General features: G+C 41.2%; 2 protein-coding genes across 6 annotated transcripts; one reads left to right on the forward strand and one right to left on the reverse strand.

Annotated features, from left to right (window-relative positions):
* Positions 1-55,665: 55,665 nt before the first annotated feature.
* Positions 55,666-75,122, forward strand: NIM1K (NIM1 serine/threonine protein kinase). The gene is made up of 3 exons (XM_003408014.4): positions 55,666-56,646; positions 71,244-71,512; positions 74,020-75,122. Exons 1-3 carry the CDS (start codon positions 56,358-56,360, stop codon positions 74,767-74,769), a joined length of 1,308 nt encoding a protein of 435 aa, XP_003408062.1. The 5' UTR covers positions 55,666-56,357; the 3' UTR covers positions 74,770-75,122.
* Positions 75,123-87,128: 12,006 nt separating this feature from the next.
* HMGCS1 (3-hydroxy-3-methylglutaryl-CoA synthase 1) lies at positions 87,129-116,790 on the reverse strand. 5 transcript variants are annotated; one of them, XM_064271733.1, is made up of 12 exons: positions 116,649-116,790; positions 110,899-110,951; positions 108,830-109,251; positions 96,659-97,116; positions 96,194-96,319; positions 95,538-95,702; positions 94,307-94,472; positions 92,928-93,098; positions 92,334-92,440; positions 90,470-90,595; positions 90,078-90,241; positions 87,129-89,075 (listed from the first exon to the last, which is right to left on the reverse strand). In XM_064271733.1, the coding sequence occupies exons 4-12, from the start codon at positions 97,104-97,106 to the stop codon at positions 88,986-88,988; spliced, it is 1,563 nt and encodes a 520-aa protein (XP_064127803.1). In that variant the 5' UTR covers positions 97,107-97,116; positions 108,830-109,251; positions 110,899-110,951; positions 116,649-116,790; the 3' UTR covers positions 87,129-88,985. The 5 variants fall into 5 exon arrangements, with proteins under 5 accessions (XP_064127803.1, XP_010586425.1, XP_010586426.1 ...); XM_010588123.3 differs by lacking the exon at positions 108,830-109,251; XM_010588124.3 differs by lacking the exon at positions 108,830-109,251 and having other exon boundaries at positions 115,843-116,790.
* Between the last annotated feature and the right edge of the window lie 13,793 nt (positions 116,791-130,583).

Consider the following 130,583-nt stretch of genomic DNA (forward strand, 5'->3'; position numbering starts at 1 on the left):
AAAAAAGGGGTAGGGTGAGGAGAAGTTGGTGTTCTTTGCAGTTTTTACATGGTGGGCACAATAGCAAATGGGATTTTCCTAGTAGAGCTTATTTAAACAAATACCTTCTCCATTAGTGAAGGTGCTAAGTTTGGTAATCCTGATGTTAAAAACTGTCACATTTATGAAGTATACTGAACAGAATGGCTTCCCACCACTGAGAACTCAGATGTAGAGAGGACAGGAATAGGGAGTTGCATTTTTCTTTTTATTTTAAGAAAAAGGTCCAGAACATTTACATGTTTTTCTGTTTAGTTAACCTACTGCAGAGCTTACTGGTATTTGTGTTTTTTTCCTTTGAAGTTAGAAAATACTGATAATAGAATTACCTCATATCACATTGAACTTCCAGTCTGCCTTAGATGTCCATATTCCTGAGTGAGCGGTAGGTTAAAAAAAATAACAGTGGACTCAAACGTGTGAATTAATAGTTGTTATCTAGTGAGTTTTGAATGCTGAAAATTGCTCATGCTATGCCCTTAAGCCAAGAAGGTTTATTTCTAAACATAATCTTCCAAGAGCTCTGTTCAGCAGGTAGAGATGAGGGCAAAGGCACATCAGAGCGTTACAGATGCTGAGTTTTCAGATTTGGCCAGGCCTTTCAAGACAGATTTGAGGGGTGGATGTATAATTTCCTTTTCCTAGAAAGTATAAAAGCTATTGGTGTGCTCAGAGTGCCAGCGAATCGTATCGCAAGAGGAGAGGAAAGCTACCAAGTGATGATAAACCTTACATTGACTAGCGGTTTGCAGAACATTTAACATAAAACAGCTATTAAAAATCATGATGTCTATTTGCTTTAAGTACTGAAGTGTTTTTGTTCCTACAGTGTTTCTCCCACTTTATTATAACTTGGGATTTAGGTACGTCTCAGGAGTCCTGGGAAACCCTGGTGGCCTAGTGGGTAAGTGCTATGGCTGTTAACCAAGAGGTCAGCAGTTCAAATCCACCAGGCTCTCCTTGGAAACTCTATGGGGCAGTTCTACTCTGTCCTATAGGGTTGCTATGAGTCAGAATCTACTTGACGGCAGTAGGTTTTTGGGTTTTAAGGAGCCCTGGTGGTCTAGTGGTTAAGAGCTCAGATGCTAACCAAAAGGTTGGCAGTTGATTTCACCAGCTGCTCCTTGAAAACCCTATGGGGCAGTTCTCCTCTGTCCTCTAGGGTCGCTATGAGTCTCAATCGACTCCTACTCAATGGCAGCAGGTTTTTTTTTTTTTTTTTTAGAGAGCCCTGGTTGCCAGGTGGTTAAGCACTTATGTTAACTGAGAGGACAGTGGTTCGAACCCACCAGCTGCTCTGTGGGAGAAAGATGTGGCAGTCTGCTCCCGTAAAGATTGTTGTCAGGTGCTGTCAAGTCGGTTCCAACTCAGTGACCCCATGTACAACAGAATAAAACTGCCCGGTCCTGTGCATCCTCACAGTCAGCCTTGGAAATCCAATGGAAGCCGTTCTACTAGGTCCTAGAGGGTCGCTGTGAGTTGAAATCGATGGGAAGGAGGCTTGGTGGTGCAACTGTTAAGCGCTTGGCTGCTAACTGAAAGGTTGGTGGTTTGAACCCATTCAGCGGTTCTGTGGGAGAAAGATCTGGCAATCTTCCATAAAGACTACAGCCTAGAATACCCTATGGGGCAGTTCTACTCTCACATGAGGTCGATATGAGTTGGAACCAACTCGACACCTAACAGCACAGTGTAACAGCTGGATAGCAGAGAGTGTAACTTTGGTCACTACATAGGAATTCCAAGTGCACTGCAGACTGATAGGTGAGCTGCTTCTGTCTCCCCTACCATCTGAGATACAAAACAGAACTGAACACTAGTATCATACACTTAAAACCTAGAAATCTTTAATATGTTTAAGAAACAAGGCTTTTTGTGGTCTTGAAGAGTTAAAGACTGCCATCTTTATACACTACAGAAAGTAGTAATATTTTCATGAGAATTTGAATGATTCTGCTCCTACATTCAACTTGGAATTAAAGATTTCAGGATTTAGAAGAGTCCACAAAGGTCCTCTAGACTACCCATTTTGTAAGTAACCTAACAGTGTTGCCTGAGCCCTAAAGGTAGATAAAGCGTTCACCAGAAGATTTTAATACAGTTTCGGTTTGACATGGGCTGATTGTCTTCCAGAAGTGATCAGACGATCGTTAAGGTGTTCACGTGAAAGTAGTGTTCTGTAACTGCTTCGTGGTCACGAGTTAGAATCTACTCAACAGCAACTAACAACAATAATGTGCAAAAGTAAAATTTACAAGGAAAAATTAAAAATTTTAAAACTTTTAAAATTAAAAATGACAAAACAGATTGATGGCATACACTATTTTAAAGTCTTGCCTTTTGAGGAGAGGGTATCCCTTTAGAAACAAACTTTCTCACACAGAACCCTTATCCTGCACAAACAGATGAACACTCTTCATAAACCGAGGAAGCAGTCATCGCAGTGGCCAGTCCGTGGAGCTGTCCAAGGTTTATTTTTTGCTCTTCCTGTTCAGCAGAAGGTAGTAATAAAGAGCACTGACTTTGGAGTCAGACTGCTGGGGTTTGAATCCCAGCACTACCATTTGATAGCTGTGTGACCTGGAGCAAGTCCTATAACCTCTCTGGGTCTCAGATTCCTCATCTGTCAAAACGGGCCTGGTAATAAACAGGTTAATATTTATAAAGACATTTAAAACAGTGCCTGGCAAATAAAAGGAATCTTTGGGTTTCGTACTTGGGCAAATCTGCTGCAAAAAGGCCTCTAAAAAGTGTTAGAAAGCAAAGATGTCACCTTCAAGACTAAGGTGTGCTTGACCCAAACCATGGTGTTTTCAATCATCTCATGCATGCAAAAGCTGGACAATGAAAAAGAAAGACCAAAGAAGAATTGACACCTTTGAATTATGGTGTTGCAGAATAAATATACTATGGACTGACAAAAGAACAAATCTGTCTTGGAAGGAATACAGTGGGAATACTCCTTAGAAGCAAGGATGGCAAGACCACCTCTCACATTCTTTGGACAAGTTATCAGGAGGGATCAGTCCCTGGAGAAGGACATCGTGCTTGGTAAAGTAGAGGGTCAGTGAAAAAGAGACCCTCAATGAAATGGAATGACACAGTGGCTGCAACAGTGGGCTCAAGCATAACTATTGTGAGAATAGTGCAGGACTGGGCAGTATTGTACATAGGGTATGCGTAAGAACTGACTCAATGTAACGACAACTTTCTAGCAGAAAAGTGTTGTAGACACAAATTGTTTTCCTTCTCAGCCCTTTTGCACTTGTCAATAACCCATTGCCCTGGAGTCAATTTCGACTCATAGCAACCCTATCAGACAGGGTAGAACTGGCTGGTAGGGTTTCCAAGAAGTGCCTGGTGGATTTGAACTGCCGGCTTTTCTTGGTTAGCAGCAATAGCTTTTAACCACTAGGCCACCAGGGCCTCCACTCTTGTCAGTACTGCCCTGGATAATCATGAATACAAGATCAGGGAGCATAAGAAGGTGGAACGGGTCCTCACAGGGCTGTGAGTTAGGGCAACTAGTCCTGGCTCTGCCATTAACCAGCTGTGTGACCCTTGCGAAGTTACCTGACCTCAGTTTCATCCTCTAAAACAAAGAGCTTAATCTTCAGTAAATATGTTTAATATTCTGTGAACTTTATTCCTAGCTCTACACTCTAAGTAACTTGGTTTACTGTTTGTAAACTGGAAAAATAACATTTGGCACCCACCATTAGCGGATGGTCATACTGCGGAGTGGGCAAGAGATTAAGGAGACGTTGCCTAAGTGGCACCAAAATAAATGGGCCTGATGTATATACTAGGAATTCAGGGTGCATTAGCACTTCTTTCTGCAGAATGCAAGCGCTGCCCGACTCGCCCAGAGGAGCTGTCACGGTGGTTTGCTGGAAACCCCCGTTCTGTTGGGAGGATAATGGATAGCGGTCTCCCAAGGACACGGAAACCCTAAACAGGCTGGAGCGGCTTAGTATGAGGCTTGAGTTGATGGAAGCTGTGTCAACTCGCTTTCCACTGTGTCGCCGCCTCCCTTCCGCGCTCTAGGACGGGTCTCCCTCTAAGGCAGACCCGGACCCCCCGCCTCGAGTGTTTGCGAAGGGTGTCCCCTCGCCGCGCGCCCCCTCCCTTCCGCGCCACCCTCCGGGCTACCATAGAAACCAGCCGAAGAGGTCCGGGCCCGCGTCCGGGTTCCCGGCCGTCCCTTCCCTTCCCATCCTCCCCTCCGGGCCGGCCCCCCGCTCCCGATTGGTCCCTTCGGGGAGCGTGGCGGGGCACCTCAGACCCCGCGGCGGAGCTGGGGAGGGGGCCCGGCGGGCGGAGTTTGCTGAGGCCACAGTCGGTCAGGTCGGCCGCTCCTGACAGCTCAGGAGCCTCGAGGGCAGCTGCCGCCGCGCCCGCGCCCCCACGCGCCACCGGCGCCCGAGCCCGCACCCGCGCCAGCACCATCCACCCGAGCACCCGGCGCCGCGCAGACACCCAAACCCCCGAGCCCACCTCGCGACGAAGGTAAGCTAGGGGCCAGAGGGCTCGCAGTAAGCACCCCCTCCCCGCCCACCCTGGCCTGGGCCAGGCTGCATACCTGGTAGCTGGAGAGGGGCGCCTTTCCTTTCCGAAGCGGCCCAAGGGGAAGGAGAGACGCAACTCCCGGCGCGGGTAAGAGTGAAATGGGTCAGGAGAAGATCAGGCACCCTTTAGGGGCGCCCCCCTCCTCCGCCGATCAGCGTCGGAGGAGAGGGCGTTACAGCCGGAGGCGAGTGTGCGTGCGCGTGTCCCTGTCTGTGTATCATGTGAGCACCCATGTCCTTGTGTTGTATGAGTTCCCGTGTCTGTGTATCGTGTGGGCACCCGTGTCTGGGTGCGCGTGTGGGCATCCGTGTCCCTGTGTTGTGTGGATTCCCATGTCTGTGTATCGTGTGAACACCCACGTCCGTGTATTATGTGGATTCCCGTGTCTGTGTGTCTTGTGGGCACCCGTCTCCGGGTGCGCGTCCATGGGAGAGCAGCGTAAAGACTCACTGTGCGCTCGGAGGGTGCGCTGGATGGAGCCCTAATCTCTGATGGCTTGATCCTCCCTTGGCCGCGGCCTGGGACGGGCGGTGGAAGGAACTGACTTCTAACGGCTGTGACCCAGGGGAATGAAACCTCCCACCACACCCCACGCCACGACGCTTCCTAAAGAAAGATGCTTCGTTTGAGAGGCCACGCGAAGTAAGGAAGAACCTTAGTTCCCTTTCTTAGATGTCGCTCTGGGAGTATTAGGAATAGGAAAGGATCTCAACAGTGGCATTTTAGCCATTTTTGGTCAGCTTTTGTGTGCATGCCACAATATCTGGGCAGGTGGAGAAAGCAAGGCAATAGATAAAGTTGCTCTTAGCCCAGATAAGGCCCCCGAAGAATCAGCTGTCTGCGCTTTTTTTATTTTATCTTTCTCCTTTTCTTTTTCTCCTCCTATTTCTTTCTCTTTCCTCATCCCTCACTCCTCCTTATCCCCCTTCTGTCATTTTCCCCCACCACACTGTTTTCTAACTCTTGAGTTTAGTAGACAAGAGGGCCCTCTGTTAGACCCACCCTCCCCCACCCCATTCCTCATCCCGTTTCAAAATAAGAGCAAATGAATCACATTTTAAGCTCTCACCCGTGCAGTTCAGACAAGTTTGGAAATTAAACAAATAGTGTTTGCACAGGAGGCGTGGGAATCCAAAAGGGAAACAAACAAAACCAGACCCCCCCAAAAAAAATCTATCCCAAGTTGAGTCAAGATCTCAAGTGGGAATCTAAAACGACTATTTGTTTCTGATTTTTTTAACGTGCGAAAAATATGTTTCACTTAAGCTTGCATCATCAGCATTCAGTGTGATTCACAGAGGGCTTCAAAGGATGGTTTCTGTTAGTGTTGCAAAAGCACTTCTAATTTCGGTTGCCATGGTAACCGAAGAAGTCGCCCTGCGTTGTTGAGAGGCTGCCTGGCTAGAACTAGCAACTATTCTTGAGGGCACCTCTTAATGTCCCCTCATGTCGCCATGGTAATAATAATTGAGCTTATAAAAATGATACTTGTTTCTTTTCCTTGAAGTACTAAATGCTCAAGGCAGGTTTCTTTTCTTTTCTTTTTCCTTTTCCTTAATTTCATCTTTTCAGAGTTTGCAATTTATGCAACAGATCTTTCCCTCAGACAAATGAGTGTAAATACTACCCTCGAGCAAGTCAAATGACCCAAAAGGGACAGGCTGCCCCAGCTGTCTTCCCACAGCTCACTGCTCTAAGAGAAGGAGGAGGGGAGTGTTTGATGTTCAAGGAATCGTGGCCTGTGACCAGATCTCCCTGCCAGATGACATTTAATTTTGGAATTCTAATTAGCTTTCCAATGAGGAGGTGGGAGAATGTGGGTGGTGGTCGAGGGGGAGGCTAATGGGGAAAAAGCTCTGTGTGTTCTTGTCCTGGTATTGGGTGCTGTTGAATCTGTCTAATAAAGCCTTCATGGGTTTATTTTTGGCTTGACCACTCTTAAGTGGTGAGCTTGGAAAAACCTTCAGAGAGGCCTCCTCCTGTGTTAGGAAAACATGTGGATTGAATATTTAGGTTGAGGTGTGTGCTTTTTTTCTACTAACTAAACTGCATTTAAAATAAAGGCAGGTTTGTGTGACACCTAAATTCCCCAGTAGTAACTATACATAAACCACAGAACCTTTTATGTTCTCAGTTTAGCCTGAAAATACTCAGTGAAGAAGGCTTAATTTGGGGGGAGCAGTGGTACCATCCACCTCGTTGGATGGTACTCTCAATGACCCTCAACAAGGTGGATTGACAGTGGCTGCAACAATGGGCTCAAACAGCAATGATTGTGAGGATGGCACCGGATGGGGCAGTGTTCTGTTCTGTTGTACACAGGGTTGCTAGGAGTGGGAACCAACTCAACAGCAACTAACAGCAACTGTGGTACCGTCTGAAAATACTTTCATCAGCAAATGTTGGTGTCTTTAAAGAACCATAAATCTTTACACATGCACAATTCCTGAACTTTGAATCCTATAAATCAACTTTGCACATCAAATTTTGAAGTCCTCAGATGTACAGCTTTGAAAGAAAAAAAGCAAAGATTTTGTCTTAGTAGTTTAATATTTTCAGCCAAATATAGCTCCATTTTGAGAAGCTTAAAAATTAAAACACAATGTTAGACCCAGCTGATTCTTTGGAACTCAATGCAGTATTTCTCTAGGAATTACAAGGGCCTAATTTATTGGCTGATTTTCTTTCACTTGTTGAAAGGACAAACTGTTTACAAAATTGGTCTCCTTCTGCGATTCATCATTTCCCATTGTCATTCTAGAAAAAAATTCTTTAGCATTGAAGTCATAAATTTCAAGAGAAGAATAAAATGTTTACATTATTTGTGAAGACAGTAGTCTACAGTTTGACTTAAGCAGATCACAGTTCTTAAAGTACTTTCAGAAACTTCAAGGGTACCTCCGCTTTTATTATACAGCATCCTGAACAATATTAGCCAGTTTGACAGATGGGCAGGTTACATTCAAAAAGACTCAAATGGCTTTAGCTAACCACGTAGAAAATTAAGATTCAAAAATCCAAATCACCTGGCACATCTATAACATGAATACCAGCCAAGACTTAGAGAAATGGAGGTGAGAAGAGAGACAAGACGGAGGTTGAGCAAAGAGTTAAGATTAAGGAGAAAAGTAAAACTGTTGAGAAAAAAAGAGTTTTAAGTGAGGAGAAAATAGGGAGAGGGAGTAGAAGAGAAAAAGTTGAGGGAAAAGAACAGCACAGAAGAAAATCCAAACTGGAAAACAGAAAGATAAAAAGAATCCCACTCTTCATCTTCCATGGAGAACCCTGACCTTTTTTCCAGAAAGCCCCAGGTATCCCATTTTGCAAAATTCTCTGATTTATTCAGAGAATAGCTGGGAGGCCTGAATGGCTGGCCAAAGTGCTTTCTGGCTGCCTGCTTCCTATCCCAGGGTGTGGTGGGACAGCTTTCCCACCTCCAGGCCTGTCATGCTGGCTGCTGAGGAAACCTTCTGGGTGCCAATCCTTAAACTACCCAGAAAGCTTTCTACATCTCCGTATGTTGTGATCATTTAATTGGAATCATTTGTAACACATTTGCTTATGTAATTGCAGTTTTAGTAGTGTTTTACTTTTTAAAAATTGTTTTCAAAATAATACATTTATATAATGTTACGAATTGGAGTATATGTATCCAAGGATTATAACAAAAGCAGCAGACCCACTCCCTGGAGACAGCCAGCTTCAACTCTTAGCTGTTTGATCACCTACCTCTGTATTTCTAAATGATTTGCTTATGTAGCTGGTTCTTGATTTATCAGTTTTAGATAGAATCTATTGACTTCCTCTCATTTGAGGATTTAACTCTCTTATTAGCCTCCCCTCCCCCCACAACATCTGCCTTTTTTGCAACATAGTTTGTGGAAGGTAGTCAGCCAGAGCACCATTAACAGAAGGCTTTGAAAATGCCAGGCACATGAGAAAGCACCTAAGAAAGTCTAGCTTGGGGAAGGAGGATTGAATGTTTCACAGAACTTTAGCAGGAGGGGGTCAGCTGAATTTCAGCTAGCTTCGGAAATGGTCAGGGATGGCTCTTGGAAGAGGGAGGAATTGTGCTTGTAGATTAGACATTGAATAATTTGTTGTTGTGGTTGTTAGTTGCCATTGAGTTGGTTTCTATTCATAGCAACCTTACGTACGAAGAAATACTGCCTGGTCCTGCGCCATCCTCACAATCATTGCCATGTTTGAGCCCATTGTTGTAGCCACTGTGTCAATCCATCTCGTCGAGGGTCTTCCTCTTTTTCGCTGACCCTGTACTTCTACCAAGCATGATGTCCTTCTCCAAGACTGGTCTCTCCTGATGATGTGTCCAAAATATGTGAGATGAAGCCGCACCATCCTCGTTTCTAATGAGCATTCTGGCTGTACTTCTTCTAAGACAGATTTGTTGGTTCTTCTGACAGAGGAATGGGGAAAGAATAGGGGGCTAAAGTCATGTGCTAGAGGTGGTGAGAAGTAGTTACAGAGGGCAAGGACATTCTAGGCCCACAGTGGGAAATTATCAGTCCTTCAGTGGCTCTCACAAGTTATATCACAATATTTATTAAATCAATATTCAGTGTACATTAGTATGCCTGTCTAGTTATTATTCACGGCAGAGCCAAGTTGGAACTAGATAGTATTTATTTTTCTGTACAGCTTTTTTTTGCAGAAAATATTTTTTCCACCTCCTTAGTTTTTTAGGGACTTAATTGTTAATTCCTTCCCAAATACTCTAATGGCCCTGTAAAACACCTCTCCTTAGTATTTTCTGCACAATGAAATACTTCAGACAATTGTTAGTTTATTCTTCAACCCACCCCAGCCTTCAAGATGGAGCTCTTGGTCCTCCGATTTCTTTTCCAACTCGGATGCTCAGCCAGCATTCTGAGATTTTCCATCACTTCACTTCTGTGCTGACTCTCTATTCTTTTGTTTTCCTCTTTCCTGGTTTTACTCTATCATTTTATGGAGCACCTGCTTTTCTAGCTTCTTAAGAAAGCAGATGGGAAGTAAATTTTGAGACCTTCAATGTCTGAAAATGTCTTTATTTTACTCTCACATATGCCTGGGTGTAGGATTTGCGGTTGAAAATTAATTTCCTGCAGATTTCTGAAGGCATGGGTTTGTTATTTTCTAGCTCCCATTGTTGCCGAGTTCAATGCTATTCTGATTCTTGACCCTGTGCATGAAATAGATTTCTTCTGTCTGGAACCTTGTAGGATCCTCTCGTGTTAGGAAATTTCACTGAGGTGTGGATTCACTTGGTACGGATTAGGTTCATCTGCCTAGTGGGCCCTTCCAACATTGAAGCTCATGTCCTTTGCTTCTGGGGAATTATTAACCTAAGCACACCTGAAAAGTTATCCCATTGTATAGATTACCTTTCCTTGCACCTTATTGATTATTGCTGATTGCATCAACTCAGCACTTTTCTCTTTGAATAACTTGGTTGCTGCCCTTTGGAATCGTCCAGGCCATTCTATTTGCATGAACAACATTCAGCATTTTCTCGCCATTTTTTGTCTTGTGAAAAAATGATCTCTACCATCATTTGTATAGCAATCATACCCTTTGCCTTACTAATAGTTTTAATATTCTTAGTGCATTTGTTTTATGGATCATGGTAGTTTTAAAACATAAACTAAAGTACAAAGAGCAAATTTACTATAGTCTAATCAGTAGTGTAATGGCCAAGTCTAAAATGATATGCATCTTTCATGCCAGCTATTGGTAATCTGCAGAATTAAACGTTTCTCTGGAATGTAGATTTGTTACCCTCTCATTTGCCTGCTGTGGAAGCTCATACAGAGATGTTAAGTGTGGGGCCACACAACTACTGAGTAGGAAGGTAATTAGGACTCCTGACTCCTTTTTAGACATTCAATCTCTTCTACACTGACTCCTCTCTCTTCTTGGCTACCTTATACTACATTTCTTTTCTTTCTATAAATGCTTTTTTTCTTTATTATAAAATATGTATTATAAAACGATACGTAGTCTAGAGGCAGCATGGAATAGTGGTCAATCCTTGATTGTGGAACCAGCTTACTGAGTTTAAATTCTGGCTGTGCCCCTGTGACCTTCAGCAAGTTATTTTATGTCTTTGTGCATCAAACTTCTAGATTTGTTGTGGGAGTTAAATGGATTCATGTAAAGCTCTTAAAAATGGTGCCTGGCACTCAATAAATGTCATTATTGCTATTATTATTGTCAAAATATAGAAATAAGTATTACGATGAAAGAAATAAATACCTGCACATAATTCTACCTCTAATCTCACTGATAATCCTAACTAGAGACATTACTGTGGTTAACGTTTCAGAGAATTGTTTTTGATAGTTAAAAAACAAAGAAAATTGGGATATTGTATACAGAATTTTATTTGTCTGTTTTCCACTTGTCTTTATGTTTTGAACTTTTCTCCATGCTATTGAATATTCAGTATTTTTCTTTTTTTGTGTGTGTAGATTCTAACACAGAGCTAACATATTAGGTTCCCAACAAGTACTGATAGACCGCAAAGCCAACTCTTCCTTCTGGACCCTTTGGGGTTGGGAATTGTGTAAAGAGAGGTCCTCCCATCATGAATGTCAGAAGACCCCCTACAACTAAGACAGAACCTTTGTCTGTACAATAAAAATGTTCTGGAGACGGCACTGGAAAAGTGTGGATTGTAACAGAATGAGGGAGTGCTCATGTAACAACATGATGGAGAAGTCTAGGGGATGCATGGATGAGAACAAAATGGAAATAATGGGGTTGACTCAGTGGGGCCACCCAGCCTGGAAATGTGGGTCTCCTCACCCACAGAACAGAGGCCAAATGGAATGTGGGTCCGATGTTTTGATTTTTCCTGGGAACCTCACAGATTAGGTGATTTTTCCTGGGAAGCCAGTGGGAGGGCTTCTGTGTCAGATACCTCCTGGAAGCTTGGGCTGCTTTGGTCTCTCCAGTCTCTTCTGGGGAGATCTGATCTGATTGGGCTCCTCCACAGTGCATGCTGATCACCGCTCAGCTTCACAGAGGACGTGTGTGACCAGAAGCTGCCGTTTTAGCGATATTTTCAGGGTTTTAAAATTAAACCTTGCCTTGGTTTTTTTTTTTGGAAGAAATACAACCAGAATGCTCCTGAGAAGCAAGGATGGCGAGACTGCATCTTACATACTTTCGACATGTTGTCAGGAGGGATCAGTCCCTGGAGAAGGACATCATGCTTGGTAAAGTACAGGGTCAGCGGAAAAGAGGAAGACCCTCAATAAGGTGGACTGACACAGTGACTTCAACAATGGGCTGAAGCATAGCAATGATTGTAAGGATGGTGAAGGACCGGGCAGTGTTTCGTTCTGTTGTGCATAGGGTCACTATGAGTCGGAACTGACTCAACGGCATCTGACAACAACAACAACAAAATTAAGCCTAGAGCAGCCCCAGTGAAGAAACATGCCTCTTGAGAGCACTTCTTGTAACCTTGGGACAAATTTGTGTTAGTGACTTTGTATTCTGTCATATTACACATGCAGGAGAATTACTGTCTCCCCAGGAACCAGAGCAGCTCTGAGGAGTGTGGGCTGGGCGGTTGCCTTTGGATTGAGAGACTTGGTGAAGAAAGGTACTTCTGTCTTGCCTGAACGTAGACTTTTTAAGAATCACCCCTCTCTGTCTAGCACACCATGTCACCACTCTTTTTTTAGTCTTTTTATCGTCAGAACAAAACAAAACAAAGATTCACCAAAACTCTAAAACAATTGAATTGGTTAATGCCTATGAAAAACAGGATGCAAAAATTTTAATGGTTAGTATTTCACAGTGCTAAGGAAGTGGACTCTTAGCTTAAATCTGTTTCATTGTTGGAATATTCAGTGACAGTTGCAAATCGGTGACTTAAACCTTTTTGTTCAATGCTGGAATGTTTAGTCGAAGTTGCTATCTTGGTCATCTAGTACTGCTATAACAGAAATACCACAAGTGTGTGGCTTTAACAAAGAGAAGATTATTATCTCACAGTCCAGTAGGCTACAAGTCCGAATTCAGGGTGCCGGCTCCTGGGAAGGCTTTCTTTGTCTGTCAGCTCTGGAGGAAGGTCCTTGTGATGTATGAGTCTTCCCTTGGTCTGGGAGCATCTCAGCACAGGAACCTCAGGTCCAAAGGACGCACTCTGCTCCTGGCACTGCTTTCTTGGTGGCATGAGGTCCCCATGTCTCTCTGCTCGATTCATTCTTTTATATCTCAAAAGAGATTGGCTTAAGACACTATCTAATCTTGCAGATCTCATCAGTATAACTGCCACTAATCCATCTCATTACATCATAGTGATAGAATTTACAACACATAGGGAAGTCACATCAGATGACAAAATGGTAGACAATCATACAATACTGAGAATCATGACCTACCCAAGTTGACAGATATTTTTGGGGAACACAGTTCAATCCATGACAGTTGCCCATCAGTACAGAAACTAATTCAAATTTCAAATACAGAATATTACACCCTAATCATATTAAATCATGAAGATTTAAAAAATAAACTTCTTAAGCTTTTCTGAACTTTCAGTTTAGACAAATACCCCTCAGACATAATCAACAGCGCCAATTCTTGAGCTACTACAGAACACAGTGAGGTACTGATTTTTCCATCTTTTATAGTGCCTTGCAGGGCAGAAAGGTATGGCAGTCTGCCTCCTGTAAAGATTTATACAGCCTTGGAAACCCTATGGGACACTTCTGCTCTGTCATTTAGGGTTGCTATGAGTCAGAACCTACTCGAGGGTAATGGGTTTGGTTTTGGGTTTTATAGTGCCTCAAATTCAGTGGTACATAAAAAATTCCACATTTCACTTTCTGCTTCCCTGACCTACATTTCTTGTTTTTCAGTACTCCTTCAAATTCCTTCAGGCTCATCCCCTTCAGGAAGTCTGCCCTGAGCACTTCCGATGACCCAGGTATCCTCCTCTGGGTGCTCACCATTCCCATGCAAATATCTAGCCTAAGGCTTTGTACATTATGTTTATCTGTTTCAGTATTTACCTTGCCTCAATAGATGATGATTTAGTCACATCTCCATTGTTCCTGGGAAGGACCTTGTACAGTTAGGGAAATGTTAGGCAGGGGCTTAAAAATAACGTTTGATGAGCTGAACATTTCATCTTGACGTTGGAGGAGGGCCTCATAGCGCAGTAAGAGGGTAGCAACCTCACATTGCTTAGGGTGGAAGTACGGGTGAGGAAATAGGGGAGAAAATGCTCTGTTTTTCATCCTCCTACTTTCTAGCAACATCTGCGCAGTGAGGATTGCCTGTGACACGTACAACTCCAGATCCCCAAGCAGCGCCATCTGTTATGTGCAAGGCACAGACTCTGAGGTCAGACAGACCTGGGCTTGAAATCAAACTGAAACATATTGCCTGTATGACTTTGGACAAATTACCATGTCCTTCTGAATTTTAATTTTCTTCATCTGAAAAGTGAGGATAATAGCAGGCACCTTGTGGGGGCCGTTGCAAGTATTAAAGATATTATGTATGACTGATGGGCATAAAATAATAATGGCTATTTTTCTAAGTTAAGAATGATTTTGCCTGCCAAGTAACAACAACAACAAAAAACTACTCTAACCCAGCAAATAAAAGTTTATTTCTCTTGCAGAAGAAGAGTTCTAGATGGAAATAAACAGTTGGTAGCTTTGTTTCAGCTGCCATCAGAGACATAGTTTATTGCTATCTTTTCTGTTCTGCCATCCTTACTTGTGCCCTCATATTTATCGCTGCATGGTCTTTAGATGGATACTCTACCTTCAGACAAGTTCCACACAGGACGAAAGGGAAAGGAGCTATGCTGGCTGGATCTGTCTCCTTTTATCAGAAAAGCAAAAGTTGTTGGAAACACTTCACTTTGGTTTAATTGGCCAGAAGTATGTCTCATGGCCACCCCCAGTTGGAATTAGGCTTTCCAGCCTCTATAACAGAAGAAAGCAAAAAAGGAAGAAGAGCATTAGTAAAGGATATTGAGTAAGCCAGCCTTTGATGTCTGCCATACTATCACTTATTAATAAGGTGATCATACATCCCAATTTGTCAGGGACAGCCCTGGTTTATACCTGTTGTCCCAGTGTAATTATTAATGTACTACTTTCTGCTCTCAAAAATGTCCCTGTTTGAATGATAAATTCTATGTTCACCCTACTTACTGAGCACTTACTGTTGTAGGCTTGCATTAAATGTTGTTGTTAGGTGCTATCGAGTCGGTTCCAACCCATAGGGACCCTGTGTACAACAGAACCAAACACTCCCCTGTCCTGCACCGTCCTCACAGTTGCTGTTATGCTTGAGCCCATTGTTGCAGCCACTGTATCAATCCATAATGGATGTTTGCCCCTGTTTCTTCTCATTTTAAGTTATGCCACATCAGCAAATGAAGGTCCCAAAAGCTTGACTCCATTCACATCATTAAGGTTGACTCTACTTTGAGAAGATAGCTCTTCCCTAGCTGTAGTTTGAGTGCCTTCCAACCTGAGGGGCTTATCTTCCAGCACTATATCAGACAATATTCTGCTGCTTTTCATAGGGTTTTCACTGGCTAAGTTTTTTGAAGTAGACTGCCGGGTCCTTCTTTCTACTCTGTCTTAGTCTGGAAGCTCCTCTGAAGCCTGTCCACTATGAGTGACCCTGCTGGTATTTGAAATACTGGTGGCATAACTTCCAGCATCACAGCAACATGCAAGGCACCACAGTACAACAAACTGACAGACACGTGGGGTATGTTAGATAGTAGTTATTAATAAAGCAGATAGAAAAAAATAAGATAAATAAAAAGCTGGGTTTACATGTGGTGAATGCCTAATGTGTGGTACAGGCAGTAAGTTCCACTGGGATTGCAGGGGAGGTTAATGACTGTAAAATTGACAAATAAATTGGGGTAACCTAGTCTGGATGGAGGTAAAGTGTGAGGAGGGTGTAACTCCAAGGCATCAGGAGTAAATAGATTGGGAAAGGTTTGGAAAATGGAAAAGCATATGGTTTATATGCCAGGGCTTTTCTTTGAAAAGGCTAACAACAAATATGTTTTAATGCTGCTTTTGTTTGAAGTGATTAACACTTTGCGATATAGTACAATGTTGAGATATGATTTAGCCTCAAGAGAATTTTTAAGGGCTCATGGCACAAAATAAAGCAGCCACTTGTATTTATAAAACTGCATATACTTTTTGTCACCACAAAGCTGACTATAAAAATTTCATGTGAGAAGAAAAATATGCTTTTAAAGTACATATTTATTCTCTTGTTAGTTAAGTATGTAGTACACTGTGACCTTGAGATATTTAGTAATAAAGTCCTCCTTGATTGAGAAAGGGAGCTCTGGTGGTGAAGTGGGTAAGAGCTTGGCTACTAACCGAAAGGAGAGCAGCTCGAATCCACCACTCCTTGGAAACCCTATGGGACAGTTCTACTGTGTCCTGTAGGGTCGCTATGAGTCAGAACCTACTCAATGGCAACAGGTTTGGTTTGGTGTTATCGAGAGAAAATACACCTTACAAATTTTCTTTTTTAAAAGGTTAATTTTGGTAAAAATATACACAGCAGAACATGTACCTATTAAATAATTTCTACATGTACAATTCAGTAACATTGGTTACATTCTTCACATTGCGTCAACGTTCTTACTATCTCTACCCATATTGTTTCACCACCATTGACTTATACTCACTACTCCCTAAATTTCTCACTTGTATTTTGGAGGTGCTGTTGTCAATTTGATCTCATATAGGTAATTCATTAAAAGAATGCAATGCTGATCGGCCATCTAAGATGCATCAATTGGTCCCAACCCACTTGGAGCAAAGGAAAATGAAGAACACCAAAGACAATCAAGGAAAATATTAGCCCAAGAGAGAAAAGGGCCATATAAACCAAAGACTCCATCAGCCCGAGACCAGAAGACCTAGATGGTGCCCGGCTACCACTAATGACTGCTTTGACAGGGAACACAACAGAGAGTCCCTAATGGAGGAGGAGAAAATTGTGGAACAGAACTCAAATTCACGTAGAAAGGCCAGACTTAAAGCCATGGCCTCCAGATGCTCTATTAACCCAGAACTAAAACCATTCCTGAAGTGTAAAGATTAGACTGGACTATAAAACATAAAATAATACTCATGAGGAATGTGCTTCTTAGTTCAAACAGATACACAAGAGCAAATGGGCAGCTCCTGTCCAGAGGCAGGATGAGAAGTCAGGCAGGGACAGGAGCTGGTTGGATGGACACAGGAAACCCGGGCTGGAAAGGGGAAGTGTACTGTCATATTGTATGGATTGCAACTACTATTATATAACAGCACGTGTATAAATTTTTGTATGAAAAATTAGCTTGAGCTGTAAACTTTCACCTAAAGCACAATTAAAAAAAAAAGCAAAATACGATGCTCATGGCGAACATTCTTAACTAATTTAGCTAAACTCTTGTTTAGTTTAAAGATGACTTCAGGGAATAATTTTGGTTCATGGTTTGAAGGTTTTTCTCAGAGCAATAGATTCGGGGGTTCCTCTAGTCTCAGTAGGTCCAATAAGTCTGGATTCTGTAACAATTTGAAATTCTGTTCCACATTTTTACCCTTTTGATCAGGATTCAACTACTGATTCTTGCTTGATCAAAATCTTCAGTAATGGTAGCCAGGCATCATCCAGTTCTTCTGGTCTCATGGCAAGGGAGGCAGTAGTTCATAAAGGCAGTTAGACCTGCAGTCCAGTTCCTTCTCCAATTCCTGGATCTCCTTCTTCCTGTACTCCAGGCAAATAGAGTCCAATTCTTGTATCTTGAATGGCTGCTTGAAAGCTTTCAAGACCCCAGGAACCACTCAATGAACTAGGGATTGGAACAGTAACTCTAAAAACAGTATTAGGCCAATTGACTGGACGTTCTCACTAAGCTATGACCCCGTACCTTTGAACCAACAGAACTAATCCCATGAGGTGTTTGGATGTACTTAAGTAGTATCAGCAACTTTGACCTCTTTTTTTTTGGCTGTTGTTGATGTAAAATTATGTATAAAGAAAACCAACCCATTGCCATCAAGTCGATTCCAACTCATAGCAACCCTATAGGACAGAGTAGAACTGCCTTATAGTGTTCCCAAGGAGCGGTTGGTAGATTCGAACTGCTGACCTTTTGGTTAGCAGCCTAAGCTCTTAACCACTGCACCACCAGGGCTCCAAAATTATGTATATAACACAATATTTGCCATTTTGCCCTTTTCTGGTGTACCACTTAGTGACGTCATTTACACTCATCAAGTTGTGCAACTATTACCCTTGATTGATGCCAATTTTCTCATCATCATAAACATAAATCTACTACTTCCCAGAGAATGATTCCCTCTCTCCCTCCTTCCTCCCACCCCAGGTAACCACTAATAGCTATTGGTCTCTATATATTTACTTATTCTTGTCTTTTCATATAAGTGAGGTCATACAGTATTTGCCCTTTTGTGATAAACTTATTTCACTCAGTATAATGTCTCCGAGGTCCATCCAGGTAGCATGTATCAGGACTTCATTTATCTTCATGGCGGAATAATATTTCATTGGATGCATACACCACGTTTTGTTTATCCATTCATCTGTTGATGGGCACTTAGGTTGTTTCTACCTTTTGGCTATTGTGAATAGTGCTGCAATGAACATAGGTGTTTGTTTTTTCCTCACCTATGGAAAGATAACTCTCTGAAATATACTGAGAAGAGGCATTGCTAAGTCAAAGATATGTGCAGTTGTCAACTTCACTAGATATTGTTAAAGTGTTCTACAAAAAGGATTTAATAAGTTTGCCTCTGTGCCAACAATGTATATGTAAACATTAGTTGCCATCTAGTTGAATCCAACTCATGGTGACCTAGTGTGTGTCAGAGTAGAACTGTGCTCCATAGAGTTTTTAATAGCTGATTTTTAGAAGTAAATCTCCAGGCCCTTCTTCCGAGGTGCCTCTGGACAAACTTGAAACTCCAACCTTTGGGATAGTAGCTGAGTGCTTTAACTGTTCGCACCACCCAGGGGCTCCAATGTCTGTATAAGACTTACCTATTTTCCCGCATTCTTGATGCTACAGAATTTGTCAGACTTTTAATTTTTGCCATGACAGGTGTGAAATGTCATGTCTTTGAAGTTTTTATTCACATGATTACCAATGAAGATAATTATTTTTATGTTTTTTTTGCCATTCATTTTTCTTGTCCTGTGACTTTCTTTGCCCTTTTCTAATGGTATGTTTTTCTCTGTAGTAGACACTAATCCCTCTTAGATTATATGAGTTGCATATAATTCCATCAGACTGGGGCTTACCTTTTAATGTAATTTAAGGTATCTTTTAATAAACAGAAGATATAATTGAGTGTAGTTAAATTCATCAACTATTTTCTTCATGGTTTGCAGTATTTGTGAATATTGAAAGATATTATCCTATATTTTCTCCTAAGTACTTAAGTTTTTGCTTTGGACACTTCCATGTATTTAATAGATCTAAAATTAACTTTTGTGTATGGTGAGAGGTAGTGATATGGGTAGCCAATTGTCTCATTACTGTTACGGAACCCTAGAAGGTGAGTTCTGCCCGGCACTTTCAGACCTGCCAATAATCTGTACACTGGCCTTTGAGAAAGAGAAAGTAATTTTATTGCAATGAGCAGAGCAAGGAGCCAGGAGGAAGTTCCTCAGATCTGGCTTCCTGAACTATGGGAAAGAAGGGCTTATATGTGATTTGGGCAGCAAAATGGTGGCCACACAGTCATACTGGGGAGAGACTATTCTAGAAGACAGTCAGGAAACAGGAGGTGATGTGATACTTGTTGGACCTCTCATTTTGGAATAGGGTCCAGGTGATGATTTTTCTTCTGATTCATTCCTCCTGTTGCTGTGTCTGCTGTTGAGGTCAATTAGTGGGTACAATGGCCCTTCTGCGCATGTGGGGCATCTGGCTTGGGCTAGTTTAAGGACTACTGGAAATTTACTGGCATTCATAGGGTCAGGTTACATTACCACTTATTGATTACTCCTTTTCTTTCCTGTGATTTGTAATGACCTTTCTAATATATACCAAATGCCAGTGCATGTATAGAACCCTTTCAGAGTTCTTTATTCTATTTCATTGGTCTATTTGACTATAACCTGTGAATTACAACTTTGTATATAACCTTGACATTTGCTATGATGAGTCTTGACCCTACTAAGTCTTCTTAGCTGTTCTTTATAATTCCATATGAATTTTGGGAATTTATGAATTTCACACACAAAAACAAAAACCACAGTTGAGATTTTGATTGGAATTCATTCAGTTTATAGATTGATTTGGGGGAGATTTTACGTCTTTATGTTATTGAATATTACCTTGTTAAACATGGTATATTTTCCATTTATTAGATCTTCTTTTATGTTCTTCAATAAGCTTTCATAGCACTATTTTTGTCTCTTTTATTAGATTTATTCTTATTTACCTTAGATTGTATCGCTCCTCATGTAGAATAGATGGGATATTTTTTATTATTATATTTTCTTATTATTACCAGACTATTATTGGTGAATATATATGTTGAATTTCCATATTGATCTTGTCTCTAGCAGTTCTAATAGTTTGTGAGTATTCTCTAGGGTTTTCTGTGTTTGAAATCTTTGTCTGCAAGTAAGAGCAATTTTATTTCTTCCTTTCCAATATTATTTAAGGCTTTCTTGCGTTGGCTAGAGGCTTCAGTAAATGTTGAATAGAAGCAATGTTTGCAGGCATCCTTGTCTTCTTCCTGACTTTATTGCGAATGCCTGTGATATTTCACCATTAAAAATGATGTTCGTTATAGGTTTTTGGTAGATAACATTATCTAGGTTAAGCAAGTTCCCCTAGCTTGTTAACATTTTTTTTGTCATGAATGAGCATACAATTTTATCAAACGCTTTTTCTGTTTCTGCAGAGGTGCCCTTTTGTTTTTCTCCTCTAATTAATTATGTGTTGAACTAAATTCACACATTTTCTATTGTTAAGCAGACTTATATTTTTAGAATAAATTCTGCTTGATCACATTTTCTTTTATTTTTTATTGTTGTAAAATATGATAATACAACATTTGATCACATTTAAAATCTGTTAGATTTGATTTAGTAATATTGCATTTTACATTTTTGATATCTCTGTTAGAGAGTGAAATTGCCTTATAATTTCACTTTTTTGTACTATCTGCTAAACTTTCAATAGACCTTCTATTTCAAGGTGGCCTAAGTTGTGATTCTAGTCTAGGTGAAGCTTGTTTCTTCTATGGTATGTATCCAGAATATTTTTATGTTTTTGTTTATTTATAACTGCTGTTGAAGCATTTGAATTCGCTTAGCAATAATGATAATAATCATGAGCCATTTTGGTCTTTAGCTGTATACAAAAACCCATTGCTGTCGAGTCGATTCCAACTCATAGCGACTGTATAGGACAGATTAGAACTGCCCCATGGGGTTTCCAAGGAGCCGCTGGTAGATTCGAACTGCCGACCTTCTGGTTAGCAGCCATAGCTCTTATCTGTTGTGCCACCAGGGCTCCTTAGTTGTGTAGGTTGTCATATAATTGTTATTGTTTTGTGCCATTGAGTGGATTCCTACTCATAGCAACCCTTTATGAAAGGGTAGTGCTTTGCCATTTGGTTTCCTAAGCTGTAATCTTTATGAAGCAGCTGATGGGTTTGAACCATAGACCCTTCAATTAGTAGCTGAGTGCTTAACCATTGTACCACCAGGACATATGATAACATGGGATTTTTCTCGAAGTTTATTAAGGCAGTTTGGATACTTGCAATGGGGATAATAAATCTATTACAAAGTTGGAAATAAAGGATTATTTAATTTGTGTTTTTACTGTTGTTGATATTCTTCAGGCCCAATGGTGTATTAAAAAACAAAGCATTTTAAAGAATCTTCCTTCCTGATTTTCCTGCCTGACCTTGCTACTATCCTATCGTTGATTCATGCCATGCCCAAACTGAAGCTGGATTTCATGGTGGTGGCCTGTTCATTAGAGCATTACATGTCACTGTATACCAAACGGAGGCAAAGAGTGCAGTCAGGTATGCCTGGATTCTCTACTGGCCCTGCTGCTCACTAGCCCTCTGAGTACGGGCAAATCGCGCAACCTCTCCAACCTTTAGTTATCTGGGCAGTGGGAATTTTAATATCTATCTTACAGGGTTTGTTATAATGATTAAATAAATAACTGAGTACTTAGCTCAGTGTCTGCCATCTAGTAAGTGATTAATAAAAGTAGCTTTTAGTTTACTTTCACTGTTAACACTGAATAAAATACTAACGATACTAAGCTAACGCCAACTGGAAAAATGGCTATTTTCAAATGTCTTTCAAAAGGTGTTGTTATTTACATTCCAGCGCCTTTCCTGTACCATGTTTTCATTAATTTTTTTTTTACACGTTATCTATTTGGTGCTTACCATAGCCTAGGTTACACTAGATGCTGGGGTATATTGAGTTTATGGAGATGAATAAGCTGTGAAAGGTCAGTCTAGAGAGGTCAAACATAATTAGAATATGAACTAATAAATGCCGTCATCGAGGTATGAACAGAGTTTAGTTGGAGTACTCAGGATCAAGCAAGTAACATCCCCTGGGGGAGTGGAGGAACGAAAACACCGAGGTGACATTTCAGTAGGGTCTTGAAGACCAAATAAGGAAAGATGCAAATGTCCAGTTAGGGCAGACTGGCTGTGTAAATCTACCTAAGCGTGAAAGGGCGTTCTGTGATGGAGAGGGTAAAACTTTGGGAATATGTGGCGTAACTGGTTTAGTTCTGAGAACTGTCCTTCAGGTCTGCATATTTTATACTAAGTCTTTGAGCTTGGGAGGAAAGAAATGCCTTCAATCCTGGTAAACACTGACCTTCGCCTGCCTCTAGTGTCCTGGAGGTGGGTTTTAATTCACTGCTAATTAGTGTTGGTTTGGGCTCCCCTGGGGCAGTGTCAACATAAAGGAGGCAAGGGGTGGAGAGAAGGGCAAAGGCAAGTGCATGGGTGCGGGTATTTGCAGAAGTGTTTGAAGAAATTGAGACTGTCTTGAAAATAGAGTAATTTTTTTTTTCTCATGCTGTAAAATAAAGCAAATTCTGCTGGAGGCTACTAATATATCACACCCTAAAAATAAAGATGGAAAAAAAACGGAGCCTTTTTTACTCTTAGCGTGACCATTTTAGCCTCGGCATCCTTCCGAAGGGAAGCCATAATTGGGTTGTTTTTATTGTCTGTGGGCTGGAGCAAATGCCATCCATTAGTAAACATTCTGATGCTTCCAACTCAAATAGCCTTCTTAGGAACGTCCCCCCGCATTTGAGGTGTGCTTCACTGGGAACCTTAGAATGTTGTACAAAAGCAATGGGGCATCTCCTCAAACCACAATGTTTCAAAAATTTTCCAGCCCGAGGTGCTCTGGTTAGGAGCACTCTTAACAAGCCTGCTCTTGTTTGAGAGAGAACACTTGGGAGAGTTTTGTTTATTTGTTCTTTAAAATTTTTGCCTTTTCTTCTTCATCTTAGAACTTAGAAACAGTTGTTTGCAGTGTATTTTTTTTTTCTTCCAGCCAGAAAAGGGTGTTTATGAGGGAAATATCTATTTCTGTATCTGCTGGGATCCACACTACTTTTAAAATATCTGTATAACTCAAGTCAATTTGACCAGCATGCTCCTCCTGGGTTCTGGCTTCCCAGAGTCCTGAAATTAATAAGATCAAGTGCCTTCTCCTTAGAAACAAACCAGATATGACTTGAAAATATTGGAGAAAAATAAAGTGTGATCGGAAATACTTCAGGAGGAGCTGAATTCTGCTTGGGGTATCAGGAAGAGAAGGGAATTTAAAGTGGATTTGGGCCGTAGGTAGGATTTCAACTATTAGATGGTTTGAGATAAGAAAAGGAACGAAATTAAATTAAATCTCTTACAAAACAAATATTTAAATAAAATTTGTGCTGATCAACAGAATAAACCCGTTTTAATTCATTTATTCATTCATCTATTCCATAAATATTTGTTGAGTACATATGATGTGCTGGGCACTGTGTTAGCGTTCGAGATACAGAGATTACTGACACCATCCCTTCCCTTAGTACCCTCACATCTAGAGGGACAGAGACGTGCATACAAACAACTACACCACAGAGGGACAACTGTCAACAAAGTAGTGTACAGAATACTCTGGGAGCACTTCAGACAGAATTCTTCTTAAAGAAGTCACAGAAGTCATCACAGAGGGATGGAATTTTTAAGGTTCAGTGGGGAACAGGCTGAGGAGAACAGTCTACACAAAGGAAATTCTGTGTATAAAAGCAAGAAACAACATGGGTGTTTATGGGACCTCAAGAATTTCAATATGTCTCAAATATATGTTCTATGGAGAGAGGCAAGAGGGAGCAGGAGAGATGGGAAGGCAGGTTTGAATGAAAATCAAGAACCAGATCTTGAAAAGCTTTCTGGACCAGGCAAAGGAAATTGAATTTTATCTTACAGGCAATGGAGTTGCTGAAGGATTTAAAAAAAAAAAAATGTATTGTGGTAAAATATATGTTACCTGATTAGGGTCTGTGGAGTATTGGGGTCACAATATATATATGAACTGTTGCCATCGAGTCGATTCCAACTCATAGGAACCCTAAAGGACAGAACAGAACTGCCCCATAGGGTTTCCAAGAAGCGGCTTGTGGATTCTAATGCCAGCCTTTTTAGTTAGCATCCTGAGCTCTTAACCACTGTGCCACCAGGGCTCCTAAAATATAAAACACAAAATTTACCATTTTAATCATGTTTAAGTGTACAATTCAGTGGCATTAATTACATTCACCATGTTGTGCTACCATCCCCATTCACCATTTCCAAAAGTTTTGTATTACCCCCAAACAGAAACTCAGTACCCCTTCCTCAATAACTCCCATGCTCACTTCCCACCAGCCCCTGGTAACCACTAATACATTTTTGCCTCTGTGCATTGCCTATTCTAGATATTGCATATAAGTGGAATCATACAATATGTGTTCTTTTATGTCTGACACATTTCATTCAACATAATGTTTTCAAGGTTTATCCATGTTGTAACATGTATCAGAATTTCATTTCTCCTTTTGGCTGAATAACATTTCATTGGATGTATAAACCAAAACCAAACCTGCTGCCGTTGAGTTGATTCCAACTCGTAGCAATCCCATAGTTCAGAGTAGAACTGCCCCACAGTGTTTCCAAGGCTGTAATCTTTATGGAGGCAGACTGCCACATCTTTATCCCACATAGCTGCTGGTGAGTTCGAACTGACTTTTCGATTAGGAGTTGAGCCCTTACCAACTGGGCCACCAGGGCTCCTTTTTGGATGTAAATTCCACATGATGTTTATCCACTCATTTGTTGATGGATACTTGGGTTGCTTGTGCCTTTTGGCTGTTGTAAATAATGCTGCAGTGAACGTGGATGTATATTTATCTGTTTGAGTCCCTGCTTTCAAGTCTCTTAGGTATGTACCGGAGCCCTGGTGGCACAGTGGTTAACAGCTCAGGTGCTAACCAAAAGATTGGGAGTTCAAATCCACCAGCTGCTCCTTGGAAACCCTATGGGGCCGCTCTAAGTCTGTCCTGTAGGGTCACTAAGTCGGAGCTAAGTCGGCAGCACCTAACAACGACAGGTACATACCTAGGAGTGGAATTGCTGGGTCATTTATATATATATATATACACACTTTTTTTTTTTATGGTAATTCTATGGAGCCCTGGTGGCTGTGTTTAACTTTTTGAGGAACTGCCAAACTGTTGAAGAATTTGAAGCAGGGCAGTGATACGATAAAAATCTGCATTTTAGAAAGATCCTACAGGTGGTTTCCTGGAGAATAAAATTGAGCTGGGCCAGATTGGAGGTAGCGTGCCCTGTTAGAAGGCTATTTCATCCAACTAGGCACTTAAAGGCCATCAGTGCTCATCATCGTCCACATGGAATTCAAAATTCAAGCACAGCTATCCATAAAATAAGTCTAATAAAACCCAAGTTCTGGTCCTTATTTAGATGCACTAAAAAGTTCAAATATAAAAAATATTTTAAGATTGTTATTTCCTCCTCTTTTTCATGCCCCTGACCTGCTGGTGCCCTAGGCATGTACATCTCTACCTATTGTGGAATCCAGTCCTGCCCAGTGGTGAACAGTGGCTGGGATGGATGGGTAAAGAATTGAGGTGGTATTGAAGTGGGAGGATCAACAGGATTGGATGAGGGGTCAAGAGAGGCCTGGGATGGCACCTAGATTTCTTGGCTGGCAGGGTCATGGTCCCCACTGCTTTTGGATTTCTACTGCTCATCATTCTTGACATTTGGCAGAGCCACCCTCCCTAGGCAGGCATGCCTCCAACATCTGTTCCTGATATAAAGGCCCTTCATCCTTTGCATTTCATATTGGCTCCCATGGGTATTTTAAGATGCCCTCATCTGAGGGCCCAGAATAAATCCTTTCCCAGACTTTATGTGTGTGCTATAATCTTTTTTTTTTTAATTGTGTAAATATATACGTAGCAAAACATTTGATATTTCAACAGTCTTCGCAAGTATAATTCAGTAGCATAATTATGTTCATCATGTTCAACCATCACCGTTATCCATTTCCAAATTATACCATCGCCCTGAACAGAAGCTCAGTGTCCCCTAAGCACTGAGCCCTCCTTTTCCCCTGCCACCCGACCCTGGTAACCACTAATAAACTTTGGTCTCTATACATTTGCCTGTTTTAGCTATTTCCTACAAGTGAGATGATACAACATTTGTCCTTTAGTGTCTGACTTGTTTCACTCAGCATAATATTTTCAAGATTCGTTCATGTTGTAGCATGTATCAGGACTTCGTTTCTCTTTATGGCCGAGTGATATTCCATTGTATGTACATACCCACATTTTGCTTATCCTTTCATCTACTGATGGACATTTAGTCTGTTTCCACTTTTTGTTATTATGAATAGTGCTGCAACGAACATCAATTTACAAGTATCTGTTTGCGTTCAGCTTTCAATTCTTCTGGGTATATACAGTGAAACCTGTGAGAGCTGGAACTCAATGGGACTGCCTTGTTTTCTCGGGTCTCACAAGTTTCTCACCTTTGACAGGGTGCAGTCTTACCACTTTAAGTGGAAAATATTTGCGTTTTCCTTCTCTGACAGGCTTCCGCCTTACACAAGTTCTGGATTTCGCAGGTTTTACTGTACCTAGGAGTGGAATCGCTAGATCGTATAGTAATTCTATGTTTGCATCCCTACACTTTAAAATCCTCAGGACCGGATTCAGCATCTGACACAGCCAATTTCAACACAGCCCTACCATGAGGCTCCTGACATAACCTTGGCTGAGGATGGGAGGGCTCAGCAGGGTCCCCTTTTCCTTTCTTCCATCACTTGTCCTCCCCTTTTTAGTGGCTCTTCCTGCAAAGGAGACCTGATTCCCTTACTCACTCTGGGACAGTGACCCTGGCTCAGTGACAAAAGGAGTGGACGCACTTTTATTCCAAGAGGTCTTTAGCCCACAAATTCAAGCAGAATTAACCCACCTCAACCCTCAGTTCTACCCATCTGGGAATAAGGATCCAGGCATCGAGGACTCAGTTGGGGAAAGAATACTCACCACCATCTTGGACCTAGTGCTTATTACACTGTTTTCTTCAGGATTCCTGAAGCCACGACTTAAAGAAAAACTAATTTAGAGTGCATGCCAGGTATATACTCAGTTATATCTTTCACTCTTTCCTCCATGTTCTTACAGGCCCAGTGTAGGGTATGTGTGCCCAGTAATTGACATTTCCTGCTATTCATCCTGAGTATTTGAGTATCCACCTCCACCTAGGGATAACTTCTGTAGTAAATTGGTAATTATGCAGCCATTTCAACCAGTTGACTTCTATGGTACCCAATTTCATCTCTTTCTATGTCATCTTATTTCTGAATGCAAAACTCTAGAAAATCGAGATTTGGAGAGCTGGACTAGACTATTCGAGGCAAATGGGCCAGTTTAAGGCATCAGGGATGAATCACTTTTACATACAGAGTCTTTATACACAGGCCACATTCCCAGTGGTGAACCTAAGTGTATCTTTATAGCTTTTAAAATCTCTGTGGTTATTGTAAACAATCAGAACAGAAATGTAAAGATAAAATGTGAAAAGACTTCTTAAATTGTCCACCTCCATCTCATTTCCCTTCATCCTGTCAACAATTGGTTACTCAGCATCCAGAACTTTGCACTTTGCAAAGTTATCTTTCCGTATACGTGAATGTAAAGACCAAAACTGTTGCTATTGAGCTGATTCTGACTCATAGCAACCCCATGTGTTAAAGAGAAAAACTGCTCCATAGAGCTTTCTTGGCTGTAATATTTATGGAATTGAATTGCCATGGCTTTCATCTGTAGCGCCACTAGGTGGGTTTGAACCGCCAAACTTTTAGGTTAGTAGACGCGCATAATCTGTTTGCACCACCCAGGGACCTATATGTGAATATATCCCCATGTAAACAAATAGTGCTCACTATCGTGAAACTCTCAGAAATATGCCCATTTCATGGACCTCATACTCCCCAACACACCCCTTATCCTTATAATTCTAAATAATTCGCAAAATTCAAAGTCAGTAGTATGTTGGGGGGGGGGAGGTGTGAGCCGAGAGCCACAGCAGAAAGCTTCCTGATGCACACTTCTGAATCTTCTCACGTTGAGTTGGTGAGCTTTTTGCAGTTTTCTGCATTTAAATAATATCTAGTCTCTTGAGCTCAAGTGGCTGGGAGATGAGAGGTGCTCATTATGTACTTTTTCTTCCTTGGGGAAGTTTTTTCAGCCAGAAATACTGGGTCAATTAGCAAGCACCAAGGAAGAGAGTGTAATTCTCAGAACTGGCTCTGAAAGCCCTCTGGCTGCCTGGTGGGCATCACTTAAACTACCTCTCCAACGCTGTGTAATCACTTCTTCAATCAGCCCCAAATCGGCTCCCGCTCTGGGGAGGAAAGCACCTCTAATTACATTTGCCTTTCTTGCCACCAGCCACGAAGGTCCCATGCAGCCGCCTGTGCCCAGCAGCTCTTGCAGTCGTAAAGTCTCCGTGAGACCCAGGAAGCCCTTCGCTGTCCTTCCAGAGTGCAGTTTGTTTTGCTGTTCCAAGCCTGGCATGCCTGTGCGATCTTTGGCTTCTAGATTCACGTTCTTCATGGATTTACATTATGATTTACTAGGCTCCCTTCAGGAGTAAAGCGGGTTTGGTTTTGACATACTTTCTATTCATGTCACATCCAGAATGACTGCTTATACCTCTGCATTTCCTGTTTTCCATCAAGATGAATATTTATTTGATTAAAAAAAAAAAGTGTGACTTACTCTTTTGATCCTGGTACCTATAAACAGATGTAAATACCCTTTGTTACCATTTTCTTTCCTGCATAGCACTTAAAAATGTAGAGATGCTGTATTTTTATTAACTGAAATGCTTTCCTTTGAAGAACTCAGGAGTGGTGTTCTGTGAGGTGAATTGGATGAATGTCTTCTAGGGAAATCAGGGAGTTTTTCTCCTGTATTTGCTCCTGGCTGGTCCTAAGCCACTCTCTTATGAATTTTGAGCTGTTGTTCATGGCAACAGAGGAGGAAGGAAGCTGCAGCAGCAGAGGTGTCAAGCAATGGCCATGCAGATCAAAAGGCAGCATTTTCCCTCTGGGATGCAGGGTTGGAGTTTAAATGTGAATCTCTTGGCCTCAGTGTGTTTATACCTTTCAGTAGTGTGGTGGAAGAAAGGCATTGGGTAGAAAGATAAGGAAATATTAGCACTTAATGAATGAAGAGTTCCAGGGTGGTGCAAATGGTTAACACCATCAACTGCTAGCTGAAAAGTTGGAGGTTTAATTCTACCCAGTGGCACCTCAGAAGAAAATAGATCACCAGGCCTTTCTTCCAAAAAATCAGCCATTGAAAACCCTATGGAGCTCAGTTTTACTCTGACATACATGGGATCAGCATGAATCATAACGTGTTGGTGAATAAATGACGATGTTTTGGAGGAAGTGAGCAAGGACAAAGTATTTTGGGAACCATGGACAGGTCATGTAACCTATCTGGGCCTTTGTCTCCTAATCCATAACGTGAGAAGATGGAAAGAGGAGCTCTGAGTATCTTCCATTTTTAGCATTCCATGATTGTGTAATTCTTTGCTGTAGCCATTTTGGACAAGTTGGGGAAAAACCAATAGTCAAGATCAAAATAAAAATATGAAAGAGGAGATCACTGTGAAGAATATAAGTTGGAGTGAAAGATGTGGAGAGAGATGTGTATAGCAGAAAGGAACATGAGTGGACTTGGGTCAGAAATTTATATTTAATCCAAAAACATGGCCAAGGTGTAGACGTGGGACAGGACTTGGGGCAGATGGCTGTGTGGTTTGTATAGTTAGTGTTTCCAAGTGTAACACTTTAATTCCTTTAATTATTTTTAACTTTATTGATGTATAATTTGCATACCATACAAATCACCCATTTAAAGTGTACAATTCAATGATTTTTAGTATATTCACAGAATGGAGCATATGCCATCACAATCTAATTTGAATATATTCATTGGCCAAAAAGAAACCCTGTTCCTCTTAGCCATCGCCTCCAATTCCCCCACAACCTCCCCTGAGCCCTGTTGTTGTTAGGTGCTGTCAAATTTGTTGTGACTCAAAGTGACCCTATGTACAACAGAATGAAACACTGCCTGGTCCTGTGCCATCCTCACAGTCATTGTTGCAGCCACCATGTCAATCCATCTTGTTGAGGGTCTTCCTCTTTTTCGCTGGCCCTCTATCTTACCAAGCATGACGTCCTTTTCCAGGGACTGGTCACTCCTGATAACATGTCCAAAATAGGTGAAACGGAGTCTCGCTGTCCTCACTTCCATGGAGCACTCTGGCTGTACTTCTTCCAAAATAGATAATTTATTCTTCTGGCAGTCCATGGTATATTCTTCACCAAGACCATAATTCAAAAACATCAATTCTTCTTCGGTCTTGCTTCTTCATAGTCCAGCTTTCAGATGCATGTGAGGTGATATAAAATATCATGGCTTGAGTCAGGTGCACCTCAGTCCTCAAAGTGACATCTTTAAAGAGGTCTTTTGCAGCAGATTTACCCAGTGCAATAACGGGTTGTTTGATTTCTTGACTGCTTGCTTCCATGGGTGTGGATCGTGGATTGTGGATCCAAGTAAAATGAAATTCTTGACAACTTCAGTCTTTTCTCCACTTATCATGATGTTGCTTATTGGTCCAGTTGTTAGGATTTTTGTTTTCTTTATGATCTTCATCAGTAAGTTTCTTCAAGTCCTCTTCACTTTCGGCAAGCAAGGTTGTATCATCTGCATATTGCAGATTGTAAATGAATCTTCCACCAATCCTGATCCCACGTTCTTCTTCATATAGTCAAGGTTCTCTGATTATTTGCTCAGCATACAGATTGAGTAAGTATGGTGAAAGGATACAACCCTGATGCACACTTCTCCTGATTTTAAACCACGCAATATCCCCTTGTTCTGTTTGAACAACTGCCTCTTGGTCTATGTACAGGTTCCTCGTGAGGACATTAAGTGTTCTGGAATTCCCATTCTTTCCAATGTTATTCATAATTTGTTGTGATCCACACAGGTGAATGCTTTTGCATAGTCAATGAAACACAGGTAAACATTTTCTGGTATTCTCTGCTTCCAGGCAAGATCTATCTGACATTGGCAATGATATCCCTTGTTCCACGTCCTCTTCTGAGTTCGGGTTGAATTTCTGTTAGTTCCCTGTAGATGTACTGCTGCAACTGTTTTTTAATTATCTTCAGCAAAATTTTACTTGCTTGCAATATTAATGATATTGTTTGATAATTTCTGCATTCTGTTGGATCACTTTTCTTTGGAATGAGCATGTCTTAGTTATCTAGTGCTGCTATAATAGAAATACCACCAGTGGATGGCTTTAACAAAGAGAAATTTATTCTGTCAAAGTTTAGGAGGTTGGAAGTCTGAATTCAGGGTGCCAGCTCCTGGGGAAGGCTTTCTCTCTCTGTTGGTTCTTGGGGAAGGTCCTTGTCATCAGTCTTCCCCTGCTCTAGGAGCTTCTCAGTGCAGGGACCCCGGGTTCAAAGGATGCACTGTGCTCTTGGTGCTTCTTTCTTGGTGGTATGAGGTTCTCTCCCCTCTGCCCGATTCTGTCTTTTATATCTCAAAAGAGATTGACTAAAGATGCAGCCTAATCCTGTAGATTGAGTCCTGCCTCATTAACATAACTTCCTGTAATCTTGGTTCATTAACATCATAGTGGTTGGGATTTACAACACATAGGATTATCACATCAGGTCACAAAATGGTAGACAACCACACAATATGGGGAATCATGGCCTAGCCAAGTTGACATACATTTTGGGGGGGCACAATTCAATCCATAATGAGACACAAATATGGATGACTCACAGACCACAGCCTTCAGTATGGATTGCATCTCAACATAAAGAAAACAAAAATCCTCACAACTGGACCAATGAGCAACATCATGATAAATAGAGAAAAGATTGAAGTTGTCAAGGATTTCATTTTACTTGGATCCACAACCAACAGCCATGGAAGCAGCAGTCAAGAAATCAAAAGACAGATTGCATTGGGTAAATTCAAAGTGTTGAAGAGCGAAGATGTCACCTTGAAGACTAAGGTGTGCCTGACCCAAGCCATGGTATTTTCAATCACATCATATGCATGTGAAAGCTGGACAATGAATAAGGAAGACCGAAGAAGAATTGATGGCTTTGAGTTGTGGTGTTGGCGAAGAATATTGAATATACCATGGACTGCCAGAAGAACGAATAAATCTGTCTTGGAAGAAGTACAACCAGAATGCTCCTTAGAAGCAAGGATGGAGAGACTGTGTCTTACATCCTTTGGACATGTTGTCAGGAGGGATCAGTCTCTGGAGAAGAACATCATGCTTGGTAAAGTACAGGGTCAGCGGAAAAGAGGAAGACCCTCAACGAGGTGGATTGACACAGTGGCTGCAACAATGGGGTCAAGCATAACAACAATTGTAAGGATGGCACAGGACTGGGCAGTGTTTCGTTCTGTTGTGCATAGGGTTGCTATGAGTCAGAACAGACTCAATGGCACCTAACAATAACAACAACACAGTTGGCCAGGAAGCTGTCTTCCAAATTTCTTGGCATGGATAAGTGAGTACCTCCAGCACTGCATCTGTTTGTTGAAACATCTCAATTGGTATTCTGCAACTTATGGAGCCTCGTTTTTTGCCAATGCCTTCAGTGCAGCTTGAACTTCTTCCTTCAGTACCATTGGTTCTTGATCGCATGATACCTCTTGAAATGGTTGAAAGTCAACCATTTCTTTTTGGTATAGTGACTCTGTGTATTCCTTCCATCTCTTTTTGATGCTTCTTGTGTTGTTCAATATTTTGCCCATAGAATGCTTCAAAAGTGTATCTCAGGGCTTGAATTTATTCTTCAGTTTCCCTGAGTCCTAGGCAACCACTAGTCTACTTTCTGTATGGATTAGTTTATTCTGGACATTTCATGTAAATGGAATTATGCAATATGTGGTCCTTTGTGACTGGCTTCTTTCACTTGGCATAATGTTTTCAAGGTATGTCAGTGTTATAGCTTGTATCAGTAGTATTTCATTTTTTTTAATTGCTGAATAATATTCCATTGCATGTATATATCACATTTTACTTATCCATTTGTCATTTGTTGGGCATTTGGATTGTTTCCACTTTTTGACTAATACGAATAATGCTGTTACGAATACTCTTGTGTGCTTTGTTTGTTTTCTGGACTTATATTTTTATTTCTCTGAGTAGATACTTAGGAGTGGAATTGCTGGGCCATATGGTAACTCTAAGGAGCCCTGGTAGAGCAATGGTTAAGTGCTCGGCTGCTAACCAGAGGGTCAGCAATTTGAACCCACCCAGCCACTCCGTGTTAGAAAAGACCTGGCAATCTGCTCCAGCAAAGATTTACGGCATAGGTAATATATAACATGAGGGAAGTCAGCAAAACATGACCAAGGCATGGGAGGACACTGAGAATAACACAAGAACAAAGGGCAATAACGGTAATTACTATAGCAGAGACAATCCTACAACAATATTAACAAACACTAATTTATGAATGGATACATAGCTAGGTAGATATAACAAGAGGTGTGGGAGGGCATAAGGGGACATACCCATCTGCAGATGTAGATCTATTGGTGGATATTTCTACATATATAATTGTAGGTGATGCTTGTATATCAGTGTTGACAATAGAGCACATCAGAGCCACATTAAGGGCAACTTCTTAGATATAACCAAACACCTTGCAGGACAAAGTTCCTAGGATCGAAGGTGAAGGACCATAGACTTGAGGGACATCAATGTCAATTGGCACAACATAGTTGTGCCATAGTAAAGACAAAGTTCTTCATCCTACTTTGGTGAGTAGCATCTGGGATGTTAAAAGCTTGTGAGCAGCCATATAAGATATAACTATCAGTCTCTTACCATCTGGAGCAAAAGAGAATTAAGAAAACCAAAGACTCAAAGGACTAATGGACCACAACTACCACAGCCCCCACCAGACTGAGTCTAGCCTAACTAGATGGTGCCAGGCTAACACCACCGACTGCTCTGGCAGGGATCACAATAGAGGGTCCTGGACAGAGCTGGAGAGAAATGTAGAACAAAATTCAAACTCACCAAAAAAGACTAGACTTACTGGTCTGATGGAAACTGGAGAAGCCGGAGAGCATGGCCCTTGGACATCCTTTTAACTCAGTACTGAAGTCATTCCTGAGGTTCACCTTTCAGCCAAAGATTAGACAGGCCCATAAAACAAGCAGTAATAGGCGTAGCTCAACCATGTATACGAGGGTGAATAGGCACATCAGCCCAGGGGCAAGGATGAGAAGGCAGGAAGGGATGGAAAAGCTCGACGAATGGAAATGGGGAACCCAAGATCGAGAAGGGGAGAGTGTTGAACTGTCATGGGGTTGGCAACAAATGCCACAAAACAATGTGTATAAATTGTTTAATAAGAAAGTGATTTGCTCTGTTAAACCTTCATCTAAAAAAAAAAAAAACCTTCATCTGAAGCACCAATAAAAAAAAGAAAACCAAACACCCAAAGGATCAATTAGTCCAAAGGGCTAATGGACCACATGAACCACAGCCTACACGACCCTAAGACCAGAAGAACTAGATGGTACCCAGCTACTACTACTGACTACTCTGACTGGGATCACAACAGAGGGCCCCAGACAAAACAGAAGAAAAATTGCAGAACAAAAAATCAAATTCACAGAAAAGACCAGATTTTCTGGTCTGATAGAGATTGGAGGAACCTATGAGACTATGGCCTTAAGATAGCCTCCTGAACTAGAACTGAAGCTATTACCAAAGACCACCCATCAGCCAAACCATGTTGTTTTTGTTAGGTGCCATCCATTTGACTCCCACTCATAGTGACCCTATGTACAACAGAATGAAATACTGCCTGGTCCTACACCATCCTCACAATCATTGCTATGCTTGAGCCCATTGTTGCAGCCACTGTGTCAATCCCCCACGTGTTTGTTGTACTGTGGGGGCTTGCATGTTGCCGTGATTCTGGGAGCTATGCCATCTGTTGTCAAATACCAGGAGGGTAATCCATGGCAGATGGGTTTCAGCTGAGACAACTAGGAAGAAGGACCCTGCAGTCTACTTCTGAAAAGAATTAGCCAGGGAAAACCTTATGAATAGCGGCCAAACACTAGGCAGGCCCATAAAATAAACAACACCGAAGAGGAAAGTGTTCCTTAGAGCAATCTTCTATACGAGATCAAAAGGGCAGCAGTTGCCCTAAAGCGAAGATGAGAAAGCAGGAAGGGGTAGCAATTCCGGATGAAAGGAAACAGGAAAACTAGGACAGAAATGGGGGGAGGGCAGGCACTTTGTGGAGAATGGAACCAATGTCATGGAACACTTTGTGTACAAACTACTGAACGGGAAACTAATTTGCTATGTAAGCTTTTACCTAACGCACAATAAAAAAAATAAGTAAATAAAAGACTTATAGTCTAGGAAACCCTATGGAGAAGTTCTACTCTGTCCTATAGGGTCACTGCGAGTCGAAATCTATTTGAAGGCACACAACAACGATATGGTGACTTTATGATTAGCCATTTGAAGAAAGGCCAAACTGCTTTCTAAAGAGGCTGCACCATTTTACATTCCCGTCAGCAGTGTATGAGGGTTCCAGTTGCTCCACATCCTTGTCAACACTTGTTATGTCTTTTTGTTATAGCCATCCTAGTGGGTGTCAACTGGTATTTCATTGATGGCTAATGATGTTGAGCATATTTTCATGTGCTTATTATTGTTGAGTTTCAATAGATTTTTATATATTCTAAATACAAATCCATTATCAAATATATGATTTGCAAAAAATTTCTCCCATTCTGTGGGTTGCTCTTCTCACTTTCTCGATAGTTTCTTTTGAAGCACAGAAGTATGTGCTTTTGTTTTACAAACTGTTATTGTTGATAGCTGCTGTCGAGTTGGCCCCTGACTCATGGCAACCCCATGCATTACAGAATAGACTGCTGTGTAGGGTTTTCTTGGCTGTAATCTTTATGGAAGCAGTTTGCCGGGCCTTTTTTCTGTGGAGCTGCTGGGTGAGTTTGAACTGCCAATCTTTCAACTGGCAGTCAACCCCAAACTGCTAGTGTCACCTAGGCTCATGAAAGTTTTTAATTTTGATGAAATCCAATTTACCTGTTTGTTGTTGTTGTTGCTTGTGCTTTTTGCATCAAAATGAAGAAGCCACTGCCTAATACAAGGTCGTGAAGATTTACATCTATGTTTTCTTCTGAGAGTTTTATAGTTTTAGCTCTTACATTTAGGTCTTTGCACATCTCATAATTTCTGTTCATAACTGGACATTTTAGATAATATGTTGTAGCAACACTGGATACTGATCCCCCTGCATCCTGGGGTTTGTTGTTGTTGTTTGCTTGTTTATTTGTGTATTTTGTGGATGGACTAGTTGAGTGAAGTCTATTTCCTCTGCAATGTGCAGCCTCAGCTGTCACTCCTCAGAGGATGCAGCCTTAGGCAAGTGCACAGTCTCCCAGATCACCAGGGCGCTCTTTGTCACTTCTGAGATAAAGCTCTTGAATGGTTTGCCTTTATTGGTATTATACCTAGCTGCTAAAAAAAAAAAAAAATTTTTTTTTTTTTTCTAGGTGATGGCTCTATAGTTTTCAACAACACTTTGGGGTATACATTACTCCACCGTGTGATCCAATTAAAGCCAGGCCCTTTTGCAGGGGCAGGATGTTGCCAGTCTTTGAGGCTTATTCCAACTCCAGGAAAGCTCTTAGCTATCTCTTTCCCTGGTTCTCTCCTTTAAAATTCTATTTGGACCACCATTTTACTTGTTGTTACTAGAATGATAGCACTACCAGCCACCTCTTAACTGCTAACTACCAAAATATCCATTGTTTTCAATAATCACTTAAGCGTGAAATTCCCTACATTCTGTTCCCAATAATCAGTCCCCTTAGACAGAGCTGTGCTCTCTGTTCTTATAGTCCACTTCTCCTTCTGGGCAGAATGTCTCTGACTCTGCACTGGAGCTGAGGGCGAGGACAGTGGCCTGCTTCTCCTGGAGTAACACCCCTACTCTGTGAGGGGGACACTGAGCAGGGGTGATAGCCCCTCATCTTCTCAGCTCACTCTTCCCAGCATGGATCCTCCACTCTAAAGGAGAACTTAGGTGGGGTAACTGGGGCCCAGAGTTCTTAGTCTGCTGTACCTGGGGTAGAGCATCCAACCTATGCATGGAAACTAGGCGGCTATATTAGTTTCCTAGGGCTGCTGTAGCAAAATATTACCACCCGATTGGTGATAAGAATTATAAGAACAGAAATTTATTCTCACAGTCCTGGTGGCTAGTAGTCTGAATTACAGTTGTTGGCAGGGCCATGTTCTCCGCAAGGCTCTATGAGAAGATCCTTTCTTGTTTCTCTAAGCTTCTGGTAGCCCCAGGCTTTCCTTGGCATGTAGATACATCTTCACATGGCTGTCTTTCATCTGTGTGTCTCTCTGTGTCTTTTCCCTTTTATAAGGACAGCACTCAGATGGGATTAGGATCAGCTGTACTCCAGTATGACCTCCAGTATTAATTTAACTAATAACATTTTCAAAGACTCTAAATCAAACCAAATCTGTTGCCATAAAGTCAATTCCAACCTATAGCCACCCTATAAGACAGAGTAGAATTATCCCATAGGGGTTCCTAGGCTATGGTCTTTTCAGAAGCAGACTGCCACATCTTTCTTTCATGGAGTGGCTGGTGGGTTTGAATTGCCAACCTTTAAGTTAACAACTGAGCACTTAGCCAATTTACCACTAAGGCTCCTTTCACTTGTCTGCTAATGGAAAGATTGGAGGTTGCAGTCCACCCACAGGCACCTTGGAAGAAAAGCCTGGCAATCTACTTCTGAAAAATCAAATCTTGAAAACCTGTGGAGTACAGTTCTATGCTGACACTCATGGGGCCACCATGACTCACAGTAAATTCAACAGCAAATGGTACCAGAGGTAAGGACTTCAGTGTAACTTTTTGGAGAACACAATTCAATTCATAACAGTAGGGAAAAGGAGCTCCAGACCTCATGGCTGCACCTGCTTGGAATAGAGCTTCTGCAACATGGAGCTGAGGGAACCAAAGATAAACCAAACCAGTTGCTATTGAGTCAATTCTGACTCTTGGCGCCCCCACGTGTTTGGGAGTAGATTTGTGCTCCATAGGGTTTTCAATGGCTGTGACCTTTGGGAAGTAGAGATCGCCAAGTCTTTCTTCTGAGTTGCTTAACTGCTTAACCATATGCACCACCCAAGGAACCTAAGGGAGGGAGATAAGAAATACCAGAGGTTTGTCCCTCCCAGGGCAAAATCATAGCTCTAGACCGAGAGCTAGGAGAAGAGGGAGCCTGTCTTCTTGGCTGCACCTGTCCAGAGTAGAGCTGCCATCACATTGAATTTGGGAGGGGAAAAGGAGTGTGGATCATGGCTCAAATGCCACAAATGCTTGCGTTCTTATTGAGATTAAGTAGTTTTTCTTAAATAAATGTTTCGCTATATTTGCTCTATGCCGTTAGGACAATTGCCAGAGACTTTAAATGGTTAGGCTTCTATAATTTTTACCAGTTAAATGATTGTTTCACTGGAAAGAGGGGCTTTTGAGTTCTTCACACCACTATTCCAAAAGTCCTCCCCTGGCAGGGTCGTTCGAAGCAAGTAGAACAACAAGGTTGGGACTTTATCAAGAAGGCAAGTAGAGAAATACAGACCAAGTGTGAAGCCCTGGACCAAGCAGATGGTGGTAGTGATAGGAAAGAATGGTCTACTTTGTTCACCAATTTGAAACAGAGCAGTGGAAGATTGAGGGAAAATAATTCAAGAGCAAGTAGAGTAGAACCAAGGATGGAGCTGAGGGATTCAGAGAAGGTTCTGAAGTGATAGATATTCACTTAGCAAAAGCCAACAAAAAGTTGGAGATAGGCCATTGAGAGGAGAGAATGCGGTACAGAATAGAGATACAGAGACAGACTTGGAGGCTATTATACAACAAAAGCCAAATCAAACCCATTGCCATTAAGTTGGCTCTGACTCACGGCCACCACATGTGTGCAGAGTAGAACTGAACTTCATAGGGTTTTCAAGGCTATGATCTTTTAGAAGCAGATTGCTAGGCCTTTCTTCCAAGGCCTCTGGGAGAGTTTGGACCGCCAACGTCTTGGTTAGTAATTGAGCACTTAACCATTTGCCCATCCCAGGGAATCCCATGAATGCAGAAATTCTCTACTTTGCTCATCATTATGTCTGTTGTGCCTAGAACGGAGATTGTCACATAGTAGGTGCTCAATTAATATATAAATAAATGAATAATGTTCTCCATACAAAAATTAACAAAGAAACTCCCAGAGACTCCCAATAGCTGTGAAGATGAATAAGGAAGATTTCAAGAGAATAAGATTAAGACAGCTGTGGTGATGTTGGGGAGAGATGATAATCAGAGTGAAAAGGAAGAAGAGGATGTCTTTCCCGCTAAAGATGTTCCTTAATTACCAGGACTATGTCTTATGCATCTCTGCCTAGCACAGAGCTTGGCATATAGTAGGTGCTCAGTAAATGTTAAATGAATGAGTGAAGCATCCTATGGCTGCTGCAGATCACAGAGATGAGAGAGTTTCAGCCTGGTGGTCTTAGAAGTCCTTGTGCTCCCCAAAGAGATATGACCTCTGCCTCTTCTGATTGCTCATGGCTCTCTGGTGGTACTAAAGGCTATCCATTTTATTTGTGGAAAAGTGCTTCTGTCCTTTGTGTCCCACTTCTCTCACTGGATTATCAGCTCTCTTTGTATGTTCTGAGCAGGATTTCTAATCATTGAAGAATGAGAAATACGATCCTGTTAGGACTGACAGGATAAATTTATCTTTAGCCAAGTTTGGGGGTAGGGGAGATGCGGTGGTGGTGTTGGTGTTAGGTGCCCTTGAGCTGAGTTTGACTCATGGAAATTCCATGCGACAGAGTAGAATGGCCTCGTAGGGTTTTCTTGACTGAAATCTTTATGGAAGAAGATTGCCAGGTCTTTTGTCACCTCTTTCTCCTGTGGAGCTTCTGGGTAGGTTCGAACCATCAACCTTTGGGTTAGTGCTTAACCATTGGAGGAGAGGTAGGCAGTGACAAAGAAAGATGAAAAATATTGGCAATAGTGATGATTCAGACTAAGGCAACTGAATGCTACAAAAACCTGGGATATTCTGATTCATTTATTTATTCATTCGCCCCATACATATTAACTGAAAACCTGCTACGTACCAGGCTAAAAATAGCATATTACAAAGTAGTTAACTTTCCTTATGCCAAGTATTAATTCCTAAACATTAGAAAAAGTTACTTCCTCATTGTAAAAACATTCTGGATATAACTATATAGCACACTGTGGAGGTTAAGAAGACTCTAGCCTGCCTGCCTAGGTTTGAATCCCAGCTCTACTACTTACCAGCAGGGTGGAAGTCACCTGGCCTCCCTGTGCTGACTAAAGCACTCTTTTCTGTGAAACTGAGATATAAATACCTGCCTCCTAAAATTCTTGTAAGGATTCCATGGTTAATGCACGTAGAGCATGTGGAATGATGCCTACCACATAGTATGTGCTATATAAGTACTAGCTATTAACATGATAATCATTAAAAAAGAGAACAGTTTATTAAGATTATCCAGTGAATTTCAATAAAACTTTAGATTTCCTATTTGGTATACTAACTGGGGAAAACCTGATAGTGTAGCGGCTAAGTGCTATGTCTGCTAACCCAAAGGTCAGCAGTTCGAATCCATCAGGCACTCCTTGGAAACTCTGTGAGGCAGTTCTACCCTGTCCTATAGGGTCACTATGAGTCAGAATTGACTCGACGGCAATGGGTTTGTTTTTTTTTGGTTTTATACTAACTGGTTACCTAGACAGCTTCTTATCAGCAGCTATTTATTTAATAGCTTCAGCCTTTCTCTTGTTGCATACAAGACAATTCTGATTCATAGCAAGAATAAGGGTAGAGTAAAACTGTCACATGGGGTTTCCTAGGCTGGTGGCACAGTGGTTAAGAGCCCATCCTGTTAACCAAAAAGTCAGCAGTTTGAGTCCACCAGCCGCTCCTGGGAAACCCTATGCCGCAGTTGCATTCTGCACTGTAGGTCGCTGTGAGTTGGAACTGACTTGATGGCAACGTTTTTTTGTTTGTTTGTTTGCTTTTTAATTTTTTTTGGTTTTGACAGCACTAAATAAAGACTGTTTCCAGTTGGTTTTATCATGTAAGATAGCAGCTTTGTGAAAGATTATCTTTGAAGCTTAAAAGTCTATAGGTTAGAAAGACACAGCAGAAATGTTGGATGTATTACCTTTACTTTCATCACTGAATGTAAGAACCTACCCACATCTCCCTCCCCTCCCCCATTAAAGTGCGTCATAACCCACTGGCATTGTCTCAGACCGTGATGTGCAATGCATTTTTACAATTAAGATTTGTCTTGCTGTAGAATTGCCGGTTCCTTCCAGTTTTCTTAGTAGGAACACCGAACATAACTTCAACAGTGAATATTGGTACCTGATGCTCTTGTCTCAGTATTGGATTGCCTATTTTAAGTCACAGACACGGGCGCACGCGCGCACAGGCGCACGCACGCGCGCGCTCACACACACACACACACACACACACACACACACACACGGCGCCCAGGACATTGGGACCTTGATAAATGATGCTAAATAATAGGTGTTTAATTAATGTTTGTTAACTGTGACAAAAGAGTTTTAATTCTCCTGGAATCCAGATTTCTGGCTTTCATGGAAATTGGGATAACCCACCCAGGCCATCCACCCTTAGTGTCCTTTTGAACCTTGAAGGAGCTGGTTCCCTGGAGTCATCTTCAGGTCAAACAATAGCTTAGTTAACAGTTTGGCAGCCTAGGCATTGGGTTCTTTTGGAAAATTATCTATTGCAGCCAGCTTCGAGAAGCAGAAACTCCAAGTTCTGACTAGAGACTCTTTTAGGATTGTATGGCATGTCCTTGGTAACTGTTTCTGTAACCTGCCCTGTGCTTTGATGCTATCTTCTGAGAAATTAACATAACAATGGCCTATATAACACACTTTCACTGTCCCCTCACTTCCTGATATGTTCCAGTGACGCTGCTTGATTCTAATTGTATCTATTCACAATAAACAATTTCTGTTACACTAATTTTTGGTGTTTCTCTAAGCATTTAGGTTTTTGACAAATGAATGAATGATGATGGTAGTGGTGAACTGAAAATAAATTAATCATAAATAGGAGTGTCATCTGGATTCTTTACCATGAATGATCTCAGACAAGTCATTTATCTGGATTATTCCAAAAAGAGAGTGTTCCTTAAAATATAATCGGTTTTAGAAGTAAAATGAACTAGTCAATTCAAAATAATTACATTGAAGGCTACTGTTATATTCCCACTACCCAAGTCGCACGGTTACAGTAAGGAGCAGGGAAAGCAATCTAAACACCAGATTGGACAATGGCTCCAATTTGGGAAACCAATCTTAAACTGGTTATCAGGAGAATGGACACTTAGTACTTGGACTGAGGTGACTTCCAGGGAGTGATGCTAACAAGTAAAACAACGCAGTGAATATGCCACTCTGTGATTATTTATTCTCACTGATTATCCAAGTAAGAGGAAGGAACATACGTAAGTAGGGTGATCACATCACATGGCATCCAAACAGGGATACTTTTCTGAGTAAAAATGGAGCTAATATTGATTTCTTTGAGTAATTAGTAATTATTATGGGGAGACACTCAGACTGCCGTAGGCGAAGTAGCGTTTAAAATTAGCCCACATATATGCTGCAATCAGAAATTGTCTCAAAGGGTGCAGGATCAATGAATCACTTTTTACCTAACTAAAATTCTTCCCTGCATGACCCTGTCTTTTGTCTGTGATAAAACATCTCCTGATTTCCCTTAAGACCTAGGTAGATCACCTGTCATTCCACCTTCACTTGCTAATTACAAGGTCTACATGTGTATTTTCCTCCTTAGAAGATCATTAGTATTACTAAGGCAACTAAAATGAGGCATATGCAGCATGCTGCATTTGGGAAAATTCCAACTGTGTTTTTAGCTAATTTCCTTATGTGAATGTTCTACAGTTACTCAGTCATTATTTTTGCCTGATTCTGTGCAGGTCCTGGCAACCTGTATGCATTCTCCTGAATTTGCTGACATAACACATTTTATTTATATTAGCTAACCTTGATTCTGTTCCTTCCTCCAATATAAAAGATTTCCCCTCTGATTATCACTACCCACTCAATAACCACAGGAGGTTGACATCTTTGCCCTGCAGAGTCCAGAAATAGACCCACACGTATACGGTCAACTGATTTTCTACGAAGGCACCAAGCTAATTCAGTGGGGAAAGGAAAGTCTTTTTGAACAAATTAAAATAGCAGTGTGTTGTGTTGTGCCACATCTTTTATACATTTGTTCAACAAATATTTACTTGAGCACCTATTGTATGCCTGATGCTGTTTAGAATCTTGGGAATACAGTCAAGTCTATGGTTTGACTACTGGTTTTCTTTCTTTCTTTAAAATATTTTATTGCTTTTTAGGTGAAAGTTTACACAGTGAATTAGGTTCCCATTTAACAATTTTTATATACATTGTTCCATGGTATTGGTTACAATTTTCACAATGCTTCAGCATTCTCATTCTTTCCGTTGTTTGTTCTGTTTCTATCGGTTTTCTTAACGGTGTCTTTTGATACCCAGAAAATTTAGTTTTGATGAAGCTGAACTCATCAATTTTCTTCCCTTTTATAGTTTTTGCTTTTGTAGAATCTAGTGCAAAAAACATTGCCTACTCCAAGGTCCTGGATATATTCTCCTAGGTGTTCATATAGAAATTTTATGGTCCAAGGTTTTATGCTAAAGTCATTGATCCACTTCAAATTAATTTTTGTGTATGGTGTGAGATAGGGGTTGAGATTTAGTTTTTATTCTCTCAGATATCCAGTTAATCCAGTGCCATTTGTTCAAAAAGACTTTCTTTCCCCCATTGAATTGGCTTGGTGAAAACCAGTTGACCATATATGTGTGGGTCTATTTCCTGGCTCTTTATTCTGATCTATTAATCTATTTGTCTATCCTTACACACTGTCTTGATTACTTGTTGCTCCTTGGAATACAGTCTAAATAAGTCAAACATGACTACCACCCTTAAAGAGATTACAATCTGATGAAAGATATAGCCTGAAATCAAAGTCATAGTTGTTCAAAATGAAGAAGAAAATCACAGCACTAGCCACAGTTGTTGTAAGAACAAAAGAGAACTTCACCTAATTTATGGGTAGGAGAAGCTACCTGAAAGAGGTAGCACCTGAACTGAGCCTTAGCAATAAGTAGGAGTTTGCAGATGAAAGTAGGATCTTCCCTGGTACCTTCAAGGAACAGTGAAGAAACAAGTGTGGCTGGAGTGTAGTGGGTGAAACGGAGAGTGGTAGGAGATAACCTTAGAGAGGAAGGAGACTAAATTGTGCAGAGCCTTGAAGGCCACTTAAAGGTTGTAGCTTTACCCTGTGTGAGACAGGAAACCATCGAAGGGTTTTGGGCAGAGGAGTCACATGATTTGAGATATTTTAGAAGAATATTCCAGGCTACTCTGTTTATCACAGACCTTCAGGGGACGACAGGGCTGGGGGCAAGAACAGAAGTTCTGAGACTAGTTATAGAGGCTGTAACTATAATCCAATCAAAACACGATGGTGGGTTGGATTCAGTGGTAATGATGGGAGGAGAAGTGATTATGCTCTGGAGGTGCTTTGAAGGTAGAGTCAATAGGATTTGCTTGTAGATGGAATGTGAGGTATGAGAGAAAAAGAGAAGTCAAGGCTTTTGGCTTGAGCTGAAAGGCTGTCTTGCCTTTTACCAAGATTTACCATTTACCTGTGAGAGAAGCACGTCTGGAGGAGAAAACCAAAAGCTTGGTTCTCCTACTTTAAAGTAAATATGAGAGATCACTCCCCAAAATATAGATAATTTCTCCTAAAGAGGAACTAGGTAAAGGACAAGGGTAAAGCTAAAATCATTTGCGTTACCAAGCACGATGCATTCAGCACTGTGCTAGATGATGGGGTAGTATACAGACCGGACATGATGCCCGGTATGTGGACTCTGCTGTCAGGGAGAGCTTGTGAGGAGGCTTGCCACATACAAATGAAATAGAAAAATGACGGAGTCAAGGACCAGATTATGGGATACAGATCTCAGGTCTCAGGAAAGTAGCAGTGGAAAAGATGAGTGTGATCTGGAATAGTCAAAGAAAGCTTCTGGAAGGAAATCATAAAGAGCCATCTTTAAGGATGGGGAGAATTTAGATAGAAAGAAACAAAGGGCAAAACTGTGGGAATAAGCATAAACTATTTGGGACACAATGTTCCATTGCTATTCATAAGGTTTTCACTGGCCAGTTTTTCAGAAGTAGACTGCCAGTTCCTTCTTCCTAGTCTGTCTTAGTCTGGAAGCTCCGCTGAAACCTGTCCACCATGGTGACCCTGCTGGTATTTGAGATACCGGTGGCATAGCTTCCAAAATCACAGCAACACGCAAGCCGCCACAGTGTGACAAATGGACAGATGGGTGGTTATTGGGAGGGACCAGTCCCTGAAGGACATCATGCTTGGTAAAGTAAAGGGTCAGCAAAAAAGAGGAAAGACCCTCAGTGAGACAGATTGACACAGTGGCTGCAACAATGGCCTCAAGCATAACAACAATTGTCAGAATGGTGCAGGACCCGGCAGAGTTTAGTTCTGTTGTACACAGTGTCTCTATGAGTCAGAACCGACTCCACGGCACTAAACATTTTCGACACATATTCCAGGCATACGTGGAAGAGCTGAAGAATTAAAAAATAATTGGTTAAAAAAAAAAAAAAAGATTTGGTTCCTGGCACATAGTAGCCACTTGATAAAGGGCAGCAAATAATATTTATTGGGGGAATAGATGGAGGCAAAACTGGGTATAATCCTGAATCCAGCCCCACCTTTCATGTCAACACTTACTTCTTTGATACCCTTTGGCCTTTCTCCTTTCCTGGGTTTGTCTTCTAATACTTCTATCAGAAAACCTTCAAATCTGACTTTCTAAATTGCCTGTGAGGGGGAAAGGGAATTGGTCTACGATATTCAGCCATTTAAGTTTATGAATGTTTTGTAATCTCATCCATATGAATACTGCGAAGGTCCAGAAGGGGGCAGTGTGACACCTGGACTTCAGGTGTTTTTTTTCTACAATTGTTTCAGAACTGAACCCCTATTGTTAAACCCAGAATCCCAGGTCAGGTGTGGAATGATCCATACAGATCATGGGGTTCAACGTTCTCACTTGCCAGTGAGGAAGCTGAAGTCCAAAGAGGGGAAAGGACTTGCTCAAGGTCACACAGACATTCAGTGGAAGAGCCAAGACTCTAACCTAGTTCTGACTCTAAGTCAGTGCTCATTCCATGATCCCATTTGGTGGTTTGATTTGGGGGCATCTCCTTCAAAAGCAGGGTTTCTTAAACTTGTATAGAATGGTAGAGCAAAACAAATTTTACCAAGTTAAATACAAACAAAACTTCAAATCAATGAAACTTAGATTAACAGTATTACTTGAAAAGTGTACATTGGTGTTGTTATGCAGAGATTAATTTGTTGCTCACAAGTGAATATAGTAGTTTTTTAAACAGTGAAATGCAACTATTATCACCTTCGTTTTTTACTCTGTCCTCTAGGGTCTCTACGATTTGGAATCGACTTGATGGCACACACCAACAACAACTTTCCTTCACATGACCAAACCCGTTGCCCTGGAGTCAATTCTGACTCATAGCAACCCTACAGGACAGAGTAGAACTACCACATAGGGTTTCCAAGGAGTGGCTGGTGGATTCAAACTGTCAATCTTTTGGTTAGCAGCTGAGCTTTTAGCCACAGCACCACCAGGGCTTCTCAATAAATATTTGTGAATTTGGTTTGCATGAGTTGCATATACCTTTAAACAAACAAACAAAAAAAACCCAAACCTATTGCCGTCAAGTCAATTCTGACTCATAGCGACCCTATAGGATAGAGTAGAACTGCCCCAGATGGTTTCCAAGACTGTAAATCATTACGGAAACAGACTGCCACACCTTTCTCCCCAAGAACAGCTGGTGGGTTCAAACCACTGACCTTTCAGTTAGCAGCCAAGCACTTAACCATTGCACTACCAGGGCTCTGCATTATAAAACATTCAAACTATACAGGAGCATATTAAGTAAGAAGTGAAAACCCCGTTGTATAAACATTAGGCTGGTGTAACAAAGGTCAAAACAACAGAAGCTTAAGAAGATAGAATCTTATTTCTCTCACTTCATAGTCTACAGGTGAATGATCCAGGGCTGATATGGTTGCTATGTGGTGATAGGGCCCAGGATCCTTCTCTCTTGTGGCTCCATCATCCTCAATACACAACTTTCATCTTGGTCTAAGATGTCTGTTTCCATTTACACCACCACATCCAAACTCCAGCCAGCAAGACGAGAAGGGGAGGGCATGCCTCTCTCCTTTTAAGGGTACCACCTGGAAGTTGCATTTATCACTTCTGCCCACAGCCCATGACCATATCTCAGGCACATAGCCAAGCTAACTATGAGGAAAACCGGGAAATAGAGTCTTCAGTCAGATAACCATGCAAGCAGCTAAAACGTGTATATTACAGGATGGTGGTTTTCAAATCTGAATCACCTGGGAAACTTAAAAACAAAAACGCCTTTGCTGGACCCTCTCCCCAGACCAAATAAATCAAATCTTTGGAGGTAAAGCCTGGGCTTCTGCAACTCCCTGGTGCTTTTGATGTGGATCAAGGCTGAGAACTGCCCCTGCAAGCACCAATATTGGGTCATTTATCTTTTGCCCCACCCAGCAAAACCCAGTGCCGTCGAGTCGATTCCGACTCATAGTGACCCTATAGGACAGAGTAGAACTGCCCTGTAGAGTTTCCAAGGAGCGCCTGGCGGATTCAAACTGCTGACCCTTTGGTTAGCAGCCGTAGTGGTTTGAAATGCCATCTCTATCGTATATTAAATTTTTATGTCTATGAAGCTTTTTAAGAAAATCTCTATTCTGTTCATATTGCTATTGCGCACTGACATTTGTTTGCTTATATACTTAATAATGTCTCTCCCGTCCCCTGACACCACCACCCTTCACTTCTGCCACCACTTGGTAAATGTTGAAAAATTCTCAGATGCGGCTTATGCCGTGTGAAGGAATCATTTAAAAGGTGTACAAACCAGTAGCCATTGAGCGGATTCCGATTCACAGCAACCCCATGTATTACAGAGTAGAACTGCTCCATAGGGTTTTCAAAGCACATTGCCAGGCCTTTTTTTCCAAGGCGCCTCTGCATGGGTTCAAACAGCTAACCTTTCGATTAGTAGTTGAGTTATAAGGTATGAGAGACTCTTAATAAAGCTTTCAAATCCACTTTTTACGATGATAAAAGTAAGAGCTTTTGTTCTGCAACTTTTTTCCTCATCCATGACCATAGCCCCCCAGCCTGATGACATGATAGACTTTCCTGAGTTTTGTGCAATAGAAAAGAAACTAGTTTTTAAAGCATTCCTTAGGGCCACCAGTCAAGGTTGTTCACCGATTCTTAGTGAATGTATTACCTTAGAGCTGAAGAAAATTACCAGGCAGCAAAAGAGCAGTTTCTGCTTTGACTTGCAAACTTTTTTTTTTTTAATAGTTTTTATTGTGCTCTAAGTGGAAGTTTACAAATCAAGTCAGTCTCTCACAAAAAAACTTATATACACCTTGCTACATACTCCCCATTACTCTCCTCTCAATGAGACAGCCCGCTCCCTCCTTCCAGTCTCTATTTTCATGTCCATTTTGCCAGCTTCTAACCCCCTCTACCCTCCCATTTCCCCTCCAGACAGGAGATGCCAACATAGTCTCAAGTGTCCACCTGATGCAAGTAGCTCACTCCTCATCAGCATCTCTCTCCAACCCATTGTCCAGTCCAATCCATGTCTGAAGAGTTGGCTTTGGGAATGGTTCCTGTCCTGGGCCAACAGAAGGTTTGGGGACCATGACCACCAGGGTCCTTCTAGTCTCAGTCAGACCATTAAGTCGGGTCTTTTTATGAGAATTTGGGGTCTGCATCCCATGACTTGCAAACATTTTTAATCCCCTAAAAATAAGCTATGAACTACAAATAGGCATGAGTGTTCCTGCACTGTTTCCTAAATTAGTTATATCTGAGAAGATGAAGACTATATTTATTTTTCTGCTTGTGGCCACCTGCTTGTGATTCAACACATAACTTCATTCTGTATCTTAATGCCATTCCTTATTTGTTTGGAGGGAGGCATTTTCCCTCTGAGAAAAAGGGAAGGTTTGTGTTTTGGGAATGAAATGTAAATAAGATGAAAATCCTGATACAGAGGGGACTGAGTTTCTGCCATATGGATATTGAATCATGACTTGTTCTTCTCCTCCTGTGTTTGAAATTTCTGGTTTACTTAAAATGCACAGTCTCTCCACCCTCAGGGAGCTAACAGTCAAGACAGTCTTGGGCAACTTTCTTAACTTCAGTCAGCCTTAGTTTTTTTTTTTTTTTAATCTGTTTAGAGGGATGACAATGCCTCACCTGACAGGGTTAGCATGATCATTCATTAATTCAATAATTAATGCCTAGCATTTTAAAGTTATAAGGAGCCTTGGTGGCACAGTGGTTAAAGCGATTGGCTGCTAACTGAAAGGTCAGTGGTTCGAACCCACCAGTTGCTCTGTGGAAGAAAGATGTGGCAGTCTGCTCCCTTAAAGATGAAGCCTTGGAAACCCTATGGGGCAGTTTTACTCTATACTCCCATAGGGTCGCTTTTAGTCAGAATCGACTCAGTGGCAATGGGAATTTTTAAATTGCAAAGATATATTTTTAACCTAGCAAATTTTAATAATCATTTAAAAAAAATTACAGAAAATTTTACCAAAAACCAAACCAGTTGCCATAGAGTCAGTTCTGTCTCATGGTGACCCCATGTGTGCAGAGTAGAACTGCTCAATAGGGTTTTCATGGCTGTGACCTTTTGGAAGTAGATTGCCAGGCTTTTCTTCCAAGGCACCGATGGGTAGATTTGAACCACCAACCTTTTAGTAGCCTAGCTCTTAACTGTTTGTTAGTAGCCTAGCTCTTAAATGTTTGTGTCACCCAGGAACTCCATAGAAAATTTTGAGCATATATAGAAACGGTGCAAAGAACATAATAAACCTCCATGTACTCACCACCCAGCTTCAAAAAATGATCAGTTCGTGGCCAGTCTTGTTTCTTTAAATCTCCTTCTACTCCTTCCACCCTTGATTATTTTGAAACAAATCCAGACATACTATTTTATCTAACCATCATTTTTAAAGAGTAATGTTTGATCCCATTTAAAGCTTAATTGAATACTTTTAAGCATTTTAAACTGCATTTATAACATTTCATTTTCTTTTACTTTATTTGATTAACAAAGAAACTTGCAAAATACTTAATAATTCTTGTAAATATAACAATTTACACATATAAACAGGGGTAAACCTTAAGTGATATTAAATGCATACCAATGCTATTTATAAACAATAAAATTTCACCTTAAAATCTCAAGTCTAAATAAATTATTTAATTCTTTATTTTAAATTAGAAAATTATTTTGTTACGGTACCATGACACATTCTCTTCACATGACAAGTACATAAAATGCCAATTTTATACAGGCTTATCAAAACAAAAACATTGATGTTATATATGGCTTTGCATCTATTAAACATTTCTGTTTTTAAAGCTAAGTCTTCCCAGTGTTAAAAGATGCTTAACCACAAAGAAACTGTTATGTCATCTGAGACCCCACAGATGTGGGCAGCCCCCACCCCATCTGCTGCATTTGCCGATTAAACTCCATTTATTTTTTGTTTTGTTCTATACTGAACCATTTTCATAATCTTCCTGTTAGGGCCCAAATTCTTACTGATACCTAATTGACATTTATTTGACTGTTATATAACTTTGTCTAACTCTGAGGTAAGAGCTGTAAGATAAACACTAGTGACAAAAGGTATTTGAAGAGAATGAATCAGATGGCTAAAGAAACTTGGGGATCCCTGATTTAAATTCAGTGTTAAACTCCAAACACTGAGTAGCTTGTGTGTTTTAAATATCATAAGACCGTAAGGTACTAATACAAATATCTAAGATGGTGGTCTACTAGCTGCCAACTCATCAGCTCTCCGACTCGTAGTGACCCCCGTGTGTCAGAATTAAACTGTGCTCTGTGGAATTTTCAATGGCTGATTTTTCAGAAGTAGATCACCGGGCCTTTCTTCTGAGGTGCCTCTGGGTGGACTCGAACTGCCAAATTTTCTGTTAGTGAGAGGAGTATAATATGCAATAGTCCTAGACATATTTGACTATGATTGCCCTTGTTTTTCATGGTGTCCCTGTAAAACCTAAAGCAGAGTCTGCAAATTGGCAACTCGAAGGCCAAATCTGGCCTGGCATTAGTTCCATTTGGCCACAGACTGTTTTTTAAATATTTGATCCACAATTTAAAAATTGACTGATTTCACCAAAAAAAAAAAAAAAAAAAAAATCTTGGTTTCTAGCTTCTTTTAAAGAATTAAGAAGTCTGGCATTCCAACATAGCTACACTGGCTGGAGCTACGTGTGGGCTGCTTTGTTATGCTGGGCTTACACGCTGCCCTTGGCCCATGTCATTAATATGGAACACCTGCCCACCTTCACTGATGCAAGAACATCTGCTCAGCCCTCCTAGGCATTCCAGTCTGCAACCCTGATGTCAGGGAACCTCAAATGCAAAATACAGCATGGGAAGAGCCAATCTAAGCCCATCAGATTGGGTGGACTGGCCCTGGGTGGTGAGTGTGTGGGGAGCAGGGGAGACCTTGGCTGAGTGGCTGGGAGAAGGAGCCTGTGAGATCAAGTGAGAAGTCTCTGTTGGTGTGAGCGGTTAAGTGCTCAACTATGAACCGGAAGGTTGGTGGTTCATACTCACCCAGAGACATTTCTAAAGATAAGTCCAAGCGATCTGCTTCCAAAGGTCACAGCCTTGAAAGCTCTATGGACCTGCAGTTCTACTCTGCATGAGTCAGAGCTGACTTGATGGCAACTGGTGTTGGTTTTGATAGGCTGTATGCTTCTAAGAATTTGTCCGTTTTATCTATCAAGTTTGTTTCTGTACAGTTGTTCATAGTATTCTGTTATGATTCTTTTTGTTTCTATTGGGTCAGTTGTAATGTCTCCACTTTCATTTCTTATTTTGGTTATTTACATCTTTTCTTTCCTCTTTTTTTTTTTTTTTTTGGTTTTGCGATCAACTGGGGCAAGAGGTAGTGTTACTGAGTAGCACGGCTGTTAAGCTCTAGGGCTGGACTGCTCACATTCATCTCCTGTTAATCTAACAATTTCCCCGTGGAGATCTTGACTTGTGTTGAGAAAGAAACCAAACCTGTTGCCATAGAGCCAGAAGAGCTAAGGCAAAAAGCTAAGAATATGCGGATGGATTTTAAGTGTAAGATGGATTTTCAAATGAAGTATCTTTGTTAATGATTCCCCGAGATGGTGCACCACATCTGAAGGAGATTGTGCTGCAGCTTGGCTTTTAGTGCATTTTGCTGCCACACAGAGAAAACGCAGCTCTTCCTCTAAGCAAAGCAGGGCCTGGCCTTGCCAACTGAAGAAGAGGTTATCTGGGAGACTTGCCCAGAAGTTTTGTAATTTTAACTCAGACGTAAAGAACAAAGGCGAGATGGTTTGCTTTGATACTGTTTTCACAGCAGGTTGCAAGTCAAGAAAATAAATTACCAAGTAAACTGTTTTCTTTCATCTTGTTTAACGCATTGCTATGTAGCAACAGTAAGCTAATAATTAAGGACCATTCCACCTCCTCCAGAGACTTTGATGTACAATGATGTGACTCCATATTTTTGGCTTTTGCGCTCATTAATGTCCATAAAAATTGGTCAGAACCAAAGTGGCAAAAAAAAAAAAAAACCTCTGTATCTGAGAAAAGGGGAATTTAATTGCATCTGCATTTAGATGTCATAATTTCCATTATTTGCTTGTTTTTTCAATATGCTGCGGCTTCATGTTTTGGGTTGCTGCCGTTACTAAATCGTACCTAAGTGTAACAATCGATAAATTGGTAAATTAGCTCATTCTTTCTTCAAGAAGCTTTTATCGAATGGCTGATAAGTGCCAGGCACTGTGCTGAGCTCTAGGAGAAGATAGAGAAGAATAAAGGGCAGGTCTTAGCCCTTAAGATGCTTATCTAGTTGAGGTACAAGTAGGTCGATGACAATGCATTCCAGAGATGAGGTGCTATGAGAGAGGCATGCCAGGGATCTTGTGAAAGGCCAGCAAGGACACAGAGCCAAGGCATTTATCCCACTTCCAGCCTCCTCTCTCCCTATCCAGAAATAGGAATAGTCCTGGGCATCAATCAACCTCTTCTTTCCTTTCCTTATTTTTGTTTATTTGATAGGGTCGCTAAGAGTTGGAATCAACTCGATGGTAACAGGTTTGGGTTTTTTTTTTTTAATACTTAACCATAATAACAGTATAGTCACCGTATACTTAATTGTAATAAAGTGATATCATCAAACGGAGTCATAAATTTACATTTCTAAAGAAATCTCTCACGTTTTCATCCAAGTTTTTGGTTTGGAATGCTCAAGTCCAAAAATCAAGTTCAACACACATTTACACCTTCTCTTCATTACATCATTACATAACTGCCAGATTATATCATACATGCCAAACCACTGAGAATCACAGCCCAGCCAAGCTGACACATAACCTTCGCTATCAAAGCCAGCGTTACTGTTGCCTTACACCTCAGCATTTGTTGCTGCCAGACATGCATCATTCATGCACAAAATAGTCCAATAGTAGATTTTTTACTATTGTCATAAATGTGAAATGTCAGATAATGAGATATTGAATAATGAGGAGAAGGTGTATTGAACAATTTCATGTGTAGAACATGGAGCTCCATGCCGAGGGAGAAAAAAGAGGGAGTGGAACATACGGGTAAATTAAGCCCAGTTTCCATCTTCATGAAGATGAGACACTTTGGAATATGTAGAAAGTACTGTGGGGATTCAGGAGGCTGTGATTATTTCCAACTGCAGAGCCAGAAGAAAAAAAAAAGACCATGAAGGCATTCTAGTTGGGCAGTATTTATTATTCTGAGGCTACCATAGACCTGTTTATCCTCCATATCCACATTTTCAAAATAAGCATTGGGCCTGGAGGCTGATACCCAGGAAATAAGTCTAGAAAAAAATTAGCCATTGTCATAGAATGACATAAAAATAAAGAGTAGACCCTGAGACCAGAAGTACTAGATGGTGCCCTGCTACCACTACCAACTGCTGTGACTGGGATCAAAACAGACGGTCCTGGACAGAGTGAGAGAAAATTATAGAACAAAAAATCAAATTCATAAAAAAAGACCAGACTTACTGGTCTGACAGAGACTGGAGGAACCCCTAAGACTATGGCCCTAAGACACCTTTCCAACCTGGAACTGAAGCCATTCCTGGAGACTACCACCCAGCCAAACAATAGACAAGCACATAGGATAAACAATAACACCTGAGAGGAAGTACTCCTTAGAACGATCAGTTACAAGAGATCAAAGGGCATTATCTGCCCAAGAGCTAAGATGAAAAGGCAGGAAGGGGAAGAAAATCAGAATGAAAGAAAATGGGGAAGCCAGGGCAGAAATGAGGAGAGTGCTGACACATTGTGGGGAGTGAAAACATGGTCATGAAACACTTTATATACAAATTATCAAATCGGAAACTAATTTGCTCTGTTAGCTTTTACCCAATGCACACACACACACACACACACACACACACACAAAATAGAAGCAACTAGTATAGGAAAAGTTGCAAACACAAATAAAGGGAATATAATATATTGTTATTTGAATAAATGTAAGAACTTTTGAAAGCTGGTATTAATGGGAAATCATTATCACCATCATTGCTATCACATTATTATTTTAGAAATCTGGCTTTAAAACAATCCAAGGCAGTGTATGTATTTTCTTAAAGTTCAAGAAAGAGGGAAACTGTTTGGCTAGAAAGATTTAAAGGCTGTGAGAGCTTTCCTAAAATGTTAGATTGAGGTGTATCTGTACGTACATTTTTCTTCCTACTGAATCATATGTTATCAAGTGTCTACTATGGATATGAATCAACTTTAACGTGTATAGTGCTTTCAGATCAATGGTTGCAAAGCAATTTCATGCTCTTTATGAGTCCTATACAGTACATAAGCATGGGCTAGTAACTTTCTTATTCTCTGTTCTTAGGATGAACTAGCCCCCGCCAAATTTTTGAGACAGCTCACGGCTTAGAGGAAGGCTCATCTAAATAAAGGCCAGCTAAAGTGACATTGCTGGGATTTAATCCTTCTCTGGCAGCCCGTGTGACCAGAATGCTGATTCTTTCCTGGGGTCCAGATTACTGGCTCGCTGGAGCCCTGCGATTTGAGGTCAGGAAAAGCCGGAAATGAAGCAGGTTTGAGATAAGCACCAGCAGCAGGAACTCGAGGGCCTCCACTGGGTTTTCACACACCAGAATGAGATAGTCCCTGGCCATCAAAGGAAATAGTGAACTGGAGCCTTTGTCCTGGGACACAGCCACCCACTGCAGAGCGTCAGACCCCATGAGTGGCCAGAAAGTTCCTGGAGACTAATCAGGGAAGTGGCTCTCGGTAGCTGGACATGCCAGACTGTGCAGTCGGTGAAAGGCTGGAAGTTTACCACGCGGGAAGGTATGAAATGTCTTGAGTGAGCAGAGCAGCAATTTGCCTGCCTGGGCAGACTGCTGCCGAGTTTGCCTCTGCCCCCTGACCAAAGCCCTGAGGCTGAGGTTGCTCTCAAGGACCCTGGGCTCTGGCAGTACCCAGCACCCATCTCCGACCCACTGGCCCCCTTCCGCTCCTCCCCACACTGCCCTTGACGGGCGCCTCTGCTGAGATGGAGACGTGAGCCTGAGGTGGACTATGACAGCAGTGTATGCCAATGGAGGCAGCCTGGTGAACCTCCACTGCGCCGGGTGGGATCGGCGGGACAGCGTGGAAAGTGACTGCCAGACAGAGTGCAGCAAGGAGGACGAGGGGCAGCCCCGCCAGCTGACTCCCTACGAGAAGCTGACACAGGACATGTCCCAAGATGAGAAGGTGGTGAGAGAGATCACACTGGGGAAACGGATTGGCTTCTACCGAATCCGAGGGGAAATTGGCAGCGGAAACTTTTCCCAAGTAAAGCTCGGGATTCACTCCCTAACCAAAGGTAGGATCTGACTTACCCAAGGATCACCCCCTGTGGCATTGGGACCTGGTTTAGAAGCAGAGCTAAGAGACTGGGACCAAGGAAGCTATTGAAATTTCTTTGGCTGAGCCCTTGCTATGTGCCAGCCCTATGCCAGATGCTAACAGTATCTCGGTTAATTTTTCACAGTGATGGTATGCTGTTGATATTTTTTATTTCCACTTTACAGATAGGAAAACTGAGACCCAAAGTTAAGTGTGGCTTGCCCAATGCTGTAGGGTTAGTAGCTGGAAGAGTCGGTCGTGGGTTTTAAGAAAGGAGACTCTTTCACCTCAGGAATATTATAGAGACTTTACGTAGGGGTAGAATTTGAGCTGGACCTCAAGAAGGGATAGGATTTTGGGTGGCAGTGATTCTAGGAGAGAGGAGGGTTAGTTAGAAGGAGAAGGTGAGCAAAAGCATGTAGATGAGAAAATGACAGTTTCCCTAAACATGAGGGGATGGTGGAAGAAAGGGCTGGGAAACTAAGTTGATGCTGAATCATGGTGGACTTTGAGCATTTTGCCCTAAGGAGCTTGGAGTGTTTTGCTTAGCACTCAGGCTTATGTACAGTCAAACACCTCCTTGGTTTGGAGGGTTAGGGTCATGATTTCATGGGATTTTGCAGTTAATTGGCCTAATAACATGTTTAGTGCTTCTGTTCTACCCCTTAGTTCATTGCGTAGTGCTTGGGGTCTTAAAAGCTTGCAAGTGGCCGTCCAAGGCACAGCAGTTGGTCTATATTCACCTGAAACGACAGAGGAAGAAGGAGAGTCAGGAATAGGATGAGGGTATGGAATATGTGCTTAATGGCCTCCATGAACAACTGTCTCTTTTGCCATGAGACCAGAAGAACTGGGTAGTACCTGGCACCACTGAACATTTTGATCAAAGATTCCATAGAAGAATTATGATCAAAAGGGAGAAAATGCAGAACAGAATTTCAAATTCTCATGGACTCTATAGACTTTCTGGAGCCATGGAGACTAGACGAATCCCTGAAACTATTGCCCTGAGATAATCCTTAAACCTTAAACCAAAACTATCTCCTAAAGTCCTCTTAAGACCAAACAATAATTTAGCTTAACTAATAAAATAGGTCTGCCTTGAGCATTATGCTCTTTTAAGATCTATCTATACGGAATCAAATTGACAACAGCAACTCGAAAGATTAGACGGAAACCTCACAGGGCAGTAAGTTTATGTTAATGAGGGAGGAACAACTCAGAAATGGAGGGTGAGAATGGTTGCACAACTCAAAGAATGTAAATGCCACTAAATTGTACATGTAGAAATTATTGAGTTGGTGTATGTTTTGCTGTGTATATTCCCAACGACAACAAAATAGAATTTAGAAGGAAAAAAAAAAAAACAAAGAATTATCAGGATTTTTGCAATTAAAACAGGGCTTTTGAAAGATGAACCCTATAGTGGTGAGAATGAAGTTTGGGATGAGAGGTGGAAGAGGTAGGGAGATGTCAGAAAGTTACTGCGATAGTCCAGCCAGATGGAGGGGACCCTGAGCTAGGATGGCACAGTCAAGATAAAAGAGGGAGCTGGGCAGTGCTGGAGAATCTGTGATGGATGTGGAACTGAGGGTTTGAAGAAGGCAAATTAATGTGAAGCTGAGACTTGACTATGCAGACTGAAAGAATACTGATGCCTTTAATAGAAATAGAAAAATGTAAAGAAAGGAAGAGAAATTTTTGAATGAAAACTTTGACATCTAGAAGGAGCTGTGTACCAGGCAGTTGGATGCACAAGTTAAGGGCATGGGCCTGAGGTCATACCAGAGTTGCACTGATGAGATCACAGAAGTAGATGGCAATCACCCAGGGAGACAGTAGAGAAGAGTGATGAGCAACTTTTTACACTAATTCAGTAAAAATAAAAATGCTGTATTTTTGCTTCTTTCTCCTTCTCTTTTCCATTCAAAATGAAAATGGCCTTTTCAAATCTTATTTTAAGAATTATGCATTCAGAATGTAGCAACATGAAGGCAGATTTATATTTTTTCTAAAATAGAAAACTTATAAAAGTAATTGGATCTGTAGGACATTCGACCCTTACAAGGGAGGTTGCACAACTTTGTCTTACGTACTTTGGACATGTAATCAGGAGGCACCAGTCCCTGGAAAACGACATCATGCTTGGTAAAGTAGAGGGTCAGAGAAAAAGAGGAACACCCTCAATGAGATGGATTTACACAGTGGCTGCAACAGTGGGCTCAAGAATTACAATAATTGTGAGGATGGCACAGGACTGGGCAGTGTTTCATTCTGTTGTACATGGGGTCATTATGAGTCAGAACCAACTTGACAGCACCTAACAACAGCAACAGGACATTCAACAATATCGAAGGATACAATGGAGAAAGTGAAAATATCATTCCCTAAATACAACACCCCCTAAGCAATTACTGGATTACATTCTGATTGGCTTTTTACGTATACATAAGTATATGTATCATGCAGTGGTTTTTGAACATGCCAAGGTTATCCACCATTCGTTCTTTTTTTAAAAAAATATTTTATTGTATTTTTGGTGAAAGTATACACAGCAAAACAGGTTCCCATTCAACAATTTCTACACTTATTGTACAGTGACATTGGTTACATTCTTCACCTTGCGTGAATGTTCTCATTATTTCCATTCTAGTTGTTCCATTCCCATTAACTTCATTTCACTGCCCTGCTCCCCATCATCCTCATGCATGGTTTAGAGTAACTATTGACCATTTGGTCTTATATAGTTAATTTTTTAAAGGGGAATAGTACTGAAGTACTCACAGTACTCATTCTTTACTTTTTGAGTTAACGTGCTATTTAGTTAAAAGATGACTTCAGGGAATAGTTTTGGCTCAAAGTTTAAAGAGTATCTCAGGACAGTAGTCTCAGGGATTCCTCCAATCTCTTAAGGCCCAGTAAACCTGGCTTCTTTGAGAACCTGAAGTTCTGTTCCACATTTTTCTCCCTTTCTATCAGTATCCATCTACCATGACCCTGATCAGGACATTCAGTATTGGTAGCCAGGCACCATCTAGTTCTTCTGGTCTCAAGGTAGAGGAGGCTGTGGTTCATGAAAACAATTTGTCCTGCAGACCAGTTCCTTCTCTGATTCTTGGGTTTCCTTCTTTCTCTTTTGTTCCAGGTGAATAGTGATGAATAGTTGTGTCTTAGATGGCCAGCCCCAAGCTTTAAGACTACAGATGATGCTGACCAAACTAGGATATAGAACATAAACTTTATTAACCAAATTATATATAACATGTTGTTGTTGTTGTTGTTAGGCGGCGTCAAGTCAATTCAGACTCATAGTGACCTATGTACAACAGAATGAAACGCTGCCTAGTCCTGCACCATCCTCACAATCATTGTTATGCTTGAGCCCATTGTTGCAGCCACTGTGTAAATCCATCTCGTTGAGGGTCTTCCTCTTTTTTGCTGACCGTCTACTTTACCAAGCATGATGCCTCTCTCCAGGGACTGGTCCCTCCTGATAACATGTCCAAAGTATGTGAGATGAAGTCTCGCCATCCTTGCTTCTAATGAGCATTCTGGCTGTACTTATTCCAAGAAAGATTTGTTCATTCTATTTATAACATAAAATTTGTCAATAAATCCCTTTTCTTGTGTATGACTTAGTAGCATCAGTTACATTAGTTCAGCCAGTATTCAGGGCTACCTTTCCTATCACCATAAACAAAAAGTGACTGCTATCTAGAGAATGAGTCCCTATCTTTCTCACACCAGGCCAGTAACCACCAATGAACATTGGTCTCTCTATATATACCTATTCTTGTCATTTCATAAAAGTGAGTTCATACAATATTTGTCCTTTTGTGATTGACTTATTTTGTTCAGCATAATGCCCTCTAGGTTGATCCACATTGCAAGATGTTTCAGGAACTCACTTTTCTTTATGGATGCATAATATTCCATTGTGTGTATGTGACATATTTTGCTTATCCATTTATCCATTGATGGGCACTTAGGTCGTTTCCATCTTTTTGCTATTGTGAATAGTGCTGCAATGAACATAGGTGTGTATATGTCTGTTAGAGTCTTTTCTATTAAATCCTTAGGGTATATACCTAGGTGCGGAATTGCTGGATCATAAGGTAGTTTTATTTCTGAAAGATAAAAAAATAACAGAACATGTAGGGAGATGAGGGGCCATAAATTGAGGCAGAAGACATTATTAGGAAGGGTGAAGGAGAAAGTGGATCACGCCAAACTAGGAGAGGAACTCAGAAAGGAAAGAGTGTCCAGGGCTGCAGAGTGGTCACAGAGGCTGAAGTCTGAGCACAGGCTACTGGATGGGGCCAACGTTGAGCTGTTTCATAAGAGCCCAGATAGATGTTAGATTCCAGCAGAGAGGAAGCAGAGTGGTATAGTGGGAATAGCATGGACTTTGGAATACAAATTTGGCTTCAAATCCTCATTTGGTAACTTAATAGGCATCTGCCTTTGTGGATATTAAGTAACCTCTTTGGTTTGCAGTCACATCAACTATAAAATAGAGATAATGATTCTTATCTTAGAATTGATGGGAAAATTAGAAATAACATATGTGGAGTACATGGCACATGGTAGCCACTCAATAAATGGTAGCTTATCATTGGTACAACTTTAATTTTTAAAGTTACTTCAAAAGGAAATTTAATATTACTACAGTAATTAAAAACCAATATCACTTGCTATAAATAAAAGGTAATGGTAAAAGTAAATGCAATACAAAGAAACTAAAAACATTTTTAAAGGAAAATTACCAAGTAACAGAAAATAATTTAAAAAACATGCCAACAATCATCTGAGACTTTCTCTTTGCCTTAATTAGGAGAATTGAAGAACTGCAATGGGAGTAATGTTTTTATGCTGTGATTCAGTGTTATTTAAGGCTGTTTCCATGCACTAAAATCATCTTTTGCCCCATGAGTGTTTAAAGGTTCCACTTTGGGAAATACTGACCTCATCTAGTCCTTCCATATTTTACAAGTGAGACAATGGAGACTCAGAAGCACCTGTCCTAGGCCATGGCAGAGACAGGATTGGAACTCAGCTTTCATTTTACTCCACCAGGCTACCTTAGGATTTTGGCAGGGGAATTGTGCAGTATGGGGGAGACAATTCTTTCACACTCCACCCTTGACTAGCTACACAACATGGGTGCTGCTGCCTTCTCCAGCACCAGCTTCAGCTAGATTCTGGTCACCCTCTACCCTTGACCAGCTAGACAACATGAGTACCGCTGCCTTCTCCAGCACCAGACTCAGCCAGATTCTGGTCACACTCCACCCTTGACGAGCTAGACAACATGGGTACCACTGCCTTTTCCAGCATGAGGCTCAGCCAGATTCTGGTCACACTCCACCCTTGACCAGCTAGACAACATGGGTACCACTGCCTTTTCCAACACGAGACTCAACTAGGTTCCTGCCAGCCTTCATGCTGTCCTTCTCCTTTTCAGCAATAATCCCAAGGAGTCTTGCCCTCAAAATGTCTCAGAGTTGAGGAAACAGGAAATGATCAGGGAACTATAAAAAATATGTATCTAAGACTCAGAGAAGAAGCATAGCTCTTCTTGCAGTCTGCTTCCTGATTGTCCTTTCTGGTCCAGACAGTGTCTAAGAGAAATATGCTAACGTATCTGTAAATGGCAGGAAGTAGTCAATATTTTGGAAAGGTACTCGTATTGGAGCCAGACCCTGATGGAATTCCAATTCTTTTTTCCTCTAGCTGTGTGACCCTAAACGAGCTATTTTACTGTTCTATACCTCAGTTTTCTAGTGTAAAAAATGAGGGTAACGTACCAGCTGTATAGGTTTGCTGGGAGGAACAAATTTAAAAAAATTGAATGCCATGTGCCTGTACAGAGCACATGTTGTTGTGCACCACCGAGTCAGTTCTGACTCATAGGGACCCTATAGGACAGAGTAGAACTGTCCCATAGGGTTTCCTAGGCTGTAATCTTTATGGAAGGTCTCCAAGTTCAAACTGCTGACCCTTTGCTTAGCAGCCAAGTGGTTAACCATTGCACCACCAAGGTTCCTTATACGGAGACATCAAAACCAAAACCAAACACCTTGCTGTCGAGTCAGTTTTGACTCATAGCAACCCTATAGGACAGAGTATAACTGCCCCATCGGGTTTCCAAGGAGCACCTGGTGGATTTGAACTGCTGACCTTTTGGTTAGCAGCCATAGCACTTAACCACTACACCACCAGGGTTTCCACACAGCACATAAAAAAAACATAGTATTTATTAAATGATGACTGTTATTTTTCTGCTTTCAAAGAAGTATGAGTCCTTTAGGCCTGAGAAAGCACCATTTGTTTCATGGAGTAGAAGCCTACTCATATTAAAAAAAGCTCACATTAAAAGAGGTATATTGTGTACAGTGAAATTCTGTGAACACACAGCAAGGAAGTAGAGCCAGGCTCAAGATATTACTCTTCCCAGCTCCTTTTCTTTCTCTGGGGCTGCATGGTTTCTCATTTCTACTTCCCCTGGTGAGTCTGTTCCATCTTCCTATTTCTTTCTGCAGAGTGGCTTTCTCTGCCTAATTACCAGAAGGCACATGGCCCGGAATGGTTGTTGCCAGTACAGCATCCACATAGCCTCTTAGCTTTATTGCCTATGTCTATCCCACTAGTTTAATTCTATTTCAGTTTGAATTGTAAAGAGAGAGAATATGAATGCTCACTGGCCAGCCATCTTTGAGTCAAGACATTCCCTTCTGAAGTTAACTGCAGCCCTTAGAATCACGTTGTCTGCTACCCTCTCAGCAGAGCCTGAGGTCCATGTCTCTGAGAAGGGAGAGGAGGGACGGCAGCAAATTGATGGACATGTCCACTAGAGACCATAACCAGCTAAGCTGAGAAGTCTTCTCCACAAGCCAGGAGCAAAACAGTGCCTAATTCTGTAGACAAGCTATTATATGAGCAGGGCAGAAGAAAAAGAAATAATGATAACAATTGTTATTCAAATAGTAATTTCCTTCTCGAGTTCCAAAGTCCTCTTGTGTGTTATATTACAAAATTAACTTGAGACTAGCCCCTTGAGTTTTGGGGAACATGGCATTTTCCTGCTGTGCAGATGGGTGTCTTGGGTGGTCTCCTCCTTCTGACCCGCCGCAGAGTAGCCCTATTGTCAAGAGGTACAATGTCATCCTCTGGTTATGGGACATTATGTGCAAAAGAGGGCAGGTAAGCCAAAAGCAAGGCAGTGGAAAAATCAGTTCAACAAATGATTTAAGAAGCCAGGAAACATAATGGCAGGTAAACGAACACATTAGGCTGATGGAACAGAAAAATGCAACAGAAAAGTAAAACCTGGACTTTACCTCCTTGTAGGTTCACAATGGCCTAGCCCTAGAACCATGCCTCATCTCTCTTCTGAGGTTCTATTCTTTAGTGAGCTGCCAGGTCAAGGAAAGAGTAGGAATGTGAGAATGAAAGGAAATTAGATGCGTAAAAGCAGATGGATGTGAGGAGATGAAGAAAGAGAGTGGCAGGTCAGGGAGTGGGGAATGGAACTTGGGGGAGGAGGACAGCAATTGAGAATTAGAGGCTGTGGTTTGTTAAAAGGAGAGAGGACATTTGGCCATTCTGAGAGAAAGGAGGAACATCCCTCTAAAACCTTTAGCTCTGAAGGAGGAAGGAGTCTTATTAGTGAGTGGATTAGAAAGCCTTGCTGGGTACTTCAAGTGCCTCGTCCCATTGCCAGGCCACATCAGATTATGTAGTATAGATAGTGCTTTGTACAAGCATGGTCCACATACAAAGCCTACTTGTCATCAGATTTTCTGGAAAACATGCATAGTCTAGGTAAAATAATTAAGGAGGTTCTGAGGAAGGCAGAGGCTTCCAGTGCCAGAGGCAGCTCCCAGGACAGTAGTAAAGGAAGGCCGCAGCTGCTCTGGATCCCTGGAAAAAAAGGGTCCTATATAAGCCTCTAATGACTGGAGTTTAATAGCAAATAGCTATACAACAGCTTCCCTTGGGTCCTGCAAGCTGATAGGGCAGGCTGAGAGCCATTGGGTCCCCTTTTAGACTGATTAGAAATTTCTCAAAAGAGATGACGCATTTGGCATCTGAATATTTTATGTCCCATCTGTTGTCACAAATAAAAGTGAGAGACGGCGGATGCCTATCCTTTTCTCTGTTGCTGACGTTTCCTTTCCTTGTCTTAGCCTCCTGTCTGTTACTCTGGTTTCATGTTTCCAAGACTCTTTCTTCCTCTCTCCCAATTTATTTATGCATTTGTTCACTCATTTTTTTTTTTTTTTAATAAACATCTGAGCACAGACTTTGTTCTGGACCTTGGAGAAATGAATTAAGACAGTTCTTGCTTTATAGGAACTCGTAGACGTGTAATGGAGACAGATAGGAAACAGTGCATAAGTGCTGTCACAGAATATGGCAAAAGGGTTTGACTCAGGGAAGAAAGAGCATGTTGAGCAGGAAAGGCTTGTGTAGGGTCTTGGAGTATGAGGAGAAATTTTACAGGTCACAGGAGAAAGGAAATTCCAGGCAGAGGGACAGTCCCCACTACTACTTCTTGCCGTACAACAGCCCTGCTTCACTCTCACCACCTTGGCTCTTTGAGACGTTTGAGTTTGCAAGTCCTAGTTTGAGGAAGGAGCCCTGGTGGCGCCAGTGGTTAAGCATTCGACTGCTAACCAAAAGGTCAGCAGTTCAGATCCACCAGTCTCTCAATGGAAACTCTATGAGGCAGTCTGAGGAATGTGTTGCCCGTTAGGTAGGATGTGTGTGGCAGACTCCTCATCAGATGTAGAGAAGGAGGAGGCATACCCCTCTCATCTGTCTACTTCCCTTACTCTTCCCTGCCACCACCAAGAGAATCCTCTCTCTGGGATTGCTATAGTTACCACCTAAGCCAGCGCTCTGCCCTCAGGCTTGCTCCTCTTTTTGTTTCTTATGCTGCAGCCACAGTGCTGGAAAGCAGATTAAGGCACTCCCCCTTAAAACCTTGTAATGTTTAACGACTGCCCTAAAAATAAGGGCCACGTTTCCTAAAACAACCTCCAAGGCTCTTGATTATTTGACTCCTGCTTTTTTTTTTTTTTTTTTGCCTAGCGCCCGGCCTGATTTTGGGCCACTCCTCCTCATTCCTTGTCCTTCTCAGGTCCTCAAACACTAAGTTAGCATCACTGGCCTGGAGCACATGCCACTCCCATCAGTCAAGTCTTGGGCCTCCCTCCTCACCTCTGGGCACAACTTCAGTGTCCTCACTCTAGGAGACCATCCCATTCTCCTGCCCATACCCCTTCCTAGTGCTTACCACACTTGCAAGTATGTTTTTTCAAAGTTTGTCTCCCTTTCTGGACCATAGAGACAAGATCTGTCTTATTGAATGCCTGGCACATAGTATGTGCGCCCTAAATGTTTTTGGAAAGAGTGGACTTAGAGACTGAGCCCTTCATACAACTGCAGTTCCTTCCACCTAGTGACAAGTTAGAATACCAGGGCTTTTAAGACTTTTAGATGTTTATGTATTTATGCTTTGCGGCATGGCTATAATCTAATTTAGCACAAAGTAAAGGAAAGGGGTCAGGACTAGAGTGAGGCAAGCAAAGTACATAAGACACAGAATTTAAGGAAGCACTCACTCTCTCGCTTCCTCACTGTATTCCTGGCCCTAGGAGGGAAACCTTAGCTAAGCATCCCATAAAATTAAAATAAGATTAAAAACCAGTTGCTGTAGAGTCAGTTTCGACCCATGGAGGCCCCATATGTGTCAGAACAGGGTTTTCAGTGGCTGATTTTTCAGAAACAGATCGCCAGGCCTTTCTTCCGTGGTGCCTCTGAGTGGGTTCCAACCTTCAGCCTTTCAGTTAGTAGCTGAGGGCGTTAACTGTTTGCACCACCCAGGCTTGTGCTAAAGGGAGGTTTGTGACAGCAACCTGAATCTCGCCCCGCACCTGATTCTTGAACGCTCACAATGTGTAGAATGGTGAAGCGTTGCCGCAGGGAGGAGAGGAGCTGCAGAGAGTGATAAATACCTTAATAGAGATCCGAGTCTCTGATGTGGAGAGCGGAGGAGGAGCAATGGGTTATTCTGCAGGCTTTCTACAAGATGGGCAGCTGGGGGGTGGTTCATTACTTTGGTATTTAAAATAACAGCTAACCCAAGGGGATACATAAAGCCAGAAGATTCTGCTTCAGGTAAACAGCCTAAAGAGAATCTTAATCCTAAAAACTGAAAAGTAGGAAAGATGGGGCCCAAAAAAGACCTGAAGGATTGAAGGTGGAAGTCCATTTTCTGGGGTGGACTGCCAGCTCAATTATCCAACCCTAAGTGTTCTGCTTCTTTGATTTATTTTAATTCTATTGTGATTTAGGTGGAAGTTTATGCTGCAAATTAGTTTCTCATTCAAAAATTTATACCCAAATTGTTTTGTGACATTGGTCGCAATTTCTGCAATGTGTCAGCACTCTCCCCATTACTACCCCAGGTTCCCCGTGTCCTGTCATCTGGTTTTCCTGTCCCTTCCTGTCTTCTTGTCTTGCCTTTGGACAGGAGTTGCCCATTTAGTCTGGTACACTTGACTGAACTAAGAAGCACCTTCCTCACATGTGTTTTTGTTTGTTTTATACCCATTGCCATCGAGTTGACTCCAACTCATAGTGACCATATAGGACAGTACAGTGCCCTATAGGGTTTCCAAGGAGCAGCTGGTGGATTCAAACTGCCAGCCTTTTGGTTAGCAGCCAAGCTCTTAATCACTGTGCCACCAGGGCTAGACCTGTCTAGTCTTTAGCTGAAAAGTGGGTTTTAGGAGCAGCTTCAGCTTTGAGTTAGCAGGGTTTCCAGGAGCCAAAGTCTTGGGGGTTCCTCTAGGTTCTATCACACCGGTAAGTCTGGTCTTTTTTTGTGAATCTGAATTTTGTTCTACGTTTTTCTTCTGCTCCGTCTGGGACCCTGTATTGTGATTCCTCTCAGAGTGGTAGGTGGTGGTAGCCGGGCACCATCTAGTTCTTCTGGGTTCGGGCTGGTGGAGGCTGTGGTTCATGTGGTCCACTAGTCCTTTGGACTGATATTTTCCTTGTGTTTTTGGTTTTCTTCATCCTCCTTTGCTCCAGGTGGGATGGGACCAATAGATGTGTTTTATATGGCTACCTGCAAGCTTTTAAGACCCCAGATGGTACTTAGCAAAGTAGGATGTAGAACATTTTCTTTATGAACTATGTTATGCCAGTTGACCTAGATGTTTCCCTAGACCATGGTGCCCAGCCCTCAGCCCCAGCTACTCAGTCCCTCAAGACGTTTGGATGTCTCTAGGAAGCTTCTATGCCTTTGATCTAGTTATGCTGATTTCCCCTATATTGTATGTTGTCTTTCCCTTCACCAAAGTTGACACTTGTCTGCTATCTAGTTAGTGATTTTCCCTCCCCATCCTCATAACAATCAAAGTTTTTTTTTTCTATGTATAAACCTTTTCTTGGGTTTTTATAATAGTGGTCTCATACAATATTTGTCTTTTTGTGATTGACTTATTTTGCTCAGCACAATACCCTCCAGATTCATCCATGTTGTGAGATATTTCACAGATTCATCAGTCTTCTTTATCATCGCATAGTATTCTATGTATATATACCATAATTGTATGTATATATACCATAATTTGTTTATCCATTCATTTGTTGATGGGCACTTAGGTTGTTTCCATCTTTTTGCTATTGTGAATAGTGCTGCAGTGAACATGAGTGTGCATATGTGGTTCTGCTTCTTTATGTTTTGCCTCCTCAGTGCTCAATATTGCTTCCCCCAGAGGAAGGGAAGCGCTGGCCAGATCAGACACTTGTGAATACACTCCAGAAGCCCTAATGGGCCTGCTTTAATATACAGATAAGATGCCTGTTTGACACTATTGTTGCTAGCTGCTGTCTTTGAGTCAGCCTGCAGCCCATGGAGACCCCATGCCCAACGGGATTGGACTAGTATGATCCATAGGGTTTTCACTGGCTGATTTTTTTGGAAGTAGGTCTCCAGGCCATTCTTCCTAGTCTGTCTTAGTCTGGAAGCTCCACTGAAACCTATTCAGCATGTTAGCAACAGGCAAGCCTTCAATGACAGAAGGGTGGTGGCTGCACATGAGGTACACTGGCTGGGGACCAAACCTGGGTCTCCAACGTGGAAGGTCAGAATTCTACCACTGAACTACCACCATCCCCACTTTAAACTAGTGGCACCTATTTTCATGCTAATAATCACTGTGCCAAAGTTCTTCAAAGCAGTTGTTTTACAAGTAGGCTGAACATGTACCCTGCAATCCTATTCTCACTGTCTTCTTGCTTGGTAAATTCTTCTTTATCCAGTAGAAAGTCTGATCCCGTTGGAACCAAAAAATGAATTTTACTTCAGAGTAAAAAAGTTTTACTTTGGAGTAGAGATTGATTCATTTTCAAATATTAGCCATTTTTATTACACAATTAGTCTATTTCATTACAGAAAAGATAGAAAATACAGATAAGTGAAAAAAAAATGAAAGGAAACCCATTTATGATTCCCCAATTAAAGAGTAATAATGATTCTGAACATTTTAGTGAATAACCTGCCAGACTTTTTTCTATGCAAATGTGTACTTGTATTTTCCTCCCTTGTTATACATTGAACATCTTTTTATAACAATAAATAAAGATCAGCGTCGTCATTTTTGGTAGCTGCATGATGTACCATTAGAGAGATGTACCACACTTTACTTTAACGATCCATCTTGCTGGACCTGCCAGCTCTTTCTAGTATCACAGTAGTCTGCTTTGCTTTAGTTTGAAATTTTTTTTTTTAATTGTTGTAAAGATATGTATAACACATTGGCCAAAACAAGATTTTTCATGTGTGCAATTTAGTGACGCTAATTACAGTCATCGTGTTGTGCGTCCGTCACCAGATCCACATTTTCCATCACGTAAACAGAAACTCAATGCTCCCTAAACAATGCTCCCCTCTTTTCCCCTCCCGCTCATCCTGATAACCACTAATAAACTTTGGTCTCTCTATATTTGCCTATTCTAGATATTCCATATAAGTGAGAGAGTATAATATTTGTCCTCACAGTAACTTTCTTATACATACATCCTTGTACGTGTGTCAGACTATTTTCCTAAGATTAATTGCCAAAAGTGAAATGGCTGGGTCAAAGGGTTATGACCATTTTTAAGGCTTTTGATACATAATTCCAAACTACAGCCCAGAAGCGTTGGACCACTTTAATGCTCCACCAGTGGCACATTGCAGTGCTCATTTCCTCCTGTCCTCACTAATGTTCCTAAAGCCACATGTGTTCTGATGTGTCATGTACTGTTGTATTATGTGCCAGATACTGACAAAATCGAATAAAATGTTCCCATGCGGGAAAGGATGTACAAGGAGTAGACAAACCAGGGAGTCAACATTTATAGGTCAGTGTGCTGGGATTAAATCCATTGCTGTCGATTCTGACTCACAGTGACCCTATAAGACAGAGTAGAGCTGTCCCGTAGGGCTTCCAAGGAGTACCTGGTGGATTCGAACTGCCAGCCTTTTAGTTAGCAGCCAAACTCTTAGCCACTATGCCACCAGATTGGAAACCCTGGTGATGTAGTGGTTAAGTGCTACAGCTGATAACCAAAAGGCCGGCAGTTGGAATCCACCAGGCGCTCCTTGGAAACTCTATGGGGCAGTTCTACTCTGTCCTATAGGGTCGCTATGAGTCGGAATCGACTTGACAGCAGTGGGTTTTGGTTTTTGGTGCTGGGATTACAGTACATTGGTGCTCTAAACCCATTGCCATCGAGTCGATTCCGACCCATAGCAACCCTATAGGACAGAGTAGAACTGCCCCTTAGGATTTCCAAGGAGCAGCTGGTGGATTTGAACTGCCGACCTATTGGTTAACAGCCAAGCTCTTAACCACTGTGCAACCAGGGCTCCCTACATTGGAGCTCTGGATACATATAATTTGGACATCATGATCAAACAAGGACAAGTGTTAGAAGACTTCCTGGAAGGAGTTAACTCTGAGGCTAGCCTTGAAGGATCATCAGAAGTTAGCTGAGTGAAGAACAGAGAAGGAGTGATGGGGAGAAGGATCCAGGTAGAGGAAAGGTTCCCGGGCATAAATGTTCAGGGCCTTTTTAGGGAAGAGCAAAAAGTTCTGTAATGGTTGGACTGAAGGGTACATGTGGGCGTGGGGACAGTGAATAGAAATGATGGAAGCTGATGCTGAAGAGATGGGCAAGGTCTGATCAAAAGGGCTCTCTGGGTAAGCAAAGGAGTTTCAACTTTATCCTGAAAGCCAGATAAGCATCATCAAACACTAAACCTTCCTTGGGAGGCAGGAATTGGCACCAAAACCTGTGTGTGGAAGACTCACGCTGGTCAAAGGGAAGAGCACCGACCGTGAACTGAAAAATTACTGTCTGTCACTATTGCTTATGAGCTCTGTGAGCTGGGGAAAGCCACTTAAACTCTGCGCCTGTAAAATAGAGGGGCTGATCTAGATCCCTATCTGTCCCAAATACCTATGCTCTTATAATCTCTGGTACACCCTTTGATTTTTTTTTTTTTTCCAGAAAAGGTGGCTATTAAGATCCTGGACAAGACCAAGTTAGACCAGAAAACCCAAAGGCTACTATCCCGAGAAATCTCCAGCATGGAAAAACTGCATCATCCCAACATCATCCGGCTTTATGAAGTCGTAGAGACCTTATCCAAGCTCCACTTGGTGATGGAGTATGCGGGGGGTGGGGAGCTCTTTGGGAAAATTAGTACTGAAGGGAAGCTGTCAGAACCAGAAAGCAAGCTCATCTTCTCCCAGATTGTGTCTGCCGTGAAGCACATGGTGAGCAGGGGCCCCAGGAATGAAAGTCCTACCTCCACTCCAACCCCATTGGGATTGTGGGGCTTTAGGTTACCATCATTTAAGCATCCCAGATGGCTTTAGTCCTGCAAGGGCAGACAGACAATAGTCCCTGTGTGAGAGTCACAAGTCTGGCGAGGATGGTGCTTTTTACCTCTGAAGCAATGTCCAGGGGTCTCCATTTACACAGCAGTCTCCTAACTTTTGGGGAGTTGGCAGGAGTCCGTCTGAGCAGCCAGGATGAACATCACCCACTCCTTAGTCACACCTATTTCTGGAACCTCATCTACTACCAGGACAGCTGGCTCCTCCCTGCTTCTTGGCCTTGCCTTCCTAACTGTGTCTAGGATGTCCTCTCCCCTCTAACCTCTTCTCACATTCCAAATCCTACCCATGTTTCATGATCCAGCTCAGTTTGATCTTTCTTGCCTTTGGTGAACTCCTCTAGCTCTCACTGCCTCTGTGCCCAGCAGATTAACATTTGATTATGTCATTCTTATTTTAGTTCTCTGTTTCTTTAGACAAATCTGGACTCTTAAGCAGACTCCTTAGTTCCTCTAAGAACTGATTCTTTTGTGCCCTCTCTATTGTTGGCCATATTGCTGGGCACACAGGAAGAACTTGACTTGTAGACCTGACTACCACCTGTTGGCATAAAACTTTTGGCCACTGTCTTTACCCAGATCTCGGTCCAACTGGTCTGTCCAACTGGTAGGAAAGAGACACTTGTCTTGGGTCTAAATTAGTTGAGAGGTTGTTTTTAGTTCACTCCTCTGTGAGGCAAGAACTGGGCCAGTGATCTTTTGGCCAAAGATCCACCAGCAGGAGAATTAGTGACCTAAAAAAAACCCAAACCAAACCCATTGCCATTGAGTCGATTCTGGCTCATAGTGACCCTATAGGACAGAGTAGAACTGTCCCATAGGATTTTCAATGGGGTGCCTGGTGGATTTGAACTGCTGACCTTTTGGTTAGCAGCCATAGCTCCTAAACACTACACCATCAGGGTTTCCACTAGTGACCTAGAGCCCAAAATAGCAGTAAGAAGGGGAAGGGGGAGGGAAAAGAAATGAGCAAGAGAGAGGAGCCTGGTGGCGGTGGTGGTGGTGGGTGTTTCAGACTTATGGTACCACCAGTTGTCATTTAAATGGCCCTATGCTGGGGAGAGTGCTATGGCTGCTAACCAAGAGGTCGGCAGTTCGAATCTGCCAGGTGCCCCTTGGAAACTCTATGGGGCAGTTCTACGCTGCCCTGTAGGGCCGCAATGAGTCGTAATCGACTTGACGGCAGTGGGTTTGGGTTTTTTTTGGTATGCTAGGGAGAAGGAGAGATGTGGCAGTCTGCTTCTGTAAAGATTATAGCCTTGGAAACTATATGGGGCAGTTCCTGTCTGTCCTATGGGTCACTATGAGTTGGAATTGACTTGACAGCAATGGATTTTTAACAGGTGCTGTGGGTGACTTTTCCCCGGGCCAGGCCCATAGTAAGCAATAGAACTGAGGGGTGAAGAATCTTCCACATTCTACTTGGAAGATAAATCTGGCGGGAGAGCAGAAGAGAATTGAGCAGTAGAAGGTGCAGACATGAGTCTTCTGAAGCTTTACACCCCGCCATTCCTCCCAGCTACCTGAAAAGGGGAAGGGTGAATCATAGATTATGTGCCAGTACTACACTGAGCACTGTAGATACAGCATCATCTACAGTTCTCATAGCAGCCTTGTGCGGTGCTTATCAATGTCCCCATTTAAAAGGAAGAAACTTGACACATTACACAGCTGGCATAGCTGAACCTATAATTAACCAAGCTGTCAGGCTCTAAAGCCTGGATATTCACCTCAGGAAGCTCATTGGGAAAAGTAACATTAAACCATTTCCCAAGAGCCTTTGGGATTGAAAGGTCAAGGATTCTCAGATCATCTGTCTAGATCCAGAACGCAAGGGTGGGGGTGGGGGTAAGGCATGCGGCTCACAACCCACAGTGGGACCTGTTGTTAGAACCTTGCCAAATAGTCTTCTCTCCTCTACTGAATTCTGAAAAGATAAAGGTGCCCACCCAAAGGAGCATGGTTGAAAAGTTAACAGAGGACTCCAAGCCTTCCTGGTCGTGGCCCCAGTCAAGAGATCACTCAGCCAGAAAAAGGCTGTGTATGGCCTAAAACACTAAGGATGACTGCTTCATTGTGTTTCAGAACGTGTATTTCATAAGACCCTGTTCTTATTTCTGGCACTAATTCCTAAGTCTATATATATGGAACAGGCTCAGCCCTCACCCCACAGAATGGAACCTTTGATCTGCTTTGGGGGTGTGGGTGTTTCATTTGGCTAAAGGTTATGACAGGGCTACTCTAGAGGTTTGCTGACGTGATCTAAGTTGATCTCCATTGAGTTTGTTATTACATCACTTCATTGTCACAGAGCAACTGATAAATTTTCTTCTATAGGATTTTACTTTGAAAACGGTAATTCTTCTCTTATATCTTCTTCCACAGCATGAAAACCAAATTATTCATCGAGATCTAAAGGCAGAAAATGTGTTCTATACTAGTAATACTTGTGTGAAGGTGGGCGATTTTGGATTCAGCACAGTAAGTAAAAAAGGTGAAATGCTGAACACTTTCTGTGGGTCTCCTCCCTATGCTGCCCCTGAACTTTTCCGAGATGAGCACTACATCGGCATTTACGTGGACATCTGGGCGTTGGGGGTGCTTCTGTACTTTATGGTGACTGGCACCATGCCGTTTCGGGCAGAGACTGTGGCCAAACTGAAGAAGAGCATCCTCGAGGGCACGTACAGCGTGCCTACGCATGTGTCAGAGCCCTGCCACCGGCTCATCCGAGGAGTCCTTCAGCCAATACCCACGGAGAGGTATGGGATCGACCACATCATGAACAATGAATGGATGCAAGGGGTGCCATACCCCATCCCTTTGGAACCCTTCCAACTGGATCCAAAACATTTGTCAGAAACCAGCATCCTCAAAGAAGAAGAAAATGAGGTCAAAAGCACTTTAGAACACTTGGGTATTACAGAAGTGCATATTCGAAATAACCACGGAAGAGATGCTCGGAGTTCAATCACAGGGGTATATCGAATCATTTTACATAGAGTCCAAAGAAAAAAGGCATTGGAAAGTGTCCCAATAACGATACTGCCAGACCCTAAAGAAAGAGACCTAAAGAAAGGGTCCCGTGTCTACAGAGGTATAAGACACACCTCCAAATTCTGTTCAATTTTATAAATTGCAATAGACTGCTGGTAATTAACCAAGATCGTTGTTGCTGCTTTTAAATTTTTTCACAGACAACTTGAGTGGAGACATTTTTGTAATTTTTAAATAAACTTAAATGGATGCTTTTGAGCTATGTGTTTTCTTTTTTCCAAATTGTCTGTCCAGATTTTAGCTTGATTTGGAACTTTGTCTTTCTCTCAAAATCTGGAATTCATACAATTAATAAACAAATATTTATTCAGTGTCTACTTTGTGGCAGGCACTGTTTAAGGTACTGGGGAAACAGCAAAGAATAAGGATAAGCCAGGTTCTTCCTCTCTTGTGCAGGATGTTCAAGTGCAAAAGACACCAATGGATTACACACAGACACAAATTAGATAATGATAAATGGTATGCAGAGAATTAAAAAAGGGTGATCTGATGTTAATAGGCTTTCGACTTTGGAGTAGCTCATTACAGTGGATGGCAGTCTGAGATCTGAATGAGACTCACTCTTGAAAAGCGGGCCAAGAGCTTTCTAGGCAGCCTGGAGGTTTGAGACTCAGTTCCCCCCACCCCCCGCCCACCCCAAATAGAGCCTAAGGCAAAGGCTTCCACGTAGAGGAGTTTATTTGGAAAGTGATCCCAGAGAGCAGGAGTGAGGGACACGGACAGAAGCAGTGGAAGGGGGAAAGCCAATATAAAGATACGTTATCAAGTTGGCCACTGCTACAAGTGACTGGTGTTCAATCCTGCAGAGCTTTTGAGGAAAAAAAAAAAAAACACATCTTCGGTATCTGCCCAGGGACAGAGGCAGATTATCCAATAGGCAAGGTAAGCACAGGCTTACTTGTGCTCACTTATTAATCTCTAATGATCAGCTAATGTGGTGAAGCCTATGTGAAATTGCTCACTACAGATTAGCAAGTAAGCATAAGTAAACCTGTGCTTAACTTGCTTACTGGGTCACCCACCCCTGTCAGGGATTGCAAATTCGAAAAGAGTGATTCTGTAGGAAGGTGCTGTGAGGTTGGGAGGATGACATACTTAGAAGCAGAATCTTTGATGTGGTGAAAAAATGTGAAATGTTTACTACAGATGATCTTGTCTATTGTATAATCCGCCCGATGAAAGGGGATGGCATTTACCCATCATTTCCCGTCCACCACTGGTCAAGGATAGCCCCGTGGGTATCATCTGCTCTATACTTCCAGGTTATGCTGTTGAGTGCCAAGTGAGTTCCCCATGCCTTTCATGCTTTCATGTCAGAGAATCCCTGGAGCAGGAAGTAAGAGGTACACAGCCCTGGCCTAGGACAAGGTACTGTCAGGTAGCACCTACATGAAGCTGTCAAAACCTGCATGGAAATGGTCACCGCATCGGTGGCTGGAGGAAGAAGTGTGGCTGAAGGATCTGAAGTGGTTGGTGCACAGGAGCTGTCTAATACAGCCTGCCCTGTCCCTTGATCTACTCAGATTCACCGTCTGTTAAATCCAATTGATCGCCAAGTTAGTCTCCTTCAAGGTGGTGGGATCTGGAAGGACGCAATGCAGATTAGTAGATCAAGCCACAGCAGTGCTTCTCAAACTCTAGTACATCAGAGTCACCTGGAGGGTTTGTTTAACTACAGACCCTGAGGCCCCACCCCAGAGTTGGTTTAATAACTCTGGGGTGGGGTGGGGGCAAGAATTTGTATTTCTAACAAGTTACCAAGTGATGCTGATGCTGCTAATCAAAGGACCACACCTTGGGAACCAACAAATTACAGTCATTGCTGCAGCTGGTTTTGAGGCCAAAATTGACTCATTAGCTCCTCCTCCATCACCCATTCTAAATTTCCCTCACCTTTGGCCAGCACTTCAGCTGGCCTAGATTGCTTACCTGATAGTGTGACCCAGATTTTCCTTGTCAGTGGATCCGAGCCCTTGGTTGCCTTGCCATTGACTGTGTTTGTTGTCATTCTGTTTACTGTCATCATGAGGTCAAAAGTGACACGAGTGAATCTCTTGGGTTCCAGACATACTCCTCCTTAGTTACTGTGGTAATCAGGATAATCTCCTTTCCTTGCCTACTTGTCCACTGACATGGGGAGCCCAAAATGATCATCTGATAGTCATAAAATCCAATTCACTGGGATCCTTTCTGGGTCTCCTGGTGAAAGCATCCCTCTGACCCCTGAGGATCAGAACCTTTAATCCAGCTGAGAACTACAAGTTCTTCAAGTAGGTCACTGATCGTGATGGTCAGAGAGGTCAATTCTACTTCCATTTGTAGGTTTCCAGACCTGTGTATTTCCCATTCCCGTTGAGTCAATTCCAATTCATAGCAACCCTATAGGACAGAGTAGAACTGTCCCATAGGGTTTCCAAGGAGCACCTGGTGGATTCCAACTGCCGACCTTTTGGTTAGCAGCTGTAGCTCTTAACTACTACACCACCATATATAACAGTCTTTGTCTAAGCATATATGTCAAATATTGGAAGACAGCACTCCAACCCTGCAGGGTACTGTTGTACTGTTGGTGCTATTTATGCTGGTTGCTTCTGGTACTGAGGTATGTGGCAAGACCAGTAGATCCATTGCCCCACTTCCTTTCCCCCCAAAAAATTGGTCCCTTGAGGCAATATGTGAGATACCATGACAATAAATCTGGCACTCACCCTGTCCTAGCATGACTGTATTGGAGGATGCAATGCATGCAGGGAAGGCAAATTCATATCCAGAGTAGATGTTAATTCCAATAAGAACAAATCACTGCCCCCTCCAGGGTAGAAAGGAATCAACCTGCCACCTTTGAGGATGGTGTCATATTGAAGGCTCAACATCAAACTCTACCACTGGCAAGTTAAACATTCGGAAGTGGCAGTAAATAAGCCTTGGTGGGAGGAAGCCCATGAAATTGGGCCCATGCCAAGCTTCCATACCTGCCATCATGACCATTCCATATATGGGCCTAGTATGCCAGGGTGACTGATGAGAGAAGCTGACATCATCTAGTCTACTTATCTGCTGAGTGCCTTCTCTGTAGTGGATGCTCTCTGGTTGTACATTAACATGAAATACAAGGATCTGCATGCTTTGTGCCACCTCTTATCTCCAGATTTGTCTTTGACCTTTCAGTCTCGTTCCTTCCAAGCTCCTGACCGACCTGCCAAGCCGTTTACTTCTACCAGGAGTCCATGTATATTTATTCTTCAGACTGCTACCTTCTTCATACAAAGTGGATGACCAAATGTACAGCTCACATCTCAGCCCACTGAGCAGGTGTCCCTTCACCAGTCCTTTGGAAGCATCCCTGTTGAATACTGTATGTGGTAGCAGTCCATTTATAACTAGTACCAATGTATCATGCCATCTGTTAACCAGCCCAGAGGGTTTATCTTGTCAGTTGATTGTAGAGAAACACCCTTTTTCCCATGAGACCATGAGTTGAGGAGATACAGGTGTAACAAAGATTTATGTAATTGTATCTTCTGAATCTCAAGTCTGATCCTGAATGCAATATTTCTATTATAAAATGGATTTCTGCTGCGCCCACCTGAATTTATGAATTCATGGATCTGATAATACCTAGCTCATGAGGAGACAACTCCATGAGCTTAGTCACCTTGTGTCCCATAGTTAGGTACTCAATCTATCTACTAAGCCCAGTAGCATGCTAGGAGCCAGAGTATTCTCTGTTGCAGAAAGCATGGTGTTATTGCAGGACCCTATAGGTCTGTGCTGTAACCTTCTACGAGAACTTGCTAAAGACTCCACACAGCATTCTTAACCACCACATAAAAAGCCAGAGTAGCAAGGCAGTTTGCAATAAAGTCTGAAACTGCTGTAGATTTTTCTTTTGTAGGATCTGCTTGAAACATGTAGCTCTGGTAAATGGGTTGGAGAAAGAATTCAAGTATAGTATATGTGCTTCCAAAATCCAAATAGGCCTACTAAAGCCTATCTTTAAACCTTGTGCCTCTATCTTAGTGATAAAAGGTGCAAGGTGCAACAATTTGTTCTTTACTGTAGAAATATTTGGGCATGCCCCAGATTATTGGTCCTCTAAAAACTTCATCAATGTGGCAGGTGCCTTATCCTTCATGAAGTTTCACCCACACTCTAGTACACACAGGTCTTACCTGGGCATCTGGAGTATTTGTCACTTCCTGTTAGGCAGACCTGCTTAGTATGTTGTCAACAATATAGTAGGACAGCATGACCTGTGGAATGTCAAGATGATCAAGGTCCTTTTGGACTATACTGTAACATAGAGCAGGCGGCTTAACATATCATTGGTTGCTATGAGTCAGAATCGACTCAATGGCAATGGGTTTGGTTTTGGTTTTGGGGGCCAAAAAGTAAATGAGAATCCCTGTCCATCCCAGATGAACGCAAACTACTTTTGATCCTCTTTTTTGAATTGAAGAATGCATTTGCCAAATCAAAAGCCAATATCAAATGCCAGAGACTTCCAGTAAAATACAGCATTCCCACTCAGCTATAACTGACACTAACAGTAGACCATCATCATCCTCCATTATCCATCTAGTTTTTATCAGAGGTTTGATAGATAAATGAGGTTATCGTGGAGCCCACCACTCTTGTATCCTTTTAAGTTTTTGGCTGCAATTGCTCATATGATGCAACACCGCTCATGATTTACTATCACAACTGCAGAGACAGTACAGTTTCAGGTTTACATGTGGCCCTTCCTCCCATAATGGCTCTTATCCTACAGGTCAGGGATCTAAATATATTTATCTCAAATATATATTTGGGGACTGGGGAAATAACAAGTTGGGACCCATTGTAAGATAAGACTTTGGTCACAATTTCATTCATCACCTAGCTTCCATTAAGTCCCTGTCTATACACAGTGCTGGAAACCCTGGTGACGTAGTGGTTAAGAGCTACGGCTGCTAACCAAGAGTTCGACAGTTGGAATCCACCAGGCATTCCTTGGAAACCTTGGACAGTTCTGCTCTGTCCTCCAGGGCCACTATGAGTCAGAATCAACTCAATGGCAGTGGGTTTTGGTTTTATACATGGTGCTACATTGGTATTTAAGTTTCCCTGGTATCCATTCAGTTTAGACCTTTTATCCAACAGTTCTTTAAAATTCTGGGTATGTATATCATATATACTTGTGGTAGCAGGGCCCTCCAAGACCTGGCTTTCCCTTCAATGTGCATTGGATTTTTAAACTGGAAGCTAGTTCAGGAACCATTTTTTCTCATTGGGTCAGGGTATGCCACCCTTCTGCTCATCTGCTCTGTGGTTTTTTATTTTTGGTTATACAACTCAAGTAACACTTAGCTGCCCCTCAGAATTCCATGATCTATTAGCTACTGTCACAAAGCCCTGCAGATCAAGGCACCCTGATTTCCACTTCAGCCATACTATTATAATAATTATACTTCTGACACTGAAGTATTAATACATGGCCTCTGCCATTCCAGCATCCTATGACCCCCACTGATAACAGCCTGCCCAGTACCATGGCAGCATTTCATACTGTCAACCCTTTTTGATGGGCAGCCACCACTGAGCTTTTCAGATGCTGGTGTACCCCCTCCAGCACATTCTTTATTGCCTTAGTGAAGGGAATGTCCTCCTGGGGGATGTAATTAGGTGGTTCTTCAAAGTCTCATAGTAATGAATCCATTCTAATATTCATACCTCCTAGAACTTTCTTTTTCAGTACTGTGCTAGGGTAGTTTCACCATCTACACCTCATTTTTTATAGGCCATTATCATGTCCAAGCCTCAACAGCCACCCCAACAGTATATTAGAACCTGCTTCAGATGCCCTCGCAAGGACATCAAATTCCAAGTCATGGGGAGATGATCCCCTGGTAATAAGCTCTCCCTTATCTGTCTTTATTCTTTCTTCAACCCTGGTCCCTCTTCCGACACCCTCAATATCCACTCTCACACATTTCCCTTGGTTCCTGACAGTACATATTAGCCAGGTTTTGCAATTCCTTTACTGTCAAACTATTTTTTCACCACTCAGGCTGTGTTGAGGCCTGACCCTCATTACTGGTTTGGAGAATCTTGAGGTCAACCATCATTTTGTAAGTACGTGACTCGAAGAGGCCTTTGCAGGGTCTTCAGGCAAGGAAGACCAGGTTGAATCCTGATTTCCAATATTTTTAGTCTTATCCACCCTCTTGTTCCTAACTTCCTATCAAAGTCCTGTCTTTGATCTTCTTTGCAGCTTAGCCAACCCTACAATTAGGCCCTGGGCCTGTTTTAGGTAGTTTGCCTTCTGCTACAGCTGATTTTTTTTTCTAGTTGCTCTTCAGTCAATTCTGACTAATGGTGACCCCACGTGTGTGTAAAACTGTACTCCATAGGGTTTTCAGTGGCTGATTTTTTTAGAAGTATATTGCCAGGCCTTTAAACTTTTGCCTTTCGGTTAATAGCCAAGTGCATTAACTGTTTGGATTACTGCATAAAATAAGGGTCTCCTTAAATTTTTTAAATCTTATCTTAAGGTCCCCTAGCTTTCAGTGTGTTTTGAGTTGAGAGTTGGTTGACTTGAGCCTGTTATTTTCTCCCAGGCTTCTGAAGCTGTTAATAGAAGCTAGCCAGCTCCACAGTCTCCATCATTGTCCCCATACTGATCAAGTACCATAGCTACCATATGACCCAATGCTCATCTTCTACCTACACTTACGAGTTTTAATAATTATGTTGCTACTGCATGCCAGAGGTTATCACCACCCTGCTAACCAAAAGTGTATTCGTTTTCTATTGTTACCATTACAAATTACCACAAGCTTAGTGGCTTAAAACAACATAAATTTATTATTTTACAGTTCTGTAAGTCAGAAGGGCAATATGGGTCTCAATGGGCTAAAGTCAAGGTGTCGGCAGGGTGGCATTCCTTTCTGGACGCTCTGGGGAGAATTCATTTTCTTGCATTTTTCCACTTTCTAGAGACTGCCTACATTCCTTGGCTGGTAGCCCCTTCCCTCCATCTTCAAAGTTAACAACATTGTACCTCTCTGACCATTTTTCTATAGTCACATCTCCCTCTGACCATAGCTAAGAAAGGTCCTCTGCTATTAAGGACCCATGTGATTAGGCTGGGCCCATCTGTATTATTACCTCGTCTCAAATGTTTTAACTTAATCATATCTACAAAGTTCCTTTTACCTTGTAAGGCAACATATTCACACTAATGGAAGAAGACAAAGAAAGGATGAATTCCTTGTTTTTCATTTCTACACATTTAAAATAAAAATGCATTATCATCATAACAAAGAGCACTGATGATATATAAACCTACAGGAGGTTGCCCCCACGCATCTGTCAGTTTATTGTACTGTGGGGGCTTGCAGTGTTGCTATGATGCTGGAAGCTATGCCATCAGTGTTCAAATACCAGCAGGGTCACCCATGGAGGACAGGTTTCAGCTGAGCTTCCAGACTCAGACAGACTAGAAAGAAGGACCTGGTGGTCTACTTCTTGTCTACTTCTGAAAAGAATTAGCCACAGAAAACATTATGAATAGCAGTGGAACATTGTTTGATACAGCACATGAAAATGAACCCCTCAGGTTGGAAGGCATTCAAAATGCAATTTGGGAAGAGCTGCCTTCTCAAAGTAGAGTCAATGTTAAGATGGGGACGGAGTCAAGCTTTCAGGACCTTCATCTGCTGAAGTGGCATGACTCAAAATGAGAAGAAACAGCTGCAAACATCCATCAATAATTGGAATGTGAAATGTACAAAGTATGAATCTAGGAAAATTAAAAATCCTCAAAAATGATGTATAAACATCGATATTCTAGGCATTAGTGAGCTGAAATGGACTGGCATTGGCCATTTTGAATAGGATAAGCATATGGTCTACTATGCTGAGAATGACAACATGAAGAGGAATGGCGTGGCATTCACTGTTGTCAAAAAGAATGTTTCAAGGTCCATCCTGAAGTACAAAGCTGTCAATGATAGGATAATATCCATATGCCTAAAAGGAAGACCAGTTAATATGACCTTATTCAAATTTATATACTAACCACTAAGGCCAAAGATGAAGAAACTGAAGATTTTTACCAACTTCTGCAGTCTGAAATTGTTGCGACATGCAATCAAGATGCATTGATAATTACCGGGGACTGGAATGCGAAAGTTGGAAACAAAAAAGGATAGGTAGTTGGAAAATATGATCTTGGTGATAGAAATAATGCCAAAGACCGCATGACAGAATTTTACAAGACCAATGACTTCTTCATTACAAATACTTTTTTTTTTTTTAACCTACACAGCGACTATACATGTGGACCTTGCCAGATGGAATACGCAGGAATCAACATTGACTGCATTTGTGAAAAGCTCAATATCATCAGTCAGAACAAGGCCAGGGGCTGACTGTGGAACAGACCATCGATTGCTCCTATGCAAGTTTAAGTTGAAACTGAAGAAAATTAGAACAAGTTCATGAGAGCCAAAGTATGATCTTGAGTATATCCTACCTGAATTTAGAGACAATCACAAGAATAGAATTGATGATTTGAACACTAATGACCAAAGACCAGGCAAGCTGTGGAATGACAGTGAGGACATCATACATGAAGAAAGCAAGAGGTGATTAAAAAGACAGGAAAGACCAAAATGGATTTTAGAAGAGACTCTGAAACTTGCTCTTGAACATCGAGTTGCTAAAGTGAAAGAAAGAAATGACAACGTAAAAGAAGTGAAGATTTCAAAGGGCAGCTTGGCAAGATAAGAGTATTATGATGACATGTGCAAAGACCTGAAGATAGAAAACCAAAAGGGAAGAACATGCTCTGCATTCCTCAAGCTGAAAGAACTAAAGAAAAAACTCAAGCCTCGAGTTGCAATATTGAAGGATTCTATGGGAAAAACATTAAATGACACAGAAACCATCAAAAGAAGGTGGAAGGAATACACAGTTGCTCTACCAATAAGAATTGGTTGACATTCCACCATTTCAGGAGGCAGCATATGATCAGGAAGGAAGAAATCCAAGCTGCACTGAAGGCACTGGCAAAAATCAAGGCTCCATCAAGGAATTGATGGAATACCAATTGAGATGTTTCAACAAATGGATGCAGTGCTTAAAGTACTCACTTATCTATACCAAGAAATTTGGAAAACAGCTACCTGGCCAATCAACTGAAAGAGATCCATATTTATGCATATTCCCAAGAAAGGTGATCCAACCGAATGCAGAAATTATCGAACAATATCAACATCACACACAAGTAAAATTTTGCTAAAGATCATTCAAAAGCAGCTACAGCAATATATTGACAGGGAACTGCCAGAAATTCAAGCTGGATTCAGAAGAGGACATGGAACAAGGATATCATTGCTGATGTCAGATGGATCCTGTCTGAAAGCAGAGGATACTAAACAGATGTTTAAAACAACAATGTTTACCTGTGTTTTATTGACTGTGCAAAGGCATTCAGCTGTGTGAATCATAACAAATTATGGATAACATTGCAAAGAATGAGAATTCCAGAACACTTAATTGTGCTCATGAGGAACCTGTACATAGATTAAGAGGCAGGTGTTTGGACAGAACAAGGGGATACTGAGTGGTTTAAAGTCAGGAAAGGTATGCATCAAGTGTTCTTTCGCCATACTTATTCAACCTGTATGCTGAGCAAATAATCCAAGAAGCTGGACTACATGAAGAATGGGGCATCAGGATTGGAGGAAGACTCATTTAACAACCTGCATTATGCAGATGACACAACCTTACTTGCTGAAAGGGAAGAGGACTTTAAGCACTTACTGATGATCAAAGGCCACAGCCTTCAATATGGATTAGGCTTCAATATAAAGGAACAAAAGTCCTCACAACTGGACCAATAAACATCATGATAAACAGAGAAAAGATTGAAGTTGTCAAGGATTTCATTTTACTTGGATACACAATTCACGCCCATGGAAGCAGTAGTCAGGAAATCAAGTGACACATTGCATTGGGCAAATACGCTGCAAACGATCTCTTTAAAGTGTTGAAAAGCAAAGACATCACCTTGAAGACTAAGGTGCGACTGACCCAAGCCATGTTGTTTTCAATTGCCTCATGTGCATGTGTTAAGTTGGACAATGAATAAGGAAGACTGAAGAATTCACACCTTTGAATTGTGGTGTTGGCGAAGAATACTGAATATACCATGGACTGCCAAAAGAACTGATTTGCTGTCCCAGTGGGCCTGGAAGGCGGAGTTGAAGCCCAGGGCCGAGGAGCCTCCACTCAGAATCTGGACAGTGTGGCCAATACCTAGAGTCTGGAGGGCAGGGCCATTGTACAAATTGTCTCAGAGAACAGAGGATTTTCAAAGCCTTGAGAGCTAATGTAATGTGTTCCACTGCCTTGCTTGGTGCATGTTATGCAGTCTTTTCCTCTAGTTTCTCCCGTTTTTAATGGAAATGTCTAGCTTGTGCCTGGTCTGCCATTGTACCTTTGGAAGCAGATAACTTGTATGCTACATTTCACAGATGAAGAGGAATTTTTGGATTTGGGACTTGGAGTTTAAGACTTTTGCTATGATGATGGGGTGAATATGCTTTGCATGTTGCAAGGATGTGATTTTTGGGGGGCCAAAGGGTAGAATGTCATGGGTTGAATTGTGTCCCCCCTCAAAATATGTGTCAACTTGGTTAGGCCATCCTTACCAGTATTGTGTGGTTGTCCTCCATTTTGTGACTATAATTTTATGTTAAGAGGATTATGGTGGGATTGTAACACCACCCTTACTCAGGTCACCTCCCTGATCAAGTGTAAAGGGGGTTTCCCTGGGGTGTGGAAATAAAAGGCAAAAGGAAAGATAAAAGGATAAAAGGAAAGGGAAGCAAGCAGAGAGTTGGGGACCTCATACCACCAAGAAAGCTACACGGGGAGCAGAACTCATCCTTTGGACCCAGGGTCCCTGCATCTGAGAAGCTCTTGAGCAAATATGTCTTGGAAGAAGCACAACCAGAATGCTCCTTATCAGGAGGGATCAGTCCCTGGAGAAGGACATCGTGCTTAGTAGAGGGTCAGCAAAAAAGAGGAAAGAAGACCCTCAACGAGATAGATTGACACAGTGGCTTCAACAATGGGCTTAAGCATAACGACTGTGAGGATGGCACAAGACCGGGCAGTGTTTCCTTCTGTTGTACATAGGGTTGCTGAGTTGCAACTGACTCACCAGCACCTAACAACAACACGGGAGGTTGGTATTCATAATCTTCAGCAGCAAATGACTGTCTTCACAGAAGTGTAATTTTGGGAGGGGGAAAAAAAATCACAGGTCAACTATTTTCTTTCACTATTAATTAAGAAAAAGTGAGGAGCAGCTGCTCTTAAAAGAAAGGTAACATTGCATATTACCTAGATCAGACAGCTGATCCTATTACATCCTTTGCTCTTACACTTCAGTGCTTCTTTCAGAACGCTCCAAACTGCAGAGAAGAGATGAGGTGCTTCAGGTAAGTCACAGGAGGATCAAATGTAGCTGTCTGCATCTGAGTTTAGTCTAGTGTTAATCTCAAATTTATTCATCAGAGGTCACAAAAATAAACACAAACCCAGGAAAAAAAAAAACAAACAAACCATGAAGTGTATAGTAGAGAAAGCACAAATCTTGTAAACGAGAGGGGTAAGGATAGAAATCTTAGAGCAATATGAATTAGGATCCTAGAATTTACAGTAGAGATTACGTTAGAATATTGCCCTCATTTTTCAATGACCCAGAGAGACAGGAGACTGGCCCCAAAATATATGAAATTGTTACAAGTGTTGAATCTCGACATGATGATAATATATGAGCTGATCGGTATTAGAAAATAAAGTTGGAATCAACTGGAGCTGATTATCAATCTGGCTTAATTCTTAATTCATAGACTCCTAAGGGTTGACAGGGCTTTTGGAGGCGGGGAAAAAAAAAGAAAAAAATCAACCAGCTGCCACGGATTCTGACGCCCGGCAACTCCATGTGTGGCAGAGTGAAACTGTACCTCCACAGCGTCTTTAATAGTTGGTTTTCAGAAGTAGATCACCAGGTTTTTCTTCGGAGATCCTCTGGGTGAACTCAAACTGCCAACTCTGTTAGCAGCTGAGCGCTTAACTGTTTGCGCCACCCAGGGACTCCTCTTAGAGGCTACCTAGTCCAATTTTACTGCCAATGTAAGTATTCCCTATAAAACCCCTGGGAATCACTAGCAGGTAGTAAGCAGCTCTACACTGACTACAAAATGTAATTGCTAACCCTTAGTCCTGGGTTCTGTTATTAGGAAAACCCAGTAACTCGCTTCATGAATATTTATAGCAAAGTTTATACATGCTTACCACCCATTCTGGGAATTAATTTCTTTGTTTGGAGTGTAAGAGTAATAAATAATCAGTACAAATTCCTCCACACTAGACAAGACTATCCTGCACATCTTTTTATTTCTGGCTTAAGCACAGTGCCTCGCTCATATTACGTTCTCAAATATTTATTGAATGATGAATGAAAGAAATAAAATGAAGGCTCTTATTTAAAAAACAAACAAAAGAAAACAAAAAAACAAGCATATTAGCTCTTTTCTTAACTAAATTGTTAGTTCAGGGTTAAAAAAGACTACTCAAGGATCTGAAATATTTCTCTAAAGCTTTATTTCAAAGTTATTCACCTCTCTGTTAATAAGGTGTGCAGTTAATGCTCTAAGCCAAGTATTACTAGGCCTGCCCATTGCCGGCAATGGACTTTGAGAAAACCCATTTCCTGGCCCCCAAAAGTTAAATTACTTTTTTCAAAACAGACCGAACTCCCAATACTTGTGAAAGTATTACATGCACCGTCTTCCCATTATCTTTAAATCTGAACTTACATTATTAATCTACATCAGTGGATGTTAAAATGAAGTCATTTTAACAAATTATGACTGTACAAATCAAAATACTACTAGTTATTATTAGACAAGAGTATTTTACAAACACTACAATACAATACATATTACCTTGCAATTTGAAACATTACATTTCATATTTGTGTAAGTTATTTTAGGTAAATGAAACTTCACAGAATCTAACAGCAAATAAAGTTTTAAAAATTTAGTTCTGTACATTAGTTCCAACTACCTCTATTTTACAATCTATAAGGCTCATGTCATGTTCAGCACCAAAAAGATCTACGTAACTGTCTAACCAGTGTTCTTATCCATCCCATGTGATATTTTTTTTTTTAAGGTGAAAGTCTGACAAAATGCTTTACAGATTCTACTTCTAGACCCTGAAGTGGAATATTCTTTTTGGCTAGGCAGGCTATATAAAAATTTGGGTTGTAACCGTATTTTCATTGCACAGATACGAACAAAATGAAAAAGGAATGCCGACATCATGAATTTAGGGTGTCAGTCTTTAAGATGAATTTATAACATTGAAGCATCAGAAGTAACTTCATAATGCCCTGCCCCTATCCTACACCTTTTTGCTTTAAATGAAAAAAGGCAGCAAGAGAAAGGATTCATTTGTCCTTCAAAACAAGGTGCAAAGAAGGATTGCAACAGCAAACTTCCTCATATGTAGCTCCAGTAACATCTCAATGTTGTTCAGCATAGGTCACCTTGAACTTGATTTGGGAGCTGACCTAGAACTTCCAAATGTATCGTCTTTTCTATACGAGAAGTCTCTCAGGGCTGGCATCTGTCTGTTCACTGAGGTCATTACAATAACATTCAGTCAGCGCTGGCCTGGATTAAACCAACCAACATTTCAGTTTCCAGAACCAGTGTGACCGTCCTAACTCTTTCCTCTCCCCTTAACATTTACGAATTTTAGAAAAAGAGCATATTCCAAACAGGGTTTGTGCATATGACATTTTAAGACCACATTCCCCAAGCTATGAACATTTTCAGTAATCTTACTTGTTCAAAGTATTACAAAATTCTTACGTGTTTTTAAAAAAAACAAGTGGAGACTAGTACCTCTGTTTTCTTCTGTCAGAAGCACATGATTCATTACACCACATTTAAAAGCTAAACTTCATGCTACAAAGAGTCAGAGAGGTATGAAGTTTTACAGAGCCCTTCACGTCATTTCAGTACATGTAGCATCAGCTAAACCACAACAGGAAGCACTTTAGCTAAGACTTTCCGAAGAACACGAGAGTTTTCCAGGCTCCATGTCAGTTACATAAAAATTTAGGCAACGTGTAATCCTTTAAAATTGTCCCCATTCCCCCCAACCACTCCCATACCCCAACTACCCCAACCCACACTGAAGTCTTAACACCTCACAAAAGTGTCTTAATGCTCCCCGTTACTAATGACAGCTGCTTCTGGTTCTGCTGCTGTTGCAGGGAGTCTTGGCACTTTCTTAGCAGGACTTGGAATATGCTGAAAGGAAAGGAAAAAATTTATTGGTTCTTAAGACTTTTTTTGAAAACAGTCATGGCAGTAATTAAGTTCCTATGAAGAAACCGATTAAGGACAACTTTGGAGAGGTTTATGCTAAATATGCCCTATGTAACTTTTCATGGAGGGAAATAAATATTTATTCTTCACCTTATGGTGAATTTATTATATTACCTACATAGCAAGGGACCCACCAAACACAGTGCTTTGTTACATCTTGCACTGGCAGCTCAGGCACTGTAGCTTGACTAGCTACCTAATTTGTATAACAGCAAGGAGTAAGACTATGCATCCATGAAAGCTGTGATGAGCAGAAAAATAAAAGAAAGAACTTCAAGGTTATAGAGCCCTTGGTTAAGGCCTGGCTTCATACTTACTAGCTATGATGTTGGGCAACTCCCTTAACTTACAGGAACCTCATCTCCAAAATGGGGGTAATATCATTTTTTTTTTTTTTTTATCACTTATCTCAAGGGGATTGTTTTAAGGGTTAAATAAGAGAATGCAAGTAAAGAGACTAGCATATAATATGAATTCACATCATAGCTATGTTATTACTTCTTGATACTCTGGAGACAAATTTGACAAAGGTCTGAAAGAAAAGATGTGAGGGCTCAACACCCTGCCCCTACTCCATATGTCCCGTTGGAGCCTTCTCCCTGGGTTAGCCTTCTCTTAAATTTTGGTGTTATTAATAAAAGCTGGTAGGGTCGCTAGGCCTCAGAACTGACTCAACGGCACCTAACAATAAGTATGTCCTATGCGTTTTTTCAATGCTAATAATTTAAGTGCAAAGCACTTTACACTGTTGGAAAGTGGCACAGCTGGTATCTAATCCCAGAGTACTTGCTTGGAATTACACTGTTTTATTGGCATTCTTTTAAGTTGCTGAATCTCAGTTAGGCCCCCTAAGCCCTGAGATATGGGGGTCGAAACCTCTTACCCAGTCAAAGCATAAGACCAGACACAAAGAGCTTTATTTACCTCAGTTGCTTTGTTTGAATGTACAAGTCCTACTCCTTCCTCCAAAGAGTCATCATTCAGAGATGGGCGCCGAGCGTAAGTTCTTCGGTGCATTTCATCCACTCTAACCAAGTACCATGTTCCTTCAAAAAGTGAATCAATTGAACCCTGGGGAATATAGTTGACTAAAAGAAAGTCAGAGAATATGAAAAATTAGTTATGATATATAACTCATCTGGTAATAAAACTAAAGATAAGCTACATATTTCCCTACAATCTTTACCAACAAAAACTAATACTAAATAAAGTCTAGATATTTTTATCTTATATGCAGCATGTATAACATTATTGTAGCCCTCCAATAGCCTTTTGGACATATATTTATGTGTTTAAACACAATTTAAAATTTTTACCCAAGTGGTGAGTGTCCTCTCTGAGCTTCATATTTTCAGCAAAGACATCTGGTGCCACACAAGTTCTTGAGTCAAGCCTTGATTTGAGGTCACATAAACTTGCTGTTATTTTATCTAGAGCAGACCCTAAAATAGTAAATAATTCCAACATTAATACTAAAAATAGCACGCCAATAACATAGTTTATAAAGAATATGTTCTACATTCTACTTTGGTGAGTAACGTCTAGGGTCTTAAAAACCTGTGAGCGGCCATCTAGGATACTCCACTGGTCTCACTCCTTCAGGAGTAAGGAAAAAATAAGAAAACTAAAGATACAAGGGAAAGATTAGTCCAAAGGACTAATGGGCCACATCTACCATGGCCTCAGCCAGACTGAGTCCAGTACAACAAGATGGTGCCCCGCTACCACCACTGACTGCTCTGACAGGGATCACAGTAGAAGGTCTCAGACAGAACTGGAGAGAAATGTAGAACAAAATTCTAACTCAAAAAGAAAGTCCAGACTTGCTGGCCTGACAGAGGCTAGAGAAGTCCTGAGAGTATGGCCCCCGACATCCCTTCAGCTCAGTAATGAAGTGACTCCTGAGGTTCACCCTTCAGCCAAAGATTGAACAGGCCCATGGAACAAAACAAGACTGAAGGGGCGCACCAGCCCTGGGGCAGGGAATGGAAGGCCCCAGGGCTGGGGGAGAAGAAAGCTGGTAATAGGGAACCCAGGGATGAGAACAGAGAGTTTTGACATGTCGTAAGGTTGTTAACCAATGTCACAGAACAATGTGTGGACTAACTGTTTGAGATGAGAAACTGGTTTGTTCTGTAAACCTTCATCTAAAGTACAATTAAAAAAAAGAAAGAAAAAAATTAAAAAATAAGAGAAAAATAGCATGCCAAAATGAAGCCTGAATGAGATATTGCCGATGGGATAAAAACACCTTTTCATTTCTCTTAGAACTACTGGCTATCATTTAGTTAGTAGATAAGATGGGATCTATCTGACACAGTGTCCTATGACCTCTGACTATACATTTATTTCAATATTAGCCAACAGACAAGTTAGGACATTGGTGGGATTTGAAGCTAAGTAACTTCTCTATATACACTATTGCATATTCTTAAAGTAATGTCAAGTCTTCCACCAGTCTTTGTTCTTATTCTTTCCTGCTCAGTAAAGGCACAAATGTTTTATTAAACAGAGCCCAAACCATAAATCTTTTATAAAAATTAGATAATTTAGTATAAAGCCAAACCAGAAACAAATGATTCTGATGTTATTCACTCATACCATCAGACTCAATCATTAGTGTTGACTCATATGCTGCCTGGGTTAAATAAATATGCTTCCCCTTCCATACCTATACCTTCTAGCTATATATGCTTAAGGAGCCCTGGTGGTGCAGCAGTTAAGAGCTTGGCTGCTAACCAAAAGGTCAGCAGTTCGAATCCACCAGGTGCTCCTTGGAAATCCTATGCGGCAATTCTACTCTGTCCTATAGGGTCACTATGAGTTGGAATCATCTCAACCACAATGGGTTTATATACGCTTAAAAAAATGAGTTAAGGGATAAAATAATTTGCCAAAAGGAGGAAACATCATGCCTTAAAAAATTTTTAAAGCTGATAATTTCTTTCTGACTTGTAAGAAAAAAGATACCCTGATTCAAACGTAGTCCTACCCTTTACCCAATTAAGGCAAATTTCTAGGGTAGAGAGTAAAAATGTGCCTGTGCTGAAAGAAGTAATAAAGGTAAAAATGCTATAATGATCTATGGTACAGACTCAGGTGCTCACTTGAAAAGCCTGCTAAATAAACTTTGCCATAGGAGTCTCTTGATAAATTGTCACTGGAAGACTCAGCACTCACCAGGTGTAGCATCTTGTGTAACTCTAAGGGAGTACAAGGTGGCAGCCAAACCAGAACCGTAAGAGAAGACACCAATCCTCTTTCCTGCCAGCTGCTGAGGGGAATACCTGCACAGGAGGAAAAAAAGGCAATTATTAAGAAGTTTGATCCTAAGCCATGATGTGTGATGGAAAGCCACATAAGTAGGAAAAATCTCATATTATAGTCTCAGGGATCTAACTTAAAGTTTTAATATTACAGTAAACAGACTGAAAACAAGACTTTTCATCTCTTTGGGAATCATGGGGTTTATAAGTTATTATACCATAAAATAAGTTGCTTTGTCAACTGCAGATTTATGCTTCAACTACAGGTCCAGAATAATGAACCCATGAAAACAGTAGCCAGGAAAGCCAATATGAAATCACAAATACTTCTGGAAGAACTCTAGCTCCCCATATATCCTTCACACCTATGGACAACAGCATATTTGACAGCCTGAAAATAAAACATTGTCTATGACCTACCACCCACTACAACATGTCCGACACCCTGGATTTGGTCTTAGAAATCTAACACCTTAAAGTGAGTTATTCAGCTGAAATTGATACTTACTGTGTTAGAACAGAAGCAAGGGAACCATATACTGAAGATGTGTACATATTTCCATTTTGATTTGACACAAGCAAAGATGCCTTTGTTTTCTGATTAAAGAGTTCAGAACTAGCCTTCATAAATGCCTTTTCCACATCTCTATCAAAGTAGGTATCTTCTAATTTAACATCCCTGAAAGATTTATAAAAAAAACAATTTCACAATGTTCAAAGGCTACATTTTATTATGTTAAATAGTTGGCCTAATTAATATTCAAGCCTGTAAGTATGTGATTCTGTTTTCCCATTAGTTAAAAGCCACCCTTCCACATACCCAGCTATGCTAACTGCTATGGAAAACAGAGTTGCACATATATGGTCCCCTCTTTCAGATTTTTTTTTTTTATAACAAGTTAAGACAACCGATTCTAATGGGCTAAAAAACCCATTAGAGTTTTATTGCTAACAAACAGAATATAATGCTGCTTCAAGTCTATAATAATGGCTATTTAATCAGAAGTCATGATATTACAGGAGCCAAGTCTTAACAGTTGGGTGGAACTTTACCAAATGGAGGAGAAACGGACACAGGCGGGGAGAAACAGAATGAGTTCTAAAGGCAGGGCATGCCAGTAAGCTACTGCCGTCAAGTTGCCACCGGCTCACTGCGACCCCGTGTGTGTGGGGTAGACCTGTATGCCACAGGGTTTTCACCGGCTGATTTTCTGGAAGATCACCAGGGCTTTCTTCTGAGGTGCCTCTGCATGGAGCTGAACCTCTTAACCTTTTGGTTGGAAGCTGAGCACTTCAACTGTTTGCACCACCCAGGGACTCCTATGGCATGCTAAGGAGCCTTAAAAGTGAGAAAAAATTTGGATGGCTATGAAAGCAAGCTTTAATAGGTGGAATGTGCAGATGGGTAGGGACACAAGGAGTAAAGAGAGGCAGGGGGAAGAGTTAAGAGGCTGTTGTTGTAAACATAGGCACCTTAGAGAGTCGTGGAAACCCTGGTGGCAGAGTGGTTAAGAGCTATGGCTGCTAACCAAAAGGCTGGCATTTCAAATCCACCAGCTACTCCTTGGAAACCCTACGGGGCAATTCTACGGTGTCCTATAGCGTTGCTATAGGGCCACTATGAGTCAGAATCAATTTGACGGCAATGGGTTTGGAGCTAAAAGGAGTACATCAGAAGCTCATCTGAGTAGAAGTGACTAAGATTACTGCAGGTAAGTCACACCTTTCTCGGACTCAGCTTATTCACTGATGAGATAAATAGGTTAGACTGGATGACTTCTAAGATCCTTTTGACTCTAAATTTTTCAGGTGTGTACAAATAATAGTTTCACAGACATAAATGCTCTAAAGTAAAAAAAAAAAAAAAACCATAACAGCAGCCCTTACCCAAAGGCTTCCAGGCCACTATAGATACTATTTTTATCTCTGTTTTGGTCATTAAGAAAGTCATTCAGCAACATCCGAGCTAGAGATTTCTGAACCAGTTTACAATACGGTGAGTGAAAGATGACAAAGCCGAAGTCATTCAAAGTGAAATCTCTATCATTTCCCTCTGAAAGAGAAGTTCAAGAACATGATGAAATTCATATAGGCTACTAATTTTGAAGTTTGTTTTTAGGACAGGGTCAGGATGTTTTTATTTTTAAACAGTACATCATGAGGAAGGAACCAGAAACACACTGTATAATGAAATCTAAGATTTAAAATGTGTATCAAGAAAGCCATCCAGAGATGGAACATACACCGCTACAGTGTTTTTCAAACTTAAGAGTCCTAACTCATTAGTGAGTGATGTAATCAATTTAATCGGTAAGGCTCAATTCTTGTTTTAAAATAAAATCAAATCACTCATAGAATAAGTAATGTCGCAACATTTTTATTTCAGTTTAGCATACACATACAATGTTGTTACTTCTTAGTATGGGTCCTAGTAAAAAAAGGTTAAAAATTCACTGTACTGTTAAATACATACTCTTAAATAATGTGACATTTTACATACTGCAAAAATGCTTCTTACCCAGAGCCATTATGCTATTATGTATTATTTCTTAGCCTCTCTTACAACCTCCATAAGGCAAATTTGGGCTACAGAAAGAGCATACTTTATGTGATACTCTGTGTTAGAACAGCATTCATTCAAATACTGTCCTTAGTACCTCAAGAGCTCTTTTAGGGTTAAAGACTGGGATAAATGAAGACACTGAAAAAGCAAATATACATTCACAGGTCAAGTGCAAAGAGACTGCAGGAGGAGCTGATCAGTTCAGCAATTTATTTCCATTCGTTTTCTCTGGATTGCTATTACAAACTAAAACCTTATTAAAATATTTCCCTCAAAAGATGGATAAAATTGAAGTTACTTTCTTTCCCCCTACTTTGATTTTCTTACTAGAGGTAAATCAAACTAAGCATTTTTGCAGATACCTCATTCCCAAAGCTTACCTCTTTTCCTAAATTACACATTCAACTATAGGAAAATGCTGTTTGGTGGGTCAGAGGGAAATGGTTAAAGGACACTAATGAAGGATGCCCATAAATTAGTTTCTCACGAAAGCCACCCAACACATTATCCAGCCCTCAATGGATACCCAAACCACGGAAAACTGATAAAACCTACCCTTCTGCCACTGGGCACGGATCTTTTTGCGATAGACAGAATAGCAGCGGTCTAATGCACTGAGGTAGCACTGTATGGAGAGTTTTCCATCCACTATAGGATACTCAGAGAGCATATCAGGCTTATAGAAGTCATAGGCATGCTGCATATGGGTCCCACGAAGCCCTATTAGAAACAAAAAGGACAACGTCGTTTTTCTACTTCTTGATATTTGTATATCGGTACATTGCACTATCTGGGACCTTCCAACTCTCCATACTAGCAGTACAGAAATCACAAGGTGAAATCAATGTGTACTTGAAATGAAACATAATAGTACCCACAAACAGGCCTAAGATTCCTTTGGTATACATTTTCATTCAAGTTTCACAAATCCAACTGAGGGGTCACAACTGCTCTACTAAACTGAAAACAAATTACACTTGCCACTTACCGTGTGACTATGGGCAAGTTATTTGAACCCTACTTCAACCCTTTTTACTTCACCTGTCACATAGGATTGTTATGAAGATTAAATAACACATACAAAGCACTTAGCAGGTAGTGCTCATATTAATTACTCTTCAAGTAAGTACTAGCTTTTAATTGTATATGTTCAGATTTCTCAGCATATTGTTCTTTTAAAAATATAAATAATAACTTTCCCAGGTGCTCACCTCGCTCAAAAATTAAAGGAGCATTTGGGCCAATTAGCAGAGCAACAGCTCCAGCTCCTCCTGTTGGTCTGGCATTCCCCGTCGCATACACAGCAATATCTCCAGTAACCACCAGGGCGTACCGTCCTGTAAGATATGTGTTGTTAGCCCACACACAAGACGATGATTAACACTATAGATATCATACGGCTAAACTGAAGTCTGTTATATTTTTTCCAGAATATCCTTTCCCAATCTTGGTAAAGAAGGAAAATGTTCCAACTAAATTTTGAATTGATCATTTTGTCCAAGGAATAAAGATAACCAATTCGTAATTCAGAGAAGGTGACAATCATAGCTATCTTTCTGAATATATTCAAACAACCATAACTGGTAAGGGTCTGTATGTGGCATTAATTAAAAGGTAATTTGGGCCTATTCATCCTCTAGGAGAGGTTTCTTTTGGAACAGAGGCATGTAACATACCATCCCAGGAGCTGGACTCGATCCAGTTAACAGCATTAAAGACAGCAGCTGTGCCTCCATAGCATGCATTAGTTGTATCTATTCCTTCTATATCTGTGTTCCCAGACTCCTCAAATAGCTGCATCAAATTAGTCTTCACTGACTTTGATTTGTCGATGATTGTCTCTGTTCCAACTTCCAATCGTCCAATGCAATCATAGGACAGGTTATTTCTGGCCATAAGATTCTGAACCACAGTTAAGCAAAGAGAGTTGATGTCTTCTCTGTCTGTGCAGAAGCCCATCTTGGCCTGGCCCAAGCCAATGGTATACTTCCCAGCATCTACACCATCATATTTTTCTAACTCTGCTTGATCAACATATTGAGAAGGAAAATAGATCTCAAGGGCAACAATTCCCACATCTTTTGGCCAGCAGGCTTCCGCATTCAAAGGAAGTGACCCAGGCATGCTAAGAGAGCTTTAAAAAAACAAAAACAAAAACAAAACACATTGTTTTAGGTTGTAAGTTACTGATTTTCAAGTTAACAAATCGAGAAATAGACAATAAGAATTCAGCTATTATGAAATAGTTTAAAGTTTAATATATTTTAATTAGGGCAGTAAATTCAAATATATAGAAGTAGCAATTACAGTATGAATGAAACACTATCATTCATACTACAATTAGAAACCTTTACAGGCTTTCACTTTATTCAAAATAAATTTTTAGATTTAAAACATGATTATTAGATATAAACAAAATTCAGATGAGATTCTTCTATGTTGTAAAGAAGTATAAGAAAATACAGTAACTTAAATATATGGCTGACAAATCAGAATTCAATTACATGATCTATTTTCTGGCCTCTTAAAAAACCTTAATGATTCGTTCATCATAAATGCATTGATTATTCACAGCTATTGACTTTATAAAGTTGTGAGATCGAACAATATTGCATACTTTATTGATCTAAAGAATCCTAACAAGTAGAAAACCATAACACAGAAGTCCATCAAGCCAACCTGTACAAGGCCCCTGCTGTTCTAATCCTATTTTTTCGGAGAATCCCCAACAAAGAACCCAAATGATTAAAACGTTAAGCAAAGAGAAGCTCCAGGACCCATCACAGGGTCAGCTGCCAATACTCTATGCTTTGTATAGCTGGAGTGTTATCTTCTGAACAAAAAAACCCCCAAAATCTAATAAATTGAAAACCAATGATTCACATGTTATATGTAGCAACTCTTAGATAACACCTCTTAAAACCTTTTTTAAAAAAAAAAAGTCACTAAAGGTTAGACTATCATCACACTGTGGAGAGACTTTTAGTTTTACTTCTGGATTTACTTACCAAGAGTAACGAAAATGTGCTATTCACTCAGGACTGCTGTCATATGTCCATAGACAGATCACTTAACCTCTCAGAGCCATCCTGGTGGCACAGTGGTTAAAAGCCTGGCTACTAAACAAAAAGATGGCAGTTCGAGTCCACCTGCCACTCCTTAGAAACCCTATGGGGCAGTTCTACTCTGTCCTATAGGGTCGCTATGAGTCAGAATCTACTCAATAGCACTGGGGTTTATCAGAAAAATAGAAATTACTCTAGTTATTTCAAATAGGGAGATTGAAAACAGGGAAATGGTTACAAACTTGCTGGCTGGGCTACGGGAGCAAGAGGGAGAAGGTGGTTATAAACTTCCAGGAGCCTCACTCATACTGAAGCTGCTGGAGCTACCAGTACCAGCACCTGTCACTAACCTGGAGCCCACAGACCCACAGGTCAATGCTGCTGCCACTGACAAAAACAAGACACCTATCTTATTCCTAACTTCTAATCTCCCTTTAGTACTTTCTATCTGCAATCTAACCAGAACCCAGCTGGCACAGGAATAAAAAAAAAAAAAAAGTTAATTTTCAGATTCCCAAGAGTGGCACAGAGGCATAGCCCCTTAATTTTAGAGAAAGAATTCTTTCCACACCTAAAATTCTACAACTCAATTTCTTTCTGAGGTACCACATAACTGGACAGTCCTGCTTAGGTGGCAGAATATCAGTTCTTCACTGACCTTAAGGTCTTGGATTATGAGAGATACCTGGGCCAAACTGGTTCACTAAACATCTATAGCATTTGCCAACTCACAACTAATTTGACACCTAAAACTGAAAAGTCAAATCCCGTATTTATGTCATCTGTCCTCTGCCACACTGTAAACTCTGGGATAGTATTAACCAAAACCCGTTGCCGTCAAGTCGATTCTGACTCATAGCAACCCTACAGGACAGGGTAGAACTGCCCCCAGAGTTTCCAAGGAGTGCCTGGTGGATTCTAACTGTTGACCTTTTGGTTAGCAGCCATAGCTCTTAACCACTATGCCACCAGAGTTTCCTGGGATAGTATTAGGCATAACGAAATTACAGACTATTGCCACAGTAATAAGTTTTAATTATTGAAATCTTGAAAGACTATCTTGCAAGACCAACAACTTATTCATCGCAAATACCTTTTTTCAGCAACAAACAGCGACTATACATGTGGACCTTGCCTGATGATGGACTACATGCAAATCAAATCAACTACATCTGTAGAAAGAGAAACTCAGTATTATCGGTCAGAACTGTCTGGGGCCAACTGTGGAGCAGACCATCAATTGCTCATATGCAAGCTCAAGCTGACACTGAAGAAAATTTAAACAAGTTTGTAAGAGCCAAAGTATGATCTTAAGTATATCCTACCTGAATTCAGAGGCCATCTCAAGACTAGATTTGAGCATTGAAGACTAATGACCGAAAATTGGACGAGTTGTGGGATAACATCAAGGATATCATACAAGAAGAAAGCAAAAGGTCATTAAAAAGACAGGAAAGAGAGGAAAGACCAAAATGGATGTCTGAGAGACTCTGAAAGTTGCTCTTGAACGTAGAGTAGCTAAAGCGAATGGAAGAAACGATGAAGTAGTGGCCTGGGAACCACAGTTTTGGGGGACATCTAGGTCAATTGGCATAACATAATTCATAAAGAAAATGTTCTACATTCCACTTTGGTGAGTAGCGTCTGGAGTCTTAAAAGCTTGTTAGTGGCCATCTAAGATACATCTATTGGTCCTACCCCACCTGGTGCAAAGGAGAATGAAGAAAACCAAAGACACAAGGAAAATATTAGCCCATAGGACTAAAGGACCACATGAACCACAGATTTCATTAGCCTGAGACCAGAAGAACTAGATGATGTCTGGCTACCACCAAGGACCACGCTGACAGGCATCACAACAGAGACTCCCACACCAAGCAGGAGAAAAATGTAGAACAGAATTCAAATCCACATAAAATGATCAGACTTATTGGTCTGACAGAGACTGGAGGAACCCCCGAAACCATGGCCCCTGAACACTCCGATATCCAGAACTGAAACCATTCCCAAAGCCCACTTTTCAGACTAAGATTAGACAGGCCTATAAAACAAAAAATAACACCCAGGAGGAACATGCTTCTTAGTTCAATCAAATATACAAGACCAAATGGGCAGCTCCTGTCCAAAAGCAGGATGAAAAGGCAGGGAGGGACAAGAACTGGACGAATGGACACAGGGAACCAAGGGGGAGTGTGCTGTCACATTGCTGGGATTACAACCAATGTCAAAAAACAATATGCACATAAATTTTGAATGAGAAATTAACTTGATCTGTAAATTCTCACCTAAAGTACAATTAAACAGAAATGATGAAGTAAAAGAGCTGAACAGAAGATTTCAAAGGGCAGCTCCATAAGACAAAATATTGTAATGAAAGGTGCAAAGACCTGGAACTAGAAAACCAAAAGGGAAGAAGATGCTTGGGATTTCTCAAGCTGAAAGAACTGAAAAAAAATTCAAGCCGAGTCCCAATATTGAAAAATTCAATATTGGATGATGCAAGAAGCATCAAAAGAAGATGGGAAATGTACAGAGTTACTGTACCAAAAAGAATTGGTCAGTGTTCAACCATTTCAGTAGGCAGCACATGATCAAGAACCAGTAGTACTAAAGGAAGAAGTCCAAACTGCACTGAATGGCAAAAAACAAGGCTCCAGGAATTGACTGAATACCAACTGAGATGTTTCAACAAACGGATGCAGCGCTGGGGGTGCTCAGTTGTTTATGCCAAGAAATTTGGAAGACAGCTTCCAGGCCAACCAATTAGAAGAGATCCGTATTTGTGCCCATTCCAAAGAAAGGTGATCCAACAGAATGCAGAAATTATCGAACAATATCATTAATACTACAATCAAGTAAAATTTTGCTGAAGGCCATTCAAAAACAGTTACAGCAGTACATAGACAGGGAACTGTCAGAAGTTAAAGCCGGATTCACAAGAGGACATGGAACAAGGGACATCACTGCTGATGTCAGATGGATCCTGGCTGAAAACAGTATATACCAGAAAGATATTTGTTGCTGTTGTTGCTAGGTGCCGTCGAGTCAGTTCTGACTCATAGCGACCCTATGCACAACAGAACGAAACACTGCCTGGTCCTGTGCCATCCTTATAATCATTGTTATGCTTGAGCTCATTGTTGCAGCCACTGTGTCAATCCACCTTGTTAAGGGTCTTCCTCTTCTCCGCTGACTCTGTACTCTGTCAAGCATGATGTCCTTCTCCAGGGACTCATCCCTCCTGACAACATGTCCAAAGTATGTAAGATGCAGTCTCACCATCCTTGCTTCTAAGGAGCATTCTGGCCACATTTCTTTCAAGACAGGTTTGTTCGTTCTTTTGGCAGTCCATGGGATATTCAATATTCTTTGCCAACACCACAATTCAAAGGCATCAACTCTTCTTCGGTTTTCCTTATTCATTGTCCAGCTTTCACATGCATATGATGCGATTGAAAATACCATGGCTTGGGTCAGGGTCACCTTAGTCTTCAGGGTGACATCTTTGCTCTTCAACACTTTGAAGAAGTCCTTTGCTGCAGATTTGCCCAATGCAATGCATCTTTTGATTTCTTGACTGCTGCTTCCATGGCTGTTGATTGTGGATCCAAGTAAAATGAAATCCTTGACAACTTCAATCTTTTCTCCATTTATCATGATGTTACTCATTGGTCCAGTTGTGAGGATTTTTGTTTTATGTTGAGGTGTAATCTATACATCAGTAAGTGCTTCAAGTCCTCTTCACTTTCAGCAAGCAAGGTTGTATCATCTGCATAACGCAGGTTGTTAATGCGTCTTCCTCCAATCCTGATGCCCCGTTCTTCTTCATATAGTCCAGCTTCTCGTATTATTTGTTCAGCATACAGATTAAATAGGTATGGTGAAAAAATACAACCCTGACACACACCTTTTCTGACTTTAAACCAATCAGTATCCCCTTGTTCTGTCTCAACAGCTGCCTCTTGATCTATGTAAAGGTTCCTCATGAGCACAATTAAGTGTTCTGGAATTCCCATTCTTCACAGTGTTATCCATAGTTTGTTATGATCCACACAGTCGAATGCCTTTGCATAGTCAATAAAGCACAGGTAAACATCCTTCTGGTATGCTCTGCTTTCAGCCAGGATCCATCTGACATCAGCAATGATATCCCTGGTTCCATGTCCTCTTCTGAAACCGGCCTGAATTTCTGGCAGTTCCGTGTTGATATACTGCTGCAGTCGTTTTTGAATGATCTTCAGCAAAATTTTGCTTGCGTGTGATATTAATGATATTGTTGTATAATTTCCACATTCGGTTAGATCATCTTTCTTGGGAATAGGCATAAATATGGATCTCTTCCAGTCAGTTGGCCAGGAAGCTGTCTTCCATATTTCTTGGCATAGATGAGTGAGCACCTCCAGCGCTGCATCTGTTTCTTGAAACATCTCAATTGATATTCCATCGATTTCTGGAGCCTTGTCTTTCGCCAATGCCTTCAGAGCAGCTTGGACTTCTTCCTTCAGTACCATTGGTTCCTGATCATATGCCACCTCTTGAAATGGTTGAATATCAACTAATTCTTTTTGGTATAATAACTCTGTGTATTCCTTCCGTCTTCTTCTGATGCTCCCTGCATCATTTAATATTTTCCCCATGGAATCCTTCACTATTGTAACTCGAGGCTTGAATTTTTTCTTAAGTTCTTTCAGCTTGAGAAACACCGAGCGCGTTCTTCCCTATTGGTTTTCCATCTCCAGCTCTTTGCACATGTCATTATAGTACTTTACTTCATCTTCTCGAGAGGCCCTTTGAAATCTTCTGTTCAGTTTTTTTACTTCATCAATTCTTCCTTTTGCTTTAGCTGCTTGATGTTCAAGACCAAGTTTCAGAGTCTTCTCTGACATCCATCTTGGTCTTTTCTTTCTTTCCTGTCTTTTCAGTGACTTCTTGCTTTCTTCATGTATGATGTCCTTGATGTCATTCCACAACTTGTCTGGTCTTTGGTCTCTACTGTTAATTACATCAAATCTGCTCTTCAGATGGTCTCTAAATGCAGGTGGGAAATACTCAAGGTCATATTTTGGCTCTCGTGGACTTGCTCTGATTTTCTTCAGTTTCAGCTTGAACTTCTGTATGAGCAAGGGATGGTGTGTTCCACAGTTGGCCCTGGCCTTGTTCTGACTGATGATATTGAGCTTTTCCATCATCTCTTTCCAAAGATGTAGTCAATTTGATTTCTGTGTGTTTCATCTGGCGAGTTCCATGTGTATAGTTGCCATTTATGTTGGTGAATGAAGGTATTTGCAATGAAGAAGTCATTGGTCTTGCAAAACTCTATCATTTGATCTCCAGCATTGTTTCTATCACCAAGGCCATATTTTCCAACTACTGATCCTTCTTCTTTGTTTCCAATTTTCGTATTCCAATCGCCAGTAGTTATCAATGCATCTTGATTGCGTGCTCAATCAATTTCAGACTGTAGCAGCTGATAAAAATCTTCTATTTCTTCATCTTTGGCCCTAGTGGTTGGTGCATAAATTTGAAGGAAGATATTTACCTGTGTTTTATTACTATGCAAAGGCCTCAACTCTGTGGATCATATTCATTGTTCAGCTTTCGCATGCATACAGCAGGTTTGTCCAACGCAGTATGTCGTTTGATTTCATGACTGCTGCTTCCATGGGCATCGATTGTGGACCCAAGCAAAATAAAATCCTTAACTTCAATATTTTCTCCATTTATCACAATGTTGCTCATTGGTCCAGTTGTGAGAATTTTTGTTTTATGTTGAGGTGTAATCTATACTGAAGGCTGTAGTCTTTGTGTTCTGTTTGAAAGACTGGCTCCTCTTGGTCTATACATAGGCTCCACACGAGCATAATTAAGTTTTAAAATTCCCATTTTGTACAATGTTATTAATAATTTATTATGATCCACACAGCTGAATGCCTCTGCATAGCCAATAAAACACAGGTAAACCCCTTTCTGGTATTTTCTGCTTTCAGCCAAGATCTATCTGACATCAGCAACGATATCCCTCATTCCACATCCTCTTATGAACTCAGTTTGATTTTCTGGCAATTCCCTGTCGATGTGCTCTGCAACCATTTTTGAATTATCTTCAGCAAAATTTTACTTGTGTGTGATATTAATAACATCATTCAATAACTTCCACAAGCTGTAAGACCATCTCTCTTTGGAATGGGCACAAATATGGATCTCTTCCAGTCAATTAGGCAGTAAGTTATCTTCCAAATTTCTTGGCATAGATAAGTCAGCACTTCCAGTGCTGCATCCACTAGTTGCTGAAATATCTCAATTGATATTCAGTCAGTTCCTGGAGCCTTGTTCTTTGCCAATGCCTTCAGGGCAGCTTGGACCTCTTCCTTTAGTACCATCAGTTCTTGATCATATGCTACCTCCGGAAATGGTTGAACATCAACCAATTCTACAGTGACTTTGTGTATTCCGTCCATCTTCTTTTGATGCTTCCTGTGTCATTCAGTATTTTGCCCATAGAATCCTTCAATATCGCAGCTCGAGGCCTGAATTTTTCCTTCAATTCTTTCAACTTGAGAAATGTCAAGTGCGCTCTTCCCTTTTGGTTTTCTAAACTCTAGGTCTTTGCATATTTCATTATAATACTTTACTTTGTCTTCCTGAGCCACCCTTTGAAATCTTCTGAGTTGCAATATAAAGTATATTTCTTACAGTAAAAAAGTCTGAAAGCCTCTGTTGTAGTCACTCTGGTGTTCTGCAGAGAATGGATTTGAGAAAGAAAGGCCCAAAGGCAAGGAATATCAATTAGGAAGCTAATACTGCAGTCCCAATAGGACATAGGTTATGAATTGGAGCAGTTACTACAAGAGGGATGAAGAATGAACAGCTTCAAATAATATGTAAGAAGCCAAAAAATTAGCAGAAATTGTGTCTGAATGGACATTAGGGAAAGAAGAAAGAGCTCAGGATAGCTACCAGGTTTCTAGCCTCAACTGTCTTGTGACTTGCCAGGCTCAGATACAGTAAATTAATACAGAAATGCGTCTCACTTTGTTCTACTCTTCCATGCAAACACTGTTTCCTTCTGTCTATTTTTCTGGTAAGAAGTGGAGTTCAACCAAAGTAGCACTCAGAACCACCCCTGAGAAGGTAAAGAGAACATGCTCTGACAAGCTGCCCTTGTTCCTATCACTTTACTCAACACCTACATACATTTTCTCACTTGGGCTTTCCCATCTACCTCCATCCTATATGGGATTTTTATAAGATTGCTTAACTCTGGTTTATGCGACCTACACTAGAAAACCCACACAGTGAATTACACTTAAGTTAATAATCAAGGATAAATGCCAAATATTACCCAATCTTTCCCCATTCTACAACTATTTACTATGCATAACCTTCTCTCTGGAGCCCTGGTGGCATAGAGCTACAACTACTAACCAAAAGGTCAGCTGCTAACCAAAAGGTCAGCAGTTTAGTCTACCAGCTGCTCCTTGGAAACCCTGTGGGGCAGTTCTATTCTGTTCTAGAGGGTCAATATGAGTTGGAATCTTCTCCACAGCAATCGGTTTTGGTTTTAACCTCTCTACTTTCATCAAACTATTCTATTCACTGCCCTCAAAACACTTTTAGAGTTTTCTTTTTTAAGGATCCACCTCTTTCTTCTGCTTATCCAAATTCTTTACAGACTTAGGTCATATAAATCATCTCACCCATGTAACTTTTCCAAACCAATCAACCTGAAAGTGTTCTTACCCTCTTCCAAACTTAAAACATCACTCATTGGACAATTAGTACAACATTTCTTGGCCATCCTTCTAGACTATCAGATTTCATCTATTAGAAGTCATACTTTAAAAATACATTTCTGAAATCAGGAGTCTTCGTCTAATTCGTGTCAACCCTATGACAGTTGATGTGTTAAACTTTCGTATGCTCCATTTCCGCAAGCACAGTATATTGTCTCGGGAAAAGAAAACCGTCAGCGCAGCCAGTGACACAGAGGCATAATATGCTGACCACGCTATCTAATTTTAATCAGGATTTCTAGACTAAAAGCTATGTTTTTGAGAAAAACAATTCTCCTTTTTGGTCAAAACCATATGCTGAGGGAGCTCAACCAAGTGCCCATTTGCACCCCTCAAAATACACATACTCAGGAACAGTGCTGTTGCCAACAAGGCATTTTTACAAGATAGACAAAGAGAAAATACATGTTAGCATCTCGTGACCATGATCTAAGCACCCTGTAAAACTATCTGTAATCACTAACTATTAATAATCAGTAACCAATCAAAGTGTGATTTTCACAATATTCATTGATTTTCTTGTAATTGTCCTCCCTATGGTTTGGTTTCTCTTTATACCCCCTAAGAACACTTGTACAAGGAAACTGCCTCGGGTCTAACTGGTTCCATTTTCAGCGGGCTACGTCGTCCTCCAATACCCTTAATAAATCTGTTTTAACTTGAAACGATATACAACAATATACACTGCTACTACTCAACTCCACAATGGAAAAAAGAATGCCCTCAAAGCAATCTATTTAACTTAATCTACAGTCTATTTAACATAATCTATTTGCCAATTATATCCTCCCAATCCCTAAATAAAGAGCCCTGATAGTGCAATGGTTAAGCACTGGCTCCTAACCCACCATCTCGGTTGGAGCCCACCAGCTGCTCCACAGGGGAGAAGACCTGGCAATCTGCTCCCATAAAGATTTCAGCCTATGAAACCCTATGGGGCAGTTCTACTCTGTCCTATAGGTTTGCTATGAATCAGAATCAACTTGACTGCACACAACAATAACAACCCCCTAAATTAATAACCTTAATCCTATACTCAACACAGGAAAAACAATATCATCACCAACACCCAGGGACAGGACACAAAGGATTATGGCAGGCTTGGAGGAGCAGTGGTAGCACAATGGTTAAAGGGTTCAGCAGCTAACTGAAAGGTTGGAGGTTCAAACCCACCGGCCACTCTCGGGAGAAAGATTTGACAGTCTGCTTCTGTAAAGATTCACAGCCTTGGAAACCCTATGGGGCATTTCTGCCAAGTCTGCCAAGCTATGAGTTGGAATCACCTCGATGGCAGTGGGTTTTTGCTTTTTTCGTATGGCAGGCTCATTCTAGTTAAAGCTGGGGAGGGTATATTCCTGACCCCTTCAACTACAACTCCCTTTCTGTGCCTCAAATAAACTGAAATGGAAGACTACAGACGTGGATCTAAGGCACTTGCAATGCTTGACATCTACCTTCATCAGAAGACTCAACAAAACTCTCCCCATTGATTTTATCATCATCTAAACTCGCTGCCTGATCTGTTACACTGAAGTGTAAATGAAGACATAAGGGGCTGTCAAATATGTTACTAGGCAGATTCTAAATTTATGTAAAAATACAATGAAGTCCTCTAAATAACCCACAAAAAAGAGCTCTACAACTTAAACAACAACAACAAAAAAAGCCCACATACTCACAAGTTAGCTATCCCCACACATCACCCCATAAATCACCACAGCAGATGAAACCACCTTGTCAGTCTTCCCCCACAAGATTACCCTTTAGATTCTTTTTCAATTCCTCACACGGTTTTAAACATGCTAAGGGCAACGTGATTTTCTCTGCCTGGCCCAATGACTTGTAATGGTTTTGGAGATAAAATAGACACGTGTATAACCTTTCTGAAGTTTACAATAGAGTTGTTCACTACTAAATTCAGCAAAGTCTTTTATCAGGTAGCAACACTGGCTAAAAATATTAAATCATCCTTATAATGCTGCACAATTCTCTATAAAAAGCCATAATACAAGGCATCAATTCCAAAATGAATCCAGATTTACCATAGTTGGACTTGCTTTGATCAGATCTTTATATATGGTACTTATGAAATAAGGTATAACTTAATTACTCTGAAACCTCTTAGAGGTTTTGTTTGAGAAAAAAAAAATTTAATATGTTAACTAAAATAACCCAAACCCATCAAATTGAAAATCAATCAATGAATTTGAGTCTTAACTCTGTCCTCATCCATACATTACCACATCTTGATGTGGAACAAAATTTACATTGTCAAACTCCATCATTATTACTCATTCTCTGAGAGTTTTTTTTGATAGCCAAGGTTCTTCCATTATGTTCTTAGGGAAAAGCCATCTAGTTTGAAATATTTCACTGTTGATTAAAATCGAGAGGGAGTGTGATTAAGTAGGGAAGGAGAAGTAAGAAAATACAAGGAAATAACTGCTTCCACGGCATTTCAAAGAACAGAGAAGTGGACATAGCTTTTGGTCTGTGATCTTTGCTTTTAACCATCCTATTAAGTATGTGCTTTGACCTTCTCTTAAATCCTCTCTAAAGTACACCAGATGTGAGTTAAAAAAAAAAAAAAAAGAGAGAGACTAGCTAAAGATCTGAGCTGTTCACATTATGGTGTTAACTCTTTACCCAGCCAGGACAGGGGTATTTTGGTTAATTCACTATTCTAAATATCATAAAAATTTTATAAATAGAATAGAGTTTCTAAAAATCTAACAGTTTAAAAAATTACCTGCATTTTTAAAAATAATTTTTATTGTGCTTTAAGTGAAAGTTTACAAATCAAGTCAGTCTGTCACATATAAGCTTATATACGCCTTACTCCATAATCCCACTTACTCTCCCCCTAATGAGTCAGCCCACTTCCTCCTTCCAGTCTATCCTTTCCTGACAATTTTGTCAGTTTCTAACCCTCTCTATCCTCCCATCTCCCCTCCAGACAGGAGATGCCAACATAGTCTCAAGCGTCCACCTGATACAAGTAGCTCACTCTTAATCCGCATCTCTCTCCAACCCATTATCCAGTCCAATCCATGTCTGATGAGTTGTCTTCGGGCATGGTTCCTGTCCTGGGCCAACAGAAGGTTTGGGGACCATGACCGCCGGGATTCCTCTAGTCTTAGTCAGATCATTAAGTCGGGTCTTTTTATGAGAATTTGGGGTCTGCATCCCACTGTTCTCCTGCTCCCTCAGGGGTTCTCCGTTGTGCTGCTTGTCAGGGCAGTCATCGGTTTTGGCCGGGCATCATGTAGTTCTTCTGGTCTCAGGATGATGTAAGTCTCTAGTTCATGTGGCCCTTTCTGTCTCTTGGGCTTATAGTTATCGTGTGACCTTGGTGTTCTTCATTCTCCCTTGATCCAGGTGGGTTGACTGCATATATTTTTTAATCTTCAACTATGAGTAAGAAGGTATTTCATTATTTTTCAGAGTACTGTGTTAGCAATAAAAAAAGTCTAAGCTCTAAAAAAAAAAAAAGCTCTAGTGAGGAACAAATGATATAACGGAGAGTATATAATAAAAAAAATTTTTTTTTTATCTAATAAAATGTTTTCTTTCAAAATCCATTTTTAAAAATGGGAAGGGAAGGAAGGTACACTTTTACCACACAACTCTGTAAACCTTCCAAAGCTATATTAAAAATTGAGAGGATGCAAGCTTTTCTCCCTAAAGTGATGGCTCACCCCCTCTGGTGGACAGAAAGAAGCTTCACCGCCTATTTCCAGAGTCATCAAATCAAGCTCATGCGGAAGCTCTGAGGGCTTCTTGCCCAGGTGGACCCAAAGGGATCAATATAATTCCCAGAGAATCTTTAAAATCTGTGAATGAACGGTAAGTCAGAAAAAGAAAAAAAGAAAAACAAACAGGGAACTCAGACCAGTCTCCTTATCAGAGCTCTTGGCCTCCACTCTTTCCCCTGGCTTAGGCCAACTGACATCTTTCCAAAATATACATCTGATCTTTGTCAAGATGCTTTTTAAAACCCTTTGAAGATTCTCCTCTTCTATGTATTAGGGTCAGCCTCTTCACATGAGACAAAAGAGCTTCTGGAGAGCAGGAATTGTGCCTTGTTCGTCCTTCTATCCCTGGTACCCAGCCCAGTGGTTGGCATATGGTAGATGCTGAACGTTGAATGAATGAAATGCTACTAGCCTTTTAATCTAAAATCAGTAACAATCACAACAAATCATAAAACTGAGGCACACACACAAAAAATAGAATCATAAGGAGCTCCACGGGAATACTAGAAAGCAATGGCTGCAAAAAAAATTAACCTCTTGGTTCAAACACACTTGCAACTGCTATCCATTCTCACATAATTTTTTTTTTTAACCCTCTCCCACCCTCCCTCCCTCCCCCCTCTTGTAACCACAAAAGAATGTGTTCTTCTCAGTTTATACTATTTCTCAAGATCTTATAATAGTGGTCTTATACAATATTTGACCTTTTGCAACTGACTAATTTCACTCAGCATAATGCCTTCCAGGTTCCTCCATGTTATGAAATGTTTCACAGATTCATCATTGTTCTTTATCGATGTGTAGTATTCCATTCCATTCTCACATAATTTTAAACATTCATCTATAACCCAGATATACATCTTTTGAGACTGCAAATTTAAAAGCACTATTGGCACACATGGCTTAAATCTAAAAAGTGAAACAATTTTTTGCCCCCACCTAAATTGGGAACCTAGCAAAGATTCAAGGCAAACCTGATCCCCAAAAGAAAATGCTTACCTGTTATTGTTTCTGATTAAACAGTTTATGTGTCCACATTTTATTATCTATACTTTTTTCCTTATGAATGAACACTAAGTTTTGGTATTAGTTTTTAGATTTTAAACATTAGCCTAATAAAAGCAAAAGTAGTCTCCTGAAGCACTATGGCATTAACTAATTTTTAAAGATCGGACATAACCCTGAAAAGGGTTTTAAGACTACATGATGCATTAAAATACTTATTTGCTCTAGGATAAAAATTAAATCCCCTCTTCCAGGAGAGAGGAACACTTTTCTTTAGCAGCGTGACAGGATGCCGTACCTGTGTGAGGGATAAAGAACTGCAGTCTCCAGGTCTGTTTCCTCCTTCAGGCACTGGGAATTCAAATAAGAGCTGCTTTTAAAGTTATAAAATCACCACACAAATTCAAATAATATAACTCCAATTCAGAGATAAAAATAAAGCATTTATTTGTCCAATTACATTAAAAAAATAGACCAAAATGACTTTTTCTTAGGGGAAAAAAATGATAGCTAAAAAAACAACTTCCCTTCTCCCCCGGCCCCCCCCCCCCCCATTTTTATTAGCTCTTGTAGCAAGTGGTAGGTTTAGTCCTGGTACTGAAGTAAAATAAGAAACTCATATCACTGGTTCAGGCTTTAAATAAGCATGATGCTGCCAGTGTTGCAGTTTTCTTTATTTATTAAATTTGGGTTTTCAAGAATACTGAGGGAAATCATACTGGCAAAGTTAGCAAATATCTGAAGTGAAAGACCTACACGGTCAAAGAGGCTACTCTCGTCCTAGGAGTTTGTGGCTTTAGAAAGCCAAGGCATCTCTCTGAGTCTCAATTTCCTCATCTATAAAATAGAGCCTGGCTCGTTGTGAAAGATTGTTGTGATGAGAAAATACATGTGAAAAATGCTTCATTATAATGTAAAGCACCAATAACAAAATACGTCTTTCTCGTAAGACCTAGTCATGTTGATTGATTTAATCCTATTCTCTTATTTTTCAACATTGCCACCTTTTCCACTCCTCCCAACCTTTAGAAAATGCCCCCCCCACCACAGTGCTTGTGACAAAAAGATAAGCATTTGACATATCAAGACAAAGCAGCCCTAAGCAGTACCATTTAAATTAAGTGGAAATAAAATGGGAAGGTGAATTTGGAGCATTTTCTCCATTCCATCTGGTTCGATGGACTGTCTGTTACTTGAGACAATAGCTCCTATGTTTTACACATACACCATTTCCTTTGCTCTCTAATTATTAACAAATTTGGCATCCGTTCTTGCCTGATTACAGGAAGCCGTATTTAGATGCCATTTAGTAAAGTTTTACTTCTTTTACATGATTAGATCGTTTAAGAGCTCTTCACAGCCCCAATTCCTTTTACTTTACTAACTTCCCCCCAAAAAGAAATTAAAATTTAAAAATTTTCTAAAGACATGAGTTTTGTAGGAAAAGACAATTACATTCTAAAAATGTCTCCCTTTAATCACAATATTAAATATATAGTTGGAAAATAACTTACTTTTGTACTTTATTACCTGAAACTATGCTTTTGTAATCTGCGTATTATACTTTCTAGGGTCGCTATGAGTCAGAATCAACTCTACCCGTTAAAAAAAAAAACCCATTGCCGTGGAGTCGATTCTGACTCATAGTGACCTTCCGACTCATAGTGACCACATAGGACAGAGTAGAACTGCCCTATACGGTTTCCAAGGAGCGCCCAGTGGATTTGAACTGCCGACCTTTTGGTTAGCAGATGTAGTTCTTAACCACTATACTACCAGGATTTCTGAATCAACTCGACAGCAATGGGTTTTTAATCTTACCACAGTTCTCCCAGGAGGGGAAAACATAAGTCCTTCTCTATGTTGCAACTGTTTAAATAACTAATATTTCTTCTTGAAGCCATGTATGTAAATACATTTGACATTATCTGTGATAAGAAATGAAACCCTGGTGGTGTAGTGGTTAAGTACTACGGCTGCTAACCAAGAGGTCAGCAGTTCGAATCCACAGGCGCTCCCTGGAAACTCCATGGGGCAGTTCTGTCTAACAGGGTCGCTATGAGTCAGAATGTAACAGATGGCAATGGGTAACAGGGGTGATAAGGAAATTTCCCCTAAACTGCCAATATTCCCCTTTTGGTTTGATTATTTAAATTGGAGATGGGGTTAGTGCAAGAGAGAGAGAGAGAACACTAGAGCAAAAAAGAAAGAAGAAAAAAAATTTACAAAGGACTGCTGTGCCACTTAAGGATAACACAATGAAAGTCCATATGATCACTAGTAAAAGAAATTCTTAGGAGAAAAAGAGGCTTGGAGACCAGGAAAGCAAATGGAGGCCGTTAACACCACTTTGGGGGAAGACTCAGAGAGGGATTAGGCTCTTCTGTGACAGGTCTTGTCCTGTTCTCTTCTGCAACTGCTGTTCTCTAATATTCTCACTAAACCAGTACTGCCAAAGCCTCCAACAGATCATCAGCTTATTTCTAACAGAAATCTTTTCAGAGTAATTGAGAGAGGGAAGCAACATGGGTCAGGAAGCATTGCTACCTCTGAGCAGGTTACCAGAAAGCATGTTTGGAGACTCCTGAAACGCAATACAGGCAGGATCAGTTTGGCCAAGATTAAAACTGAATAATGATGAGACTGCCTAGGGTCAATCGGGTCTGTGCAAGGATGCTTTCTCCCTAACTTGTACATCTGGGCTCTTTTGGGGATTAGGGTTCTGAATTCCTCCTTATGGCTTGATTCAAACAAGTAGTCAGAAGTTCATGAAGTACACATTTTGGCAAATGATAAACTATAAGCAATTACCTCCTGGTCTTTTTCACTGTTACAAAAGAGAAATGCAGGATATTGAGAATGAGCTGGCAACCTCTCACCCCTGCAAGCAAGCAAGCAAAAATTGCTATTAAAGCTTGGATCACACCTATGCACTCTGGTCTCATTCTCCACATTCAAAAATGTGGACATCACTGCCTGCCTCCCCCCAGAGTGCCTGGTCTGCCTATCAGAGATTCTACTTATTTCAAGGTCCTGCTCTAAGGAAGGCTTCCTAGATTGACCACACAGAAAGTGAGTTTTCTAATCATTGCCCTGCACTCCTAAAGCGGGTATGTCATTCACACCAAAGTCTTCATATCCTAATGTTTATGGAAAACTAGGTATGAGCTGGTCTTCTTATCTATACTAGATTCCTAGACTCCTCTTGAGAAAGGAGCTGTATTTTGAATATTCTGAAATTCCTTTGGGAGTCCCTGACACAGAAGACCTGCATGAACCCTGCCATTTTTTTGAGGGGCTTAATTTGGAATTATGTTATAAAAACTGGAGGACAAATCTGTTAGACGCAGGTACTTGTAGCAAGCCTCACCATCAAGTTGTTCTTTTCGCTATCACTTTTTGAAATGAGCTACAGCACCAAATAGTGTCCAGGAGTTTAAGGAAATTGGCTCTGTATTGTGGCTGTTCAAGTGGTAGGGTAGAATCATTCTCAAATCCTAAAGTGAAAAATGTAAAGTGTCCAAATGGAATCAGAAGAGAATATTTGTTGGTCTTACAAGCATTGCTATACCCACACACACCTCCACAGCCACAAACCCAGCAAAGATGAAGACTGTGAGCTTTCAAAGACTAGCTTCTTCTCTACTACACTCAGCTGACACTCATCAAATGAGCATGAGCCATGTGCCAAGCACTAGGATGACTGGATTAAGAGTCTAGTCTCAGCACCCTCCCATCAGATTAGGTATCATCTTTCTTGATTTTTTAAATCCATACCACCACCTTTTTAAGAAATAAATATCACACCCTTCTATGAAATTTGGTATTTTCTTAACCCAGTATACAATTAGAAGGCTGAATATTCCTTTCCAAACTAAACTAAGTAATTAGGGATTCTGGTATACAGCCCATCAAGCTCCTTTGTTCACAGCTCCAACCACAGTCCCCTACTTCCAATTCCATTGGATTATGGAAGACCTGACTAGGTTTTAAACAATTCTAAAGGACCCAGGAAATCCAAATTACATCAATATCTGAGGGTTGAGGATTTCCTCTGAGAAAAGTTATATAAAATATAGGTCAAAAATCTCAAAATCAGCCCCATAGTTAAAAGACACAAGATGTAAAAAGCACTCTGGAGAAATATTCAAGAAAACAGACAAAATCAAAAGCAAGGTCCCAAACATAATATCCTTTCAAATCTTCTCATGGAGAACACCTTCTGAGAACTGGGGTTACTGACTAAACTAGAGCTGATCTAGGGGAATAAAGGGCATATTTACATATTTAGGAAAGAGATGGATAAAAGTCAGACATAAAGTCTTTCCCACCTCCCATAAGATATCCATCCCTGCCCTCTTTCTTCTCCACACAAAAATAACTGAAATTAAAGAAAAGTAATCTTTAAACCTTAAATATTTCCTGAAGTCTCCTTAAAATGAAACAATAGTTTAATTACTAAAGAATATCTGCCTTGAGCATTGTGCTTTTTTAAAGAACTATTTATATGGGATCATATTAACAACACCAACTCAAAAGAGTGGATAGGAAGCTCAAGGGGCAGTGAGCTTATGTTAACAGAGGGAGGAACATTTCAGAAAAGGAGGGTGAGAATGGTTGCACAACTTGAAGAATGTAATCAGTGTCACTGAATTGTACACGTAGAAATTATTGAATTGGTGTTTATATTCTGCTGTGTATATTCTCAACAACAAAAATAAAATTTTTTAAAAAAGGATTTGATCAAAGATCACAAACACCTGAGATGTCTCAAGCTGGAAAGAGACATTTGGCACAGATACAGGTTAAGGGTTTTCAATCTGCCTTCCTTTGAATAAACTGTGCAATAAATGTCTAAAACCAATCTCAGAAGGCAAAATCTGTCAACTAGTCAACTAGAAAAGCACTTCCATTCATCTTAATTTGTCATTTATCTCACCATTGTTTTTCAGGATTCATCCCTGAAACAGAGCACATGTTAGTTCTTTAAAGCAGCAGCCAGAGCACAGCATCCTACTGTAGCAGGCTGGCAAGACCATCAACAGGAGGGAGGGGCAGCACAGAAGGGAGCAGTGAAAGCAGCCAGTGATGCCTGAAGGCCAAAGCCACAAGGCAAAGAGGGCCAGCAGAGCCCTCCTCACATCACCAGGTTCCCAAAACCTTCAACAGGGTGTGTCAGAGTAATCCTTTCGCTATCACTGATCGAGGCGGGGAACACGTTTTCAAAGATTCCTGTATATACCTGGCTTTGAAATGTCCTCGACGTAACCCCAAACCTATTGTGTGCGTGAGGACCCTGTGGATCTCACGTCAGGCTGGTTCTGAAGGTTAATTAGCAGGAGGGAGACGCAGGATTTCAGAACACTGGAGGAAACCTATTTTAAAAAAGGCGGGACATAAAAAATAGGGAGGTGGGAAAGTGGGAGGGAGCAATCTGTGAGATTTAAAGCATGCACAGACCGAAGCTGTCAAGCGCCCCAGTACCACCCAGGTCTAAACCACGGTTTTTTTGCACCTGAGAGCAAAGAAGAAAAATGCTGTCGACTTCCATCAACTCTCTATATGTGGCATCGTGAGGACACACCCCCGGCCACATACAAATCCATCTAAGCCTGGTATTTCCAATCCTTCTGCGACCAGGCTAGACCCAGAGATCCGGAAACGCCCCGGCAGCCCAGCTCTTCTTCTCCTGACGGCCCCCCTTCCTAATCCCCTCACGGCAGTCACAGCCACCTCCCTAACTGGCCATGTCACTTCAACACCTGGTCCTCAACGCCCTTTTGCCTTCTTTGCTCCGCGAATCGCCCGTCCACACGAGTGTCCTGGGCCCCTCCTCAGACCCACCACGGTCGGCCCCAGCTCCCTGACAGAGAAGACCTAACGAGCCCCGCTCACGACGCCCGGTCCTCCCAGGTCAGGTCCACACCTCCGCCCTGACCCGGAGCCCAAGCTCCTTCCGGCCTAGTCAAGGACACCGCCTCCGCCGGCCCTCACCCCGTGGGCGGCCGCTCGGCAGACCAGCTCTCCTCCCCCAGGCGGGACACTCACCCAAACGTGACCAGGCAGCAGCTAAGGAGAGGACGCCAGACGCGAAGAGACCGTACGCGAAACCTTCCCCCCACCACCAGCTTTATAGGCGCCGAGCCACCGGACCCCGGCACCGCCGGGAGTCGGTGGGAGGCGGGACAGTAGCGCCAGCAACCAATCGCGCCCGGCAGAGTAACCCGGCAGTGTCCGCCCCCCAGCCGGCCTTCTACCAATCTGAAGGAAAGTAGGGGCGGGGATTAGGTCGGGTTTTCCCTCGTGGCTGGAAGGGCGGGGGAAGAGGCGGGGACAAAGCCTGAAGGCCGAAGTAGTGGGGTGAGAGAGTGACGTGCGGTGGCCCGAGAGCCCGCCTGCCAATGGCAGAGCAGCGAGACACGGCGAGAGCCAACGGCAAGGGAGTGAGAGGTTCTCCCACCAGTTGGAGCTCAGCGAGAGGAGATAGAGGCCAATGGGAACTCCGCGTCCCACTACTGGGGAGAGATGGGTCAAGTGTAGGAGGCAAGTTGGTCCCGGCTTGAGAGTCTGTCAGGTTGCCTAGCAACCAGAGCCCGGCTTCACCTATAAGATTTCTGTAACGTTTGATCTAAATTCAATTTTACTGTTTGCTAATTTTCACAGTAGCCAAGTAGCACTTGTATTACAGGTTGGAACAGAATACTTTCCTTGGAATTTTTAAATATTGTAAAAAGCCAATATTCAAAATTGTCTTGACTTTTTAAAAGACTGCTATTGGGGCACTTTTCCTGAACTAAACCACCAAACCTGAAACAAGATAGTTTGGGGTTAAATTATCAGGGTGTGGGGGCCTTGCCTGAGCAGGGAGGGAAGTTGATCCCAAATTGAAGGGTTTTTGCTAAGTTACTTTCTCTGAGGGAAAGGACTCCATCTGACCGGTTCCCCACTATATCTTCCTCTTGATTAACATTGACTTAGAAAATAATATTGGAATTATTATTCCTTGCCCTTGAGCACAGAGAATGTGACCCGGCTGGAGCTGGGCTCACAGGGACTCACAAGGACACATCAATTGGGCCCTGAGGTATAAAGACAATAGCTAGAATAATCTTGGAAAATATTTTTTAGGGAACCTTTCACGTAAGCCAATCAACCAGAACATAAAAGACTTTCCACTCTTATCTTTTTCTATTAGCATTTGATGAACAGAAAATTTGTTGGGCCAATGAAGACCCTCCTATCATTACTGACACTTGTACCAATGATGTTAAGAAAGACAATTTAAAATGTAGGATCACAGTTTCTAGTCAATCTGTGAAAAGGTGAAGCTTTCAATGCTTTTGCCCATTTGTAATGTTAATGTGTATTGATGACTCTGTAAAGTTCTTTGGACTCGGGCAGAGATGGCTGTGGCAACATGCTTGTCCATTTTCCCATTCTTGCCTATTCTGTAATATTCCTTGGACTCAGGCAGGCAGGCTCTGGCAGTAGGTTGTCCGTTTCCTACTTTTGCCTTTTTGAATATATGCCAAATAAAACTTTCTCTTTGCTTTCCTAACCTTTGTGATGTTTTTACTTTACAACATTATGTAGCTGTAAGTTAAACGTCCTTGAAAGAAAGGGATTGAGCAATTCTCAGCATAGTGAATCCATAGGATGTTGTTGTCGTTGTTCCGTGCCGTTGAGTTGGTTCTGACACATAGCGACCCTATGCACAACAGAGCAAAACACTGCCCAGTCCTGAGCCATCCTTACAATCATTGTTATGCTTGAACTCATTGTTGCAGCCACTGTGTCCATCTACCTCATTGAGGGTCTTCCTTTTTTCCGCTGACCCTGTACTCTGCCAAGCATGATGTCCTTCTCCAGGGACTGATCCCTCCTGACGACATGTCCAAAGTATGTAAGACGCAGTCTCGCCATCCTTGCCTCTAAGGAGCATTCTGGCTGCTCTTCTTCCAAGACAGATTTGTTCGTTCTTTTGGCAGTCCATGGGATATTCAATATTCTTTGCCAACACCACAATTCAAAGGCATCAATTCTTCTTCGGTCTTCCTTATTCATTGTCCAGCTTTCATATGCATATGATGCAATTGAAAATACCATGGCTTGGGTCAGGCGCACCTGAGTCTTCAAGGTGACATCTTTGCTCTTCAACACTTTGAAGAGGCCCTTTGCAGCAGATTTACCCAATGCAACGCGCCTTTTGATTTCTTGACTGCTGCTTCCATGGCTGTTGATTGTGGATCCAAGTAAAATGAAATCCTTGACAACTACAATCTTTTCTCCGTTTATCATGATGTTGCTCATTGGTCCAGTTGTGAGGATTTTTGTTTTCCTTATGTTGAGGTGCAATCCATACTGAAGGCTGTGGTCTTTGATCTTCATTAGTAAGTGCTTCAAGTCCTCTTCACTTTCAGCAAGGAAGGTTGTGTCATCAGCATAATGCAGGTTGTTAATGAGTCTTCCTGCAATTCTGATGCCCTGTTCTTATTCATATAGTCTAGCTTCTCGTATTATTTGTTCAGGACACAGATTGAATAGGTATGGTGAAAGAATACAACCCTGACGCACACCTTTCCTGACTTTAAACCAATCGGTATTCCCTTGTTCTGTCCGAACAACTGCCTCTTGATCTATGTAAAGGTTCCTCATGAGCACAATTAAGTGTTCTGGAATTTCCATTCATTGCAATGTTATCCATAGTTTGTTATGATCCACACAGTCGAATGCCTTTGCCTGGTCAATAAAACACAGGTGAACATCCTTCTGGTATTCTCTGCTTTCAGCCAGGGTCCATCTGATATCAGCAATGATACCCCTGGTTCCACGTCCTCTTCTGAAACCAGCCTGAATTTCTGGCAGTTCCCTGTCAATATACTGCTACAGCCATTTTTGAATGATCTTCAGCAAAATTTTGCTTGCGTGTGATATTAATGATACTGTTCTATAATTTCTGCATTCGGTTGGATCACCTTTCTTGGGAATAGGCATAAATATGGGTCTCTTCCAGTCAGTTGGCCAGGACGCTGTCTTCCGTATTTCTTGGCATAGACGAGTGAGCACCTCCAGCGCTGCATCTGTTTGTTGAAACATCTCAATTGATATTCCATTGATTCCTGGAGACTTGTTTTTTGCCAATGCCTTCAGAGCAGCTTGGACTTCTTCCTTCAGTACCATTGGTTCCTGATCTTATGCCGCCTCTTGAAATGGTTGAACATCAACTAGTTCTTTTTGGTATAATGACTGTGTATTCCTTCCATCTTCTTTTGATGCTTCCTGCGTCATTTAATATCTTCCCCATAGAATCCTTCACTATTGCAACCCGGGGCTTGAATTTTTTCTTCATTTCTTTTAGCTTGAGAAACACCGAGTGTGTTCTTCCCTTTTGGTTTCCACCGCCAGCTCCTCCTCAAAGTACAGTCGACTGTAATGACGTGGATGGAGTAAAGCTTTCGGGACCTTCATTTGCTGATGTGGGCAGGACTCAAAATGAGAAGGAACAGTTGCAAACATCCATTAATAATCAGAACCTGGAATGTACAAAGTATGAATCTAGGAAAATTGGAAATCGTCAAAAAAGAAATGTAACACATAAACATCGATATCCTAGGCATTAGTGAGCTGAAAGGGACTGGTATTGGCCATTTTGAATTGGACAATCATATAGTCTACTATGCTGGGAATGACAACTTGAAGAGGAATGGTGTTGCGTTCATCGTCAAAAAGAATGTTTCAAGATCTATCCTGAAGTACAACGCTGTCAGTGATAGGATAATATCCATACGCCTACAAGGAAGAACAGTTAATATGACTGTTATTCAAAATTGCGCACCAACCACTAGGACCAAAGATGAAGAAATAGAAGATTTTTATCAGCTGCTACAGTCTGAAATTGATGGAACATGCAATCAAGATGCATTGATAATTACTAGCGATTGGAATGCGAAAGTTGGAAACAAAGAAGAAGGATCAGTAGTTGGAAAATATGGCCTTGGTAATAGAAACAATGCTGGAGATCGAATGATAGAATTTTGCAAGACCAACGACTTCTTCATTGCAAATACCTTCTTTCATTAACAAACGGCGACTATACACATGGACCTTGCCAGATGGAACACACAGAAATCAAATTGACTACATCTGTGGAAAGAGAGGAAACCCTGGTGGTGTAGTGGTTAAGTGCTACGGCTGCTAACCAAAGGTTTGGCAGTTCGAATCCGCCAGGCACTCCTTGGAAGCTCTATGGGGCAGTTCTACTCTGTCCTATAAGGTCACTGTGAGTCAGAATTGACTTGACGGCACTGGGTTTGGTTTGGTTTTGGTGGAAGGAGACGATGGAAAAGCTCAATATCAGTCAGAACAAGGCCAGGGGCCAGCTGTGGAACACACCATCAATTGCTCATACGGAAGTTCAAGCTGAAACTGAAGAAAATCAGAGCAAGTCCACGAGAGCCAAAATATGACCTTGAGTATATCCCACCTCAATTTAGAGATCATCTGAAGAGCAGATTTGATGCAATTAACAGTAGAGACCAAAGACCAGACAAGTTGTGGAATGACATCAAGGACATCATGCATGAAGAAAGCAAAAGGTCATTGAAAAGACAGGAAAGAAAGAAAAGACCAAGATGGATGTCAGAGCAGACTCTGAAACTTGCCCTTGAGCATCGAGCAGCTAAAGCAAAAAGAAGAATTGGTGAAGTAAAAGAACTGAACAGAAGATTTCAAAGGGCATCTCGAGAAAAGACAAAGTAGAATATTATAATGACGCGTGAGTATCCATAGGATAAGAACTGCCATTGTTGTTTGGTGATTTATGGTGACACCGTCTGTGCAGAGTAGAACTGCTCTACAGGGTTTCCAAGACTGTGGCCTTTCAGAAGCATTATCGCCAGACCTGGCTTCCCAGGTGCCTCTGGGTGGGTTCAAACTGCCAATGTTTTGGCCAACAGCCGAGTGCTTAACCATTTGCACTACCCAGGGAGCCCGAGGACCGCCTAGCTGCCTCTGAAAATAGGAGAAATTCAAGTGAGAGGAAATTACTGAAATGCTATTTGAGGGAATCCAACCAAACCAAAAACCCACTAACGAGTTGATTCCGACTCATAGCAACCCTATAGGACAGAGTAGAACTGCCCCATAGAGTTTCCAAGGAGCACCTGGTGGATTCCAGCTGCCGACCTTCTGGTTAGCAGCCATAGCACTTAACCACTATGCCACCAGGGTTTCCGAGGGAATCCAGAGGAAGCCTGTCTCTACTTGGTGTCCTCTTTAGTTAGAGAAACTGTATTACTAGCTTTTGTGGGGGACCATAAGAGGTTCAGAGTAGTTTGTATCCCTCCCCATCTCAGTTTTATTACCACCCAGCAAGGCTGATGAAAAGGATCCTGATAAATCTATGCAGCACACAACTCCTGTTATGTGAAATTTATTATCCACCATAGATGCAAACCTACAGTGTCCCTGGGTAGTGCAAACAGTAAAGAATTTGGCTACTAACCTGGTGGTTTGAATTTACCCAGAGGCACTTCAGAAAAAAGGCCTGGCAGTCTACTTCCAAAAGATCACAGCCATTGAAAAGCCTATGTGGCGCAGTTCCACTCTGACACACATGAGTTCGAATCAACTGGATGGCAAACTGGTTTCTGGTTGGTATAGATGCAAACCTAGTAAGGGACATTCTTAGCAACAAAGTGGCAAAATTTGTTGGAAATAGAACTACTACGAAGTGGTGGCATAAGTTACCTGGGGGAGGGTGCAACTAAGAAGTGGTTATCACTCCACAATATTGTCCATGACATTCATTCTGTTCAAGAATCGATGTCAATTGATACCTTTATAAAGTAACTGGGTGATAAAAGAGAAAGAGAGACACGTTGCCTAATTGTGACCACTAGCAATTTTGAGGGGGCACTTAAACATTTTTGGCAGATTAGAATGTGTTGAAAGGCAGTAAGGATAAGCACGAGAAAGAACATACAGTTTTGTCCTTAGAAAGTGATGGCAAGTAATTCCAACTCTAAGCATACACAATAGGAAATAACTAGCCAGATAGTTGTGAGGTTGATTACCTGGTATAATCAGAAACTCCCACAACACAGAGGCTGTGTTTTTGATCAAATTAATCTTCAATTAAGCAAAGTGAGCATGGTTATTGATTATCTGAGAGCCAAACAATGGGCAACAAAATAGAATATCTTAACTGAATTTTGAAAAAACAAGCCTCCAGGATTCTATAAAATATAATAGTAGATTGCACCGGGCTCCACAAATATTGGAACAAATATCAGCTACACAAATACCAGCTACACCCATGAAACTGAGGACAAAATATACAGATATAATGGAAGAGACTGCAAGTTTTTTGAATCACGATTTAACATGAGCACAGTGAAGCCAATGTGTTGGGTTTTTCAGGCACAAGGGGTGTTAATGAAGTAGGGTTCAATATTTTCTCTGTACCATTGGAAGGAAAAGCAGTGAGTTCAATAGAACGTGCTCCCCACAGTGTGATCCTGAGAATAATCTACTACTCATTTGTGAACTTTTGGAATGGGAGTTTACTGAGCCTCCAGCCCACAAACCACATAAATTATGCAATGTTGTTATAAATGAGTCACCCTGGATTTGGAGCACACAGGCAAGCCTGAACATTGGAACATGTGCAAAGTAATCATACGCCTCTGGAGATGACTGCTGGGATCTCACCTACTGCACTGAACCAAAAAAAATCAAACCCATTGCTGTTGAGTCGATTCTAACTCATAGCAACCCTATACAGGACAGAGTAGAACTGCCCCATAGAGTCTCCAAGAAGCACCTGGTGGATTCAAACTGCTGACGTTTTGGTTAGCAGCGGTAGCACTTAACCACTACGCCACCAGGGCTTCTTCCTACTGATCTAGGCAGCTGAAAGCCATGTCTGTCCCACTTTGTTCTTGAGTATCTTGTCAAGAATTTATAAGAGTCATAAGGACTCTGAAAGATATGCAATGTAAAACTGTAAGCATTTGGCTTATAAGAAAACCAAAAACAAAAAAACAAACCAGTTGCTGTTGAGTCAAGTTAATTCTAACTCATAGTGATCCCATTACTCTGGTTTCCATAGAGTTTTCAATAGCTGTGAACTTTTGGAAGTATATTGCCAGGCCTTTCTTCTTCTTCTTCTTCTTTTTTTCTTCTGAGGCTCCTCTAGATGAATTTAAACCACCAACCTTTCTATTAGTTGCTAAGCACTTAACCATTTGGGCCACCCAGAGACTCCTGGCTTATAAGAAAGGGATGCTAAATGACTGTGCCCACGTATTAAAGACTTTCAGTTTAAAAAGTAATAAAGATGTATGATGTAATAAACACGAGAACTTTAATATTTCTTGGTTTAGCTATTTCCTTACTTGATTCTGATAGTGGAATGAATAAAAACAGTTGTTTTGTGCTTTTTTAATTCTTTAAAAGTTAAACACCATGTTTCATCTCTCTGGTGATTATGAAGGCACTAAACCAAACCCACTGACATCAAGTTGAATTCCAACTCATAGTGACCGTATAGAAGAGAGTAGAACTGCCTCCGTAAGGTTTCCAAGGCTGTAAATCTTTACTGAAGCTGACTGCCATATCTTTCTCCCTCGGAGCCACTGGTGTGTTCAAACTGCCCACCTTTTAGTCAGCAGCCGAATGCTTAACCACTGCGCCACCAGGGCTTCTTATGAAGGTACTAACCCTAACCTAACCCAGTGCCATCGAGTTGATTCCGACTCATAGCCACCTATAGGACAGAGTAGAACTGCCCCATAGAGTTTGCAAGGAGCGCCTGGTGGATTCGAACTGCCGACCCTTTGGTTAGCAGGCTAGCAGCCGTAGCACCTAACCACTATGCCAGCAGGGTTTCCTATGAAGGTACTAAAAAAAATACTACAGTGTACAAAATTGCAGGTTTAGGCATGACCTATTTTAATCCACACAAACATTTGGTTGCTTGCACTAATGCCAAAAATAATCATAGTACACATTTGCCATTTTTTTTTCTCTTGACTTCTTGGCATGTGGAGCTGTTACCTACATTCAGGGAATGCCCCACGATTGTTTCTTGATATCATTCTCCCACATCAGAAGATGAGAACACTAACTAGATAACCACTTTCCCGGATCACCTAAAGGGAGAAAGCACATGGTCTGGATTCAGCCTATCAGATGCATCCACTTAGGACGTTGAATCTGAAGTTAATGTGGCATAGAACAAAAGAAAGTAGAGGATTCCTTCTCACAGCGGATTCTTTTCCAGGCGCAAAGGCTGAGAGTCTGTTCAGGACCAGAGATTTAAGCCATTCCCTCAGTTGCAGCCAGCGCAGCAGTGGGGCCTCCTGACGGGCATGTTTATGGGCGTTGTGCTGACTGACTGGCCTCCCTTCGTTTCTGCCCATTTGCCAATCCTGGATTGGTTCTTCAGTCTTTTTTAAATTCTCTGAGATACCCAGTAGTGTTTCAATAAGTCCCTTTTCTGTTTGTTGTTGTTGTTAGGTGCTGTTGAGTAGGTTTTGACAGACTTGTTAGGTGCCAAGGAGTCAGTTCTGACTGATAGTGACTCTGTACAACTGAATAAAACATCACCCAGTCTTGCACTGTCCTCACAGTCATTGCTATGGTTGAGCCTATTGTTGCGGTCACTGTGTCAGCCCATCTTATTGAGGGTCTTCCTCTTTTTTGCTGACCCTCTGCTTTACCAAGCATGATGTCTTTCTCCAGGGACTGATCTCTCCTGAAAACATGTCCAAAGTATGTAACACAAAGTCTCACCATCCTTGCTTCTAAGGAGCATACTGGCTGTACTTCTTCCCAAGACAGATTTGTTCGTTCTTCTGGCAGTCCAGGATATACTCAATATTCTTTGCCAACACCTTAACTCAAAGGCATCAATTCTTCTTCAGTCTTCCTTATTCATTCTCCAGCTTTTACAATGCATGTGAAGCTCACCTTAGTCCTCAAAGTGACATCTTTGCTTTTTTAACACTTGAAAGAGGTCTTTTGCAGCAGATTTGCCCAATGCCATACAACATTCGATTTCTTGACTGCTGCTTCCACGGGTGTTGATTGTGGATCCAAGCAAAATGAAATCCTTGACAACTTCAATCTTTTCTCCATTTATCATGCTGTTGCTTATTGGTCCAGTTGTGAAGATTTTTGTTTTCTTTAAACTGAAGGCTGTAATCTTTGATTTTCATCAGTAAGCGCTTCAAGTCCTCTTCACTTTTAGCAAGCAAGATTGTGTCATCTGCATATTGAAGGTTTTTTGACACACAGCTACCCTATATGACAGGGTAGGTAGGACTGCCCCATAGAGTACTCTAGGCGATAATCTTTACGGAAGCAGGTGGCTGGGTCTTTTCTCCCATGGAGCCAATGAGTGGGTTCCAACCTCCAACCTTTCAGTCAGCAGCCAGCGCTTAACTACTTGCACCACCAGGGTGCCTTCTTTGCTTTTTAACCAGTCAGAATTTGTGTCTGATACAATGATGAACTTGCTGTGATTGCATATTTCTGAGTTTTCTGTGCTTGATTTTATTTTATTTAATAATTTTTGTTGTGCTTTAAGTGAAAGTTTACAAATCAATTCAGTCTGTCACATATAAGCTTATATACACCTTACTCCATAATCCCACTTACTCTCCCCCTAATGAGTCAGCCTGCTCCCTCCTTCCAGTCTCTCCTTTCGTGACGATTTTGCCAGTTTCTAACCCTCTCTACCCTCCTATCTCCCCTCAGACAGGAGATGCCAACACAGTCTCAAGTGTCCACCTGATACAAGTAGCTCACTCTTCGTCAGCATCTCTCTCCAACCCATTGTCCAGTCCCTTCCATGTCTGATGAGTTGTCTTCGGGAATGGTTCCTGTCCTGGGCCGACATAAGGTTTGGGAACCATGACCACCGGGATTCCTCTAGTCTCAGTCAGACCATTAAGTCTGGTCTTTTTATGAGAATTTGGGGTCTGCATCCCACTGTTCTCCTGCTCCCTCAGGGGTTCTCTGTTGTGCTCCCCGTCAGGGCAGTCATCGCTTGTGGCCGGGCACCATCTAGTTGTTCTGGTCTCAGGATGATGTAAGTCTCTAGTTCATGTGGCCCTTTCTGTCTCTTGGGGTCATAATTACCTTGTGACCTTGGTGTTCTTCATTCTCTTTTGATTCAGGTGGGTTGAGACTCATTGATGCATCTTAGATGGCCGCTTGTTAGCATTTAAGACCCCAGACGCCTAATTTCAAAGTGGGATGCAGAATGTTTTCATAATAGAATTATTTTGCCAATTGACTTAGAAGTCCCCTTAAGCCATAGTCCCAAATCCTTGCTCCGCTGACCTTTGAAGCATTCAGTTTATCCCGGAAACATCTTTGCTTTTGGTCCAGTCCAGTTGAGCTGACCTTCCGTGTATTGAGTATTGTCCTTCCCTTCACCTAAAGTAGTTCTTATCTACTAAATAATCAGTAAATAACCCTCTCCCACCCTCCCTCCCTCCCCTCCTCATAACCACAAAAGTATGTGTTCTTCTCAGTTTATACTATTTCTCAAGATCTTATAACAGTGGTCTTATACAATATTTGTCCTTTTGCCTCTGACTAATTTCGCTCAGCATAATGCCTTCCAGGTTCCTCCATGTTACGAAATGTTTCACAGATTCCTCACTGTTCTTTATCGATGCGTACTATTCCATTGTGTGAATATACCGTAATTTGTTTAACCATTCATCCATTGATGGACACCTTGGTTGCTTCCAGCTTTTTGCTATTGTAAACAGAGCTGCAGTAAACATGGGTGTGCATATATCTGTTCGTGTAAAGGCTCTTATTTCTCTAGGGTATATTCCGAGGAGTGGGATTTCTGGGTTGTATGGTAGCTCTATTTCTAACTTTTTAAGAAAACGCCAGATAGATTTCCAAAGTAGTTGTACCATTTTACATTCCCACCAGCAGTGTATAAAGTTCCAATCTCTCCGCAGCCTCTCCAACATTTATTATTTTGTGTTTTTTGGATTAATGCCAGCCTTGCTGGAGTGAGATGGAATCTCATCGTAGTTTTAATTTGCATTTCTCTAATGGCTAATGATCGAGAGCAGTTTCTCATGTATCTGTTAGCTGCCTGAATATCTTCTTTAGTGAAGTGCGTGTTCATATCCTTTGCCCACTTCTTGATTGGATTGTTTGTCTTTTTGTGGTTGAGTTTTGACAGAATCATATAGATTTTAGAGATAAGGTGCTTGTCGGAGATGTCATAGCTGAAAATTCTTTCCCAATCTGTAGGTGGTCTTTTTACTCTTTTGGAGAAGTCTTTAGATGAGCATAGGTGTTTGATTTTTAGGAGCTCCCAGTTATCTGGTTTCTCTTCGTCATTTTTGGTAATGTTTTGTATTCTGTTTATGCCTTGTATTAGGGCTCCTAAGGTTGTCCCTATTTTTTCTTCCATGATCTTTATTGTTTTAGTCTTCATGTTTAGGTCTTTGATCCACTTGGAGTTAGTTTTTGTGCATGGTGTGAGGTATGGGTCTTGTTTCATTTTTTTACAAATGGATATCCAGTTATGCCAGCACCATTTGTCAAAAAGACTATCTTTTCCCCAATTAACTAACACTGGGCCTTTGTCAAATACCAGCTGCTCATATGTGGATGGATTTATATCTGGGTTCTCAATTCTGTTCCATTGGTGTAGGTGCTTGTTGTTGTACCAGTACCAGGCTGTTTTGACTACTGTGACTGTATAATAGGTTCTAAAATCAGGTAGAGTGAGGCCTCCCACTTTGTTCTTCTTTTTCAGTAATGCTTTACTTATCTGGGGCTTCTTTCCCTTCCCTATGAAGTTGGTGATTTGTTTCTCCATCACATTAAAAAATGTCGTTGGAATTTGGATCGGAAGTGCATTGTATGTATAGATGGCTTTTGGTAGAATAGACATTTTTACTATGTTAAGTCTTCCTATCCGTGAGCAAGGTATGTTTTTCTACTTATGTAGGTCCTTTTTAGTTTCTTGCACTAGTACTTTGTAGTTTTCTTTGTATAGGTCTTTTACATCTTTGGTAAGATTTATTCCCAAGTATTTTATCTTCTTGGGGGCTACTGTGAATGGTATTGATTTGGTTATTTCCTCTTCGATGTTCTTTTTGTTGATGTAGAGGAATCCAAGTGATTTTTGTATGTTTATCTTATAACCTGAGACTCTGCCAAACTCTTCTATTAGTTTCAGTAGTTTTCTGGAGGATTCCTTAGGGTTTTCTGTGTATAAGAACATGTCATCTGCAAATAGAGATAATTTTACTTCCTCTTTGCCAATCCGGATGCCCTTTATTTCTTTTTCTAGCCTAATTGCTCTGGCTAGGACCTCTAGCACAATGTTGATTAAGAGCAGTGATAAAGGGCATCCTTGTCTGGTTCCAGTTCTCAAGGGAAATGCTTTCAGGCTTTCTCCATTTAGAGTGATGTTGGCTGTTGGCTTTGTATAGATGCCCTTTATTATGTTGAGGAATTTTCCTTCAATTCCTATTTTGCTGAGAGTTTTTATCATAAATGGGTGTTGGACTTTGTCAAATGCCTTTTCTGCATCAATTGATAAGATCATGTGGTTTTTGTCTTTTGTTTTATTTATATGGTAGATTACATTAATGGTTTTTCTAATATTAAACCAGCCTTGCATACCTGGTATAAATCCCACTTGGTCGTGGTGAATTATGTTTTTGATATGTTGTTGAATTCTATTGGCTAGAATTTTGTTGAGGATTTTTGCATCTATGTCCATGAGGGATATAGGTCTGTAATTTTCTTTCTTTGTGGTGTCTTTACCTGGTTTTGGTATCAGGGAAATGGTGGCTTCATAGGATGTGTTAGGTAGTATTCCGTGATTTTCTATGCTTTAAAATACCTTTAGTAGTAGTGGTGTTAACTCTTCTCTGAAAGTTTGGTAGAACTCTGCAGTAAAGCCATCTGGGCCAGGGCTTTTTTTTGTTGGGAGTTTTTTGATCATCTTTTCAATCTCTTTTTTTGTTAGGGGTCTATTTAGTTGTTCTACTTCTGAATGTGTTAGTTTAGGTAGGTAGTGTTTTTCTAGGAATTCATCCATTTCTTCTAAGTTTGCAAATTTGTTAGAGTACAATTTTTCATAATATTCTGATATGATTCTTTTAAGTTCAGTTGGGTCTGTTGTGATGTTGCCCATCTGGTTTCTTATTCGGGTGATTTGTTTCCTTTCCTGTATTTCTTTAGTCAGTCTGGCCAATGATTTATCAATTTTGTTAATTTTTTCAGAGAACCAGCTTTTGGCTTTGTTAATTCTTTCAATTGTTTTTCTGTTCTCTAATTCATTTAGTTCAGCTCTAATTTTTATTATTTGTTTTCTTCTGGTGCCTGATGGATTCTTTTGTTGCTCACTTTCTATTTGTTCAAGTTGTAGGGACAGTTCTCTGATTTTGGCTCTTTCTTCTTTATGTATGTGTGCATTTATCGTTATAAATTGACCTCTGAGCACTGCTTTTGCTGTGTCCCAGAGGTTTTGATAGGAAGTGTTTTCATTCTTGTTGCGTTCTATGAATTTCTTTATTCCCTCCTTAATGTCTTCTATAACCCAGTCTTTTTTAAGCAGGGTATTGTTCAGTTTCCAAGTATTTGATTTCTTTTCCCTAATTTTTCTGTTATTGATTTCCACTTTTATGGCCTTGTGGTCTGAGAAGATGCTTTGTAAGATTTCGATGTTTTGGATTCTGCAAAGGTTTGTTTTATGACCTAATATGTGGTCTATTCTAGAGAATGTTTCATGTGCGCTAGAAAAAAAAGTATACTTTGCAGCTGTTGGGTGGAGTGTTCTGTATAAGTCTATGAGGTCGAGTTGGTTGATTGTAGCAATTAGGTCTTCCGTGTCTCTATTGAGCTTCTTGCTGGAAGTCCTGTCCTTCTCTGAAAGTGGTGTGTTGAAGTCTCCTACTATAGTTTTGGAGGTGTCTATCTCACTTT

The sequence above is a fragment of the Loxodonta africana genome, chromosome 2 (genome assembly GCF_030014295.1).
Source record: "Loxodonta africana isolate mLoxAfr1 chromosome 2, mLoxAfr1.hap2, whole genome shotgun sequence".
Classification (NCBI taxonomy): domain Eukaryota; kingdom Metazoa; phylum Chordata; class Mammalia; order Proboscidea; family Elephantidae; genus Loxodonta; species Loxodonta africana.

Coding starts and splice junctions, on each gene's coding strand:
- NIM1K (XM_003408014.4), top strand. CDS start 56,358: ATGACAGCAGTGTATGCCAATGGAGGCAGCCTGGTGAACCTCCACTGC. Junction 56,647..71,243: donor GATTCACTCCCTAACCAAAG/GTAGGATCTGAC, acceptor TTTTTTTTCCAG/AAAAGGTGGCTATTAAGATC. Junction 71,513..74,019: donor TGTCTGCCGTGAAGCACATG/GTGAGCAGGGGC, acceptor CTTCTTCCACAG/CATGAAAACCAAATTATTCA.
- HMGCS1 (XM_003408015.4), bottom strand. CDS start 97,106: ATGCCTGGGTCACTTCCTTTGAATGCGGAAGCCTGCTGGCCAAAAGAT. Junction 96,320..96,658: donor CGAGTCCAGCTCCTGGGATG/GTATGTTACATG, acceptor CATATCTTACAG/GACGGTACGCCCTGGTGGTT. Junction 90,242..90,469: donor AGAGGACACTCACCACTTGG/GTAAAAATTTTA, acceptor ACTTTCTTTTAG/TCAACTATATTCCCCAGGGT.